Source organism: Mastigoproctus giganteus, chromosome 11 (assembly GCF_048544385.1).
Source record: "Mastigoproctus giganteus isolate SK-2022 chromosome 11, ASM4854438v1, whole genome shotgun sequence".
Classification (NCBI taxonomy): domain Eukaryota; kingdom Metazoa; phylum Arthropoda; class Arachnida; order Uropygi; family Thelyphonidae; genus Mastigoproctus; species Mastigoproctus giganteus.
In genome coordinates this window covers 31570195-31692090 of record NC_143585.1, presented here as the reverse complement: position 1 = coordinate 31692090, position 121896 = coordinate 31570195, and the positions used below count along the sequence as shown (strand labels likewise).

Genomic DNA, 121896 nt, shown 5'->3' with positions numbered 1-121896 from the left:
TGAAAACAACCTTGTGGGTTGTTCATGGAGAGCTGTAGTTAAGGTGTTCCAAGAATGAGTAGACAGAAGAGCAGTCACTGGGCCAATGGTAGCTGCTCACACCTCATTGATTGTCATGATGCATACAGGCTGTCCTGCCTTGTGCAAGCTGAGAGATAGAAAATACTGGAACACCTGACCATGGACTTTGTCTTCAGGGATAGTCGAAGAATCACCATCCTCATATGTGGGAAAGGCACAAGTTTGAATGCCATCAATGACATGAACTTTTATGGATTTTTTTCACTCAGTGGCTGAGTTATTCAGTCTCATGCTTGAATTAAGTCTACCAGGAAGTCAGGATTTTCATTCTGCAAAACAAGCATCACCAACAAGGTCCAAAGTTTGCATTTGAATGACATCATTGGACCACTGACTGGAAAAAAAGTTGCCTTTTCCAATGAATCACGTTTACTATGCTGTATGGACAGTAGATGAGGAGTATGGCAACAAACTGGAAAATAATCAGTCCAATATTCCACCAATGAACTAGCTGCTGGCTAAAGGTAAATTTCCAAACATCTGTTCTACAACTGTCTTTCTTCAATTTGACTCTATGCCCCCCCCTCAGATTTTTAATCAAAGCAAGAGGAAGAATCCCATTGGCATTCAGCTTGCTCAACCCATTTAAGGTCTTATACACCTCAATCAGATCACCTCACATGTGCCTACTCTCCAAGGGCTGCAATTTGTAGAACTTAAGCCTTTCTTGTTAAGAGCACCCTTTTATTCCACTCACCAATCTTGTTGCCTTTCTTTGTACCTCACCAATCTTGTTGCTTTTCTTTCTTTCTTCCTTGTTCTAACAACTCTACATCCTTCCTAAAATGAGGCCTCCAGACCTGTACACAATACTCAAGGTGTGGCCTGACCACTGCCTTGTACAACAGGATAGTTCCTCCCTGTCCCAGCTAGCAAAATTCCTATATATCATTGACAAGACTCCATGACTTCCCCTGGCAAACCATCTGCACTGCACAATTAACCCCCGGTCTTTTTCACCTTCCACTTCCCTGGGTGTAGTACACACGGTACATTTCTCTTGGGTTATTGCTACCCATATGCAGTACTTTGCATTTGTCAATGTTAAATTTCAGTTGCCACTTCTCAGTCCATTTGCCCAACTTATCTTCGAGATTGGTTTGCCAAACATGAAAGTGGCTTCCAGGTACTATCTTTGCCACCGAATTCTCCAGATATGAATCCCGTAGAACATCTCTGAGATTACGTGGAGTAATTGATTTTTTGATTTTTGGAGCACACTTCCATCTGGTGTGGAAGTGGGTAGTTTGAAAAAATTCAATGAAGAACTAGAAAAATTCCTAGGCAGCATGGCGTCGGACGTTGACGCTGGTTCTAGTTTGGCCAAATTCAAATTTCAAATCAAATTATTTTATTAGAGTCACCGAGAATTTCTATATACCCATTTGTGTTTTTGTGTCTGTAAATTGCATGTGTTCTCTGTTCGATTTGCCTATTTTGTTGGACAAAAAAAAACTCAGTTTCTGGGGAAAAAACTTTGCTATCTATGCCTGAGACCGACTAACTCAGCCACGAAGTGAAAAAAACCCATTAAAGTTCCCCATCGACGGGATTCGAAACCGAGTCTTTTCCACCAAGTGTGGGTAGGACAGTGATAATACCACTGTGCTACCATGCAGACTGGTTTGGCCAGTGAGGAAATGTCACTTGGCACGATGAACACGGCAAATCTTCCCACACACACAGGGCACTCTAGCCTTATGACACCTCCCAAGGGACCCCCTATTCCCCCCGTACTTTTCGCATGGCGGGACCTACCATTCTAATTCTATGTCTGCCTCTTAACAGTCCCCCCCCCCTCCAGAAGAAGGTGGGTTGCTTCTGCAGGGGTTCTCTTTTATCCAGTGGTGTATTTGGGCTGGAACAACTTTCCGGTACTTTTTTTCTAAATGTCATAATAGAAAATCATTAAATTTATACACCTAATATTATGAAACAATAGCATAATCAAAGGGGAGGGAGAAATATATATTAATAGTAATCTTTAATAGTAATTTTATTAGTAATCTTTAAAATTAGTAGATTTCTTTAAAGATTTATTTAAAAACAAAAATATAAATTTCACAATGAAACTTGAACGTTTCTTACTAAAGTGCAATGCGTTAGATAAAGAGATCCAACGAATGAGATATACTGTGATGCGCCGAACGCTGCATTTTGATTCGCCATGAACCGTTCATGAACCTGAACGCTAGAACTGGTTGTTCTATGAACCGTGAGTCTGAAGTCTGATTCAGTTACTGTATAGTCGATGTGGCGTTATCATATAGTCTTCTAGAGAACGAGCGTTCCGGTACTATTTTTTTATGGCGAGCGTTCAGGTACTCATTTTTTTAGCAATACACCTCTGCTTTTATCCCCTTGTTGTTCTTCTTTCCCAGGCTCACATCTGGTGAGTATGGGCTTTATTAATAATTATTATTATTATTCTGATCAAAGAAAGTTCGTACTTGGTCAGATCAAATTCTGATCTGACCAAGTACGAACCCCAGGCAGTACTAGAGACCAAAAGCTTTACTGGAACCGCGCCATAATAACGGATAAGACAATACCGCACAACAGACTGGACATAAACCTTGTGGGCTAGAAGAAAAAGGCTACCTATCTGACTGATGCAACCTGCTTTGATGCTTTCTGCAACCTGCAGAAAACCCATGGGGAAAAAATCAGGAAGTACATGAACCTAAGACAGGAGATCAAAGAGATGTGGCATATGCAACAAGTAACGACCATCCCAATCATCGTGTCAACCACCGGTATGGTACCAAACACCCTAGAAGAAATGGGTCTCCCAGCGAACACCTACAAGGAACTCCAGAAAGTTGCAATTCTCACACCTGTAGGATAGTCAGAGAGTTCCTCGACCAACAATAACACCAGACATAACAACAACAACCTGGTAGCAATACCCGTCACGAGGTGGAACCCCCAATCATGGAGAAATAATATAAAGAGCAGTAATAATAATAATTTCCAGGTGGAAATTATTATTATTTTTTTTTTTATTATAATCTTATCATCCACCTCCTGTGCCTACCCCTTTTGTTCCAAATTAAAACTGTCACCCCCATGCTCCCTTTCATTTTTTTTTTTTTTTTGATTTGCTGCTTTTGTCACTTCCTTCCATTCCCTTCTGTTTCGTCTATCTTCCTTTTTTTTTATCGGGCTCTCCCTCGCAAGCGCAGCCGCGTCCAGGGTCCCCCTTCCTCGCCAGAGTGCGCATACGTCTACTTACCTATGCCCTAGTCCATCTCACCGAGATAGTGACGGTCAACGGGGGAAACCTCGATGTCCAAGCTCCCCACGACTAAGAGATAAGGTGAACTTAACAACCCAACCCAACGCTATAATGCACAGACCCAACTAAGTTAGACGGTCTCGGGCGAGGACAGCTTGGTTTTTTCTCCCAGAAACTCCAGTTTTTCGTCCAGAAAAACAGAAAATCAGCTTTAGAACATACGCAATTTACAGACATATTATCATTTTATTACATGGAGCAATATGGCCTTAGTAGCCGATGCTCCTAAAATCCTACTGCCACAACATTAGCACAAATCCAACACTTTCATATAGCAATCTGGCGTTTACAGCGAACTGTATGCATCACAGAGTTACTACATGGAGTTGTATGTTGTAGTAGTCGCGTTTTAGAAGCATTAGCGACTAAGGCCATATTGCTCCGTGTATATGTTCTCTGTAAATTGCGTGTGTTCTGAACAGAGACCGACTAACTCAGCCACATTGTGAAAAAGGCGCCCCTAAAAATTCCTCGCGTCACACCCGGTATTGGGAGTACAGCGATTCTACCAACTGTTCTACGCACTCTCAGCACAGTGGTATCGTCATCGTCCTCTCCACACCGAGTGGAAAAGGCCCGGGTTCGAAACCCTGCGATGACTGGAGGAACTTTTGTGGGCTTTTTTCACTCCGTGGCTGAGTTAGTCGGTCTCAGGCGTAGATGGCAAGGTTTTTCCCGGGAAAAACTGGGGGTTTTCGTCCAGTAAAACAGGCAAATCGATTACGCAATTTAAACACAATACACATGGGTAGTTGAAGTGATTTTCTAGGTGACCTTAATGTAATAGTTATAATAGTATGACCATCACTATACGTGATGGTCTTCTTATTGGTAGCACAGGGTTATAACACAGTCCCGCACATACGGGGTGGAAAAGGTTGCAGATCGAAACCCATTAATGACGCGAGGAGCTTCCGTAGGCTTTTTTTCACTCCGTGGCTGCGTAAGTCGGTCTCATTTGAGGACAGCAAAGTTTTCCCGAGAACTCTTGTTTTCCAATCAGAAAAACAAGCAAACCGAACAAAGAATACACGCAATTTATAGACAATATACGTGAATGGAATTGATTGCTCTCGGGGCGTTCCTAGGGTACGTGGCACCGGGTGCCAATTGAAATTTGGCGCTCCCATTTTAAAATTTTCTTCATATGTGTATGAAAGTTTCAGGTTTTCCGGACCCCTTGAATTGACGCCCAGGTGCAGTGCATCCATTTTACCTTCGGGACGGTCCGCCCCTGTTCTCGGGTAATCCTGATGTGGCATTTTTTTTTTACCCAACCATGGTATCAAAAACAAAGTCCAGATTTAAAAATGACATAAAAGAAAAACTATTCCTAAAAGCAGAAGATACAATGTAATATTTAAAAAAATGCTTTTATGGAATTGATTGCTCTCGGGGCGTTCCTAGGGTACGTGGCACCGGGTGCCAATTGAAATTTGGCGCTCCCATTTTAAAATTTTCTTCATATGTGTATGAAAGTTTCAGGTTTTCCGGACCCCTTGAATTGACGCCCAGGTGCAGTGCATCCATTTTACCTTCGGGACAGTCCGCCTCTGTTCTCGGGTAATCCTGATGTGGCATTTTTTTTTTACTCAACCATGGTATCAAAAACAAAGTCCAGATTTAAAAATGACATAAAAGAAAAACTATTTCTAAAAGCAGAAGATACAATGTAATATTTAAAAAAATGCTTTTTAAACGAATTTCTTTAAATTTAAATTGCTTTTTAATTTATGTATTTATTTATTATTATTATTTTTTTTTTTTGAATACCATTATTTAATGTTAAAATACAGTATACTAAGGTATAATATGCTTAAATTATGATGCGTTTCTGATGTTTTGTTTTTCAATGCTGACAAGCAGGTGGCTTCACGTATAGAAAATATGGCCTCCTCATCAAGTTGGGATGGTGAGTGACTACGTTTCGTTTTTCTTACTTTTAATAATAATAAATTTCTGTTTAAACTTTGCACGGCAGCGCTAATACAGGAGTTAAAATTCACTCCAAATTTTAATTTCAATCGATGTGTGAGTGCAGCAGTTCATGAAAAGGAAGGGATTTGAATGGACGAAAATAGGATTAAAAACTTTTTACCTGTTTGTTGAATAACTTCCTTCACAGAAACAGCAACAAAAATGTTGCTGTTTCTGTGCACTTATTAATCATGCAACTTTTGAATTTATTCCTGCCTCCAAGACTCTTGTCTCTCACATTCCCATCAATTATATCCTTTGAGAAACTGCACCCCTTTTTTCAGTCCAATATTTCTTTCTTTTCTATTCAGTCTTTTTCATATAGCTGCTTTCTCCTACATTGCTCAGTACTTTCTCATTTCTAATAGTATTTGTCCATTTAGCCAAGGCAGGCTTTAAAAAATTTGTGTTATGGACTGTTAACATGAAATGGCCTCTTATGTGCCTTCAATGGGGTACATAATTTTAGTAATGCTAAATATTTATTTTAAAATTGTAGATTCTGTTCATAAATAAAAACCAATATAAATCCGTATAGAAAAAACAAAATATAAAATATATAAAATAACAAAAGAAGAAGGTGCCTTAAAAGTCTGGCACCCCTGAATTGCTATCCCCCAGGGGCACATCTGGTGAGTATGTGCTTGACTCATCCAGGGTCTTGAGCTGGATATCATCATTCTTCTCTTTCTTGGTGATTTGCATTTACTTTTCTCTCTCTCTCTCTCTCTCTCTCTCTCTCTTTTGCATGGTACAGCATAAGCCTCAGGCTTCCTTGTACCATATGGCTAATAATAATAATAATACCCTAAACCAATGGCTAAGACAGTGCTGCATTTAATCCTCTTAAGTCTCCTCCACACACAATGCTACTGATAACCTCTGTTCCTAATTCCCATGGTTTACCTCCATAAAAAACATTTAACAAACCTCTTTACCATATCAATTTATTTCACTGTATGTACAATTTTAAACTTATCTTGACTCTACTTCTCTCTCTCTCTCTCTCTCTCTCTCCTTTCATACCCACACCTCTCTTACTATCACTTCTACATATAGAAGAATGTTATGGATAGGCGACACATTTGTTTCTCTTCACTACCTATTTCCATTCTCCCCATATTCATGCCATTCTCAACATCATCCTTTGATTCCCAGTACACTTCCTTTATCAATTTTTTATCTCTCCAAATCAACTCTGCACAGTAGTAAGGTACTGAAAAGAGATTACCAGCAATCATCAAAACACAAAAATTGTGTTAATTTAAATGTTGTGGTAATCTGACCCACAGTTTGAGATAAGGGCCAAAGCCCTTAAAAGTCTGGCACCCCTGAAATGCTTTGCTGCCCAAGTCAATGGCTAAGGCATTGACTTGGGCAGCAAAGCATTGCATTTACTTATCTGTTTCTTTCCATTATTTTTTGCCCCTAACACTTGTTTGTGTTTTTCATTCTGCAAACCAGAGATGAAAAATGCACTTTTCAAAAAAAAAAAAAAAAAAAAAAAACATATGATGGGTTCAGGGGTATAGAATACCTATTATTTGGATGCTCATTGTACAACTGTCTTACCCATATTTTAACCATTCACTCATAAAGAAACATTCACTTATTATAGTGGAGAGAAATTCTATGGGCGGTTGAATTTCATTCATTAACTCTTCTCATTGGTGAGAAGGGGCAGAATTGTAGTGCGAATGTGTCATGAAATAGTTTGTGGATTACCTTGACCCACCTGTAGAAATTCTCTCTACTATATCACAAATTAGTACCAATTATAAAAAATATAATTGGAGCACATATTATTGCAGGATTTGTTAGACACAAGCATAAATTACGATACAGCATCATAATTTATAGGTAATTGGAGAGAAAAGGTGCATTGTTGGATATGATCTCATTCCCGCATTAGCAGGGGGCATATGATTCAAGAAAGCAGGCTTATACAGCAGCAGCAGCCAAAAAAAAGAAATTTCCATTTCACTCATTCATTTACTCCTAAAATTTGTCCATTTCTTCCTTGAATTTATTTAAGCTATCAACTTGCATGACAGATGGAAGTTTGTTCCAGCAATCAACTACCCTCTGCCTAAAGGCAAATTTCCACATATCTATTCTACAACTGGTTTTCCTCAATTTAAGTTTATGCCCCCTCGGGTTTGTAATCTGAACAAGAGGAAGTATCCCATCAGCATTGAGCTTGCTCAAAACTTTAAAGCCTTATACATCTCAATGAAATCACCTCGTAGGTACCTAGTCTCCAGGCATTGCAATTTTCAGAACTTAAGCCTTTCTTGATAAGGCACCGCTTTGTTCCCCCTCACCCTCTTGTTGCCCTTCTCTGTACTCATTCTAGTAACACTACAGCCTTTCTAAAATGAGGCCTCCAGACTTGTACGAGTACTCAAGGTGAAGCAAGTTGTTGATTGTTGGAACAGGTTGCTGTCATGGGTAGTTGAGGCTGACAGTTTGAATTAATTCATATGTCAACTGGATAATGTGACAAAGGAAGCAAATAATTTGTATTTTCTTATCTTTTTTTTTTTTTCTTTTTTTTTTTGGCCAGTGCAGCAAAAGCCTGTAGCTTTGTTGCACTTCACTAAAAAGGCCTCTGCGGTCAGGAAATCTATCCATAATTGATGCCGCCAACTCTGACTAGTTATAACTTTATAATTATAATTTATAAAGTTTATAACTTTTTATAACTTTCTAAAAATTTATTTCATTTATTTTTATAAAGTTATAATTGGTCAGAGTTGGCGGCATCAATTATAAACTTTGTTGCACTGTTTGGCTATTACTATTAAGTCAGAATTGAGAAATTTCATCTAATTTAAAATTAGATTTTACATTTTGGAGGTTATTTGCTTACTTCCCCTTGTAAGGGGAAGTAAGCAAATAACATTCTAAATCAAATTTTAAATTGCTTTCTGGTTGCAAATTTGGGTAAAATTATTTGAAATGGTTTTTACAAATTCTACAATTATTCTTTTGATGATTGAGATACATCACTTATCTCTTAGCTTTTGTCATTTTACCTTGACATTTCACAAGTGCAGAATTATTTTCCACATAATAATGGTGATTAAGGAATTTACTGTTAGTGAGAAGGATGTTTTTCTCCCAAAGTCTTGAAATATTCTATTAGCATTAAACAGTTAGCAATTTTCCTTTGGCACCTGCTTTCACAGTGTCCACTCTTGGCTTGGTGATTGAGCTATTTTTAGATTACTTTTACAAATCAAGATTAATTTACCTTCCAAAGAGTTTCACATGGCCCCAAGTTCAACAGTCTGGCTGGATGTAGATCTCTCTTTGTGGAAAAAGAGAAATCTTTTTTTCACAAAGTGAAGCCTTATTGAATATAGCAGAAGGTTCCTTCTGCAGAAAATATAACTCTGTATTGGCAAGCCCATATGTTTGTTAGTTAAAAAAATATTTATAAAAATTACAAAATTCTAAAGCTTTCCATTGTAGAAAGTCATTCCCTATTTAAATGTTCTATAGTTCTTTCTCTCAAGTCCATTAAATGGTTGTACCCATTATTATAATATATTAACCCCAGGGGCTGACATCTGGTGAGTTTGGGCTTGGCACACCCAGGGTCCTGAGCTTGATATCATCATTCTTCTCTTTCTTGATGATTTCCTTCTACTTCTGACTCCTGTTCTCTCTCTCTCTCTCTCTCTCAGGGTAACTCAGAATTATTATTTTTTTATTATTTTTTTATTTTTTGGCTGGTGCAGCAAAAACCTCAGGCTTCCTTGCACCATATGGCTAATAATAATAATATGTAGATTTACAAGTAAGTTCCAAATTCCTGTTTGATGCAAGTGGCCTCCTTTAATCATATTTGCAGATAAAGGCATATTATTATTATTATTTAAGTTACATAAAATATGTGAAAAGAATATTTGCACTCTGAGACAACTAAGGCAGGAGGGATTTACAAATATTAAAAACTCTGATTAATACATGTTATTTATAAGATTTCTAAATAATCCGAGTCATTTACAAACTTAACCTCATCAACAGAAAAATTAACAAGAAACCACAATATTGGAGCAAAAGTAATCTAATTTTTCAATTTCATTTTTTTTTCTACAGAGTAACCGATACGTCGAGTTTTTGCAGACTTTTCCAGAAACAGCTGACTAGTATATCATAATTCAATAAATCATGTAACCTGACCAGAAGTTTGACAGACAGCTTAATTTTTAAAATTCAGATTCTGTGAATTAAAGGAGTTAGATGTAGATTAGTGATAAACTATTGATCATAAAAAAAAGGAGAAACTAGCTTTTTTTTTTTTTTTTTTTTTTGGCTTATCCAACTGGCTATTCAGTATTTAGGATTAAATTTTGTGGGTGATGAGTAGGCAACCAACCAAACTGCAGTCATAAATGTTGGAAGATAAGAGAACTAAATGAAAGCATTTCACACAAATATTGTATTCAGGTCTGAAGACTACACCTAAAAAAAGACAGAACTTCTGGAGAGGTTTCAGAGATGTGACCAACTTGGTGATGAGTGCAAAAAGTAATGCAGCATATAAAGAATGGCATAGAAGGTGTCGATTGCAAAGCTTGAGAACTGGACATTTAAGGAGAGATCTAATTGAGGTGGGTATAAGGTACTGAAGGGATTGAATAAAATGAATGGGGACAGTCTGTTCATCCCCAGTGAGATGCAAACCAGTGGACACAAATATAAAATCTTGGGGAATAACAGAAGATTGGATCTTACAAAGTTCATCTGTAGTATATGGGTTGCCAAACATTGGAATAAATTGGTTCCCAATGTGGTAGAGACTCTAAGTCTAGCAACTTTTAAAGTAGAATTGGATGATTACCTTGTTAAAATGGGAACAGTATTAATATTCTGTTTTGTTTTTAATTTTTATTATTATTTTATTTATTTATTTATTTTTTTTGGCTGATGCAGGAAAACTTTGCTTCCTTGAATCATTTGGCCTTGCTAATACCAAAATACGAGAGTTATTGACAAACAGTCTTGGCAAAGGAGCCAGAAATTCCTTAAATTCTTATTGCATAACATTTTCAAATGGGAGTTTTTAGTCCAAGATGACTCCTTAGAATTTGGTCGCCACTTTGGGAATTAGCAAAATATTATTAAAAACAATTTGAAGATCAAAAAATGAGTTTTATAAAGAGAAGTTAATTTGCTGATTTGTCTGGGTTAATGGACATCCCAAAGAATTTCATGGAGTTAACAAAGAGGATTAACAGCTTGTTTCAATGAGGAAGACTGAATTGCATAGATATTGCCCAAACGAGCTGTCATGATATTTTAAAAAGGAATTAAAATAGCAAAAAAGAAGAGATTAGGGTTTTCTGCCTTATTAATTTTTTTTACAGAAGTGCACTTTTTATTGTTGAATATATTGTGTAGGGATTGATATTGAAGAACTTTGAGAAGGCCAACAGTGACCTTCTCAGAAGCAGAGATATGAAAATAAGTTCCCATTAAAACTAATGAGACTGAAATGAATGCTATCAAATGCAGTGCAGCTTTCTAAGAAAGCTACATGCAGTTAACACATTTACCTCCATCTATATTTGAGAGAGTGCATTCAGTGTGTGCTGAAATTTTCAGACATCCTGAAAATTCATAAATAATGGTTGAAAAGTAAAAGTTTGGAATTCATAGCTAAAAGTAAACACTTATTTTTGAGCTGAGCTTATTTTTGTAAATCAGAAAAAAAAAAACTCAAAAGTTTTGTTGAAAGTTTATTCCATGTATATAAACTAACCCCAACATAAGCAGAAAAACAAATAAAAATATGTACCAAGCTATTAAAAAAGAAAAGAAAAAAAAAGTGTTTCTGCTAATAGCCCAGAGTTCAGTTAATGTACCAGCAGAATCAAGCAGTTAATTTTATTTGCCTTCTTACTTTTACACCACTTGTATATTTACTGCTTAAGAATGACTACATTATGGTGTAGCAGTTGGGTGTTTTTTTGAAAGTTTATATATATATATATATTAGCATTTCCCAAACTGTGTTTCGTGAGATGTGAACAAGTTTTCCGCAAAAATTCATAATTAATAATTAAAAAAATAAAGTAACTAAATTTTGCATATTTGTAGCATACACCACTTTTGTATCATTATAATTTTTTATTATTTTTTTTGTTATTAATATACTGGCATAGATAATAATCAAATAGACCAGGGGACACTTTATTTAAGCGGGCTTTGCATAGAAAAGTATGCATAGAGGTAATGCCATCTATGAAAAAGTAGCAATGTAGTGGTCTAATATGCCATTCGTATGTGATTTAGTCTGAGTACGTGGTTTGAAGGAGGTGAAAGCAAACCAATATAACTAAACTCACTTCCTTGTATAATTTTTTTTTTGATAATTATCAGTATTTAGAAATATTATTATTAAAATAAATGACCATGGATTTGTGGTTGAAAAAAGGAACTTTAAAATGAGAAGTAAATACTTCTAGTATTGCAGCTGTGCTCGATGAAAACAAACAATATTTTCACATGTCAATGTGAGGATGAACAATCGCAGCCTTTTGTTTTCCAAAAATCCAAAGTGAAAAAATAGGAACCAACTGATAAAAGACCAAAATAAAAGTATGATGACAGTTATTTGAATTTCGGCTTTACATGTGTTGGAAATAAAGATGCTCCTGATGCACAGTGCATCATATGTAACAAAATATTAGCAAATAGTTCTTTGGCTTCTGCTAAACTTGTTTTGTAAGTGTTCTGTAAATATGTTGTGAGATGAAAAGTGTTCCGTGACTAAAAAAGTGGGAAATGCTGATATATAATGGCACGTGTTTTTTTTTTTTTTTTTTTTTTTTGGCTGATACTGTATATAAGCTTGCTTTCTTGCATCATATGCCACTACTAATGCTAATGTGTAGTACTATTTTATGCTGATATGTCAGATGCAGTGAATGTGTTGACATAACACGTTGAAACAGCCCATGTGTAGTACACATGGGAAACAGCAACCCCAGCGCAACGTATCAACTCTGTGGTACTACACTGACAGTGGTAGAGAATGAAAGGGACTTGGGGATGGTTGTGCAGGCAGATATGAAGTTCTCTGAGCAGTGCAGACGGGCGGCAAGAGTAGCTCATGGAGTATTGTCAATGATATACAGGAATTTTTCCAGCAGGGATAAGGAGGTGATTATTCCCTTGTATAAGGCAATGGTCGGGCCACACCTAGAGTACTGTATACAGGTCTGGAGGCCTCATTTCAAGAAGAATGTAGAGCTGCTGGAACGAGTACAGAGAAGGGCAACAAGATTAGTGAATGGAACAAAGGGGTGCTCTTACGAAGAAAGGCTTAAGTTTTGCAAATTACAGTGTCTGGAGACTAGGCACCAGCGAGGTGATCTGATAGAGGTGTATAAAGCCTTGAATGGTTTGAGCATGCTCAATGCTGATGGGATTCTTCCTCTAGCTCAGAATAATCACCTGAGAGGGCATAAATTCAAATTGAGGAAAGACAGATGTAGGATAGACGTGCGGAAATTTGCCTTTAGCCAGCAGGTGGTTGGTTGGTGGAACAGACTTATCCCTTGTCGTGGAGGTTGATAGCCTAAATAAGTTTAAGGCTCAGCTAGACAGGTATTTTGAACGAACAGAGGGGTGAAGTGGAAGTGGGTTTTTTTTTTTTGGCTGATGCTGCATAAGCTTGCTTTCTTGCATCAAATGCTTCTACTAATGCTAATAACCAGATTACCAACCAGATTTTTAATAGGAAAGGTAATTAAATAAAATGAAAGGTTCAGAATGCTGGTTGAAAATTATGATAATTTGTTACATGTGATTTATTCCAAGGACTTTTCTGAATTGCAAATAATCCAACACTAATACCACTGATTATTAGTAAGAGGTGTGTCAGAGAAAACCTCATAACAGGGTAATCATGGAATCAATTCTATTGAGGTTTTGTCTGTGGCACACCTCTTACTAAAGTTAGCAGTACAGTATTTGTTTTAGGTACATAATACAGAAATTTAGAAAAACTCTTGGAATTTATAGAAGATGGAATAAATCACAGGTAATGAATTGTTAATAGAAAATTAGCCACCTTCAGAAGCAATACACTTTTCTGGGTCAAAAATCAATTAGAACATGAAAATCAGGTTTGTGTAAATAGTGGAGCACAAGAATCAAGTGAGATCTCATGGACATTCATTTGTCTGTGTACAGTGACTGCCATCATAGTAGGGATGGAACTTTTAAAATATCAAATAGAGCAATTTTCCTGTGAATCGTTAAAAGTTATAGTATTTATCAGCCACTGTTTTTAGGCATTAACTAATTTTAGTCCAATTGATTTGATCAGGCAACATCACAGACGCTAATCTTTATTTCTTGGTTACAACATTCCATGTGTAAGACTTAATAGGAGTTTGTGACTGCCATGTAATAGGATGTTGTAAACTATGAAATACTGGAGGTTACTGTTTTGTTAAAAGGAATTGACAGTCTCAGCTTGGGTGCTTACTCTGTTTTCATACAGGAAATGGTTTCATAACCATGGATCTCCACCAGAGTTCTATATATTTTCTTACACTTTAAGGCTAAAATGGCTTAAGTGATTCAATATATTTTTAACTAATTAAGCTCTGTTAACTTTTGGACTGCTCTGAAAACTTAACATGTTAGTTTGTGTGCACTTTTATACTCAGTAGACCAACAGTGAAAGAAAGCTTAAGTGGTTTGGTTGTCCTGTATAGGTTTTGTGCCTTATAGATGTTAACATGTATGTTACTATATTGTCACATTTGGACAGTAAGTCATTTTAGATCAGTGGATTGGATTATTTCTTGGTTATAACCTCCATTGTGGTACTAAGTGTCAAATGAAATTTAGTGTTTTACTGAAAGATAAGTAGGCATAGGTAAATTTTAATTGGACATTTGAGACTGTCATCCCAAGTTGCCACAGTGCCACACTCAAATAAAGAGTACTTCTCTTTGGAAAAGTGCTTTTCACAAGTTGAAACTACTTGTAGTTATAGCCTTGCAATTTAAGTGGTCAGATGCCTAGTAAAATGACAGTCTTTTCCTTATAAAATTTTTGATTTTTATTGTATATTGATTAAAAAAATCAAAAGCACATAAGTACTGCTATCATAAATAACTTAGCTAAATGGAGACTTATAGTGATTTAAATTACCTGACTTCTGTGAAAGCACACTGAAATTTAATATACAACTGTAGTTCTCGTTTATTTGAAATATTCTGTCAGTTACTTTATAGTTGACTTATTTTAAAACTATTTGTGAGATTAAATATATCAGTTTGAATAAATTATTTTTTGAATAAACAATTATTTTTTATATGCTCAAAACCTTTGTTACCCTGAAGTTATAAGTAATATAATATTTAAACTAAAATTTAGTTAAAATCTGTTTGGTATCTAAAGATTAATTTTTTTCTGTTTTGTTGGATTATTTATTTTTAACAAATTAAACATTACTATTTCATTTGTTTTGAACTTCTGAACTTACAATAGGAGCTCGAGACAAACTAAGAAACTGGAGGGAGAATAATGTTCGTAGGTCAGAAGAAGTTCTAGATATATGGCAGAATATTCTTTGCAAAAATACAAGTAAACTTGGTGATGAAAGTAAATATGATTTTATGTATATATGTTTATTTATTATTAATTATTCTCCATATTTAAATGCTCTAATTTCATAATAATTTGTTTATTATATATTTATATTTGTATTATTTTATAATGTTTGGATAAACTGTTTTGCTTATAAAACTTGAAGCTAAAATTTGACTTTGGAATCCTGTACACAAAAAGCAGTTAATTGTGCAGCTTAAATTTGAAATGAATAATTTCATCAGAACAAAATATTCAAATCAGGCAGAGCAACGTTGTGTCTTCTAGAGGACATAAAGTTACAGAGCAAGCAGACAGTTAATGCGGTACTTTGATGAGGAATCACGCATTGTCAGTATTACTAGAAAAGCAGCAATTTCTTGGCTGAGCTTTAGGGATATCACTGTATTGAGAAGAAAATCTCTTTCAATAAATAGGTTGAACAACCTGGTGAAGAGATTTGTGTATAGTCTGTGGCAGAGGCAACGACTTGTGGGAAGGTACTGTTGAGAAATAGTTAGCATGCATGACTGGTGCTTACAGTAATTTTGTGACATTTCATGGTCCACTGTTTGCTATGAAACATGCTACATTGATACCTATACAAGATTCATATGATGTAGCTTTTGATTAAAATGGAGGTGGATGATATGTGATTTGGGAATATTCTGTTATCAGTGAGGCATTTCTAGCTCATTGGCAGTGAAAAGCCATAATTTTTGGATATGGGAACTTCACCACCATGTATCTTCCAAGAAATTCTGCTACCTTCTCAAATTGTGACCATACTTTTTTGATTTTTATCTGATATTTTTTCCATTGATCCTATTTCTTTGAGGAGACTTGACTAAGTGCCCAACTCTCGAATAAAAGTGTGCTTGAGCATAATCATTTTCTCAAAGGGTAAAGCATTACTCAACATTATTTGTCCTATAATACAGTGGCTTCATGACACACTTCTTCTATTTCCCCATTGCATTATCATTTCACTCACCTGAAAATAATCCATGTCACTTATGGTTGTAGGTTTATCTCTGGGAGAAAGTTTAACAGGGAAACATTTAAAGGCAGTCTTCAAGGATATCATTAAAAAGCACATTACAAACAGGCATAATTTTTGGATAAGGAGACATTCTCCACCATATATCATCCATGAAATTTCACTGCCTTCTTAATGTGTTCCATACTTGTGGCTTTAATGAAAATGTTACAACCATGGGCATGGCACTCAAGTGCAGATTAGAAAGGGATTTTCCCCACCAAGTTTATTCTACAAGCAGAAATAAATATTTCCATTGTTATAATTCTTTTATAAGAATCATACATTTAAAGTATTTTTATGTATGTATGTGTAAGCATAACACGTTTGACCAAAAGTTTTCAGGCACACACAACTGTTGCCAAAAGAGTTTGTAGTTCAAAAACATAATAAATAGTAGGGCCATTTGGCCTGTTTGTAGAAAGTCCAAGTCAGTCATGAACTTCATGGTTTCAGGCACTACCACCAATGGACCAAGTAAAAACCAGCTGAAACAGCCTCATACCATCAGACTGCCTCCACCAAACTTCATATAGGCAGTCTCCATACCCAAACATGAACTGGAAGCATTGCGTAGTGAGATTTTCATGCTATAGTACCTTATGCCACCATTCTAGAGTCTATGAACATTGGAAATGACACCACTCCAAATTCCATTTATTATTGTTGGTCATGATATTGGGTTATGCACAGCTGCCCTAATATTGAACCAAAACTGTGCTGCTTCCCACAAGTAGCTGATATACAGAAAGATGTCCCTGCAACCTCCTGGACTTGGTGCATGATATTTTCTGCAGACAGCTTGCAGCACAAACTGCCATTTTTATGATTCATTTAACACATTTTAAGAGACCATCTGGACCTTTTTTCATTGATGCTATTCAAATATGGAGAATCAAAGTCTTCCATGTTTGAATAACATTTGCCAATTAACAGTGAATTTAGGGAGGTTCATATAAATTGCAGTTGTGTGCACAGAAAGGTAACTGATGTAACATCAAACATTAAAGTCCAAGTTTCAGTCCACAACTCACTCTGGCTTCTAATGTACAGTAATACCCCGAAGTTACGCGATAGGTGGGTCCGACGAAAATCGCGTAAGTCGGGGTACAACTTTGCATATAAATACATATAAATTTTACTTAATTGGGACCAAGGACTAACAAAAACACTAGTTTAGAAGAAAAATATTAATAAAATTGCAGTTCTTTATACATATTAATACAAAATATGTATTAAAAAAACAAATGACTTACGTAAAAAAGTTATTTCGATGTCGATGGCTTCATAAAATCTAACAAATTCGTCTGACGACACAGCGCCTTCTTTTTTTCACGCAGAATTTCTTCGTAGCAAGCTAATAATTTTTTTATTCCTTGCTTTGTAGCTATAACGCGTTCTTCGTTGGAGTCTATGTTTTCTAAAATTTTTAAGCCCTTTACAATTGAGCCCTTTTCAATTTTCAAACTGTCGAGTTTGCAATTGTCATGTGCTTTTCGCCGTTGCTTCATTTAGGCCTGTAGCACGTGCAATATCACATGGTCTTTCATTTCGCTCAAAGCATTTCACAATTTCATATTTTTTCTCTATCGACAGAGGCGGACTGGCCATAAACCTTACCGGGGAAACCCCGGTGGGCCGGTGTGATTTTGGCCATAAACCATAGTATGAGGCCACTATAAATTTTCCCGGGTAAGAATTTTTGACCCAGTCCGCCTCTGTTTATCGATAATTGCTTTTCTTTTTCTCTCTGAATCTGCAGTGTCTTCACCAGGACGCTTCCTTTTCACACCTTTTAATTAAGTATTTTACTCATTTTTAGGGAATAAAGCACAATTACAAAACGAGGAGGCACGCTTGATATGCATAAACAAAGCTGCGCGCATGTAGCAACTGAATAAACAACACCATAAAGGCAGAGATACACTATTAACACCTCACATTTCTAGGGGTTACTACCATAAAACAATAAAAATCCAGTTGCGTTTCTGCTAGTGAAATCTGTTATAAACTGGTAGTAAACTCGATCTAATTGCATTTGCGATTATACCGATAGCTGGAATTGTGTTGGTTTTTACGTTATTATGGTGAAATGTGTTTCCCCTTCACTGATATAAAAAACATAAAAGCAGCAAAGTTGAATTTTGTTCATCTTTCGCTCTCATTCTCCGCCGTCGCACCGTATATCGATAACATATGAAAAACGACCTTGAAGATAGTGGGCGGCAGCGTTGCCAAACGAAAAAATCAAGAACCGCGTAACTCCGAGTTAGCGTAAGTCGGGGTATTACTGTACTGCTTTTGGTGTGCGTGCAGACAGATGAAATTTATAATGGTATGTCTGAGCTGATACACCTGTATGGGGAGTTCTGACACAGCAGCATACAGCATTCACAGAGAAGTGTCTGAAGACTTTGTGTGCTATAATACACATGGTAACAACTGCCATGTGGTTCATAATTGTGATTTAAATTATTTTCAAAATGTGAAATGTTTAATTTATTTGCAGTTTGTTATTTCATTAGCATCAAATGAATTATCACAGATTTAATACTGTGTACACATAGAGGTAATACCGTTCTCCTTACCAGAGGGCTTTGTGCTGTTAATCTCTTTGTATTTACTGTGTTGCCCCTGCCATCCTTTATAACTGATATGGAATGGAGCTGTTACAAAGTATTGCTGGATTAGAGTAAATAATTATATTCACATAACAGCTTAATACAAGTTTTGTATAACAGTTTAACCTCTTCACAGATTATCCCCAGATATCTCGATTTTAGGTTTAAAAGTTATTTGGAACATACAAAAAAAATATCTCGGGATACAATAATACCCAAAGCAAACAATAATACCTCCAAATTTAGGACTGAAAAGTATTTTCTCTGGTATTTATCTGGCTAATTTTTAGGCAGGTAAATCCCGAGTTTTCTCAGGATTTTCTTACGCCTGGCAGCAAACGACTGGCTTTCATTTTACTTATTGTACAGCAATGTCAGAACAGTATCACACGTTCCTGTTCTGCCAGTAAGCAAAATATAATTTACCGTCCTAAATGCAGAATACTGAACCCATGAAAATAATTCACAAAAACAATATCGAAAAATATTTTGGCACCCTCTTGAACTTCCCCCATAAGCGATGCTTACCTCGCCTGTCCTCTTGTGGCGTCCGTGTGTCAGAATGTTAGTTCGTGATTACCGCTTGTGGCCAGAGGTTACTGCTTGTGCATTCCACTTGATTTTTTAAATTTATTTATATAATGAGTAATGAAGACTTTCTTTTAGCTCAAGCGGTAATTTATTGAAAAAATCTGTATAATTTGCACACTTTTTGGTGTACCTGAGATAACTCAGGATAGCCCAAATGGGTTAATTACTCCCATGTATTTTTTACAAAAAAAATTAATAAATGACACAAAAAAACTATACAATGAGTGTTCGCATGATACATACTTTTAATCTGTAAAATAAAAAAAAAGTCGATCCGTTAAGGCACATTTTCCGGAAAAAAATGTTCTGGGAAAGGGGTTAACTAAATTGGGTTATGCAAAACTGTTATATGAAGTCGTGTTTTAGTTACTGGTTTAATTTAGATTGGCATAAGTTATATATACAAGGTGTAGCAAAAGTTTTTACCTAGATAATTTACTAACATATACTCCTGACAAGTTATGGTACATAACAGTAACAATGATAACAATTTTTATTTAAGTCATTGTAGTGAGTGTTAAGTCATAAACATTTTATACTAATCTGTACTGAAATACTGTTTTATATGTTTCTGTAAAATAGTATGGTGGTAATGAATGATATGCACTAAAATCTAAATGTAGATTTTAGTTATCTAGTACTATTATTTCATTATTATTTCATAGGTATAGAAGAAAGTTTTACTTAGTTTAAATTTTGGTATAACAGTATATTTTCTGTATGCTGTTCTATATACTTTTATTTGTTATGTTTTCAGAATGGCTAGTATATGAACAAGTCTGCCTTGCAGCTCTTGACTGCCATGATATGGAAGTAGTTAAGGTAAATTTGTATTTTATTAGTGTATGTAATATCATATTAGGAATTTTAATACTTGTTAATTTTTAGATTATAATGTAGAATGTTTGTCATGCATTTTTGTTTGCCACTTCTTACTAGTTGTGTTGGGACGTATATTTCATTATGGAGTCATGAGTCTTTCTCATTCTCAGCCTGTTTTAGCCATCCAGATGTAGCCCAAAGTACCTAATTATAGCAAAACATCACATTTGTAAATAACAGAATTGTCTAGATGGAGTTGATTATGTTATGGATCTGTCATGACAGCTAGAACTTGTGAAGATTGGTTTCATACTTTAGTGAAAACCACACATTTATATTTACAATCTGCTAAGCTCCACTTACTTTTCTGACAGGATCTCAATTATCAGTTACCTCAGCCACCACTTATCTGTATATCATATATCCTAATTGTTCACTCTCTTTTCATCTGCTTTAAATGTGATATGCTAAATTTTTGACTTCTTTACACTACTAAACTCTTTTGCTTCCTTTCTTTGAAACCTAACTTTCTCCAACCTAGCTTTCCTGAGTGGGGTAATTTTTATTGGCAATCTTAATGTTCACAACTCCAGCCACCCTCAAATTTCTAATCATATGGATGCAGCGAGTGGAGGCGAGCCTTTGCTATTACTAATAACTTTGCACTACTTGTTCATTTACCTACTAGAATACTAGACGATTTCCAATACCCTTTCAAAGTATGTCTTCTAGGTACCTTGGATCACAATTTGATGATGCTTTCTTTTCTACAGTAGTCTCTCACCATGGTTATTCTTAGCCTCATGTTGTTTGGAATTACAATAATGAGAAATGGAATAATCTGTATGATATATATATTTCTTTTTTCCTTGGTTAGATTTCTGCGTTAAACCTTCCAGTCCTAATGTTTTCTCATTATTCTTATAGGGATGAAATCCTTTATTCCTCATTGACAGAAGTTGTGGTCACCAAAGTTGGTGACCACAACTTCTGTCCACCCATATTTCTGTTACAACTTGATGATTCTGTTGCCTACTCATCTTAAGATAAAGCTGGCTTATAGCATCCTACTTTTCTCTAACTCTTACATCAAAGGTCTTGATAAATTGTCCACATACCATACCAAGCTCATTCACTCAGTGCCTCTGAATAAGCACACTTTGATCTTAGTTGGTCTTGTGCTGTTGGATACCAACAATAACATCTCATCAATAAAACTGAATTTTTTTTTATTTATTTATTTTTTATTTTTTTATTTTTTTGCATTTATTTAGTCAAAGATTAAATTTGTTTAGAAATAAGTTTCTCTATATAAGTAATAACATGCATTTTATCTTATCAGTACTGAATTAATACCCTTCATCATTAAATTTTGCTTATAATGAAAGAAAATATAGAGATATCAGTTTGAAAACAATGTAATAAAAAAAACAATTTTTTTTATTTAAAATAGGAATGCTTACAGATGTTAGACCAGCAGTTTCCTGGTAGCCTGAGAGTGCGTAAACTGAAAGCTATGAGATTTGAAGCATTAGAAAGGCAAGATTTTTCTACTTGTTACATTCTGCTTTCTATTAATGTGTAAATTTTAAAATGTTGAAAGCACTTCAAATTCAAAATATTATTAAATGTGAAATGCGAGCAACTGATTTTTGAAATGTTTATGGCATTTTTCACATCCAAATAGTGGGACCAACTGATGATGTTGCAACGGCAAATTCTAAATGCAAAACATTCAAGCAATTAATCTTGGAAGCTACTTTTCATACTAAGAAATGCTTTTCAAGGTTTAGACCTAAATGGATGTTAGATGAACTGAGAGACTTGTGGCAGAGAACAAAAATGCATGAGATGCATATGTATTGACAGGAGCCTATGGTAGATATAAGCTAGTCTGTAATCGAGTTACAAAGGAGGTTAGGCAATCAAGTAAAAGATTACTAGAAAGATTTCTAGTAATCTTTTACCAAAGATTACTAGAAATCTTTGGCAAAGGATGCAAAGAAAAACAGTAAAGACTTCTTTATAGTTAGGGAAGGATGTGATCATTGTTTTCTATTAAGATTATTACCATAATTAATGGTAGTAGGATTATTCATGTGAAATAAATAATATAGTTTATTAAGCTAATCGCCTGAAGTGCTTACCACTTCAGGTTTCTGCGAACATTGGCAAGAGGAATCTGACAGCAGCTTGGTCTGATGATGGGTATTGGTAAGATACCTGAAACGTCACCATAAATTGTATAGTGGTTTAGGCGATTAGCTTAGTAAACTATATTATTTATCTCACTTGATATACGAGTGATGTTAATTAGAGTAATAATCTTCTTTACTTATGTAAACTCTAGAAGGGAATGAATCAGATTGGTCCACTCGATATCGATGGTATCCCAGTACTTTTGATAATAAAGTATACGATAACTTAAATATTTTTTAGTCTTGTATACAGGATGTCTCAAAAATATTGGTACAAACGTTTAGGGGATGTAGGTAACATCTAAAGCAATGTGAATCGCATAGGAATCCATAACTGGAAACGTCATGGGAAAGTAGTAGCAGAGGCACAAGAAGCAGAAATGACACAAGACAGTAATTAGTGGCGAACATTTATTTGACATAATATTAACAATGGAGTATGAGATGGATGCATTTCATGATGTTAGAACAGATGCTCGAAGGTTCCACCATGAGATGCGATGCATGCGTGACACCGGCGCAGCATGGATTGGCGGACACGGTCGAACACACCTGGAGTTTCTTTGACACTAGCAGCAGGGTAGATGAGTCTCGCCACGAGATCCATTTCCGTCTCCACTGGCGATTCATACATGATAGATTTGAGGGCCCCCACAGAAAGAAATCAATAAACTATATTATTTATCTCACGTGGTATATTAGTGGTGTTAATTAGAGTAATAATCTTCTTTACTTATGTAAACTCTAGAAGGGAACGAATCAGATTGGTCCACTCGATATCGATGGTATCCCATTACTTTTGATAACATAGTATACGATAACATAAATATTTTTTAGTCTTGTATACAGGATGTCTCAAAATTATTGGTACAAACGTCTAGGGGATGTAGGTAGCATCTAAAGGAATGTGAATCGCATAGGGACCCATAATTGGAAAAGTCGCGGGAAAGTAGTAGCAGAGGCACAAGAAGCAGAAATGACACAAGACAGTAATTAGTGGCAAACATTTATTTGACATAATATTAACAATAGAGTACGAGATGGATACATTTCGTGATGTTACAACAGATGCTCGAAGGTTCCACCATGAGATGCGATGCATGCGTGACACCGACGCAGCATGGATTGGTGGACGCAGTCGAACACACCTGGAGTTTCTTTGACAGTAGCAGCAGCGCAGATGAGTCTTGCCACAAGATACATTTCCGTCTCCACGGGCGATTCATACATGATAGATTTGAGGGCCCCCCACAGAAAGAAATCAAGGCTCGATAAATCAGGTGAGCATGAGGGCCAGGCAACGGGTCCACCACAGCCAATCCATTGACGCCCAAAACACCTGTTCAAATGGTCACGAACATACCTTCCATAATAGGCAGGCACCCCTTCATGTTGAAACTAAATGTTGCATCTCACATTTGCTGGAACATCGTCAAGTAACCCTGGTAGAACTTTTTCAAGAAAGATCCGATATTTAGTGGAGTTCATGCAGGATGGTAACAGGTGTGGGCTGACTAAGCAGTCATCGACCATACCTGCCCACACATTTATTGCAAAGCGATGTTTTGCCGCATGGGGGTGCACACCGTGTGAGTTGTCGTGAGCCCACACATGAGCATTGTGCTGATTGAATAAGCCTTCTCGAGTGAAATAAGCCTCATCCGTGACCAAAACATAGGCTGGAAAATTCAAGTCTTGAGCACTTTCTTGGAGAAACCACTGCGCCAAAGCCACACGTGCAGGATGATCTTGGGGAAGCAGTAACTGAACCCTTTGGAGATGAAAGGGTGTAAGGAATCGTCGTGCCAGACACGCTGTACACTGCAACGAGACACTCCTAAGGCAGAGGCAACGGCACGTGTGCTGGTAGTAGGATTATTCTGGATGGCATTCAATACACTTTCTTCCATGGCAGGAGTTCGCATCGAACGTGGTCTGCCCGCACTACTCCTGTTACCTCTAAATGACCCATAATCGCACAAATTTTGAGGGTCACACACGCAAACAAACGGTGGTCCTGTACATGTCTGTCTGGAAGCGTTCTCCATAAATTCGTTGAACGGCTCGTCCATTGCCATCTGCTAATCCATACACTAGGTGCATGTCTGCCAGCTCACAGTTTGTATATCGATGCATACTCTTCATGTGGCTACTGCTGCTTGAATGAGTGAACCAGAAATTTTCCCTCTCGCGAACGGATGAACAGCACCGTGTACCAACTTACAGTGACGTTTCCGGTTATGGGTTCCTATGCGATTCACATTCCTTTAGATATTACCTACCTCCCCTAAACATTTGTACCAATATTTTTGAGATACCCTGTATAATTAATGAATATATATGCAATAGACTCCCAATTATCTGAGGTGATTGGTAAATAATTTTGATGATTGAAACCCTGGATAATCTGTAAAATTAAAGACAGTCATAAATGTGGGGGAAAAAAAAAAGAAAACAAATTATTTATAAATTAATGTATTTGCGTTTATAAAAATATACTAGTGTAAGAAGATTTTACATAAAATTTAATATGCTTATTTTTATTTTTAAAAAAGGAAAACAATGAAATTTGTTTTTCCTTTGATTTGCCATTCTTGTGAATAGTACTACATAAATTTGAACACATCATTGTCAGCAAGAGTAACATTAAAGTTGACACCTTAGCATATTTTTTCATATTTTTTGAAACTGAAGTTTTTGTCCACTACAAAGAAAAAACTAATACTTTACTATATGCTGATGACCAGGTACTCCTAGCCAATAATGAAGATTAGTTACAATACTCAATGCACCATCTAGTAGTAGTAGTAGTAGCATGTGATGCAAGAAAGCAAGCGTATGAGTTTATGCAGCATCAGCCAAAAAAAAAAAAACTTACAAAACAATTCCCTCTAAATACTTGTCCAGTTCCTCCTTAAATTTATTTAACCTATCAACTTCTACAATGACAGATGGAAGTTTGTTCCAGCAATTAATCACCCGCTGGCTGAAGGCAAATTTCCGAACATCGATTCTACATCTGTCCTTCCTCAATTTCAATTTTAAGGTGGTAGATGACTTTCATCAACTGGTGAAATACCACCACTTTGCTTATTGGAGGCTTGAAGTGGTGAAACCCATATTTAGTCTCTAGAGCAAAGTTTCCGGCATCCCCCCCCCATACTTCTCCTTCAACCCATGCACGGTACTAAGTACTATAGGTTTTGATACCTTTCGTGTTTGGGGTTTTCATAAAAAAAAAAAAAAAAAAAAAAATGCCCCCTTAGGTTTGTAATCTGAATAAGTGGAAGAATCCAATCAGAATTCAGCGTGCTCAACCCATTCAAGGCCTTATACACCTCAATCAGATCACTTCGCAGGTGCCTAAGTCTCCAGCTGCTGCAATTTGCAGAACTTAAGCCTCTCCTGGTAACAGGATCCCTTCATTCCCCTCACCAATCTTGTTGCCCTTCTCTGTACACGCTCAAGCAAATCTACATCCTTCCTAAAATGAGGCCTCCAGACCTGCATGCAGTACTCAAGGCATGGCCTGACCATTGCCTTATACAGAGGGACAATCACCTTTTCCCTGCTAATAAAATTCCTGTATATCATTGACAACACCCCATGACCTGCCCTGGCAGCCTGTCTGCATTGTTCAGAAAACTTCATATCTGACTGCACAATTACTCCCAAGTCTTTTTTTTTCATTTTCTACCACTAAGTGTAGTACCACACAGTTAGTACGTTTCTCTGGGGTTACTTCTACCCATATGCAGTACTTTTGCATTTTTCAATGTTAAACTTCAGTTGCCACTTCTCAGCCCATCTGCCCAAATTTTCTAGATCCTGTTGCAGTAACACAGTGCCATTACTGACATTAACAACCCTGCCAACCTTTGTATCATCTGTAAACTTCGATACATAAGCCTGATATACCTTCATCAATATCATTGATAAATATACAAAACAACAGTGGACCCAACACCGAACCCTGTGGGACTCCACTGATAACATTAGTCCATGAAGAGCAGCACCCATTGATTACCACCCTCTGTCTTCTCCCACTCAACCATCCTTTTATCCATTGTAGCAACTTATCCTTAATACCATTTTGCTCCAATTTGTACAGTAGTCTTCCATGCGCAAGTGTCAAAAGCGTTCCTGAAATCCAAGTATATGATATCAAAATTATTTTTTGCATCCAGTTCCTTTCTGACCACATCATAGTATCCAATCAAATTTGTCAGACAAGACTTTCCCTTAACAAAGTTATGCTGTGTCTGAATTATTGCTGCAGTCTCGTCTAGATGATCCTGCAATGCATCTTTAACCAGTGACTCCATTATTTTACCCAGTACAGAAGTTAAACTAACTGGTCTGTAATTACTTGTGTCACCCTTCGATCCCCCTTTGTGAATTGGGGACACATATATCTAAATAACTAATAATACTGTATAAAAATTTAACATGGAAATATCAACTGCAAAAACAAAAATTGTCTTTTCAAGGAAAGGATCTGAAGCAAAATTCGTATTAGTAATATAATCCTTGAACAAGTAAATTGCTTTAAATATCTTGGCTACATCCTGACTTATGAAAAAGAAAACAATATTAGTAACAAAATTCAACACTATAACAGAGCACTTAGAATAATCAATCAAATTTTTAAACCAACAAAAGTGCAGAGACATACCTGAATAAAATTATACAAGACACTAGTCAGACCAATACTCACATACGGAAGTGAAGCTTGGACAATCAAAAACAACATGAACAATGAATCACTTCAACTAAAATGAAATTTATGAGAAAAACTGCAGGATTTACATTGTTAGACCATATAAAAAACAAGGACACACTAGAAATGACACTCGTAACTGAATACATCCAAAAGACACAGAAATGGTTACAACATGTAAAAAGAATAGATAAAACCATGGAAAGGCATATCAGGCTTCTGGATACACCAGTCACCTCCATACCTGCATTGCTAGCTGCATTACACACAGCTTGGTTGGCTTGAACACTTCCGACATCTTGTTAAATCAATGCCACGTCAGATAGCTGCTGCACTGAGGGTGAAATCCTCGTCAGATTCTCCGATACATCCCTAAAGGAAGAAGAATGCCAGAAAGGCCAAAAGGCCAACCTGTAGGAGGCCACTAGGCCTACTACCCGATACGATGATGATAACAAAGAACAAACCTTTTTCTATTTTAACATGTTGGACACGAAAATGGAAAGAAAAACAAAACTCTGAGAAGAATGTTAAAATCAAACATGCAGTAGCGAAAGTAAAGATGGGGATGAAGTGTATGAGAAATTCAAGGATTTTGCCTATAGGAACATTGAAAAATGTAAACAAAATTCTTGTAATGGGTTCCATATATTCCATATTCCTTTTGTTAATTCAACATAGCCTAACTTTGCTTTTGTGGATTTTAGAGGTCCTGGTTAATCCACAACCCAGATAATTAAAAATTCACTGTGTATGTGTCAAGCATCATAATATTATCTTCTTATATCACTTTTGTTTCTCTTGCAACTTTAGACTACAGCATTAATTAGATGGACAGCTAAAGTTACAATTGTGGAAGTGTTGGGATCAGTCAGAAGAGAAAGCAAATTGCTGTCTTTAATCAAGAAACAAAAACTTATTTTTTTGGTCATTATGAGACATCAAGAAGAATATGCAGTGCCACAAATCATTCTGACTGGAAGAATCAATGGTAAGAAGAATATCATGGCTGGATAATTTGAAGGAGTGGACAGGCAAAACTGTGGAACAATTGTTTCATAATGTTTACAGCAGATGCTGATCGCCAACCCCAGATGGGACAGCAACCGATGATGACGTTGATTAATTAGATGTCATATGCAATAGTTCATGTGTAAATGTGGGCCTGGTGCTAAGCTGACATTACATAATATCTTAAAGAAAGGCTATTTCTAGATCGTTGATTTTCAAACTTATTCAGGTGTAGAAGCACCTGAAAGTCAGGATGTTCTTTACAGAACACATGATTATTTACGTATTTAATTTCGTCATATGAACTAGGAACAGTGTTACCGTTAGAAAATAAGACATATATGTATGCGTGCAAGTCTTTACATTCCGAAAAAAAATAATACATAAAATATATTTATGAAATCACATTTTAGTAGGATAAAAATAAATAGCATAGTTATTTACTGCATTAACACAATGGATGAATCTGACAGACCAAGCAAAGATGCTTAATATCAGGTGTAATATTTGGCATTGTTTATTTCTGTATTTTGTTTAATGGAGACAGCTAGAAAAGATGTAGATGCTTGAATTTAGCCATTTGCTCATTCTCTCTCTCTCTCTCTCTCTCTCTCTCTCTCTCTCTCTCTCTCTCTCTCTCTCTCTCTCTCTCTCTCTCTCTCTCTCTCTCTCTCTCCTGCTGCACTAATTAGTGGTAGTAGGGAAAAATTTTAAGAATGTTTATGGCAGAAAACTTAAAATTTTAAAAATTCTATTATTTACTTAATTTTTTCTGTGAATTGGGAAGACACTGCCATTATTTGATTTTTGCAGTAGAGCACTTTGGTCCACATTTGCAGAATACCAGTATTCTGCCAGTGCATTGTTTCAGAACTATTTTTATAGGATTACAGGATATTACAAGATAATTAGTACAGGAGTTTTATCCATTTGTAATTAAGCAGGAAAAAAATATATTCATGTCTGAATTATGTATGCTTCTAAAGCATACATAATTCATTGGTGTCACATACAACCCATGCTGCCATTTAAATTATGTAGTTGAATGACTAGCCTGCCATTAGATTTTTTTAGTGTATATCATTATTACTGAGGCAAAAAATATATTTATGCATTTTCTGGGATGCTGCATTGTTGTGGATGATGTGCACAGTTGTGAATGTCATTATTTTCAAAGTTGCATTATACACTGAATGATCACTGAATTATGATCACACCTATGAAAACTGAATGTGACCCGTTGACCACGTGAGGTACGAGAGTGCGCAGTTAGTTGAGTATATAGCATAGATAAGGTGTCAGTGGTTTGGTAGGTAGTAAAATTCCAAGTGTGATGGTAAAAGGAAGGATTTATCAGACTTTGATAAAGGACAGATTGTGAGAGCTCGATGAGCTGGTGTCTCGATCTTCCAAACAGCTGGTGTGGTGTTCGAGAGCCGCTGTAGTTAAAGTGTACCAGGACTGGCGTCAAAATGGTCAAACAACGACCTGATGGCAAAACTGCAAAGGTCAGCGAAAGGTTGAAGTTAGAGGTGAGCGCTGGGTCTGATGACTCGTACAGGCGAACAGGTGCAGCACTGTTCAAGAGTTGACTACCCAATACAACGTGGGCCAACCCAGAACAATATCTGCCATGACCATGTGTCGCACGTGTAGGCTATACCGGTAGATGACCCCTACGGCATCCTCTCCTAACCAAGGTTCATTGGCGTAAAAGACTCACCTGGTGCAAAGAGCATGAGAGTTGGACGTTAGACAATTGGAAGAAGGTGTGCTGGTTGGATGAGTCGTGTTATTTATTCCACACCGTGGATGGTCGTGTACAGATTTGGCATCAACAACATGAGGCTCTTGATCCATCATGCATGGTATCAAAATTGCAGGCCAGTGGAGGCAGTTGTATGGTGTGGGCCATGTTTCACTAGCAAGGACTTGGACCCCCTGGTGCATGTGGAATAACGTATCACTGGTCTTCGCTATCGTCAACTGCTTGCTGACTGTGTACATCCTGCTATGTTGCACTTTTTCCTGAATGGCAATGGTGTCTGGCAATGGTGTCTTCCAAGATGACAATGCGCCAAGCCATCGGGCACTTGATGTGCAAGAATGGTTTGAGGAACACAGATCTGACTTCCAGCATATCGATTGGCCTCCGAACTCCCCCGATATCAATCCAGTAGAGCACTTGTGGGACACTATGGAAAGGCATATCTGTTGTCTGGATACACCAGTCACCTTCATACCTGCATTGCTAGCTACATCACACAGAACTTGGTTGGCTCGAACGCTTCCGACATCTTGTTGAATCAATGCTACATCGGATAGTTGATGCACTAAGGGCAAAAGGAGGACCTACGAAGTATTAGGTTAGGTAGGTGGTCATAATTCAGTGATCACTTGGTGTATATGAATTCGGTAGGATTTGTTTAATAATTTTGTAAAAATTCATATTTTTATTGTGATAGGTATGAAGATGCTTTGAAGTTGTATGATTCCATTTTACAGCATGATGAAGCTAATTCAGTAATTTATAAGAGAAAGGTAGCAGTTCTTAAGGCACAAAACAAGATTCCTGAAGCAGTTAAAGAATTAACTGATTATCTGAAACGGTAGCTAGTAATTTGTCTTTGTCATACATTGCCAGAATGTTTTAAAATTTTGTTGTTTGAAGGGTTACTATCTATGATTACTTAATTTCAGAGATTCTTAGAAATGACCACCTTTATTTTTGTTATTTAGATTTTAGGAATTTAAGGTATTTAAAATGTATTACTGTAAAATATTAGCATTAGCTTTAGTAGTGGCAGAAGATGCAAGCATCATCCAAAAAACACTTCCCATTTCACCTATCCATTTCCCTCCAATAGTTTGTCTAGTTCTTCCTTGAATTTATTTACGCTATCAGAAGTTTGTTCCAGCAATCAACGACCCACTGGCCAAAAACAAATTTTAAAATGTTTACTCTGCAGCCGTTCTTCCTCAATTTGAATTTGTGCCCCCCCCCTCATGTGTGTAGTCTCAGCAATAGGAAAAATCCCATCAACATTGAGTTTGCTCAATCCCTTCAAAGCATTAAACACCTCAATCAGATCACTTCACCAGTACCTAGTCTCCACATCCTGCAGTTTGCATAACTGAAGCCTTTCTTGGTAAGAGCACTCTTTTCTTCCCCTCACCAATCTCCCTGCCCTTTCTAAATTCCTGTATGTCATTGACAAAATCCTGTGAGTTGTCCTGGCTACCTGTCTGCACTGCTCAGAGAACTTCGTATCTTACTGCACAATTACCCTCAGGTCTTTTTCATTTTCCACTACCCTGAGTGTAGTACAACACAGTTGGTATGTTACCCTGGAGTTACTACTACTTAGGGCTTACAGTACCAGTCAAAATCTTAATACCGGTATTTCAGTATTTTTAATTTATGAAACCGGGATACCGGTATCCCGGTAATTCCAAAAACAAACGCTTTATCTCAATAAATTGTGATAACAGTTAATAAAGTAAGGAAAATACAAGTACTGTAATTACTTGAATTCAAGTTTTAAATAAACACTTATTGCAATAATAAATATTCTGAAAAAATCACAAAAAAAAAAAATACATATTGTTACTGCAAAGTTTAGTTATGTTTAAGCATCTACACTACCTGTCCACATAAAGTGAGCTCTTAAGAAACATAAGCAATCAATAGTATGATCGTTTAAAATGGATCTAATTTTGGTACATACAGTATTTGATTTGCAGCAGAAAACACCCTTTCGGATTCTACTCTGGTACTATTGTACTGAGATAATCGTAGACGATCTCAGTCCATATTTTCTAGGCTTTGTACTATTTTTAGCAAAAATAGTTAAAAGTATTTCATTAATTTCCAACTCAAGTTCATCTTTTAAAATCTTATTGGAGTTGGGCAATTTCTTATTTTGGAAAGAATTTGTGGAACACTGATGTTGGTCATCAGTGTTCCACAAATGTTCATGTTGGTCATCCATGGTTGAATTATGTTCATCATTTTCTGAAGGAGAAAGATGTTTTATTCAGCGAAGTATAATTTTCACTATAGTATCTTTACTGAGTCTGGGAGAGAGCAAAGAGTGCAGTTAAGGAATTCTTCACATATATAAATGCAAAGAAGACAAATCAGATCGGATGCATATGTAATTGCGCGGGATAGTATTAGATACCCCAACTGATGTTGCAGATGAACTCGACAGTTACTTTGCATCAATATTTACAGAAGAAAAACCCTTCACATCAATGAGAAATTGTGGGAATGAAGTTGAAAAAAAATGTAATTAATGATGTTGAAATTTCACATGTTGATTTAATGAGAAAATTTTCAAGGCCACAGGTGAGTAAGGCTCCTGTGGTTGATGGCATATACCCTACAATCTTAAAGGAGGTGGCAAGTGAGTGCATTGAACCATTAAGGCTAGTTATTAGAGCATCACTGGACTCAGGAGAGATTCCGTTGGATTGGTGTAAATTGGAACATAAAGGCGGTTCTAGGAGTGTAACGGGAAATTGTCAACTGGCCAGTCTAACTTCAGTAGTAGGGAAAATCATGGAGGCAATGATCAAGGGTGGAATTCAGGATCATTTAGATGGAAAGGGAATTCTGTAGGATACACAGCATGATTTCGTAAAGGTAAAATCATGTTTAACAAATCTGAGTAGCCATTTTGACAGGGTCACTCATGAGCTAGATTTGGAGAATAATTTCAACATTGTTTATTTAGATATCAGCAAAGCATTTGACATAGTCCCACTTGTCAAATGCTTTGACATGTGGGACTATTGGATACACAGCATGATTTCGTAAAGGTAAAATCATGTTTAACAAATCTGAGTAGCCATTTTGACAGGGTCACTCATGAGCTAGATTTGGAGAATAATTTCAACATTGTTTATTTAGATATCAGCAAAGCATTTGACATAGTCCCACATGAGCGGTTACTTTATAAGTTGGAGCAGCCTGGAATCATAGGGAAAATTCTTAGATGGATAGCACGATGGCTTGAGGGCACCAGGCAGGGGGTTGTGATAAATGGTTATTCCTCAGATTGTGTTGATGTAAGAAGTGGGGGTTCCCCAAGGATCAGTATTGGGACCACTATTGTTTTTGATTATCTTAATGACATCTATGAAGGGATATAGGGTGTGATGTCTAAACTTGCAGATGATGTAAAGATCAGTAGAGTAGTTAATGATCGCTGCCAAGCAGCTTCTTCAGAGTGACCAAATAGACTTCCAGGATGGTCAGAAAAGTGGCAGTTATATGCTTTAATTCAGCAAAATGCAAGGTCTTACACCTGGGGAACAGCAACCCCAAAATAACTTATACACTTGGCAGAGTTGAAATAAAGTCAGTAGTGGAGGAACCGGACTTGGGAATTATGATACGGTCAGACATGAAGTTGTCCAATAATTGTGGACAGGTTGCAATGTTGCATGGTGTCCTATTGATGATTTATCAAACATTCTCTAGTAGAGATAAGGACGTCATAATCACATAAAGGTGATTTTATAACCTTTATGTGATTAAATTATGAACTTTTTTTTTTTTTAAATTAGTACCAAAAAACTGGTATTTTTGTATCAATACCGGTATTTGAATACTGGAAAAAAAATGACTGGGATATCGGTATTGTAAGCCCTACTGCTACCCATATGCAGTACTTTGCATTTGTCAATGTTAAACTTTAGTTGCCACTTCTCAGCCCATCTGCCTAAATTTTCTAGATCCTGTTGCAGTAGCATACCATTGTTACTGCCATTAACCACCCTTCTGCCAACTTTGTATCATATGCAAACTTGGACACTTAAGTCTGATAAATATTGAAAAAAAAAAAAAAACAATGGACCGAACAGTGGGGGACTCCACTAATAACATTAGTCCATGAAGAGCAGTGTCCATTGATTACCACTCTGTCTTCTCCCACACAATGATCCCTTTATCCACAGCAGCAACTTGCCCTTAATGCCACACTGCTCCAATTTTTACAAACTGCTGACCAAACTGGAGAAACAATTGCTGATAGCAATACAAATTGGGGCCATTATATTACTAATAGTTTTCAAATTTAAGTGCTTGGTGCAGCCATTTATGAATGATTCTCATATTAATTTCTTTTATTATTCATTATTTTAGTTATTTATTGACAGTAATAAATGAACACTTAAAATAAATTATCCATAATATGGAAATAGTTATTTAAAAAAAGGAAAGTGATCATGCTGGCTGATGTTCATACCACTACTCTTAAAAGTTTATTAATATAGATGCAAATTGCAATTTCTTATTTCTAGCATTAGAAAAATTAGTCACTGGACTGCATTGTTCTGGTTAATGATAATCAGCTATCAACTGATCAGCTGGTTAATGGTAATCAATACTGATTAATGATAATCAGCTAAGTAACAAATAAAAATAAATAACTAATAACATTAAACTGTACATAATATACAAATGTTTTAAATTTTTTTTTTTTTTTTTACTACTCATTAGCACATATGCAGTTCAGAAATAAAAAGCTGTTGTTAAAATACAGAATTCATATTTAATTTACACCGATGAGCCAAAACATTATGACCAGCAAGTCGTTATGCAAATTGAAGAAACTGCTGGTGAACTATGGCACTAGTTGATTTTGGAACATGCTGAAAAACTGGAATCTTTGTGATTCTTAATTGTAGTTTCTTTAGATTTCATTGTATCACTTGATGTGAGAACCTTTTATTGCTAGATTTGCAGTAACACTTAGCCACACTTGGGACTTCATGCACAGTTAACTTTCTGTTTCCTTCTGGTATTTTTAGTGCAAGAATAAAAAATATATAATAAAAATAAGCAGTTGATTGTTTTCTTGGATATTGAATCCCAGCTGCTTGCCATAGTGTGCTACAACCATTAAACTAATTTGTTTAGCATTGCCATTAAACTGACTTTCATGATTTTAATTTATGCAATTGATTTTGCATTGCTTGTATCCCTATATACAGTGTTTTAAAATTTTTTATAACATATTGAGGTGTCTTCGTAGCCAGGTGGGAAGGAGCAGCAGTGCGTAGCACACGCTTCTTGATTAGACCGGGGTTCGAGCCTATCACCACCAAATACGGAGGATGCGGAAAGGTCAAGGAATGACCACCGCATATCCCAGAGCAATATGGCCTTAGTTGCTAATGCTCCTAAAAACCAAAATAACAAACTAAACTAAATAACATCTCGATGCAAAAGCTGTATGATCACAGTTGTGATGGTTCCATTTAAAAAAAAAAAAAAAAAAAAAAAAAAAAAGAAGCAATTATATAAAAATTTCAGAATTCACCCATGCATTTATTGTTTCTGTATTCAACAAGCAGATTTTTAACACATCTAAAATCACAATTTTACTTTTTCCAGACAAGCAGTTACCATTTTTGTTCTGTACATCATAATGCATGCACATAAGAAATGCAATTGTGCTTTTGTTCTCTTTCTTTCCAGTTTCTTAAGGAACACCTTTTGAACATGAAATAGCACTCTGGTATTGCTCTAAAATAAACACCATTGTTAAAGATAATATTGGGACTAACTTCCTCTAAACTAAGCAAAACATTTTATAATCCCATGCAGTTTTTTATACACAGTATTGTGTAAAATCCATCTGTTGGAGCAAAGTCTTCAACCAGTTTTATTTGCAAATCCTTTTGCTTTTTCATATGGAATGCCTCTACTGATATGAGCAATCTGTGTATGAGAATAAGTACATCCTACAGACATGCAGTAGGATCATTCTATGTGAGAAATAGCCCTGATTTATATTAATGCACATTTTTTTACTTAAAAGTGATATTTAATTATGCTTCTGAGAATTTCTATAATTTTAAAAATATTTTAGAGGGTTTGGGGTATTGATAACCTCAACAAGGATTATAATCTACAACCCTATTAGCTAGTTTTAAAATTTTAATTCAGTAGTGTAAAGTATTTGATAGGGTACATAACAGAAGAATGGTGAATTAAAATTTTCTTCAATTAAATGAAAATAAGGGATGCACAGTATATGAAGTGTAATGTTTTTGTAGGTTTATGAGTGACCATGAAGCTTGGCTAGAGCTATGTGATCTATATTTGGGAGAACAGGATTATAGTAAAGCAGCTTTCTGTATGGAAGAGCTCATTTTATCCAATCCTCATAACCATCTGTATTATCAGAAATATGCTGAGGTATGACTTTGAAGTAATTTTTAGTTTTACAGATATTGCTTTCATATAGAAAAGATTATAATTAATGGAACAGTTCATTTTAATATGCATATAGCTCTGGAATTGTTATTGATCACGAATCTCACTCACTAGATGGCTACCTTGTCCTTGTGGAATAAACATTTTCAACTTAACTTCTTTTTTTCCATTTACACTCTAGTTGGACCTGGAAAAAAAAATTAAAATACTGTATAATCTGTATTTCATGCCCTCTTTAGGCCATTCTAAGTGTAGATAATGGTTTAGAATAAGTTTAGAATAGCCCAGAGAAGTTATGATAAATGTGCTGATTCATTCTCTGTGTTTAATAACCTACTTATGGTCATATTTTATCTCTCTATTCCATCCGGATGAATGTTAATTATTAAAATTTTTTGAAAGATAAAGAATCTATTAAATTTAACCTTTTTTTACTTTATGTTTAAAAATAATTTTATTAGCTTGTTTTGCTGCTCAGCCATGCCCAGTAAATTAAAATCAACAGTAGTGGTATTGCACTGTAGATTAAAACTTTGGCAGTTCTTATGCATCTTGACTACTTTGGTCATTGTTTGGGTGGCACTAGATGTGCAAATCTGTATTCATCATGATTTGTACATCTTGCAGAACGTATACTTCCTCCACCTGAGATCTTCTAACTTATCAGTTTTATATGGTGCCTCTGATGTATTTCCAGGTTTCCATTGTGATATACTGCTGAGGAACTTACCAAAGCATTCTTGCTATCTGAGGCAAGATGCATGAATTTTTTTGCCAAAAAATCTTTCTGTATATATATATATTGTAACTTTCTGTATACTTTGATTCTGTATTTCTATTAATTCCATTGATTCCATTTATTTCTATTGGTTCCATTGATTTTTATTGTATACAGAATGTTTCTAGAATTGGCATACATTTTATAAAAAAAATTTTTGCTTTTTTAATGCAAACAGGTGGATGTGTACACTTTAGATGGTGATGATTGCAAATCTGTAATTGGATTGCTTTGTCACATCAATTTTTTTTTTTTTTTTTGCACAAAAGAAAAAAAAATACTACTTATATATATAGTACTACTTATATAAAAATACTACTTATATATATATATTTAGAACACTCATCACAGTTTTCAGTACAGAATATTAAGAAAAATGGTAATGTACCAGGTATTCATTCATCTGATTGAATTAATTCATTTAATGGTTCAACAGTCCCCCCTCCCAGTGAATGAATGTGCACTTTTTTTTAAATCCTTTTATATACATCACATGAACCCATTTTCATACACCAACAGTGGGTCTGTTTTCATGTCTTGGTGAAACCTTTCACCATGCTCTTCACCCATGTTGCAACCTAATTTCTTAAATCTTTAAAACATCTTTAAACATCTTATAACATCTTTAAAAGAGCAATCCATGCTTTTTCAATGGTCTTCATTGTTTTCTTACCTGAGAATCTGCAAAAACCTGTTAAGTTTTTTTTTTTTTTTTTTTTGTTTCCTTTCCCCTCTCTTTTTTTTTTTTTTTTGATCAGTCAAAGTTTAATGCTCATTTGTTCTCAAGAAACCTATAATCAGTGGTTTCAACATTTAAAACAATGAAATGTGATCCAATTGCAATGACCCACTTATATAAAATAAATTTTAAAAAATGGAATTTTGTAAAAAATATATTATATGATGGCAAAAATTCAATACTGTTTTCAGAATCAACATGTCTGAATTGTGCATGTAAAAATATTTAAGATGATAAAACTATTATACACTTGTATAATCAGCTGTGCATACTTTGTAGTAACTTACAAGTTAAATCTCATAATGTGCATATCCATATCCTCATGCTACATGTCTATACAATGTGGAAGAGATCCACATTTTTTTTTTTTTTTTTTTTTTAATTAATTTTTTTTTAGGAACAAGTAATTTCAGGTCTGTGGACTTCCTGGTCAACTGTTTGTCCCTTCCAAATTTTTTGTGGAGATTTCTAAAGGACAAAAGTGTATCAAAAAAAGCCTTACAACATTGTTGTATTGGAATAAAACATTTGGAGTGAAATGGCAACACTCAGTATCGACATGCAAAAAATATTGGCAAATAATGTTTGTTACAGTCAACTGTGCCTAGATTCTGGAAGTGGCCAGTTCCTAAACATTTATGTTAATACAACTTATATGAACATGGGCATATTGTCATGTACACTGAGAGGACAAAATTCATGGGATACCTGGTTCCTGGGCAATGCAACTGTCACCCTTCTCGCCAGTGGACAAACCCACTGCTGGGTAGGTATATAGGTACACTGCATTCACATAGATGGTAATTCGATGTCAATATGGATAAATGTCACGAGTTAACAGACTTTGAAAGAGGGATGATAGTGGTGCCTGATGCATAGGTCACTCTGTTGCGGAGGTGGTACAGAAATTGCACTATCCCTGTTTGATAGCATCAAGAATGTATTGGGAATACGCCATTTTTGGACTAACATCTCATTGTGGGCGGAGAAAGGTGGTGGATGAATGTCGACGTCTGTCTCGCATTGTTTCAGCTAACCGGAGAGTGGCGGTGGCACAAATCACTGCTGACTTCAACGAGGGAGGTGCCAGAAATGTCTCCACCAAGACCATCGGGAGATCATTAGCCGCAATAGGTTAAGGGGCCTGCCGACCCACCAGAGTCCCATTGCTAACACTACAACACAAGACTCTGCCTCAACTGGGTGAAAGAACATTGGCACTGGACCTTGGATGATTGCAGACTGGTCTCTTGGTCCGATGAGTCCCGTTTCCAGTTATTTTTAGTGGACGAGAGGATGTATATCTGGTGGAAACCGCACAAAGCTGTACAACCTTCATGTCAACAAGGAACTGTTCAGGCTGGTGGATGATTGGTAGTGGTGTAGGGCGTGTTCAACTGGCACACGTTGGGACTTCTGGTACAGCTAAATGCATCTCTGAACAGTCTGGGTTATATGTACATCCTTGCAGACCATCTGCATCCCTTCATGGTCATTGTGCACTCACAGGGCAATGGGCTCTTCCAGCAGGACAGTGAACCTCTGCACAGAGCCATGGTGACTAGAACATGTTTGAAGAGCATTCTGCAGATTTTACCACCTTGAAATGGCCTCCCTTTCACCTGACATGAATCCTGTGGAGCATATTTGGGATGATGTGGAAAGGTGACAGAATTATGGAGTGTGGTACAGCAAGCATGGATGGAAATACCTGTGGAACACTTTTGTGAACTAGTGGACTCAGTGCCTCATTGTGTGACTGCACTTATCTGGACAAAAGGTGGGCCTACCCGTGACTAGGTAGGTATTCCATGATTTTTGTCCACTCAGTGTAATTTCATTTCATTTTATTGCATATTCCTTGGAGATACACCCACTTTATTAGATTGTGTAGTAAAGAAAACATCTTATATAATTTTTGACTTGTTTCAGCAATTATTTTTAATTTATTTATTCCATTATTAGTAAGAAAGTTTTACTATAACATAGGATAGTTGTAAATATCTGTTGCTTTATGCTATTGAGACAAAATTGTTTGTATATATGGGAACAGAAATTGTAAGGGAAAACAAGCTGTGATACGTGGGAACAGAAATTTTTAGGAGCTGGGAATAGAAATGGGATTACTTAATTTTAGATTAATGCAGTATTGTATAGTTTCTTTTCATGCTTGCACCATTAAGTTGAGATTTTTTTTGTTTGTTTGTTTGTTTAAAAACAAACCCAAATAACCCCCCCATAAGTGAAATCGATTTCAGGCAAATGAGGCACATGGACTTATGACTTCAAAAAAATAAGCAACTGCCAGTTCCATGATATTTAGCTTTTCATTTTTTTAGTAGTATTTATGATTGTAAAAATATAGGTTAAAGCAGAGTATAGAAAATATCATCTGTACTAAAATTTGTACACAGTATTAATGCAGTTCACTTCTAATTTACAATGCTAACTACAAAAAAGTGGTTAGTATTATGAATTAGGTGTTATCAACCATCTGCCTGAACTGGGTAAAGGCAGTAGAGCTGTAAACACAATTTATAATAGATTGCTGTTTCTGATAATATTTTTTTTAGAGTTTCTCTTCCCTTCCTTAGTTTAACAGTTTAAAAATATTTTCTTTAATTTGTTATTTTTAAGAATGAATAAAAACTGGGTTGCATGTGAGCCTTAGTTTCTCCATCATTCAAAGCCTAGTAAATGGTATAAGAGTTGAAGGTGATGACTATTCTAGATGTTTAAGTGAGAAAGAAGAGTATAATGTATTATCATCAGCAGAACTGTGGATAGGATTTTCAGTCAGTGGGAAGAGATCACTTAATATGTACAGGGAAAGAGATAGGAGAAAGGACTGAACTTTTGCCTAGGTCTTTATGTTAAACTTAGTCAAATATGTTTGAAATGTCAAGAGTGACTATTTTAACTTTTCTATGAATTCTGTTCATAGTTAGGATTGTGGTGATTGTGATATGATTCAAATTTCCATTTTTATCATTAGTAGTGGAAAATGATGCAGGAAAGCAAGCTTATACAACATCAGCCAAAAAAAAAAATCCTCCCATTTTATCTATTCATTCCCTCCAATAATTTATCTAGTTCTTCCCTGGATTTATTTAAGCTATTAACTTCCACAACAACAACAGATGGAAGTTTTTTTTCCAGCAATCAATCATCTACTGGCTAAAGGCAAACTTCTGTACACCTATTCCGCAACTGTCCTTCCTCAGTTTGAATTTATTCCCCCCTCATCTGTGTAGTCTGAGCAAGAATCCCATCAGCATAGAGCTTGCTCAGTCCATTCAAAGCCTTAAAACACTTCAATCAAATCACCTCACAGGTGCTTAGTCTCCAGATGCTGAAAGTTGCAGAATTTAAGCCTTTCTTGATAAGAGTGTCGCTTTGTTCCCCTCACTAATCTCATTGCTTTTCTCTGTACGCGTTCCAGCAGCTCTACATCCTTCCTAAAATGAGGCCTCCAGACCTGTGTGCAGTCTTCAAGATGTGGTCTGACCATTGCCTTATACAATGGGATAATTACCTCCTTATCCCTGCTAGCAGAATTCCTTTATATTATTTACAAAACCCCATGAGCTGTCCTGACAGCCTATCTGCATTGCTCAGAGAACTTTATATCCAACTGCACAATTACCCCTAGGTTTGTTTTCCACTGTCCTGAGTGTAGTACTGCACAGTTGGTACATTACTCTGGAGTTACTGCTACTCATATTCAGTACTTTGACAAATGCAATGTTAAACTTCAATTGCTATTTCTCAGCCCATTTGCCTAACTTTTCTAGATTCTGCTGCACTAGCATACCATCATTCCTGTTGTTAACCACCCTGTCAACTTTTGTATCATCTACAAACTTGGACATTAAGCCTGATATGCCTTCATCAGTATCATTGATAAATATAGAAAACAACAATAGGCCCAACACTGAACCCTGGATGACTCTGCTAATAACATTCTTCCATGAAGATCAGTGTCATTGATTACTACTCTGTCTGCTCACACTCAACCATCCCTTTATCCATTGCAGCAATTTTGACTTATATAGCCAAAGTCCTCTGGAATTAAGATCTAGAATTTAATAAAATTGAATCAAGTGATATCTATAAATACACTTAGAGAACCAAATATCTATAAATAATATCTATAAACCAAAAGATATTTATAAATACATTTAGAGAAATCAAAAGATGAATAACGACAAACTTTTACTTTTATAATTTTTTTTTTTTTTAAATTCAGATTTTTATAAAAATTTCATTCTGATCTCTATAAAACAAGTCCAAATAAGAACTTATTTAAAAGCATTTATTTTTAGATATTTCATTTTTGAAAATGAAAAAAATTGTAAATAAATTTACAAAGCCCGCTTCAGTTGAGAACTCACTACTCTGAACCCATATACTTTCAGTGAACTTGTTCCCAAAAGCAAAACACCCATTCAGGGAGCTCATTTGTGAAATGATTGATGGATCAGTGATTGCTAGCCTCATGGATGCTGTTGCACATGTTGGGGGTGTCACTAATATAATATTACTGGTATTATTATAGAATATTTATTTTTTGCTTCCACAGTATTCCTTATCATTTGGTTTCTTAAGTAGCTTAATTACTCTTCTTTTTTCAGATTCAGTACACTTTAGGAGGATTTGAAAATATGGAATTATCAAGAGCGTACTTTGCTCAAGCTATAAAACTTAATTGCCATAATATGAGAGCATTGTTTGGTCTCTTTCTGGTAGGTAGCTAATCAATCCAAGCTTTAATAAAACAGTCTATGTATCATATATAGTTCTAATTTATATCTACTGTATGGTTTCTTGTTGGTAGTTAAACTGTTGTAGTTATGTTTGTGTGTGTAGGCTATGAATTAAATGTTATTTATTTATATTTTTGTTAGAAATAATGTGTTATATGAATGCATTGAATGGGATTAAAATTGCAAATAAGCACCTTTATATTAGCAAAAAAACGCGCGCACGTGTGTGTGTGTGTGTTTAATAACAAGGCAGAAAAATGGAAAAAGGCAACAGAATTTTAAAATTATATTCTGATTTTTATTTGTGTATATCCTTTTTACCCTTTGACTTGGGGTTTACATCTGAAATGAAGACGTGTTACTATTTTGCTTGCAATCCTGGCCATTGACATCTGACAGGAGGCCAGTTTTGTAATTTGTGTTGTAACATCCTTATTTTGTCAATTTTGTAATTATTTTATTGATTTTGTAATTTTTTATCGCTTATTATTCTTTTTTTTTTTTTTGTTATCTTATATCACTCACTATCAATCTCCCTCATTTTTTTTCTCTCTCAATATATATATATATATAATGTATCAAAGCAAAGTAAGATATGAATATAACCAGAAGTAAGGAGGATGGAGAGAGAGCATCTTGATTGCAAACATTCAATTGTATTCAGAGAAATAACTGAAAATGTTGGAAAAGCCCTCCATGACCATAAGACCAAGGTGAGTGATATAAGTAGAAATAACAAGAAAGGGGAAGGAGAAACTGAAATAAGAAACAACTGTGTTGTAGATAGAAATTGTATCCCCTTTTCTCTTGCAAAATTTCTTTCATTTCATGCAATTCCTTTTTATCCTACACCCTTTATCACTCTCTTTCTTTCTTTCATATATTACCTTGCATTGTCATTCTGCATTATTAGATTTGGAATTTCATTGTTGTAGGGTGTAGTGCAATGACAGATCATTCTGCACAACCCTCCACATCCACCACTGAGGAAAACATCAGCTGCATGCATGACCTAGTTATGCAAGACAGATAGATGACTGTTAGGTGTATAGCTGAGTCTGTAGGCATTTCATTCGGCAGTGCTTGATGGTTCCCACAAATGTTGACAGATGAGCAAAAGGCAAGCCACAAACAAACAAATTTGCATCACCAACTTGAACCTGCTTTTTGAGGATCCGCAAAATTTCTGGTCACAGATTGGTACAATAGAGGAAACATGAGTTCATCACTTTGACCTAGAGACTAAAAAAAAAAAAAAAAAAAAAAATGTTTAATGTGGAGATATCAATGTTCTCTGTCTCCCAAGAAGTTCTGTTTGCTCTCTTAGCTGGCAAGGTGATGGCATTAGTGTTTTTGGGATGCAAAAGGCATCAGCATTAGTAGAGGCATACAATGCAAGAAAGCAAGCTTATGCAGCATCAGCCAGAAAAAAAAAAAAAAACTCCCATTTCACCTCTCCATTCATTCCAAATGCCTGTCCAACTCAGCCTTAAATTTATTTAGGCTATCAACTTCCGCAACAAAAGATGGAAGTCTGTTCCACCAATCAACCACCCGCTGGCTAAAGGCAAACTTTCGCACATCCATTCTACAACTGTCTTTCTTCAATTTGAATCTATGCCCACTCAAGTTCTTAATCTGAGCAAGAGGGAGAATCCCATCAGCATTCAGCTTGCTCAACTCATTCAAGGCCTTATACACCTCAATCAGATCACCTTGCAGTTGCCTACTTTCCAGGCACTGCAGTTTTGCAGAACTTTATAAGTCTTTTTTTTGTAAGCGCATCCCTTTGTTCCCCTCACCAATCTTGTTGCCCTTCTTTATCCTCATTCCAACAGCTCTACATCCGTCCAAAAATGGGGCCTCAGACCTGTACACAGCTCTAGATGTGGCCTGACCATTGCCTTATACAACGGGATAATCACCTCCCTGTCCCTGCTAGAAAAATGACTATATACACCATTGACAAGACCCCTCATGACCTGCCCTGGCAGCCCGTCTGCACTGCTTAACAAACTTCATATTTGACTGCACAATTACCCCCAGATCTTTTTCACTTTCTACTTCCTTGAGTGTAGTAAAACACAGTTGGTACGTTTCTCTTGGGTTGTTGCTACCCATATGCAGTACTTTGCATTTGTCAATGTTAAACTTCAGTTGCCACTTCTCAGCCCATTTGCCTATCTTGTCTAGATCCAGTTGGAGTAGCATACTGTCTTTACTGTCTTAAGAACCCTGCCAACCTTTGTATCATCTGCAAACTTGGACATTAAGCCTGATATATACCTTCATCAATATCATTGATGAATACAAAAAACAACAATGAGCCCAACACTGAACCCTGGGGAACTCCACTAATAATTCATCCGTGAAGAGCAGTGTCCATTGATTACCACTCCCTGTCATCTCTCACCCAACCATCCCTTTATCCATTGTAGCAACTTACCCTTAATGCCATACCTCTCCAATTTGTACAGCGATCTTCCATGTGCAACAATATCAAAAGCTTTCCTGAAATCCAAGTATATGATATCAAAATTATTTTTGACATTCACTTCCTTTTTGAGCACATCATAGTATCCAATAAAATTGGTCAGACAAGACCTCCCTTTTCTCATAATTATGGCTAACGGTTTGCTTACTTCCTTTGCTGCCTCCTTTAATATAACTAGATAGATCCACCCCAGGTTCCTTCCTTATGTTTAACTTCAACAATTTCTCCTCCACTTTGTTCTCAGTTATTGCAAAATCACTTAGCTCCCGGTTAGAGTTTGATAAACTTCTGCCATTCCCCTCATTGAATAACTCCTCATGTGTGAATGTAGATGCAAAATACTCATTCAATTTATCAGCTACCTGAGCATGATCATCAATAGTCAACCCATCTATGTTAAGTGGTCCAATCTGATTCATCCCTCTCCTTCTAGAGTTTACATAAGTAAAGAACTCTTTGCTGTTTTTCTTTGCATCCTTTGCCAAAGATTTCTTGTAATCTGCCTTTGCCTGCCTAACCTCCTTTGTGACTTGACTACAGACAAGCTTATATCTGCCATAGGCTTCTGTGTCACCTGATAATTTATATGCATCCCATACATTTTTCTTCTCTGCCACGAGCCTCATTAATTCATCTGATATCCTTTTAGGCCTAAACTTGAACAATATTTCTTAGTTGGTATGTAAAGCTTAGTAGCTTCCAAGATAAATTCTTTGAATGCTTCCCATTTTGAATTTGCTGTTGGTAACATCATCAGTTGGTCCCACCGTACAGAATTTAAATACTGTCTCAGACCACCGTAGTCGCCTTTACGAAAGCAAAAACCCTTCCCTTTACCCCTGATGGTAGTTATCTCTTTGAGTAAATCCCACTTCAGCACACTGTGATCACTGCCACCTAGTGGTTCCTTTATCTGCAGATTCTTGATGCATGAAGAATCACTGCTGATAATCAGATCAAGAGTATTACTCCCTCTGGTTGCCTCTCGAGCATGCTGTTGTAGAAAACAGTCATCCAATAAATCCACAAAAGTCTTGCTAGTGTGCGAGTGACCAAACCACAAGTTCCAGTCAATATCTGGAAAGTTAAAATCCCCCATTATCAGACATTCTGATTTACTGGCCCACTCTATTTCTCTGCACAATTGCTCATTATACTCATCAGATTGATTAGGCCTGCAACACACACCCACTCTTATTTTTGCTTTTGCAGTGCTTATGTCACACCAAACAGACTCAACATTGATTTGTCCGCCAACATCAATTGTGATTGCACTTCCTTAGATTTTGTGTTTCTTAACTAACAGCATAACTCCTCCTCCTTTCCTGTCCTGTCTATCCTTTCTGTACACATTGTACTCCCCAAATTCCAATTCTGCACTGCTTATATCTGTGTGACACCACGTCTCTGATATCCCAACAATATCTACCTTTGATGTCTTGACTAGCACTTTGAGTTAACATCAGATTTATTAACTATACTCTTAATAAGTGATGTACATGCAAGTATACATGCACCTGTTTCTACTCTTAGTTACCCTAACACAGCCCATGTATTTACAGTAGACTCTCGATTTTCAGGGATAGATAGTAAAAAACAAATCCCAGATAATCAATTTCCCGGTTAATCCAAAAAATACAGAAGTCCCCTACATACGTAAGGATACGTTCCAGGACTTCTTACTTCGTCAAGTTTTATGTAACTCAGGAATGACTAATAACATTTTGCTACTATATTATTATTCACAAAATCTGAATTCTGTGCGATACATGTTAATGTTTGGCCATTTTGATACATCCTTATTATAATGATTCCTTAGAGATTTAACAGATGCACCATTTTCAAACTTTTGAATAATTTCAAGTTTTTGTTTAACTGAAAACACAACTCTTTTTGTGTTTACCCATCATTTTTGCGATTTCTAAAAAAAAAATTTTTTTTTACTATAAAAAATTTTTTTTTTTTACTATAAAAAAATTCCGACATCTCTGAACATAAATAACGAAACAAAATTTATTCTTTTCCGCTGCAACAGAACACAACAATCGACGCGACGCACTAAAACAAACTAAGCATTTGGTCTCTCTTTTTTTTTTTTTTTTTTTTGAGCAGCAGGAGTGAAGACAGCAGGGATTGCAAAATAATAGGTACACTAATCTCCCAATGACAACTTATGCTGCTTGTCACTTATTTACGACTTGCAAAATATCTGTTTATACCTATTCTAGTTATTACTTGAATTTTTTGATTTCTGGTTGTTTTTTTTTTTTTAATTTGGAGTCTTGAAGTGTCCCAGTTAATCGAGAGAGTGTTGTATTTGTTCCACTATGACTCCTGGAAATCTCCATTGCCTTGCTTTCCATGCTGCTGTTCATTCCAATAGAAGCAGTGCATGAATCACTTTTGGCTCTGCCTGCACACCACTGCTAACCTTTTAGCCTGCGTATCCCCCCCCTCAAGCTAGCAGTTTTCTGCTAACACTGCCTCAATAGCATCAGCATAGAATCATGATTGATTACCTGGAAAAATGCACCACTGTCACTGGTGTGCATACTACAACAACCTCATAACGCAACTTTGTGAAGCCATCAAGGAAATGCAGCATGGAAAACTGCAAAAAGGTGTTTTGCTCCTTTGCTATAATGCACCCAGTCACACCTCACAGATTGCAATGACTGCCATACAGGCTGCAGGATTTCAGTTGCTTCGGCACCCACCCTATTCTATAGATCTTGCCCCTAGTGACTTTTATTCCTTCCCAAAGCTGAAGGATAACATTTGTAGGAGGAGATATGCCTCCAACTATGAGTTGGTTGCATGGTTGGAAAGGCTAAAGTAAAAATTTTTTTTTCAATGGAATCAAGGCACTGGAGCATCATTGGGAGAAGTGTTTTGCAGTGGCTAGGGACTGTGTCAAAAAATAAACATAGAATCATAATGGTATGGTTTTCCAGTATGTTAGAATAAGAACTTTTTAAACCATATCCTTACTTTCTTTGAAACATAACAGGACTGTAAGCCTTTCCTTGCTCCGTTTACCCTACTACACATCTCACCTTTAACCTGCACCACTTTATTGTTTAACAGGTGGAAAAACAGGCTTGTCTCATATGCATTGAAAACACTTTCAGTGTGGTAGTCTTCAAGGATAGCTGATAGACTGTTTTTTTCACATATCTGCTGTCTTTACACTTGTGCTAGCATCTTTGCCGCACAAACAATGGTACTTGAGATTGTCTCTCTCTCTCTCTCTCTCTCTCTCTCTCTCTCTCTCTCTCTCTGCTTAAATATTTCTGTTCAGCCCCTTGACATCTTAAAATCACCTAGCTGCCATCTTTTGAGCTATATTATTTGAATTTGATCAGACCACACTTCCCTCCACTAGTACGTTCAATGCATGTGCCTGCTTGTTGCACTTCAGCAACACTTGCTCAAGCCCTGGGTTTGTCCTTCATACACATATTTTCTCCTGCTTACTCCTTACTCTGTCTTTGGATGTGGTTTCAACTTTCTTCCAGTTTGAACACTCGTAATGATAGATAGAGGGATGATCAGTATCTGTGCAATATCCACATGCTCCTATTGAGGATTATGGTCTACCTCAGGGGTGGGCAACTTTTTTCGTCAGCGGGCCGAATGAAATTTTTGCATCATGATGCAGGCCGGAATAGATTGAACGATTTAATAAAAAAAATCAGAACCTAAAAAATGTTATATTACTTGGAATTACCAAATTATTAATGTATTTTTTAAAAAAATATCTGAATGTCCAATTATCATTGAAAATGTGGCATTCGGCATCAATTTTTCTTTTTTTTTTAATTGGCTCATTTTATGGGCTATAAATTATATTAAATTAAAAATTGTAATAATTAGAAAAGGCATAAAACAAAATATCTCGCACCAATATTATTTTTTTCAATAAGAAGTCAAACCCAAAGGAACTTCGTTCGATCGATGCTACAATAATAATTAGGAAATAACTCTTTGACGCTGCGTAGAATCACTTGGTTACTGTTGTACTGGCCGCGATTCCCGATTGAACCGAATTAAGCCGAACGTTTATGGCGAGTAGTCAGGTATGGATTTTCTATATTTATGCATTTACCGAGGGGGCCGGATTCAACATCGTCGCGGGCCGGCTGTTGCCCACCCCTGGTTTACCTTGTATGATTTTCTGTTTTTCAGCATTTGTAATTAGTCTTGCTTCTTTTCCATTATGAAACCTGTGCAGCTAAATAGGGACAAACGCTTCTCCATGTACTTTACACAGGTTATACAGAACCACAAGGAATGATTCTGGCACAATGTATATTAAACCTTTTTAGAAAATATTTCAGAGCATCTCAGTTTTATTATGGTTTATTATTATAATTATTTTATGAAGTATATAGTGAAGTTTACAGAAACTGTGAATGTAAAATTACTTTGAGTTAACATGAAATATCTTTTGTCTTATGCAGTTTAAGAAGAAATAAAGTATATTTTATAAATATAAAGTGTATATTTATTTTATTTATATTTAAAAATTACATATTTGAACTTCATATTTATTTTTGCAGTCTGCCAGTAATGTGGTTGCATCTCCTAAATGTCCTGCTCAAAAAAAGAAAGAAAATATCAAATATGCAGCATGGGCAGGCCAACAAATAACAAAGAAATATCAGGTATTTGATTTTTCTCTATGTATACAATGGAATTTCATAAATCCAGCAATGTTGTGATAACCCTTGCTGGACTGTTGAAAATCCTTGTTGGTATTTTCTGCTGGTAGTGCATAGATTCTCGGTTACTTTAGTAAGATTGCAGAGTTTACTGGGAGAGGAAAGCAACGTTACCACTACCATAATTATAACATATCACTCACTTCAGGAAACTTTCTTAAACATCACAATCTAAGCCTCAAGAAAAAATAATAAAACTGCTGCAGTCACAAGTGTAATTTAAATATGATCACAGGACACTACCAAAGCTTCCTGAAGTCAATCAAACTTACCTTATATTAGCATTAGTAGAGGCATATGATGCAAGAAAGCAAGCTTATGCAGCATCAGCCAAAAAAAAAAAAAAAAAAAAAAATGCTTCCATTTCACCCCTCCGTTCGTTGGAGGCAAATTGCTGGAGTTCATTGGAGGCAAATCATCCAAAGTTTTATTCTCAATCTACAAAGGCGATGCCACACTATGAGCATATTCTTTAATTTTTTTTTAGCATTCACATAAATATTCATCACTAAATACTCAACCTATGTCTATTTCCTGTTAACCTACGTTGAATCACTTTAACAGTTTCTCCATTAGGGAGAGTGCTTTCTGGGGTTTTTTCACCAGGGTACATTTAGCTGTGCCTTGGTAAAAATTGGTAACCTTTTTCTGGACAAACTTGTAGGATTAATGGCAAATTTGATACCATCTGTATGCTGCTGTCAAAATGTACAGAAAACTAAGAGAAGATTAGTGCATTATTATTCCACATGAGGTGCTACATAGTGTCAGAACAAATGCTAAAATGGACATTATTTGAAAAACTACATCTGAACGTAAAAAATTAATAGATTTGCAACATAAATAACATTTTTTTTTCATCTACTGTTACCTCAGCTACTTTAATTACACACATCGTGAATTATGACACTGGAAAATATGCTGCTTTAGAAGCAGTTCCTCCAGTGTTATTAACCTCATAATGTAAGTACAGCTACTATTATTCAAATTAATGTCATATAAACTTGAAATCAAGTAGCATATTTTATTTTATTATGTAATTATTTTTGTGTTGATGGAATTCACTTTATAAGCTTTGAATCACCTCATGAAGCTTTTTGGCTGTTAAAACAGTCACGGGAAAAGCTTCCCAGTCACATTTTCCAAGTCTTAAGTTTTTGATAGTAGCTGTCAGTTATGATTAGGTGCGGTTAACATAAGACATGTCATAGCGTCTGATTATTGATGAACCAACTAGTCATATTCCCATAGGAACTAGCAGTTGTTGGTGACTCTATTGTCAGGAGGCGCCTCCGTAGCCAGGTGGGAAGGAGCAGCAGTGCGTAGCACACCCTTCTTGATTAGACCGGGGTTCGAGCCCGTCACCACCAAATACGGAACATGCGGAAAGGTCAGGGAATGACCACCGCACCGGAGCAATATGGCCTTAGTTGCTAATGCTCCTAAAAAAAACCAAATAACAACTATTGTCAGGGAAATGGGGAACATGGTATGTAAAAAGGATAGGTAAAACAGGACCAGGGTATGTCTGTCAGGAGCAAAGTTTGATCACATTGTAGAGCAGATATCTTTTAAGGACACAAAAGGTGATATAGTTGTACATGTTGGCACTAATGATATTAAGAGTAGGAGACCGGTGGAATTACTTAACAAGTACAGGTCACTGTTGAAAAAAAGCTGTGAATTAGGGTTGAATTTGAAAGTGTCTGCAATTCTGCCCAGACACTAGAGGGAGTATAAATTGAGAGCCTTGTCAATCAATTCAACCCTGGAAATATCGTGCAAGGCTCAAGGGGTAGAAATTTTTTCCGCCTTGTCTGTACTTGTTAACAGGAGAGACTGCTTCTACAGGGATGGGATACACTTAAGTAGAAAGAGTGCAAGAATATTTGCTGATGCTATCGAAGCAGTGTTAGGTGAGTCGGAAAACTGCTAGCTTGGGGAGGATACAAGGACTAATAGATTAACAGTAGCCACTGGCAGATGTGAAAGTGATTCTTGCACTGCTTCTATTGGAATGAGCAGCAGTCTGGAAAACAAGATGCAGGGTATTACAGAGACTGCTGGGAGTCACTGCGGTACAAGTCAACACATGGGTTGTGTTAGGGTAGCTAAGAATAGGAACAGGTGCATGTATACTTGCGTATACGTCAATGCTAGGAGTTTGGTAAATAAATTTGATGAATTTGAGGTATTGCTCAAAACATCAAATGCAGATATTGTTCGGATATCAGAGATTTTTAAGCTTTCGCTATTCTTTTCTAGTATATCAGAGATGTTGTGTCACACAGATATAAGGAATGCAGAACTGGAATTTGGGGATGCTATTAGTTAAGAAACACAAAATCCAAGGAAGTGAAGCCAGTCGACATGCAGTGTCAAGTCAGTTTGGTGTGACATAAGCATTCAGAGATCAAAATTGAGAGTAGGAGTGTGTTATGGACCTAATGACTCTGATGAGTATAATAAGAAACTGTACAGGGAAATAGTGGGCCAGTAATTCAGAGAATCGAGTGTGTGGTCACTCACACCCTAGCAAGGCTTTTGTGGATGATTGTTTTCTACATCAGCATGTTCGGGAGGCAACTAGAGGGAGTAATATTCTTGATCTGATTTCAGTAGTGATTCTTCATGCATCAAGAATCTGCAGATAAAGGAACCACTAGGTGGCAGTGATCACAGTGTGCTGAGGTGGGATTTACTCAGAGGTAAATACCATCGGGTAAAGGGAAGGGTTTTTGCTTTCGTGAAGGCAACTACAGTGGTCTGAAACAGTATTTAAATTCTATACGGTGGAACCAACTGATGATGTTGCCAACAGCAAATTCAAAATGGGAAGCATTCAAAGAATTTATCCTGAAAGCTACTAGGCTTTACATACCAGCTAAGAAATATTATCCTAGGTTTAGGCCTAAATGGATGTCAGATGAACTAATGAGACATATAGCAGAGAAGAAAAATGCATGGGATACATATAAATTAATGGGTGACATGGAAGCCTATGATAGATATAAGCTGGTCTGTAACCATGTCACAAAGGAGATTAGGCAGGCAAAGGCAGATTATGAGAAATCTTTGGCAATGGATGCAAAGAGAAACAGCAAAGACCTGTATAAACTCTAGAAGGAAAGGGATGAATCAGATTGGTCCACTGGATATCACCGTTGATGATCCTGCTCAGGTGGCTAACAAACTAAATGAGTATTTTGCATCTACATTCACACATGAGGAGTTATTTAGAGAGGGCATCTACGAGAACTTCTTTGGACTCAGTGGAGGTACCAATGGACTGGAGATGTGCAAATGTGACCCCAATTCACAAAGGAGGATCAAAGGGCGACACAAGTAATTATAGATTAGTTTAACTTCTGTTCCAGGTAAATTAATGGAGGCACTAGTTAAAGAAGCACTGCAGGAACATCTAGACAAGACTTCAGTTATAGTTTGGACGCAGCATGGTTTTGTTAAGGGAAAGTCTTGCCTGACTAATTTGATTGGATACTATGATGTAATCACAAAGCAACTGGATCCAGGGAATAACTTTGATATCATATATTTGGAATCTTAGAATGGCTTTTGATACTGTTGCACATGGAAGACTGCTGCACAAATTGGAGCAGTGTGGCATTGGAGGCAAATTGCTGCTATGGATAAAAGGATGGTTGAGTGAGAGAAGACAGAGTGGTAATCAATGGACACTGCTCATCGTGGACTAATGTTATTAGTGAAGTCCCCCAGGGTTCAGTGTTGGGGCCCATTGTTGATTTCTGTAATTATAAATGATATTGACGATGGTATATCAAGCTTAATGTCCAAGTTTGCAGACGATACGAAGGTTGGTAGGGCTGTTAAGGACACTAATGACGGTACGCTGCTGCGACAGGATCCAGAAAAGTTGAGCAGATGGGCTGAGAGGTGGCAAATGAAGTTTAACATTGACAAATGTAAAGTACTACATATGGGAAGCAGTAACCCCCGGAGTAACGTATCAGCTCTGTGGTACTACACTGACAGTGGTAGAGAACGGAAGGGACCTGGGGGTAATTGTGCAGGGAGTTATGAAGTTTTCTGAGCAGTGCAGATGGGTCTGCAAGAGTAGCTAATGGTGTCTTGTCAATGATATACAGGAATTTTTCTAGCAGGGATAAGGAGGTGATTATCCCCAAATGGTTAGGCCCCACCTTGAGTACTGTATACTGGTCTGGAGGCCTCATTTTAGGAAGGATGTAGAGCTGTTGGAATGAGTACAGAGAAGGGCAACAAAATTAGTGAATGGAACAAATGGTTGCTCTTACGAAGACAGGCTTAAGTTTTGCAAATTACAGTGTCTGGAGAATAGGCACCTGTGCGTTGATCTGATTTAGGTGTATAAAGCCCTGAATGGTTTGAGCATGCTCAATGCTGATCCTGCTCAGAATAATCACCTGAGAGGGCATAAATTCAAACTGAGGCAAGACGGATGTAGGATAGATGTGCGGAAGTTTGCCTTTAGCCAGCGGGTAGTTGGTTATTGGAACGTACTTCAATCCCTTGTTGTGGAAGTTGACAGCCTAAATAAATTTAAGGCTGAGCTGGACAGGTATTTGGAACGAACGGAGGGGTGAAATGGGAGCTTTTTTTTTTTTTTTTTTTTTTGCTGATGCTGCATAAGCTTGCTTTCTTGCATCATATGCCTCTACTAATGCTAATATAAGGTAAGTTTGATTGACTTCAGGAAGCTTTGGTAGTGTCCTGTGATTATATTTAATTTACACTTGTGACTGCAGCAGTCTTATTTTTTCTTGAGGCTTAGATTGTGATGTTTAAGTTTCCTGAAGGCATGGCAAGTGAAGCATGGCATATAGCATTTTCAAGTTGTCAACCATGAATACATTCTAGAGGGACAAAGATTAATAAACATCAAAGTTCTGAAACATCTTTGTAATCCAGTTTGGAGAAAGAGACTGGAGAAGTATCATTCCAAAGACTGGTTAATGATAATGCATCATTATATTCATTTTTACTTGAACAGAGTTCTTTTTTGTCAAATATAGAATCATTCAAATTCAGCAATCGCCTTATTAACCAGTATTGGGGGTGAGTCACATGACGTCATGTGACCCAATACTGAAAATATCCGAAAAGGACATTTTTCAGAAGTGCTTCAATTGGATGACATACAAACAATGAAGAGTAATACAACAGCTTAGCTTTTGGCAATTTTGAAATCCACTATCTAGAAGTGCTTCCAAGAAAGAGAAAATTGTTGGGCCAATATTATTGCATCGCCCACCCCATATGTATGTTTATTGTCACTATATTCCAGTTCAGATACTTTTTCAGACCTTGTATATCCAGAAGCATGCAACTTTTACATTTTCTGTTATTTCTAAACAGAATGGAGAACTACAATTTCAGCCAAAGATGATTTTTAACATTTTGCGATATGTGTTGAAATATATGAATTAATACGTTTATCTGATTACAGTACAGGCAGTTCCCGCTTTACGTGTTCCTGGGGTTTTTTTTTTTTTTTTTTCCAAGTATCAACAAATTCGGAAATATAAACTTAAAATTAATATAAATTAATATAATATAAATTAATATTTTATATTGATTTATATTATATTAATGTTAAAATTAAATGTTAATGTTAATGTTAAAAATGAATGTTAAACATTCATAAATCTCTCATTTCAAACCATGCTTGCAGCTATATAATACAGTGCACCCCGCTTTACGATATTAATCCGTATCATGAAAATATCGTAATGTGAACCCAGTAACACATTGTTTTTTGGTTATTTGTTCCAAGACCTTGGAAGTTGAGATTTTCACTATATAACTAAGCTATTTATCTAAAAGGTCATTTTTATAATGTAAATTGTATTAGTTACCAATTCAAATCATTAAAATGCACTACACTTTCATCGTTAGCATATGTTCCATTATAAGGATCAATTTTGTGGACGCCTTTTGTGATATTTTTCTAAAACACATTTCTGGAGGTCAATACCATAAAATAATAAAAAGAATTTGCAGTTTCCAGTTTATTGGGCTTTTAATAGTGCAATCAATTATAAATGGGTAGTAAACGCTGTTACTGCATTTGCAAAAATACCGATAGCTGGAATTGTGTGGGTTTTTACGTTATTATGATGAAATGTCTCCTTCACTGCAATCTTCAATCATGAAAAACATAAATAAATTTTCAGAATCTTCTCTTCATTTCTTTTCTTTGTAAACGTGTTACTCCGTGCGTATTGTGTTAGTTGCAGTCTCATTTGCGCATATCGTGTTAGTTGCAATTTGTACGTGCTGTTAAAAAAAATGCTTATGCATGCTATCGTGAAATTTATAAAGAAAAGAGAAGATCTTGGAAACAAACTCCCCTTGAAGCATATGTGAAGAAGATTCCTCCTTGTGTTTTCAACTAGTGCCGAGCGAACAATGAGTGATCAACAAGTGTGCATTTAGTCGATGATGAAGAATAAACATTCTTTAACATTTGTAAGTCATAAATAATTTCATTAAATTATAATTTGCTTGATTTTACAGGCTGTTTTCATTTCTTTGGATAAATCAATCATTGTTTAAACATAAACTAATTAGCTAACTAATTTCATTGTGAGAAAGTAACTCCTATTTTAAACAGGAAATAAATTCCCACCTTATGAGCATGCGCTAAGAATGAATTAACTTGTAAAGTTGGGAACTACTAATTTGTTATTGTTATTATTCTTATTATATGGAATTAATTAATTATATCCAATTAATATATTCAGGAACGATTGTGTGATGATTCCCAGCTCAAATCTTTGGAAGGAATGCTAGGAATGCTTCAACTTGCAGTAGCTAATTGACCTCAGCAGACTTTATAAATTTCATGAAAAATGTTAATAATTGTGGTCCACATTGTTTTAATTTGCCCATTTTTGTGAATATCATCTGTATCTGTACTGGTAATTCTGTATAAAGAACTCATTGTCTTGGAGTGTATAATTTGAATAGTACTTTTTTTTTTTTAATTATATATAATATGTATTAAAGTTATTAAGATTATTTTATTCCCCTCCCCCCTCCCCTTGAACTATCTCAAGTTCAATTTTTGACATTCCTTTGTTGAAAACTTTGTGTGCAAATTTTCCTATTTTTATATGTGCACTACAGAATTGGTAATAGCAAACTAAATATCCACCTGCAATTTTATATGTAATAATATTTTGTTATTCGGCAATTGCTTTCAATTAATTTGTCTTTATTTCAGCACAAGATTGTTGTTAGTTTTTGTGGTTGTGCGTATTGTTTGGATATGAATAATGTAGATATTATTTATTTTGACATGCTATCTAAATGACTTTGAATGAATCATTAATTTTTGCTTCATTTTTTTTTTTTTTCTCTCTCTCTCTCTCTCTCTCTTTGTATAGCCTTTTAACTTTAATAAATGGCTTAAAAATGCTACAAATTATCTTAGTTTGAGAGAGCAAAAAGAGTTAAGGTTGTGAAATGAGTGTTGATCTTCTAAAGCCCATTGTATATAAACAGTATACACTGTACATATAAAAAGTACTCTACTAGGGGTATTCTCAACAGTAAGCAATGCCAAAGGGTATTACTTATTCATGTCAGAGTTGTCAAAAAGAAGTGTAAACAAATCTTTTACCCACTCTTACTGCTGATTATTCCAAAAATCTCTTGTTTTTGAAAATGTAAATGGCTGAATATACTGTAGTTGAGAATTCTCAACAGAAATAGAGAATTCTCATTATTTTAATGTTTCATTTATGCATATATTGCCCAGTTGAATACTGGGCAATATATGCATAATCTCCAAGTATGATTTATTTTAGTTCTGTATTGATTCTAATTAATGTGAATATTATGCAAATATTTGCACATTATATGTTATTTTTTGGCAGTGTAGAATTTAGATTTGTAGTGTATGCACAATATTAATACTAATTGGTTCATGCTGCTTGAAAAACTGATAAAACTGAAATTTGTACTGGAATTATATGCCAGACTACCAGATTGTCTTTCACAATATTTTGAAGAACGCAGTGTACTAAGGAAAGATGTAAAGAATACTTTTTAAAGATTATATGATTTTGATTTAGTTGTGTATACATCTACATTATTCCAAAATACAATTGTGATAACTTTAAAATTTACACAAATTAAGGAAAAATAGTCACATATCAGTATCAAGTTATTGTCATAATTTTAAAAATATGATATACTAGCCACATTAATAAAGTATTATTTAGTTCAGTATAACAAACTTTGAAAGCGTTGTTATTGAATATATGCTAAAAATATTAAAAGCAAAGTTTTTAGGTAATTATAGCAAAAGCTCACTTTGTTGGAATATTTATATAACTGTATGATAATTTTAGTTTCTTCATTAAAGAGAATTTTCTGGATTGCTCTGTTTATCAGTAATATCTGTGCATTCTAATTTTGGGGTATGACTTATGAACTTGATATGATCAGATAATACAGTTTGAATATTTCCTTTAAAATTTGGATTTTAGTTTTCTGTTAGCACTTTATTTTTAATAATATTCTTTGTAACATTCTTTGGCTAACAGAATAGTCAAAAAAATATTACATTTGTTACTATCAGAAGTTGATGTTCATGCTTCTTTTTTGGTGCTTGTTTTTTTTCATTGCTTTTTACTGTCATTGTTCACAGTGGCTGGCCGTACAGTAGAACGGCACCATAAACAGAATTTATCTTATTAACAAACTCGAAACTTTGTCAGTTACTTTTTTATACAGGCTTATGTCTACTATAGGAATAATAATAATAGCAATGATTCCTTCCATCTTTGAGGAACAGCTTTTGGTTATCATACAGCTTTGTATCACCATTCTTCATAATTTTGTGAGATAAAAATCTTACGGAATTGTAGATTCTATAAGGAGGAGATCTCATCAGTAATATAACAATTATTTTGCAATTCTTTATATAGATTGATTGGCCGCCGTAGCCGAGTGGTCAGGTGCACGGGTGTATAAGTACACATGCCTTGAATGACTGGGATTCAAGCCTGTGACTGCTGAATACAGTGCTGTTTCTTGTATTCTGTCTGTCTTGTGAACACCTCTGACCATTTGGTTGTCCCGTAGTATGAACAGAAAATTGATTTTGGGCCTGACATATCTGAGTGATCAGGAGCACAAGTGCAATAGTACACGCTCTTTGAGTGGACTGGAGTTCAAGCCCGTGACTGCCAAATACAATTAACATTTGTATTGATTGATTTACTGTAAACTCCACTGACCTGGTGGTCATGCCAGATTATAAACAAGAATTTTTTTTTTTTTTTTTTTTTTACTTCAATTCACACTTAGTTATTTTTCATCACAAGTTCTATTAGCACAGGCAGTCTTTTTGGACAAAGTTCCAGTTTCCACATTCTTAAAGTATCAGAGATGACATGATGATTGTGTGAAGTTGAATTAAGGAAAAAAAGAATCCTCTTACAATTTATATATACATCCCTATCTCCTTTGTAACATTTACATCATTATCTGAAGAAAAGCATTCCTGAACATTAGGCATTTCAATGTGCATTCCATTCCAAGAATTCACAGCAGTAGTAATAAGCTTTGCTGGTTACTTATTGCATAGAAAATAAGTGTTTTTGTTCATTTATTTAAACTGAGTGTATTTTCACTCTACTACACTAAATCAGAAAGGATATTTAGAAGGCACTTATGAAAGTATATATAGGTTTACAGAGAGTTTTGTAAGGACTTCCAAATATATTTTCTGATTTTAATGTGATGTAGTGAAAAATACATTCATAATTATTGTATGTATTGTTCTTTCATATGCACTGTGAGTTGGCTTTGTATTAGAAACATAACCTAATATCCCTAATACATCATGGGGCCATCTTTTGCCCATAACATAGCCTGTGCACTTGGTATGGGTTCCACATGGTGTGTTGTGGTAGTGCTACTCGTGCATTTCACAGTGTCCAATAATGTCCATACATTAGCATTGAATGTCCTTTTTCAGTAGGTCCTAAACATGCTCAGTTGAGTTGAGATCATGTAAGTTGGGCAGCCATGGGAGAGTGGAGAATTCACTGTCATGTTCCTGAAACCAGATAGCAACATACTAGACCTTGTGGCATGGTGCATTGTCTTGTTGATAGATGCAGAGTTTTGTGGATACACTGTCATCATGAAGGGGTGTACTTAGTCAGCGATGATAGAAAGGTAAACATTCCTATTGATTGACAGTGATCAGAGGGTATGCCACAAAAAGTCCCCAAACCATATCATTGCCTCCAGCCTGCCAAATACCAACAGTGCATCCAGGTGCCATGGCCTTGTGTTGCTTTTTCCAAATGTGGATATGCATCATCAGACCAGGCAATAGATTTCCATGTCAGTGATCCAATATTGGTGCTGATGTGCCCATACAAGGTGCATTTTCTTATGTCTCACAGTGAGCATGGTTACCCATGACAGCCATTAACTGCCATAGCTTATATGAGCTAATGTACAGTGCATAGCCCATGTGGATAGTGGTCTTGCTATTCCTATGCCAACTGGGTAGTTATCTGGCCACTGTGCTGTACTGCTGCTGTGTTACAAGACAGGATATGATGCTGATCATGAGTGTCAACCACAGTTGGCTGTTCCATGCGTGACTGTTGGCTGGTTTATTACTGCTGTTGAATCAGTCATAGTAGGCATGTGACACCACAGAATAGGAGCAGTTAACCACGTTGGCTGTTGTCATGATACTGGCACCTGCATGTCTTTCTCCCACTCACAATCATTCCATGTTTGAAATTGGAAAGACTTTGATGCCAACCCATTCTTCCTCTCAGTCACTCAAAAACTGATCACCACATGCAAACTACAATCTTATATCAGCTGTTCCCAATTTTGAGCCTTCACTAGTATCACAGACAAGTTCATTCCTAAACAAGGGGTTGTTGCTAATGCAAAGCCAACTCAGTGTATATATGTCATTAATTTTATCACTCTAAAAGAGTGATGATTGCATTTGATTTTATAATAACAGCACGTCCCCCCCCCTTTTTTTTCATAGCAAAAGCATATTGTGACCTCTGCAGAGGATTTCTTACACTGAAAGCAGCTAAATTATTGAATTTTCCAGAACAGGTGATATTTTTCTACCATCTGTGAGAAAACAGCTTTTGATTGATGTACCATACAACTTTCTAGTACCCACTGTTCATCAGGTTTTCTAAATGCTGCGCAGGGCTGGCACTAGAGTTTGTGGTACCTGAGGCAAAACTTTGTAATGATGCATAATTTATATCGTATCTTGACACATATATATGCAGTAGTGCATCTAGCAGCACCTATTTTAAGTGGCTCCTGTGGCGAGTGTCTCACTTGTGCACTCCTAGCACCTGCCCTGATGCTGTGCTATAATTACCCGAAGGCTGCTTTTAATATTTTCTGTGTAGTCCTTAAAGTAATATAATCTGTAAGTAGTTCTAACTTTAACTCATAGATATAATATTATTTAAATGTGTAAGAAATGTCAGTATTAAACTTTTCTGAAGTTAAAGAAAACACTTCACTCCACATTGTCCTTCATGGCTGTACTGAGTTCATCATTTATTACTCATTCGGAAGGTCTGAGTTGAAGTCTCATCAGAGGCTGGAGAAATTTTTAAAGGCCTCTTTATTCAGGGCTACATTTTTTCTGATCACAGCGGGGGAGGGAAATAGGACTATTCCAGGTATTTATGCCCCCACAACATGCAGATCAGCTCACAAACAAACTTGTGGCTGACATAATACACATTTGGAATCATATGAATTGGCATACTATGACCAAATTAGTTGATGTGCTATATGTTTGACTTGATTTTTAAGGGATGATATTTTGGAATGTGCTTTAGGGGTCTGTTATCATGAAAAGATATAAGTGCTTGCACCAAGGACTTTTCACAAAAAAAAAAAAAAAAAAAAAAAAATCAGAAACACACCTTGAAAAAAGCAGATGTAGCATATTGAACATTCCTAGCATAGAAAATTTTGCAGTAATATATGGAGTGAACTGTTTTTTTTTTTTTCTTTAGAATAGTTAATATTAGTTTGTGATATTTTGATATGTTATTTCAAATGAAAGTAAATATGTGGGAATTATGTACAAAATATATAAGCTCGAAGTACTTGTAAAATTTTTTTAAAAATTAGTTTTAACATTAAACTATTTAGTTTATACTTTCTTATTACTGGATATGGAAAATAAAAATTGGTGATTAAATATGTGTAATATTGGATGTGTATCTGCATTTCATCCTATGGTGCCTCACTCTCTTTTTCTCCCTTTTAAAACACAACTGAAGTCTGCCCAAATACTTTTCAAATAAAAGTTATAATCAACTGTATTGAAGTGTCTGGATAATGAGAAAGATGGCTTTCCTTTTTTTATTATATCTGAAATACTGTTCATCCCATTAAGCTAGTTAAATTATAAATAAAGATTATGTATTAAAATAGGTTGTATTTTATATAGATATTCGATAGGGAATATTAACAAGCATTATTACAGATGTTCTTTTAGTGGCTACAGATAAATCTAGAAATGAAAAATAGGGAGAAAAGTACTTCAGCTTGCATAGAATGTTATCTGATTACAGATTATTTTCAGATGTTTTGCGATATTTTCTGTACCAATTTGGGCATTAACTAAAGAAGTATAGAACCATAAAACATCTGAGAATAATTGGTAATCCATTAAGAAATTTGATTATGCTCTATGTAGGATGAAGTGCTTATTTTCTCACTAATTTCCAAACATTATTACACTGCATTTATCAAGTAGAAATATGAAATTACTTAAGGGCTATTTACAGATTACATAATGTTGAGGTGAAACAAAAAAAAAACTGCAACCATTATCAATCCATTTGCAGGATGGATGCCTCCTCAACAATTCATGTTGAAAGAAATGGACATAATCTGCACTCTCGCTCCTGACCACTCAACTATGACCACTCAGCTTGCACATTTCATAATGCATTTTTATAAAAAAAAAAACAAAAAAAATAATGGTATGAGCTGCATTTCAGCTATAATAATAATAATAAAAAAAATGCTATCTTATCAGTTCTATGTAGCTAATATACCACATTACTATTTTCTTTTTAATTAACTGTCCAGAAAAAAAGTACAGTGGCATAAAAGGATAACAAAAGTAATATAAATTTTATTAAAGGTATTACTCGCATATCTCTCAAGTTACTGAACATTTTCACCAGTAATGTCTGCAGTCAATAGTCAAAAAAGAACAGTAGTAGTTCTGTACAGCATACAATAAATGATAATTTCCTTTCATGGGACATAGGCCAATATCTTTTGTGTATGTATGTGTTCAACATGGACATCAATAAATTTCATTAATGATAGTATTATTACAATAATGCTACATTTATCATGTTTATACAGTAATATTCAATGTTCAGGGGCCTTTAAAAATTTTTATTTTTTAAGCACAAAAAGGTTGAAAGTAGCAAAAAAAAGTGTAGTGCACTAAGTGCAGGTTTTCAACTTGCATATAAACCAGTTCCATAAAAATGGAAAAAAAACCTAAAAAATAAAAAGAATTGAGTATCTGCCAAAATATCTTCTAAATGGAGGAGGGGAGTATGCTTTCCCACTTATGCTCTTCAAGGCCAATCCCTTTGAAAGAAGTGTAACTGTACATTTTGTGATCTTATTTGAAAATAAGTTGGGGACTCTTGTTAAAATTATAAAAGTTGTCTTTTTCATCCCTAAAGCACATAGCTTTCTTTCATTGTGTTTCATTTGAACATTTAAATGCTTCGATGTTTCTTGGACTGTTATTTAACTCATATTAATAACAGAAGTAGTGCCAGACTAGAAATGCCTCAGTTCTCTTTCATTAAGCTTCTTTATTCCTTTGAAAATGTTATCAAATTTCTATTGCTTGTTTTAGTCCCATTGTTGCTATCTTTTGTACATGGGGTTTTTTGTTTTTTTTTTTTTTTGTTAAAATTGTTTCCTTGTTACTTTCAAAATCAATCTGCAATTTAAATTATAGTTATTTTTTTTTTTAAGGAGCATTAGCAACTAAGGCCATATTGCTCCAGGAATATGCGGTGGTAATTCCCTGACCTTTCTGCATTCTCCACTATTTGGTGGTGATGGGCTCAAACCCCGGTCTAATCAAGAAGTGTGCTGCTCCTTCCCACCTGGCTACGGAGGCGCCTTAAATTATAGTACAGTAAACCCTCGATTTAACGGACCGGACAAAAAATACAGTAATGTACATATTAATCTCAACCATTTTATTATTTTTAGGTTATACAAAATTTCAGTGTTATTATTAATTAAAAATTAATAATAATTACCTATTTCCATTATTGTTTTGATAATTACCTACTTTTATTTTTATAATCAAATTCAGGAAATTGTTTTTTATTCATAATGAAAACATTTTCCCAGATAACAGATAAGAGCAGGCGGTGACTTGCGAGCTGAACGTGACTTGGGATACTAAACTGCAGGTCTACTGACTTGCTTTGTTTCAGTCTGTCTGCCTCAAGCTATCGTGCGGTCAGGTTAGCTTGAGGCAGACAGACCGAAACAAAGCAAGTCAAGCTATCGTGCGGTCAGGTTGTATACAGAGTGTTTCTGTGATTTCTGAATTGTGACTTTATTTATTAAATAATTTTGCACCAGAAGGAAATGGGCCAAAGGCCATTCATGAAAGGATGGTGGCTGTGTACCTTCAGAGTGCCAAGTGAAATTCTGGTCAAAACAATTCAAGTGGGGTAGCAATTCCATCGAAGATGATCCACATCCAGGAAGGCCTGTGACAGTGACCACTCCAAAAATGTGCCAAGCTGTGGAAACCCTTGTGCTGATTGACAGATGTTTAAACATTTGGGGATGACTAATGTCAGTGCTAAGTAGGTCCCCAGATTTCTGATCCCTCTGTGCAGAAGCAATTCAGAGTATGGTGCTGAGGAGAATTTAGAGCTTTATGGAAGGGATCCTGAAAGTTTCATCTCCAGAATTGTTACATGGGGTCATGAGACCAAGCAAGAATCAATGCAGTGGAAGCACAAAGGTTCTCTCCCCTACCCAAAACATTTTGGACACAACCTTCAGCTGGGAAGTTATGGCCACCATTTTTTGGGATGCTGAGAGAATTTTGTACATTCACTACTTGGAACACAAGCAGTCACCAGGAAGTCATATGCATCCCTACTGTACAACCTAAGGGATGTCAAAGGAAAAAACTTTCTAGAGGTGTGCTGCTTTGAGAGACTGATTTTACAGAACTTACCCATCCACCTTACAGCTTGGATCTGGTCCCCAGTGAAGTCTGTTGTTTCTGTGTTCTTTGATGAACAGGACAAAGAATTTTGTCTGGTATTTCCTCATTGCCAACAAAATGAAATAAGTGTATTGCAGTTCAGGGGAGATGCATTGAAAATAATAATAATAAAAAAAAATTGCCTCTACTCTTCCTTCATAAGCAGGTAGATAATTTAATGAATTCCCGTTGTACATACAGATATTTATCTATTTATTTTCTAAACCCTGTTTAAACCTCTGTTCATATCTGAAGTTGTGTCCAAAGAGGTTGCATTTTGCGGCCACACAGTTATGGTGTTATTGTTACATTTACCACATATACACACAAAGCTTTTTCTAAGTTGCATTTCTAGAGTAATATGTAGGATAAACATATTACTCTAGAAACATATTATGAAACATATATTATCTCTAGAAAGAGATAATATATAAACATATTATCTCTTTTCTGTATAAATTGTTTATAACAATTTATTTCAGAACAGCTCTTCAATTATGTGTTCCATAAGGAACACATAATTGAAGAGCTGTTCTGAAATTAACCATATTAGTCTTGCCTAATATGGTTAATTGCTAATATTGTTCCACATGTTGGCTATTATATAAAGCGGTTCAAAATGATTTGTATTGGTTGTATATATATGTCCTGGAAAATGGCAACTAAAGTTCACTGCATCAAGTTTCACCTGGGGGAGCAGAAATCCAGGAGCTAGAAACTAGGAGAAGGGTTAAAAGTAGTTCAGGATGATACAATCAGGTATGAAATTCACCATGCAGTGTAACAGATCGTTAGGAAGATACATGTAGATGTATAGAGTTATATGGTTGTTGGACATATGATATCATTGTTCCTCTGTATAAGGCAATGGTCAGATTGTATCTGGAGAATACACCTAAACAAAGAGAGCTTCCAGCGCACATTCAAAGAAGGTGGCCATACTGATGAGGAGTAGTAAGCTTAATTCTAATGCAGTGTTTCTCAACCTTTTTTTCTTAATTATTGCTCCCTAAAGGGCTTTTTTAAGACAATTTTTTTTCCTATCTGTATGAGGGTGCAAACTGCAAAGCTTGCAACTAGACATCTTAGGGCATAACTGGAGGAGTATAAGCTTTGAATGCTACCTCATTAACTGTCTTTGAATAATGTGTTGCAGATCACTGAAATAAATGACTTACCAACTTCAATGAGCAAGGGAGTTTAATAATGCTAAAAGTGGAATCAGATGGCTGCTTCTATTGTTTAACCATTCTAATACTAATGCTAATTTTCTCTTATTCTTCCCATAGACCAGTGTTTCTCAATCTTTTTTTTTTTAATTATTGCCCCCTAAAGGGCTATTTTAGACAATTTTTTTTTCCTAATCTCCCCCATGAAATTTTAAACAAGAAAATACTTTATACTTACTCTTTTTATTCAATGGGATCGCTGAGCCTAATGCTTCTTAGCTAAAAGTTCAATGTTCGGTATATATTAGTAAGTTTAATTCTAATGCAGTGTTTCTCAACTTTTTTTTTGTAATTATCGCTCCCTAAAGGGCATTTTTAGGCAATTTTTTTCCTAATTTCCCCACATTGAAATTTTAAGAAAATACTTTATACTTACTCTTTTTATTCAATTGGATCCCCAAGCCTGATGCTTCTTAGCTAAAAGTTCAATGTTTGGTATGATATTAGTAAGTTTACGTCTAATGTCTCCTCTTGAACATATATCAATTCTGTAAAACCACTTTCAACCATATAAGACAGAAAACAAAGAAGTACTTTGGCCATTTCAGACCACATTGTTGGATAAAGATGTTAAGTTGTTTTTGATCCTCACAACTCAGCCATTCCACCTTTTTCGAATTTATATTTGCATTCTTCGTTACATTTTAATTCAGTGAATTCTTGAATTTCTTCACTAGCAGACCTGGCATCGCATCCAATTGGATCTAACATCCATGGCTTCACTTCTAAAGAAAATAAATCTGAAAGTCTATTTTTCATTTCACCTTTTAAAGAACACAAATGATCTGATTCTTAAGATCATTCTCGGTGAGAGATTCATTGGTTTCAGCTAACTCTTGCATACCATGAAATTTTCTCGTTGAATTGCTTTCAAATATTTCCAGTTTTTCAGTGAGGGCTTTTAATACACGTTTGGAGTCTATCACCATAATCAATTTTTTGCAACCAGATGTTGGTGCACAATGCAGTGTATTGCAAGAAATTCGGGACATACTTCCTTTAGGTTAGCTATAAAACCTTTGTCTTCCAACTGTGGAGGTAGTACCATCAGTGGCCCAGGATAACAAATTTTCCAATGCTACTTGTTTTTCATCAAACCATGTTTTTACAGCAGCAAAAATGGATGCTCCAGTACAGTTAGTTTCTATAAATTTTGCAAACAACATCTCTTGCAATTTACAATCATCATCAAAAAAGTATTCGATATATTTACGAACTTTGCCAGGATGTTTCCTTTTTAAGTGATTTAAAGTCTTGATGGTTCATAGCCTCATTTGAAAAAGAACTATTACACATAAGATACAGGCTGTCTTGAGTCAAATAGGCTTTCGATAAAACCACAAGCCAGATCGATATTCATCCAGATACTGTCACTTTTTATTTTCAGCACTGACATGATTGATAACTACAAATAATGAAATATAAACTACAGTATTTTAATTTAACTCTCATAGCCCATGTCACAAAAGCACCGTAGATTAAAAATAAACAAATTCAATACTAATTGTCGCTTAGAAAGTAGAAACAATAAACTGAAACATTTCCTCATCCTATCCATGCCTCATATTGACCAATGAAACAAAAGAATAAATAAACCACACCCACCATTCTGCTGCCAAGGTCGCAGCCGTTGGAAAAGTACAAACACCAAGGATTGCAGAGAAATTACCTCTGAAAGCACTTAGGCATTTAACGCCTATGAAAAGCAAAGGTGATTGAATTAAATCACGCCCACTACCTTCTTTTTATCAAAATTTCTCACTCCTAATATATACCTATATGTTAAAAATCATATAGGTATAGATGTCTCAGGCGCAAAGAAAAACCAATGAGAGAAATTAAATATTAAGGAATAGGATGTCGGGTAGGGTTGAACTTTGGAGGGCCATAAACCATTGTAATACCCATGATTTTTTTGCCCCCATTGAGAATCCCTGCCATAGACCCATAGTTTTACACTGAGTTCCAGCTCTCACTGTACACTATGCTTCAAAAAAGTATTTGGACATAAGTTGGTCTCACACTGATATCACTGGCATTCACTTGAATAGAGTGTTGGTCCATATGACTGCTCTGACACACCCCACTCTTCTGGGTAGGCTTTCAGCTAATGAATAGTAGACTGCAGTGGGTATAGTCCAATCCGGCTCTGCGCTGGCCATTCCAGCTTTTGTACATTCACATCCATGAACCATTCTCGAATATCACTGGAAATATGGCATGAAAAAAAAAAAAGTGTTTATACTAATGAGCTGCCATAATGGGATTCACTGTACCATGCAGGGCGAGAGTGCTAATTATTATTTGTAATGTTTAAATTATGCGGCACAAATCTCAAATAAACTGATGCCCTGAAGCTGTGCACAGTAATATTATTATTGATGATAGCAGCAAGAAAGCAAGTTTATACCGCATCAGGGAGGAGAAAAAAAAAGCAAACACCAAGAACTTCCCATATCACCTATCACTCTGTAATAGTTTGTCCAGCTTTTTGTTGAATTCATTCTAAATACCCACTTCCACATCAGATGGAAGTTTATTCAACAAATACGAACGCACTATGTTAATCTGTAGTGTTTTTGTATACGCTAGTGTGCAAACTTAAGGACCACTGGTTTTCACCTGTAGCTTCTCATAGGAGGCCTGGATATGGGAAAAGCATACCAAAGAAACCTCGTGGAGTACAGAAATGATGAAGGAAACAACGAAAACAAAACGGTACAGAGGGAATTTATTCAAAAAAATGGCAACATAGCACTGGCTGCCATGATACTGATGCATCACTGCCAAAGATGGAACAAAGGGAAGGGGTGGTTCTCAGTAGGAGATATGGCCACCTCTAATGTCAATGCAGGCTTTGCACTGCCTGTCTATACTTAGAACAATGTTGATAAGTTCTTGCAGTAATATTCCTCTGTCAGTGCCATCTTCAGCTGGTGAATATTTTCTAGGGTACGGCCATGCTGCTAGGTGTCTCCCCAGAGGGTCCCAAATGTGTTCGATGGGATTTAGAGCCGACCGGGCTAGCCGAGTGGGTGAAGTACCTGCCCGGCAACCCAAAGGTCGCGGGTTCGATTCCCGCCTCGGGCTTGGATCAAAGTACTGCAAAAACCTTGGGAGGTGCAATATGGCCATAGAAGCCGATGCGCCAACAACTACCAAATCAAAAAAAAAATGGGATTTAGATCGGTGGAATGGGCATGCAATCCATACGAACAATGTCCTCACTTTCCAAAAGTATATCAACAGTTGCAGTGCAATGGGGTGTGGCGTTATCATCCATAAACACGAAGTTGGGGCCAATGGCACCTCAGAACAAATGCACATGGGGAAGGATTACCTTAGTACAGTAGTGTGCACTGGTTACAGTACCGCCTTCCAGTATCTGGAGTTGTGTACGTCCATCCAAGATAACGTCTCCCCTAGACGAGAACACCTCGACGGCCATATTGATACCTTTCAGTGATGTTTGCAGGGTGATACTGTGTGCCAACCTCTCGCCAGATTAGCTGATGTCCAGAATCGCTGCTGAGACTGAATCTACTCTCATCAGTAAAGAGTACCTTACCCCCACTGCGCTGCTGTCCCGTCCTTGTGTTCGATGCACCACTGTGAATGTGTCCCCGATGGGCAGGTGTTAAAGGGACACAGCGTACTGACCGTTGGGGAAACAGTCCACCTTTGTGGAGTCGCCTGGCTACAGTAAACAGCAATATCCTGCATCCTCTGCAGCTGGTTTGCAATAGATCCCACTGTCTGGTATTGGTCCCCCTTGGCCTGTAGTAGTATATAGCAGTCATCATTGGGTGACATCGGACATGACACCAGATTGGACACCACCAGCAGGATCTGTATAGTTTTCCTGCAGGTGCCTGTTAGTGATCGCACCGGGCTCCCTTGACTGGTGCCTTTCCACCCCCTCTGGCACCCCGTACTTTCTCTTGATCAGGCATGTGCCTGCCTCACTGACTTCTGGGGTTACCTACACTATCATTCCCATATTTCTACCTTAACCCTCCCCAGCCTTCAGTCTCCCACCCGCTCTATCTTTATGCCAGCAAATTCCCCACACACAAAACTTAATTATGTCCAAATTACCGTTTGCCCATATTTTCAGCCTTTATTATGCAAGTGGTATTCCTCTCACGTAACGATCATAAAAACGGACGATGACGGATACATGTGTCGCATATATATGGATCTATCTGTATGCACGTGCATATAAAAGAGCGCACGTGCGTTTTTTTTTTTTTTTTTTTTTTAGATCCTAGCCACTGAAATCTCAGGAAATTAGGTGGCAGGACCTGCCAGAGTGAAACTAAAACTACTGGGTTCCTGGTTACCTCCACGAGGCGAAGGTGGGGCAACATTAGGCCTCAGCAGGGGTCTAGCGGCTAAACGAACAGGTGAACAACGGTACATGACACTACACATATACAATATCCATACACTTTTAAATCCCTGGCATTTCCAGCGAACTGGTACAGCCACAATGAAAACCAAGCGGAGATGGGGAAACCCCTGGTGCTGTCTGACACTAAATACACCTTACACCTCATCACTGGGTGTTGTTTTTCGCGGACGACCACCACTGGTCCTTCGAACAGCAGTATCTGTCGTTCTGAAGGCCGAGCACTCACGTGAGACGATGCTATGAGCAATACCGAACTCTGCAGCCACACTCCTCGCATTTCGAGCTTCCCAATTATTCGACCCCGGGTAAAGTCATCCAGATGTTGTCTACTGGCCATTCTGTTGTCTGTAGCACTATGAAACCAATCTAAAGTCTAACAATCCTACTCACCATTCGGTAATCTGCTGAACTGCTGCTTTTATCTTTTATCACTATTCAAATATTTGCATGTGCACTAGCTTTCTACTGAACGGCTGCAGTTATGCAAATCGCCACAGCCTGTTTCGTTTGATTTTGTGGTTGTAACCTTTAGAAATAGTGGATCCTTAAGTTTTGCACACCTGAGTATAAACCCTGTTGACACCTTAAACTGGTTTTGATATTTTTCAGAAATGTCTGACGAAATTGTGTTACTTCATTTATGAGAACCCTCTGGTCATTCAGAACGAGCTGCCATGGTCTTTCTCTTTGTTTCGAGGTAGTGCTCGTACCACCACGCTTTCTTTTCATATCATCACAAACGATCGACTTTGGATGGTGTGGGCTGTCAACAATTGCAGGAATCGCCAAGCCAGCATTGTGATTTTTCACAAGACTCCGCTTGAAATCATTCAGCTCTGCTCTATGTGCCGTGATGAAAACAGCTTGTGTGACTCATAACAGTTTCCTTATATCCCAGTCTCATATTTTTTTTCGGGAGGATCCAATGGACTATGAAAACTCCCACCCAGGATGCAGCTGTTAAAAAGAAAGCTTCTTTCTAGTTCCTATCCTTCCCATAAGGAATAGTCCCTCTACTGTACAATACTCAAGCTGAGATGATTAAACCCAGACCAAAAATATTTGGTCTGGGACCAAAAATATGAAAAAGGCGTAGAGGTAAATGGATATGAAGTCCTCTCAGTAGTGCAGACAGTGAGATGAGACCATGACCTGTCTTGACATGCTCATGGGATTTTGTCACGATACTCAGGAATTCTGCCAACAGGGGTAAGGGGGTGATTATCTTGTTGCATTAGCAATAGTAAAGCCACCTCTTGAGCTTTACTAAATACTTGAGTACATACAGGTCTGGGTGCCTCAGTTTAGGAAAAATGTGGATCTGTTGTAACGGGTGCAAAAAAGAGCAATGTGATTAGTAAGGGGAACAAAGGGATACTTTGACAAATAAGGCAAACATCTTGTTCAGACTACACAAATGATGGGTCATAAATCGATTTGGGAAAGGATGGTTGCAGGATAGATATGCAGAAATTTGCCTTCAGCCAGCAGGTAGTTGATGGTTGGAACAAAGTTCCATCTGGCATTGTGAAAGTGGGATTGAATAAATTCAAGGTAGAAGAACCAGACAAACTATTTGAGAAAACAGACAGGTGATAAGGATTTTTTTTTTTTTTTTTTTTTTTTTTTGCTGATTCTGTATAAGTTTGCTTTCTTGCATCAGCCAAAACTATCACTACTACAAAAACAGGGATGTACGAATCCTTTTTTGGAGGGTGGTGTATTAGTGTTGTTACAAAAAACCTCACAGGCTTTATACTACCCATATATTGTATTTGCTGGTACTGCCTGAATTCACGACAGTACGTGATCTCCGTCCCCCATCCTCTTGAAATTGTAGGATGAGAATGTTTGTGAATGGCTGACTGCTGGAATTACTGGTACTGACCGCAGTACTTTTTTTTTTTTTAAAGTCGAATGGAAATTTAGGGTTTAATTAAACCAGATTTTGTATCATACTCGTATAGTAGAGACCTGCTTCCTCTGGCAAGGACAGAACTAGAAAACAATTTTATTTTTGATAGTTGATCCCTGGTTGCAAAGTGGCAGCCGTACAATACACCACTTTAACACTACTAACAGAATACACGCACGACTGGCTTACGGTTTTATTTCAGCACAGAGAAACAAATCTGATACGATATAACGCTCAGGAACCTATGTGATACGAAATATTTAAAAATTTCGTATCACAGAGGTTCCTGTGATACGAAACTTTCTACTGGACTAGTTGAGTCAGTAGTAAACGTTTACTACTTACTCAACAGTAACAGAAAATAATCTTGCACCTCTTCTATTCGAGTGTCTCATCTTTGCAAAATCAGATCCTTCTTTTAATATTTTTGATAGGTGGAATAGAACCAGGGTATGCCTGTCAGGGGCAAACGTTGATGACGTTGTAGAGCAGATATCATCTTTTAGGGGCACAAAAGGTAATATCGTTGTACACGTTGGCACTAATGACATTAAGTGTAGATGTACAGGTTTATTTAACAAGTACAGGTCAATGTTGAAAAAAAGTCGCGAGTTTGGGTTAAATTTGAAAGTGTCTGCAATCCTGCCCAGACACTATAGGAGGGAGTATATGATGAGCCTTGTCAATCAATTCGGCCATGGAGAGATTGGCAAGGCTCATGGGATAGATTTTTTTAAGGTTGTTTTTGTGCTTGTTAACAGGAGAGATTGCTTCTACAGGGATGGGATACACTTAAATAGAAAGGGTGCAAGAATATTAGCTGATACTATCGAGGCAATGTTAGAGAGGTGGGAAAACTGTTAGCTTGGGGGGATTCACAGACTAATATGTTAACAGCAGCCGAAGGGAGAGGCGGAAATGATTCTTCTGGAACGAGCAGCAGCCCGGAAAGTAAGTTGCTGGTGATTTCAGGAATTGCTGGGAGTTATGAAACAAGTAAATACATGGACTGTGTTAGAGTAACTAAGAGTAAGAACAGGTGCATGTATACTTGCATGTACACCAATGCTAGGAGTATAGCAAATAAATTTGATGAATTTGAAGTGCTGGTCAAGACATCAAAGGCGGATATTGTTGGGATATCAGAGACGTGGTGTCACACACATATAAGGAATGCAGAATTGGAATTTGGGGAATACAGAAAGGATATGATAGGAAGGGAATAGGGGTTATGCTGTTAGTTAAGAAACACATAAAATCTAAGGAACTGCATCCAGTTGACAGATGAACAGTGCAATGTTGGTTAGTTTTGTGTGACAAAAGCAAAAATGAAGGTAGGAGTTTGTTATAGCCTAATGATATGAGTACAATGAACAATTATACAGAGAAATTGGGTGGGCCTGTAAATCAGAGTGCCTTATAATGGGCGATTTTAACTTCCTAGATATTGACTGAACTTGTGCGTTGGTCACTCGCACAATAGCAAGGCTTTTGTGGATTTATTGGATTATTCTTTTCTCCAGCAGCATTTTAGATAGGCAACTAGAGGGAGTAACACTCTTGATCTGATTATCAGCAGTGATTATTCATGCATTAAGAATTTACAGATAAAGGAACCGCTAGGTGGTATGATCACAGTGTGCTGATGGGGATTTACTTAAAGATAAAACTACCGTCAGGGGTAAAGGAAAGGTTTTTGCTTTCGTAAAGGTGACTACAGTGGTCTCAGAGATTTTTTAAGTTCTGTACACTGCGACCAACTGATGATGTTACCAACAGCAAATTCTAAATGGGAAGCATTCAGGGAAGTAATCTTGGAAGCTACTAGGCTTTTTGTTCCAACTAAGAAATACTGTTTTAGGTTTAGGCACAAATGGATGTCAGATGAACTAGACTCCTGGCAGAGAAGAAAAATGCATAGGATGCATATATATTATCAGGCAACGCAGGAGCCTATGATAGATATAAGCTAGTCTGTAATAAAGTCACATTGTATAAGGCAATGTGAGGCCACACCTTGAGTACTGCATACAAGTTAGAAGCCCTCATTTTAAGAACGACATAGAATTGCTAGAACGAGTACAGAGAAGGGGAACAAGACTGGTGAGGGGAACAAAGGGATGCTCTTACGAAGAAAGGCTTAAGTTCTGAAAAGTGCAGCGTCAGGAGACTAGGCACCTACGAGGCGATCTGATTGAGGTGTATCAGGTCTTGAATGGATTGAGCAGCCTCAATGCTGATGGGATTCTTCCTCTTGCTCAGAGTACAAATTTTTTTATTGATACTGTATAAGCTTGCTTTCTTGCATCGTATGCCTCTACTAATGCTAATATATGCAACTTGAGAATATTTTTCAGGATGGAACTGATTCACAAAGCTGGAGTCCAAAGATCCCACCTCTCATGTCCTGGCAAATTCCAGACACGCTCACAGTTCTGAGTTCTAATCTGTCTCCGAATTGGAAAATACTACAATCGGAACGCAACTATTTGGAAAGAAAAGTAAGACAAATATATATATATTTGCAAGCAGTTTTTTTTTTTTTTTTTATCAAATGCAAACATTATCGCCAATGTACTCATTGGGCCTGCCATGCGGACACCACGATTAATTCGGATGTGCCTGAACTTGTAATCGGCAAGCTATTTTAACATTTTAGAATAAAATTTTAGGTGAGGAAGTATTCCTCAATTTAAAAGTAAAAGTGGAATCATTACAGTGTTCTCGTCTTTCATAGCACGTATGATTGAAGAACCACCTGAGACGCACTACAAATCGGATCACCAACCTATCTACGCAAAATTAATTATTCCTACTCGGGGATCCCCTGCCCGAAAAAACGTTCAAACCGCCGTCATCGTCAGCCCGAAGCTCCTTAACATCCAAAAATGCCTGAAAGCCGCCACCCTTATACCTTGGCATGTCCTTGAAACGTATGACGTCTCGCTTGCTGTAATACTGTTAACAAACCGGGTAAACACCACTGCACAATATTCCGCATCAAGGAAGATAAGGATCTCATCTTACTCCAAAGGTGGAATCCAAATATACACATGGCCTTCCTATTAAAGCAACAGCTACACCAGATCTGGAAAAGTACTCAACAAGTTTCCGACCGGATATCTTATTCAAGAGCACGAGCACAATTTATATTAGGGAGAAATCAAGAGCAATAACAGCACACCTAGGCGCCCAACTTCAAAAAGGGAAAATCCCATACCGCTTCAGATCCCATAGCTTTCCTAGTCAGCTGGACCCAGCTCAATGGCTAGATCATATTACCAGATTCAATACGCGCGCAGGTCAACTAAACTCTCTTTTATGTCCCGACAATAAATCACAACAAGACATCTTGCATTCCATCACCATCTGTACACACCAGCTGATAGCAGCAATAAACTCCCTTCCAGCGACTGCAACCGCTGGGGCCGACAAAGTGCCACAATTCATGGTAAAATTCCTCAGTCCGTTCATCCTCCAACCGCTCAAGTCCATCTTCAACGGAATTCTAACCACAAGAATTTTTCCTAAAGCCTGGAATAGCTTGTCAGACAACATCCAAAAGTTCGAAACTCCACTCTACTCAGTCACTTTCGGCCGATATCTAACTCCTCAACGCTCCTGAAAATCCTGGAAAAAAACTATGCTGCCCACCTTAATGAAACAAATTCTCGAAGATAAGCCGCCACAGATCCACTACGCCATCCGAAACCGATCCACAGTGACGAACCTCCTTGCAAACATATGTAATATATTGTCCGCCTTTGAACAGCAAGAGGAACTCGCAATCACGTACCTGGATATTGAAGCTGCCTTTGACGCCATCAACGTGTCGGCGCTCCTCCGCTTACTGGAAGACCACTATCTAATCCGAGGTAATATCTTCTGGTTCATAGCATCACTCCTCTATGAGAGGGTACTACAAGTCGATGCCTATGGACAATCGCACAAGGCGATCTCTGCTGGCGTTCCGCAAGGAGGAGTCCTATCTGGCTTATTAATTACAGCTATCATTACGCCTCTTGTCCGTAACAATGAGAAAATCAGCATGTATGCAGACGATATTAAAATTCTAACGCCTGTTGTTTCCAACAATTACCTTGAAGCTACAGCAAGCATTAATAATAGTCTCATCAACGTAGCCTCTTACCTCAAACAGTATGGACTCTCGATCAACCCACAAAAAACAAAACTAATGGTGTTCTCTTTCAGACCAACCCCTACAATAATAGCCCCAACACTCGATGGAACTGTAATATCTGCAACTCCTACACATGCGGATTTGGGAACAGTATTTGACCCAAAACTTCGGTTTCACGCTCATGTAGACAAGCTCACTTCCAGAGCAGCCCCTCTCCAATGGGCAGCTAAAAAAACAACTAATTTATATTAAGGAGCCTAGTATAATTAAGAAATATATCAGAACAGTAATTTATTCTCCACTCCTGCATGTTGCTGAAATGTGGGCATCAGCAGCAGCTACTACTACAACGAAGAAACCAATCCTCGCTGCAGAATTCTGACTACTTAAATGGGCTAATCGGAAAGCTTGTCTCCCACCACAGGACAGAACTACAGCCTTAGATACTTCGCTGGGGATGCAGCGGCTGCCTGATATCATCGAAATACGACTGATAGCTACAGTTAAAATGATTACGGGTCAGATCTCAACACCGTCCATTCGTGTTACTGGCGAATACCCAAGCTACAACTTCATTCAACCCCGATGCTCAGCTCGAGGAATCGGAGGCTTCATATCTCAGACTGCTTCCTTCCAAACCAAATGCTACCGGAAGCACAGCACCTCGACGCTGACTTGTATAGGTTTTGCAGCAATAAAACCTACAGGAAAGAAGTGTTAGCAGCTCGCTCCAATCCCAGGATCGAATAAGAACAAGTTCGTGCGCCCTCCACACCATCTGCCAAACTCTCCTGTGCCACGACAAAATTCGTTTGACAGCGAATTGCCATTCGTGTAAATTATATATTTTTATTGTAAATATAACTGTATGATGTAACTTGTAAATATAGTTAATACTGCGTAATGTGAGGAAGTGTAATAACATATTTACATTTTTACTTTTTTAATTTTGCAGTGTGCACATAACTAATTATTTATTCTGATGTGAGCCCCTGGACGTTGGCCGTGACGGGACAATTGCAACTTCACTTAAATCTGTGTACATTGTATTCATTTAGTTGCAATAAAGATTCTCTCTCTCTCTCTCTCTCTCTCTCTCTCTCTCTCTCTCTCTATTTATTAAGATCTGATAATATTTTTTATTTATAATTGGGAACACCATCAGTGGTATTATTTTATCCTATTAACATTCACGGTCATTATAATGACTTTGCTTTCCCCCTTTATCAGTTATAAAAATTATTGTTTTCATTTTTGTTATTTTTTGTTTATTTATTTGTTTGTTATCTATAAAATTCTTCAGAATAAAACAAAATTCTATGCACTCAAAAACAAGTAATGCATTCATCAGGGCACCAGCGAGGTGATCTGATAGAGGTGTATAAAGCCTTGAATGGTTTGAGCATGCTCAATGCTGATGGGATTCTTCCTCTAGCTCAGAATAATCACCTGAGAGGGCATAAATTCAAATTGAGGAAAGACAGATGTAGGATAGACATGCGGAAATTTGCCTTTAGCCAGCGGGTGGTTGGTTGGTGGAACAGACTTCCATCCCTTGTAGTGGAGGTTGATAGCCTAAATAAGTTTAAGGCTCAGCTGGATAGGTATTTTGAACGAACAGAGGGGTGAAGTGGAAGTGGGTTTTTTTTTTTTTTTTTGGCTGATGCTGCATAAGCTTGCTTTCTTGAATCAAATGCCTCTACTAATGCTAATGCTAATGCTAAATAACGCTGTTTATATAAAATTTGTTTTAAAAAAATTCAACAAAAAAAAAGTTTCTCATATAAAGCTTTAGAGTCACAATAACTGTCAGTAATGAGAGTTTTACTAAGAGAAGCTATCAGTCATGATTTTTAAAAACAAAGGAGAAATAAACATCATGGTGCACAATGTCTCAAGCTACAGACCAATCATGGAAAAGCTATGGGAATTTTTCCATAACAATAAAAAAAAACCTTTAATATTTTAGTTGCCAGTCAGCCTACCAATGACCTTTTTTCTCAATCCCTTAATTTTCTAATTGAAAATTAAGGCAGTGTTGCTCTGACCCAAGTTTCTTTTATATAGCAACCCTTCCTTCCCCTACTTAAAATCATGTAGAACAGATTGCCAACCCCTGCCTTTGGCAGGGTTGTTAATGACACTAATGACAGTACGCTGCTGCAACAGGATATCTAGAAAAGTTGAGCAGATGGTCTGAGAGATGGCAACTGAAATTTAACATTGACAAATGTAAAGTACTGCATATGGGAAGCAGTAACCCCAGAGTAATGTATCAACGTTACTCTGGGGTTACTGCTTACTCTCTACCACTGTCAGTGTAGTACTACACTGACAGTGGTAGAGAGTGAAAAGGACCTGGTGGTAATTGTGCAGGCAGATATGAAGTTTTTTTCTGAGCAGTGCAGATGGTCTGAAAGAGTAGCTCACGGTGTCTTGTCAATGATATACAGGAATTTTTCTAGCAGGGATAAGGAGGTGATTATCCCCTTGTATAAGGCAATGGTCAGACCACACCTTGAGTAATGTATACAGGTCTGGAGGCCTCATTTTAAGAAGGATGTAGAGCTGCTGGAACAAGTACAGAGAAGGGCAACAACAAGATTAGCGAATGGATCAATGGGTTGCTCTTACGAAGAAAGGCTTAAGTTTTGCAAATTACAGTGTCTGGAGATGAGGCACCTGTAAGGTGATCTGATTGAGGTATATAAAGCTTTGAATGGTTGAGCATGCTCAATGCTGATGGGATTCTTCCTCTTGCTCAGAATAATCGCCTGAGAAGGCATAAATTCAATTTGAGGAAAGACAGTTGTACGATAGATGTGTGGAAGTTTGCCTTTAGCCAGTGGGTGGTTGATTGCTGGAACAAACTTCGATCTGTCACAGAAGTTGATAGCTTAAATAAATTCAAGGCAGAACTGGACAACATTTGGAGCGAGTAAATGGGTGAAATTAATTTTTTTTTTTTTTTGGCTGATGCTATATAAGCTTGCTTTCTTGCATCATATGCCTTTACTAATGCTAATGCTAATGTTTACGTTTTAGGCGCATTCTTTTACCAAATAACTCATCCGGGAATTAAAAATACCCAAAGAAGTGTACTGTGTACTCAGGAAGCAAGGTATCATCAAGTGATGAATAACCGTGAGATAGCATTTGTGGAGCAGTTTTTTGTATGTAGGACGGAATATGGGTTAAAGGGTGTACAGAGATATAGATTAAATTATCCACATGAAATTTAGGGTAAAGATCCGTCGCAATGCTTCTGTTGGTGGAGCTGGAGTTGTGGGCCATGGAACAGGGCCTAAAATTTCTCCAGGAATAAAAAATAAGGCTAAAGATTTTGGTGTCGATTCAATTTTTTCTTTTCACATAATGCTCGTACATCTGCAACTATTGTACACTGGTGTGCAAAACTTAAGGACCAACACCATTTCTAAAGGTTACAACCACAAAATCTTTACTTAAAGTACTCTTTACTGATGAGAGTAGATTCAGTCTCAGCAGCGATTCTGGACGCCAGCTAATCTGGCAAGAGGTTGGCACACAGTATCATCCCGCAAACATCACTGAAAGGGATCAATATGGCTGTCGAGGTGTTCTCGTCTGGGAAGGCGTTATCTTGGATGGACGTACACAACTCCAGATACTGGAAGGCGGTACTGTAACCGGTGCACGCCCCGAGTTCGTGTTTATGGATGATAACGCACACCTCATCGCACTGCAGATGTTGATATGCTTTTCGAAAGTGAAGCCATTGTTCGTATGGACCCACTATCTAAATCCCATCGAACACATATGGGACGCTCTGGGGATACGTCGAGCGGCACGTTCACACCCACCAGAAAATGTTCACCAGTTGAAGATGGCGCTGACAGAGGAATGGACGATGTTACCGCAAGAACTTATCAACAACATTGTTCTAAGTATGGACAGGCGGTGCAAAGCCTGCATTGAAATTAGGGGTGGCCATATCTCCCACTGAGGACCACCTCTTCCTTTTGTTCTATCTTTGGCAGTGATGATGCATTGGTATCATGGCAGCCAGTGCTATGTTGCCAATTTTGAATAAAGTTCCTCTGTACCGTTTTGTTTCCGTTGTTGTGTCGGTGTTGTTACCTTCATCATTTTTGTACCTCACGAGGTTCCTTTGGTATGCTTTTCCCATATCCAGGCCACTCCTATGAGAAGATACAGGAAACATGACTGGTCCTTAAATTTTGCACACCAGTGTACTAATATAGATCTCAGAAGGGCGGAAGACAGGGTTGTTGTTGTTGTAATATTAGAGTTTTAGGAGCATCATACAATTGAGGCCATCTTGCGCCGTGCATACTGTCTGTAAATTGCATATGTTCTGAGGTCGATTTTCTGTTTGCTGGGAGAAAAAAAAACCATGACACTCTCGCCTGAGACCGAATAAATCAGCTATGTTGTGAAAACGGCCATGAAAATTAATCCCGTCATTGACGGACTCGAACTCGAGCCTTTTCCACCTGGTGTGGGGAGGACGACAATCCTACCAACTGTGCTACTCACGAGGCGGAAGACAGGGAATCGACGTCTTCCCCCACACCGGGTGTAAAAGACCTGAGTTCGAGTCCCGTCAATATCGGGATTAATTACCAAAGTTCACCAGGTGCAAACTAATAGTTAGTTGAACCGCCTCTGGCCCTGATGACAGCAGCACACCGTCGAGGTATGGACAAGATCAATTTCTGAAGATAATCAACTGATAGTTCGTGGTTACAAATACGAATTATGGCTTCCTGAAGTTCACGAAGGGTCTTTGGTTTCTTCCTGGCAACTGCAGATTCCACATGATGCCAGCAGTTCTCTGTCGGATTCAGGTCCGGGCTGTATCCTGGCTAACAAAGAGTTGTAATGGACCGTTCTTCCAACCATTTTTTTCACCTGTAACAAATGTAAACACATTACTGTCGAACCTCTAATGCAGAAATTAAGCTAAAGTAACTATAAAAGTGCTTACTTACACTTTTCACCCGATGACAAGGAGCAGAATCGTCCTGAAAAATGCAGTTATTTGGCAGGTTGAAATGGTCTCGGCAGCAATTTGTTTTCCAATATAGCCAGGTATCCATTGGCATTCACGGAACTGTTTATAAACTGCAGGTGACCTACTCCGCGATACGAAATGCACCCTCATATCATTTGGCTGGTAGGGAATTTCACTGTAGACACCATACAGTCTGGATGGTATTCTTCACCACGTCTACGGTGAATCGTTTGTCTCCCATCAGAGCCATGCAGGTTGAATTTTTTCTCATCCAAGAAAATAACTGATTTCTACTGCTTGGTGGTTCATTTGACATGCTCCTTACACCAAATTAATCGAGCCTTTTTCATTTTTTGTGTGAGAAGGGGCTTCTTCTTAGGACGACGGGCTACAAGTCCATTTTTGAAGAGGCGTCTTCTGACTGTTACTGAATTTGCTACCACTCCTGTATGCTAATCTCATTCTGTTTTCAGCTCAGACGAAGAAGCTTTACGGTTTTTAAGGCATAAGCGCTTCAAAACGCGGTCCTGTTTTGGCGTAGAGATTCGTTTGCGTCCGGTTTCTTTTTTCCTATCAGCAGAACCAGTATTCTTGAGTTTGGAAAGAAATCTGCTCACTGTTGACTGATTACAAGACACTCTATAAGCAATATGGCGGGAAGAACATCATTCCTCTCGTAAAGCAACAATAGCACTCTTTGTTTGTGGCGTCAGCTTGTTATTCAGTTGCAGTCATTCCTTGACTGCAACTCTTGTAGTGCGCGCTTATATAGCTGAAAGTAACGGCTGATGCAATATTACGTAATCACATACGCGTGTCTATCTTATCTGATGCAATCTGTAAGAAATATTGCCATATACTTACGTTATTCGGATGATAATTACAATTTTAAGGGGGTGATGCACTTTCTTTGAACACCAGTGTATATAAGTTACATTATATAAATTGTAGATAACTCAAAATTTAATTTTAAAAAATAATAATAAATAAATTTCTAAAAAAATGGCATTTCCGTTCATTGAGAGTCGAGTTGTTATATACAGACGGACGGACATCGTGAAGACAAAGGGATCTTTACTTAATATATCAAAGCGTCTAAAGAATATCAGCAATACTGATTCAATTAAATGATACAGGCAGGTAGTAAGAAATCTAAACTGATTTAACCTAAAAGTAAAAATATGACAGAAAATCGCCAGTAACTTTCATTGTAACAACAAGTTTGTTTTCTGTTGTAATTTCCGGAGTGTGAAAAGAGGGGGATATGTCGCTTATAGTTTACTCTGTAGCTTTGCAGAAAGTAACCACATCACCCCAACATACTATATTTTATCTTGCGAATAACGCTTACCACTATAATTCAATTATAGCCAGCCATCTCACTAGTTTTCCGAAACCTTCCACATCATCACTGCTGTAAAATATATAACCCAAGCGGAACAACGTAAATTGGTGGGAAAAAAGAAGAGGTGAAGTAACAACAGCGAAAGATTGATTACTTTCAAAATTGATTCTGCAAGTGTTATCGTTCTTGGCCATCTACCATATGGCGCAGAAATATTTAAAATAATTATTGCTATTTTCGTGTTATTTGTATGAAAATAACACGAATTTTTAATGAACAAGTTATATATATAGAAAGATTGAAAGACTTGATCATTATATAACACGAAACTCCCGGTTTACGAAGGAGTTCCGTTCCAACACATTGAATGGTCTATACAATACGTTTTATTATAATGTATGTATGCGTTATGGTTTATCGTATATATATTCAACTTTTACTCGTGAATATCTTCATCACACTTCAATATTTTCCACATGTGACACTAGGTGCAGATGAGGTAGATGGAAGGGCATCTGATAATGAAGAAACAGCTGGGTTTTCCACTTTTTAAAAATATGCTTTTATAGAATATTGCCCAGTTAGTTTCTTTTTTTCTTCAAAAATCTCACTGTAGCATGCTAGACAGTCATAACCTCTTTTCACTTTTGCAATTCTTTTCATATTTGCGTCTTCTTCTTCTTCTTCAAAGACTGCCAACCCCTCAGAAATTGATTTAAAAGTTGCAGCCATTTTCTGCCTTGTAAATGTTCTGGAAGGCTGTGGAATATCAGGTCCTTGTGTTACTTCAGAATTTAGATGTCTCCATATCAATTATTTCATCGGTTGTTAATTCCTCAAAATGCGAGTCCAAAAGCTCTCTCACATCAGTCACATCAAGGTCGAGGTCCATTTTATTACCCAGTTCAACAATTTCTTCAGTCACGAGTTCTACTGGCTCCTCAAAATCACTTTATTATTTTTTTTTTTACATAATTTATTTCACAAACTGTGGACACAAGTTTTTCCACACACCACTTAAGTTTGTCACATCAGAAAACCGGCAATGTTTTGTAATTCATTAGAAATGTAGCATGCCTTCCAGAAATCCCCTCTCTCTTCTCCTCTCCTCTCTGTCTATAAAAGCAATGGCTTGAGAAAGGTCCTCCTTAGGTAATATGCCTTAAAGGAGGCTATAATACCTTGGTCCATGGGCTGAATAACAGAGGTTGTATTAGGAGGCAAAAAAACAATCTTAATTTTATCATTGAAATTAGCTATGTAGGATGGATGGCCAGGAGCATTATCAAGCAGTAATAAAATTTTGAAGGTAAATTTTTAGACGTACAATACCTTTTTATTTCCCCCACAGAATAGTTTTTAAACCAGTCTTCAAACAGTACCGTTGTCATCCAAGCTTTCCCATTAGATTTCCAGATAATATAAAGGAATGGCGTCACCATTCCTTTTAAAGTACTTGGGGTTTCTGATAAATACACAAGCAAAGGTTTAAGTTATAATCACCGACTGCCTTACCATCAAGCAAAAGAGTTAGTCTTTCTTTTGCAACTTTACGTCCAGGTGCATATTTTTCATCTCTGATGTGTTCTGGAAGGAATTTTTTTCCAGAAAAGTCCCGTTTCGTCAACATTGAACATTTGATGAGTACTGAACCACCTTCTACTATTATTTTTTCTAGTGCCTTTGGGAATTCACTTGCAGCTTGAGTATCTGCACTCGCCAATTCACCCTGGTCTGAAATTGTGCAAGTTAGCCCTCATTTTAAAACGTGAAAATCACCCAGAGCTAGCTGAAAAACAGTCATTTGCATATTCAGGTCCAGCAAAGATTTCTTCAAATCTTCAAATAAACTCCTAGTCTTCTGAATTATTAATGAGCTGAGAGGCACATAGTCATGTGCTTGCTCTCAATCCACAAAATTAAGAGTTTTTCCATCTCGCAACAAAAAAACTTCTATTTTTTACTATTCTATTGATATTTGTAAAAGAATAAGAGAAGATTACCTCAATATCATACGTAGAACACTTCCGTATTTCGTTTTAATTTCTCTCGAGAAATTAAAACGAAAACAATTAAAAAATCGAAAATCTTACATTACAGTAAGAAATAATTAAAAATAAATTGAATACAACTAAAAATCAATTTTTAGATCATAAAACGCAATTAAAAAATCAAAAAATACTAAAAATCAAAAACGCAATTAAAAATTAAGTAAAAAATTAATTTAACGAAAAAATTGCAAAACGATTTTCCTTCCTTTTTAAAAATGAATTTGATAGTATGAATCAGAGCTATAATGCTCAATACGTTCTACGTTGATATCAATATTTGTAAAAGAATAAGAGACGTTTACCTCAATATGATACCTAGAACACTTCCGTATGATACTCTCCAGAAATTAAAACGAAAATAATTAAAAATTAGAAAGGAAAATCGTTTTGCAATTTTTTCGTTAAATTAATTTTTTACTTAATTTTTAATTGCATTAAACTGATTTTTAATTGTGGTCAATTGATTTTTAATTATTTTTTACTGTAATGTAAGATTTTTGATTTTCTCATTGTTTTCATTTTAATTCCTGGAGAATATCCTACGTTTCATATTGAGGTAAAGTTCTCTAATTCTTTTACAAATATTGATATCAACTTAGAATATATTGAGCATTATTAGTTCTGGTTCATACTATCTAACTATTCTACTGATTAATAAAACTAATCTAGCCAGTAAAAAAAGTTGGTTTACATGCCATGCCGCGTAGAATGTTTTCTTGTGGGAAAGAAATCGGCGATTCCCCCTATTCTAATATAATAGGATCATCACTTACTTTGCCAAGGTTATCTTAGACCAGCGGTTCCCAACCTTTTTTTGACTCGCGAACCCCTTTCAACTTAATATTTTTTATCGCGAACCACTAAGCCTATATTCTCTGAAATCGTAGTAATAGTAGTGGTGGCATGTTTGTTTGTTTGTTATTAGGTTTTTAGGAGCATTAGCAACTAAGGCCATATTGCTCCGGGATATGCGGTGGTCATTCCCTGATCTTTCCGTATCCTCCGTATTTGGTGGTGACCGGGCTCGAACCCCGGTCTAATCAAGAAGCGTGTACTACGCACTGCTGCTCCTTCCCACGGAAGGAGCAGCAGTGCGTAGTACACTGCTACGGAGACGGTAGTGGCATGTGATGCAAGAAAGCAAGTGTATGAGCTTATGCAGCATCAGCCAAAAAAAAAAAAAAAAAAAAACACCATTCCCTTCGAATGCCTGTCCAGTTCCTCCTTAAATTTTTTCAACCTATCAACTTCCGCAACGACAGATGGAATTTTGTTCCAGCAATTAACCACCCGCTGGCTAAAGGCAAATTTCCACACACCTATTCTACATCTGTCCTTTCTTAATTTGAATTTATGCCCCCTTAGGTTCGTAATCTGAACAAGTGGAAGTATCCCATCAGAATTCAGCGTGCTCAACCCATTCACGGCCTTATATACCTCAATCAGATCACCCAGGTGCCTAGTCTCCAGCCACTGCAATTTGCAGAACTTAAGCCTCTCTTGGTAAGATGATCCCTTCATTCCCCTCACCAATCTTGTTGCAATTCTCTGTACACGCTCAAGCAAATCTACATCCTTCCTAAAATGAGGCCTCCAGACCTGTACCCAGTACTCAAGGCGTGGCCTGACCATTGCCTTATACAGATGGACAATCACCTCCTTTTCCCTGCTAGCAAAATTCCTATATATCATTGACAAAACCCCATGACCTGCCCTGGCAGCCTGTCTGCATTGCTCAGAAAACTTCATATCTGACTGCACAATTACTCCCAGGTCTTTTTAATTTTCTACCACCTTAAGTAGTACCACACGGTACATTTCTCTGGAGTTACTTCTACCCATATGCAGTATGGGTAGAAGTTCTACCCATACTGCATTCTACCATTTGCATTTGTCAAGGTTAAAATTCAGTTGTCATTTCTTAGCCCATCTGCCCAAATTATCTAGATCCTGTTGCAGTAGCACACTGCCACTGATGTCATTAATAACCCTGCCAACTTTTGTATCATCTGCAAACTTCGACATTAAGCCTGATATACCTTCACCAATATCATTCTTCACCATTGATAAATATACAAAACAACAGTGGACCCAACACCGAACCCTGTGGGACTCCACTAATAACATTAGTCCACGAAGAGCAGCACCCATTGATTACCACCCTCTGTCTTCTCCCACTTAACCATTCTTTTATCCATTGTGGCAACTTACCCTTAATACCATTCTGCTCCAATTTGTACAATAGTCTTCCATGCGCAACAGTGTCAAAAACTTTCCTGAAATCCAAATATATGATATCAAAATTATTTTTTACATCCAGTTCCCTTGTAATCACATCATAATAACCAATCAGATTTGTCAGACAAGACTTTCCCTTAACAAACCCATGCTGTGTCTGAATTATTGCTGCAGTCCTGTCTAGATGATCCTGCAATGCATCTTTAACGAGTGACTCCATTATTTTATCCGGAACAGAAGTTAAACTAACTGGTCTGTAATTACTCGTGTCACCCTTCGATCCCCCTTTGTGAACTGGGGATACATTTGCACATCTCCAGTCCGTGGGAACCTCCCCTGAGTCCAAGGATGCTCTCATATTATGGCTAAGGGTTTGCTTAGTTGCTTTGCCGCCTCCTTTAATATAACTGGATAGATCCCATCCACCCCAGGTGCTTTTCTTAGGTTTAACTTCAACAATTTCTCCTCCACTTTGCTCTCAGTTATTATAAAATCATTAAGTATCCTGCTACAATTTGATAACCTTCTGCCATTTTCAAACCTTAACAGTTCCTCATGTGTGAATGTAGATGAAGAATACTCATTCAGTTTGTTTGCTATCTGAGCAGGATCATCAACAGTCGAATCATCGATTGACATCGAGTTTAGAGTTTATATAAGTAAAGAAATCCTTGCTGTTTTTCTTAGCATCTTTTGCCAAGGATTTCTTGTAATCTGCTTTCGCCTGCCTAACCTCCTTTGTGACCTGATTAAAGACTAGCTTATATCTGCCATAGGCTTCTGATTTATCTTCTGAGTCGCTTGATAATTTATATGCATCCCATCCATTTTTCTTCTCTGTCACGAGTCTCATTAGTTCATTAGATAACCATTTAGGCCTAAACCTTGAACAATATTTCTTAATAGGTATGAAACTTTTAGTATCATCCACGATTAATTCCTTGAATGCTTCCCTCTTAGAATTTACTGTTGGTAACATCGTCAGTTGATCTCTGTACAGAATTTAAAAACTTTCTTAAACCACTGTACTCACCTTTACGGAAGCAAAAACCCTTTCCTTTACCCCTGATGGTAATTAAATCTAAGCACTGTGATGTGCTTAGATTTAAGAATCTAAGAACTATGATGCTAAGCACTTTATATACATAGTTTAAATCTTTAAGTAAATCCCACATCAGTACACTGTGATCACTGCCACCTAGTGGTTCCTTTATCTGCAAATTCTTAATACACGAATGATCACTGCTGATAACGAGATCAAGAGTATTACTCTCTCTGGTTGCCTCTCGAACATGCTGCTGCTGCTGCAGAAAACAATCATCCAATAAATCCACAAAAGTCTGACTAGTGTGTCCCACAAGTCCAACCCACAAGTTTCAATCAATATCTGGGAAGTTAAAATCCCCCATTATAAGACATTCCGATTTACTAGCCCACTCTATTTCTCTGTACAATTGTTCATTGTACTCATTCGAGTCATTAGGCCTATAACACACTCCTACTCTTTTTTTTTTTTTTTTTTTTTTGCTTTCGCAGTGCTTATGTCACACCAAACTGACTCAACAGTGCACTGTTCATCTATATCAACTGGATGCACTTCTTTTGATTTTATGTTTTTTTTAATTAACAGCATAACACCTACCTTTCTATTCTGTCTATCCAGAAATATCGTATAATATTTCTGAATTTTTATTATAAAATATTTCCAGTACTACCTTTTTATAAGCGACATTGTGTAATAATAAAAACTATTGTTAATTATTATTTATTTATACTTTGTAAAGCAGTTATTAAGTAGTCCAAATTAGATTTCGAACAGGCTGAGTAGAAAACTTGTTTTTTGTCCAAATGGTAGCTGTGCATTCTGGTCTCTTGTCAAAGCTATTGGCCGCAATTTTTGCCCACCTCTGACAAAACCATATCGTTCTGTTGCCATATCAGTCAAAGATAAAGCTGTTATGCTAGCATCCTATTTTTCTTGCAACTCATGTATTGATGATCTTGGTAAATTACCTCAAACCATTCCCAGTACACTCCATTCAATGCCTGCTGTGGTCTTCGGTCAAAACGATGTCAGAAGGATTTTGATGAATATGATGATAAGAAAGCTCCAAATTCTGATAGTATTTCTCCACTTGTTCTCAAAACCTTTGCCCCTGAACTTACTCCTGTTTTGTGTCGTTTTTTTTTTTTTCACTTTCTTATTCCAAAGGTGTTTTTTCTTCTTCTTGGAACTTTCCTCATATCCAGCCATTCCTAAAAAGGGTAACAAATCCCTTCCATCCAATTATCGTCCCACTGCGATTACTTCTACTCTTTCCAAAGTAATGTAGAAATCAATTAACCGCCAACTCTTAAACTATCTGGAAATGCTTCATCTGGTCAACAGTCACCAGTATGGATTCCGTCATTGTCATTTCACTGGTGATATTTTGTGGACAAATTCAATGGAAAAGTTTGGTGAAACTCAAGCCATTGCGCTTGACATTTCAAAGGCTTTTAATCGTGTTTGGCGTAAAGGTCTCCTAAATAAGCTTCCATTCTGTGGTTTTCCAGCTGTTCTTTGTAACAGGGTATCTGGTTTTCTCTCTGACCGATCACAGCGGCTGATGGTAGACTGCTCTCTGTCTTCTAACTTCTCTACTAATGCTGGTGTTCCCCAAGGTTCAGTTCTTTCTCCCACTCTTTTCCTCTTGTATATTGATGACCTTCTTCCATTGACCGGAAATCCTATCTATAGTTTTGGTGACGATAGCACATTGCATTCCACCTTCCAGTTTGAGAAATCTTTCCCACTCAAACAACTTCTCGAGTATCCACTGCCAAATCCTCAAATGCTAATCACCAGGTAATTCTCCAGTGGGGCAAAGAAAACTTAATTTCAATCCTTCTAAAACTCAGTCTTGCCTTATATCTCGCAAAAAGGATTCTTCTGCTCCTATGCTTATATTCAATAACGCTCCAATTTCTAGGCAAGATCTTGGGGATTACCCTGACTTCTAATCTGTCTTGGCACAAGCACATTACAAATATTGCTTCCTCTGCATCTGAAAAACAGTTTTATCTTTCGCTCTCGGCGTTACTTTTCTTCTAAACAGTTGTTGACTCTGTAGAAATCGCAAATCCGGCCTACCATGGAATATTTTCCCCACATCTGGGGGCGGTGTCCCCCAAAACCTTTCTCAGGCTTCTAGATTCAATTCAGAAGAGGGCAGTTAGGTTAATTAATGACTAATCTCTTACAACTCTCTGTCTCATAGACTTTGTTTCTGCTGCATGCCTTTTCTATAGATACTTCCACGGGCACTGTTTTTCTGAATTGGTTTCTATAATTCCCGCTCTCTCTTTCAAAGCAGTTCCAAACACGTGCCGCAACCAGTCAATATCCTTTTACTGTCCAACTTCAAACTCAAAGAATCAACTTTTCTTCTTCCTCATTTATTCATTCAACTTCTGTTTTCTGAACAACCTTCCTTCATACATATTTCCTGAAAATTACAATGTACAGAAGTTCAAGTCTAATGTCAACAAATATCTTCTTTTATCTTTTCAACTTTCAATCCATGCACGGTACTAAGTAATGTAGGTTCTAAAAAAAAGTACCTATACATAATAATGATCTTTGAGATCGAAAAAAAAAATTAGTATTGAAAACACATTTATTTAACATGATGTACTGTGATATAGTAAACTAATTATAAGGAATTGTGGGAGATATGGTTTCTTTCTTTGGCAGTTGTTTACTTTATATTTAATTTTATTTTACTTTATTGTTTATTATTAGTTATATTATGTAGTTTACAATACTATACCTATGTAAATATAACCAAAATAAATAAATAAATTATTATTTTTAGGCCACCCGTATAATTAAATTCATCTACCGTGTTGTCTTATGTCCTTGTATTCTATGGTAGATTTGTCTGTTTTGCAGGACGAAAAACCCCAGTTTCCGAGGAAAAACCTTGCTATCTACGCTTGAGACCGACTAACTCAGCGACGGAGTGAAAAAAGCCCATTAAAGTTTCTCGCGTCGTCAACGGGATTCGAACTCGGGCGTTTTCCACCCGGTGTGGGGAGGACGGTGACGCTGCTACTGTGCTACCCACGCAGACTATAAATCTAAGCAGATGCCATTACAGAATTTTTAGTGCGAACTCCCTGGAACACTTTCGCGAACCCCCAGGGGTACGCGAACCACCGGTTAGGAACCGCTGTAAGACGGTAAACCGTTGGTTCACATAGGGAAAGGGAAGCTTCCCCATCCCTTTCTCTTCCATTCGCAAAGACACCTGAAACGGATGATAGCAGCACTGCGAACACACAGCAAAAAATTCGCCCGACCAATCTTTCGCATATAAACAACTGACCACAACAACAAACAGTTTTGTTGTTGCGGTCAGTTGAAGCAGGTGGATATAGTGTCATTATGGTGTGAACCGATCGAGTATCGCAACAATTATTAAGATAAAGAAAGAATTGTTTATTATTATTATTATTATTAGCCATATGGTGCAAGGAAGCTTATGCTGCACCAGCCGAAAAAAAAAAAAAAATTCCCCGAGTTACCCTGAGAGAGAGAGAGAGAGAGAGAGAGAGAGAGAGAGAGAGAGAGAGAGAGAGAGAGAGTCAGAAGTAAAGTAGAAAGGAATCATCAAGAAAGAGAAGAATGATGATATCCAGTTCAGGACCCTGGGTTTGCCAAGCCTATACTCACCAGATGTGAGCCCCTGGATGGAGGGGTTAAGGAAACAACTCCTGTTTTAACCAAGAACAGTTCAGTATAGTTCACTATACGTTTAGCATTTCGTTTTATAAGGAACTCTATCTATTGGTGTTCATTATAGCGAATGTTCATAAACCGACAATTGCCTGTATTATATCAGCGTCGGACCAAGATATTTCGGCGCTCATTTATATATATATATATATATATATATATATATATATATATATATATATATATATATATATATATATATATATATATATAGAAGGAATTAATAGAAAATACGAAAAGATGGAGAAGTATTTAGCACAAGGTGCCGAGCCTAATAGAAGGAAAGTAAGTAAGAGAAAAGAATGAGAAATAAAAGAAAAAGAATGTTAAGTACCTAAAAAAAAAAAAAAAAAAAATGTAAAATTATAAATTATATAGAATTAAAGGCTGAATTAACAAAGCAGTCATATGTAGATGAGCTGAAAGGGAAAGAAGAAATTAATCAATGCTAAATAATAGTGAGTATCAAAATGAGGGTGGTAAATAGGAGAAAAAATAAATAAAAAAATTTTGATGCAAACTAAAAATCAGGGGACCACACCTGACCATGTACCAAATCACTGCGTTTCTATGCAAACTTATCTTAATGGAGGAAAGATTAAAACATAACATAAAGAAGGGAGGAGAAAATCATAAAACCTCCAAAAACAAATAGCCCAAACGCAGTGTATGTAATTAAATTAAATTAATTTGAACAAATTAAAGTGTAAATGCCTTATTTTATGTACATGGCTTAATAGTATAAAATGTAATGCAAATTCTGAATAGTCTAAAGGACTGAAAGTTTTTAAAAAAATGTTTTGAAAAAGACAAAAAAGTGAATTTATATATTATACATGCAATAAAAGCAATAAATGTGCCAAGCAGTGGTATAGAAATGGGAAATAATGCAGGGTAAGGGAGGGAAAAAGGTAATAAAATTGCTTTTATTACCTTTATTGCTTTTATTGCATGTATAATATTTCGATATTATAGCTGGATTTAGGGAATAATTTCGCAAAGCTTTTGACTCAGTCCCACATGAGCGGTTGCTTTATAAGCTGGAAGGGCAGGTTGGAATCACTGGGAAAATCCTTAGATGGATAGCAGGATGGCTTCAGGGCAGGAGGGAGAGGGTTGTGATAAATGGCTATTCCTCAGATTGAGTTGATGTAAGAAGTAGGGTTCCCCAAGGATCAGTATTAGGACCACTGTTGTTTTTAATTTTCATAAACGACATCGATGAAGGGATAGAGGGCGTGATGTCTAAATTTGCAGATGATGTTAAAATTGGTAGAGTAGTTGATGATTACTGTCAAGTTGAGCTTCTTTAGAGAGACCTAGATAGACTTCAGGAATGGTCAGAAAAATGGCAGCTATGCTTTAATCCAACAAAGTGTAAGGTATTACACCTAGGAAACAGTAATCCCAAAATAACTTATTCACTTGGTGGAATTCAACTGAACCCAATACTGGAGGAAAGGGACTTGGGTGTTACGATACGGTCAGACACGAAATTCTCTGAGCATTGTAAACAGAAAAATTGTAAACATTGTAAACAGGTTGCAAGGAAGGCCCATGGTGTCCTATCGATGATCTATCGAACTTTTGCAAGTAGAGATAGGGACGTGATAATCCCATTATATAAGGCTGTTGTTAGAGCACGCTTGGAATACTGCGTTCAAGTATGGAGACCGCACCTAAAGAAAGACATCGAGCTTCTTGAAAGGGTGCAAAGACGGTAACTCGCCTGGTGAGATCGGCAAAAAGGGCGTCCTTCTGAAGAAAGACTTCGAATATGTGTGTTGTCTAATTTGGAAACTAGACACCTTAGAGGAGATTTGATTGAGGTGTTTAAGGCTCTGAGAGGCATCAGTAAAATGAATGAGGAGGAAATTTTCAAGATTATAAATGATGCTAGAACTAGGGGACATAAATTCAAGTTACGGGGGGGAAATGTTTAGATTGGACTGCAGGAAGTTTTATTTTAGCCAGCGAGTTATAAATTACTGGAATAAGTTGCCTACATGGGTGGTAGAGGCTGACAGTTTGGGGAAATTCAAAGGTCATCTGGATAGTACCTTCGGGTTAGGGAAGCACATAGGATGATAGGTTTAATTTCCTTTTCTTTTATTAATTATTATTATTTATTTTTTTTTATCATTGTTTTATTTATTTATTTTTTTTTTTGGCTGGTGCAGCATAAGCCGTAGGCTTTCTTGCACCATGCGGCCATTATTAATACTAATACTAATAATACATAAATTCACTTTTTCGTCTTTTTCAAAACATTTTTTAAAAACTTTTCGTCCTTTAGACGATTCAGAATTTGCATTACATTTTTTACTGTTAAGCCATGTACATAAAATAAAGCATTAACACTTTAATTTGGTTAATTTAATTTAATTTAATTACATAACTGCGTTGGGGCTATCTTACTTATGTTTTTGGAGGTTTTATCTCCCCCCTCCCCTTTTATGTTATATTTTAATCTTTCCTCCATTAAGATAAGTTTGCATAGAAACGGAGTGATTTGGTACATGGTCAGGTGTGGTCCCCTGATGAAATGCCTGATCTATGTACCAATTTTATTTAGTTTGCATCCATTTTTTTTTTCTCCTATTTACCGTTTTACCACCCTCATTTTGATGCTCACTATTATTTAGCTTTGATTAATTTCTTCTTTCCCTTTCAGCTCATCTACATATGACTGGCTTGTTAATTCAGCCTTTAATTCTATATAATTTTATAATTTTACAATTTTTTTTTTTTTTTTAGGTTCTTAACATTCTTTTTCTTTTATTTCTCATTCTTTTCTCTTACTTACTTTCCTTCTATTAGGCTCGGCACCTTGTGTTAAATACTTCTCCATCTTTTTGTATTTTCTATTAATTCCTTTTAAATATATCATTATAATATTATTATAAATTCTAAATACTGTATATCATATATAATATATTGTGTATTACAAAGAAGGAGAGTAAAAATAAAGCAATAAAAAACAGATTAAAAATAATAAAAAAGTTGGCTAAAGGCCAATTTCCGCACAACTTTTTGTTAATATAAAGATGCTTGTTTACAATTTTAATCATAATCAATGCATTCATACTACAACGTATTGTTGTAGTATGAATTTATTGCATAATCAATGCAATAACTACAACGATTTAACTGACAACAAGAAACCATACGGTATATATAATTTAGAACTATGTATGATACACAGTCTGTTTTATCAAAGCATAGACTGATTAGCTACCTACCAGAAAGAGACCAAACAATGCTCTCATATTATGGCGATTAAGTTTTATAACTTGAGCAAAGTATGCGCTTAGAAGGGCATGGTGAGAGGAACAAAGGGTTGCTCTTGCGAAGAATGGCTTAAGTTCGTCAAATTGCAGAGTTTGGAGACTAGCACCTGCGAGGTGACCTGGCTGAGGTGTATAAGGCCTTGACGGGTTTTGCAAGCTCAATGCTGATGGGATTCTTCCTCTTGCTCAGATTACGAACCTGAGGGAGCATAAATTCAAGTTGAGGAAAGACAGTTGTAGAATAGATTGTGAATCAGAAATTTGCCTTTGGACAGCGGGTAGTTGATTGCTGGGATAAACTTCCATCTGTCGTTGTTTTTCCATACGCAATTTATTTCCAAGCTTCTCTAATCATTTTATACTAGTGCAGAATATTAAAACTTTTCCAAAAATCCTCCACTTTATTTTCATTGCATTCTTCATATCGTAACCTCGTAAAATGGGGGGGGGACCCCCTGTATATATTGAAGCATGGCAAATACTAGTCACGTGAATCCTAAATAATAAATTTAACTGGGCTCACTATTAAAACAACTTGAAAGGGGGTTGAAAATACTGCACATAAATGAAAAACGACAAAATTCATCCAGGATAGGGCATGATTCTAATCTTTTAACCTGCAAATTAAGTGATATCACAAAACTCTCGAAAATAATTGCACGAATATCTTTTGCAATTATTTTCGAGATTTGCTATGAAGATTTGATCGCCTTTACACATAATATAACACGTTATCATTGGTTATAATAAATTATAAATTTATAAATAATATTGTCGCATTATTGTAAAAACTTAGAAATTTTGGTATTATTATAATATTGATTACTTACAGTTAAAAAGTACAATTACAACAGATGTTCAATTATGGTGATATACTGCACTTCATATTTTCGACGCAGCCAAACAGGAAATTACAGACGATAAAAATAAATAAATAACAGAGACACCTAACGGGAAAAGATTATTGGCGTATATATTCGAGCAAGTAATTAACTCCACCTGCTTTTGTAAAGCATTTTTTACATTATGGATTTTAATTCTCTTTTAGCTGTTAAAATAAAACTACAGACAAGGTACTTTGAAACGAAGCATCACGAACAAATAAACTAGTGATAAACTTGTTTTTCTGCTGAATCAGCTCATGGCACAAAGCAGATCGTAGTGTTTTTCTGACCTTGCATTTCGAAAACAAGATTTCCAAACAAAATCATAAAGTTTTCGTCCACCCTTAGTACTTTGATAAGGCAAAAAATAGATATACAGAAGCGAGGTGCGCGAAACACAAGCTCTTAACAATAATGTAGCTAAATTAAAAGTGACAGCACGCCCCCCAGATGTCTGCGCATGCTGCCAATGAAAGACCAGAATGGAACGGTTTTCGTTCACAGAATACATAACATTTTTCCAGTGAACATCAACCCGTGAGGAGTACTAATCGTCTTTTCAAGACAGATTGATATCTATAGGCAAGTATAATATATGTTATTTAAATACATGAAGCTTACGATTGAACATTAATTTTTTTAAAATAGTAATAATATCCAACTCAAGTTATGTTGTGTTATATTGTCATATATTTATTATGTCGAGTCTATAAATCATCATTTTAAACAATTCTATTACTGCTAAAGTTGAAATATGGATAAAATTGTGTTTCATTTTGTGTCCTTGACTCCTGGATTAAAAATATATTGCTTTAAACGCCAAAATATTATTTACCGATTAGCTTCTAATGATTTTATCTTAAAGTTATAAAACAGTCCATCTGGTATCAAACGTAGTAGTATAGTAGTTCACCCCCGGGGGGCTCACATCTGGTGAGTATGGGCTTGGCACACTCAGGGTAACTCGGAAACTTTTTTTTTCCCTGATGCAGCATAAGCCTCAGGCTTCCTTGCACCATATGGCTATTAATAATAATAATAGCAGTATGGAAATGATTAATAAGATAAATGGTAAACAATTATAACATTGATTTCGAATGATTCTGTGAAACTTTTTTCCTTCGTCTCCGTTCTATTTGGGAGTGACGAAGAAACAAACACCCTTATGCATACTCACACAAATTTATATTTTCGACACCAAAAAAAAAAAAAAAAAAAAAACAAATACGGATCGCAAAGGGAGTCATTTAAAATTATTAGCAAGGTAATTTATTGCTTTGTATTGCAGTGACAAAATGTGCTTGTTTGATTAGTATAATATAGTAGTAACCTTAGGAGAGCATTTCATTTTATATTGAACATGATTTCGCTTAAATCATTAATCGTTGCTTCTCGATTGACATTTTCTCTCTGTCATTCACTCTTTTTTCAATCATTTCCCAATCATGCAGCTCCACCACTTAGCTGTTTCCTTTAATTACGAAAAGAACAATAAGGTAACTTGGTATTAACAAAATTTAAAGTTATTATTATGCTAAGAGGCTAACCACACGGGTAATGGACCGACCTTTAGATTTATATCAAATATATTGTTGGATTGCTGCAAAGTGATAACCTGAAGCCTTTCTGGAATTTTGTTAATAACATGAAAATTACACCCCAAATTTTTACTGTTCTCTCAAGAGCCTCTGCAGCAGTTGATGATGCAAAGGACCAACCTGACCCATTCGTAAACTTTAACCGTTCCTCCAACTGTTCAAACTATTATTCGGAAATAAATGACAGTAATCTCAGATTCAGTGGGTGCACTAACTCCGCACTGAAATATTATCTCAATTTCAGAACTTGACTTAAAAACGACAATCAAAAACGCGAAAGGCAATTTCGCTCCTGATCTCGATAGCGTCACTCCTTTATTTATTAATGAATGTGAGAATGAACTCATATTAACGCCTTCAGTTGCTTTATAACAAGTTTCTAGAATCTGAGAGATTCTCTGAAAATCTCACAAAAACATAAATGAATAAATAAAAAGATTACACCTGTCCTAAACTGGTGAAAAAGTTTTTGAAGAATGCAATAACATTAGAATAGATGTACTATATCAAACAAGGGACAATTAACCTTAATATAAAGTAAATCACTTATTAAACATATATTAAGGTTAATAAGTTATTTAAAATATTGATCAATGTTTTTTTAAACAGCCCTACTATATGAGTCTATGTTCACTATACGATCCTCAGCAATAAAGACATGACCAAAAGATTTAACAAAACCTTTCCGTTGGACAAATTCTTTGTTCACTGTTTACAAACATTAAATTCTCCCAGTAGTGGACTAGGAGTACATAAAATATCTTATTCAGAGTACTGAAAGCATTAAAACTATATTAATAAAATACAAAGTGTGATCAAAAAGATCGGGAATGAGCTAATATTTGGGATGGATCTCCTTCGAAATAATCTCCTTGACACTGTATACACCAATTCCAACGCTTTGCAACTGCTGAAAGCATTTTCCTGATAGGCTTCTTTTGGAGCTGCTAATAGTTCCTCTGTTGCGTGATGATTAATTTTCTCAGTCATTGCAAGATCTTTTACCTTACAAGAGGATTTTAAGCGCAGAAAAAACCCCCAAAATATCCGATGTTGAACCATAGTGATGAAGTGATTCGCAATAAATTCTTGAATGGAGAGTGCCGGAGCGTTGTCATGATGCAAGCTTCAATTCCCTGAAGACAACTTTTCCGGCCGTTTTCTCCAAACAACGTCATGCAGTCGCCACACAAGTATTTTGTAATAATTCAGGTTTAATGATTGACCGTGCGGAACAAATTTATAATAAACAATGTCCTGCAAGTCAGAAGGAAAAAAAAAGAAGATATTTTCACATTTTATCGAGATTGTCTTAATTTTGGGGGGGAGGGGGGTGGACTGTGGAGAACACTGAGTCTTTCATTGAGAGGACTGGGTCTTTGTTTCCTCACCACAGCCATATTTTCACAATTCGTCACCAGTAATGATTGGCTTTGTTGGGTAGTATAGTTAGTATAATCACCATCCTTCCCACAACGGGTAAAAAAGATCTGAGTTCGAGTCCCGTCGATGATGTGAAGAATTTTTATGGGCCTTTTTACAACTTGGCTGAGTTAGTCGATCTCAAGCGAGGGTAGCATCGTTTTTTTCTCCCCGGAAACTCGTGTTTTTCGTCCAGCAAACAACAAATTGATCACAGAAACCAATTTACAGACATGTTACATACGGCGCAATATGGCTCGACTCCTAATACCCTACAACAACCAACCTGTAAAGATGGAAGAAACAAAGTGTGTCAGCAACAGCAGCACGCTGACGAAGATTCTGACATGGAGAACTCACCGTTCTCTCTGATGATCAGTGAGGATCCGAGGCACAAACTAGGTCGAAACACATTTCACTAGACAAATCTAGTTTTAAAACTGACTGGCATGTCCCATAAGAAAAATTCACTAGCAATGTCGCGGATATTTAAACCTCGATCACTCCTGACAGGATCAAGAACAAGAGAGAGAGAGAGAGATTGAACCACAGGGTTTTGAAGTTGAAGCTGCTAACGAGAAAAATCCTAGACGGCAAGCGACTCTCTTTAGACTTTGCAAACCATGAGAACTAAAAAGTCTTCGAACGATACATAGCAACCCTCTCAGGGGCTCACATCTGGTGAGTATGGGCTTGACACACCCAGAGTCCTGAGCTGGATATCATCATTCTTTTCTTTCTTGGTGATTTCCTTCTATTTCTGACTCTCTCTCTCTCTCTCTCTCTCTCTCTCTCTCTCTCTCTCTCTATCTCTCTCTCTGTGTCAGGGATGACTCGGAATTTTTTTTTGTTTTTTGGCTGGTGCAGCAAAAGCCTCAGGCTTCCTTGCACCATATGGCTAATAATAATGATAATCTCCGAAAGCTGTTTTTAACATTTCGTGGGTTTTGTTTGTTGAATTTCTTTCTAATTTGAAACAAAGTTTGGTGCAATTAGCTGCTCAATGAAATCACTCATTTTAAAATACGACGAAGCACATAAAACATCCATTCAACGTGAGCTAATTCAGATTGACTGCAAATAAACATGCGTTTCTATGTCCAAATGATTTACCAAACATTCTGAGACAAGTCGCAACCGCTATGACGCCTCAATTTCAAGAGACCATCTCAGTCCCCGGACTTTTTTGATCACACCCGATAAATCCCCTTAAATTATCAAAATTACTTCGGTAGACGTGATTATCTTGATCTTTACAGTCTATGCGGTCTAATATCTCTTGAATTTTCCTGATTATTTATTTTTATAATAATTAACAAGTTTACATAGATAAAAATTAGTTTTGTGTTGCCAAATATTGGCAACACAATTTATTTATTGAATAAATAATAACAATAATTATTATTATGATAATTAAAGTTGGTAGTTAGGGTACTGAAATTTTGTATCTTGTAGGAAATCGTCATAATGCATTCCCGTTGCGTTTCCATTCTGCTGCTGTTTTTAATAAGTGCATCCAACGGTGTTTTATCGTATTCCGTACGAATGTGCATTAAGTAAGTAAAAATTTTTAAAAAGATAATATCATGATCAATAAATTTTAAACAAAAGTGTGCATGATAATGCTTATTAAGAAAATGAATACCAGGTCGAGTCATCTTTACGTATTCAACCAGTAACCCTTTACCACAACTCATCCTGCCCCACCTAAGTCTAATGCAGTTTCTTTCAGTAAGAGTGGTGTCCCATTACTTTTCTATGCGGTTTTGATACCTCCTAAAACTCGAAGTTTAGGAGGTTTATTGTATTTTGTATAATAGAGAGATTAAACAGAAAGATTTTTTAATCACTGTTATAATACAAGATATACAGCAGAACTTGTTATTATTTCAGGAACTGTGGACAATGCAAGTATATGTTTGGAGAGTACTTTCTTGGCCAGAGATGTGCTGAAGAATGTATAAGAACAGAAGGACTTCTAACGCCTGATTGTAATGTTCCCAAGACAATCATGAAGTACCTAGCTAACTAGCTATTATGTATTATTATTTTATTTTTTTATTTATTTTTACGAAAAGAAAACGAATATTAGTCTTGCTAAGTGTATTCTTCCTGTTATCATAGAAGAGATCAATTATCGTAGAAGAGATCAATTATTCAAGCATCCCATTACCTCAATTGTATCCTCTGGTTTTCCATTTCGTACCAAGGATATTATTTTCTTCATAGGCTTTTACGATCATACTTCGTGTATCTGTTATGCACTGAACTGCATAATATGATCTTAATAAAGGAACATTGTGCATCTTATTGAAATTTATTTTATGAGAGCTTTCTAACAAAACTAACCATCATCAATAAAGGACAAAACTATCTATAGTCAAAATACACATCTTAATTTAAACTAAAAATTCAGCAATACATGTAAACCTCGTGTCTGCTTGTTTGCATCAGCAGGGTGTTTTCCAGCGAGAAAGAAATTATATTAATTTTCTAATCTCTAGCATTAATCAGTTTTCACAGTCTCATTCTAAACTTGCAAATTATAGATTCAGCTGATATGTTAAAGATCTAATTGCATTTCCTTCATTACTTCCAACATTGTTTCTATCTCGTCAAATATTCCATAGTCTATATTTTAGCAAATGCAAAAAATAATGAAACTCTTGTGGTATCTTATTTCATTGAAGGGGTGCCGTCATCTTTGTGAGAGATCCAGATCCACAATCTGTGAAGATCACGAGGCTATAAATTGATTGATGGGAAACTGGGAGGAAGATTTGGAATAAAATTGCCAGAAAGGGAAGGGAAAAACAAGATACAATTTGTAAACACTAGTTTTTTATTTATTTTTTAGAATATTAAATCTTTATTGCTTCATGGAGTATATACAAACAATCAACTACCCATCCGCATATGAAAACAGCTAAGACAGGATAAATAAATTTTAATGATTAACTGAAATATTCTAATATCTATCAGAGATAAATAAATAATTTTATATATATATATATATATATATATATATATATATATATATATATATATATATTAAGACGAAGTTATTTATTTAAATTATAAACAGTATGAGTCAGTAAATACTGTATTTTTGACTGTGATTACAACTTTTCGATGTCATGCCACCACATATCCCTTTTCTATATATTCGAATATAATATACTGTCTCAGGGATCGGAAGAGAGGGAATATGCCCCCTTCCCCTTTAACCAAAAATTCGAAATTAAAGAAAATGAAGGAAAGGAGGCGTTCTAAAAAAAAAGCAACTCAAAAACCTGGTCGCCATGCCTCCCCCCCAGTACGATGATACCTGGATGGTCGCCATGCCCCCCCCCCCCCTTATGATGATACCTGGATACGCCACTACTGTCTAATATTCTGTGTCTGAGAGCCGTATGTGTTTAAAATGGCTGTTGGTTGTCATGTATTAAAAGTTTCCTTTTAATGCTAAATTGGGCAGAATATTTCTCATAGAGTGGGAATCGGGCACGTGCCGTACCCCTATTATGACGTACGACAAACACATGGCATGTCTCGCGTGCCACCAATCAGTTCCTGTGACGGAAGAATGTAATTTTGGCGTCATTATGTAGCTCAGAGAGACAGCTACGACAAGTACTAGGACCTGTTCTTAGGATAAGTGCACTAAAATCACACCTTTTAAAGCAGTAGGATTTAGTTTTGGAAAAAAAAAAACTCCAATAAAAAGAGAAGCAATTAGTTTGGTACGCAATTACGTCGTATCGAAGTTAATTTTGTTGTCACAGAAATTTTTCAAGGAAGTTTCTTCAGAATAGTTCAAGTAGTTGATTCTGAAAGTGTGCAAGGAGAAATGGGGGGGGGAAAACTTTTAAAATATTAATTTTAACTTACTCTGTGAGTCAAATAAAAAAAAACAAAACACCAAATAAATTTAAAATTACTCTCGATATTTCAAAAAATACAAGGTGACCCAAATTAAACTTGCATTGCAAACACGTGAAGGAGTAAAGAGTGAACGAATTGGACAACATCTAGTGAACTCATTGTGGACAATGCAGAAGCAATTCCAAAAATAAATAAATAAAATTAAATTAAATTATCGCCAGGAGGCAGTATTTGTTTAGCTATAATAAATTTACATACTTGCATAATGTCTTGTGAACATTATCAGTACAGATTCAGGATTGCTATATCAGCTAAGAAAGGAAAAGTCTACATTTAAAATGTGCATTTTAACTAAAAGGCAATGCATTTCTTGTGATACCCTTTTTATCAAAACCACAGCAATGTAATTAAGGCATTGTAAGAATATTTGCATATGAAGACATTACGAAGAGGACCAGTTTCTGTTAATGCATTAGACACATGATTGACAAATTTGAAGCTACACTTGGACGAGTTTATAGATCTACCAAGGTCATCGTTGATGCCAATGTTGCTTTGGCATTAAAGGAGCAAGTGGAGTAAGATGCACACGGAAGCAGCAGTTTGTTGAGTATGCAAAGACTGAATGTACAAAGACTGTTCGTTAAATACTGAAAAACATCGTTTGGTACTGTTCATACAAGGTAATTTGCAATCATCAGCTGTTACCTCTAACCCCAGAGGCTCATATCTGGTGATCTGGATATCATCATTCTTCTCTTTCTTGGTGATTCCCTTTTCTATTAATTTGTTTACTTGCTATTATTCCATTACTTCTGGTAATGTGTATGTTAAGCGCCAAAGCAATGAAGGCTGCAGTATTTTTATTTATTTATTTATTTATTATTATTATTATTATATTATTTCTCCCTGATTGGGGGGTTCCACCTCGTGACAGGTATTGCTACCAAGTACACAGGGTGGTGGTTGTTACGTCTGGTGTTATTGTTGGTCGAGGAACTCTCTACAGGTGTTCAGGGTTTTCTGCTGTTGCCAGTGTTGGGTATCGCTATGTGAATCAGATAGGTAGCCTTTTCCTTCTTGTCCACAAGAGTTATGTCTGGTCTGTTGTGCGGGATTGTCCTATCCGTTATTATGGCGCGGTCCCAGTACAGCTTATGGGTTCGGTCTGTAGTACTGCCCGGTGTTCGTACTTGTAGTACGGTGGACACTTTCTTCGATCAACTGGTATTTCCTTGCTAGTTTCTGATGTATTATCCTGACCTGGTCGTGTCTATAGGTGTACTCAGTCTGGGTGATAACCTTGCATCTCGCAGTGATGTGTTGGATCATTTCTGAGGCCAGGTGGCATTGTCGACATGTGTCATCGGACACTCCGGGCTCCTTGGCGTTGGGTTTTCTATAGTTTCTGGTGTTGATTGCCTGGTCTTGGATGGTGAGCATGAATCCTTCAGTCTCGGTGAACAGCGCCCTGCTCGTGAGCCATGCATTGGAAGCAATTTTATCTGTGTGATCTTGACAGAGATCATTGTAGTGTCTGCCATGGAGTGTCTTCTCTGCTCATCTTTCTAGCTTCGTTTGTGTCTCTTGGCTGGAAGGGAACTCCTCGCTTAGGTTGAGTGGGGTATTTCACTTGTCTATCTTCCTTATTGCCTGCTGGAGTGCTGCTGTGTGTTTCTGTAAGTAATCCTTCAGGTTAGCAATTGCTGTCTTCTGTTGTTCGATGAGATCTATCAGGCGCCTTCCTCTTTCTTTCCGGGAAATTGTCAGTCTCTCCACGGCTGATTTCGGGTGGTGTTGGCGGCTCTTAGTCATCATTGTCCTTGTCTTTCTCATGATATTCTCCAGCTCGTTGTTAGTCCAATCTATGACCCGAAGGAGTATGTTAGCACTGGGACTGCATAGGTGTTTATGGCTTTAACTGTGTTCCCTCCGTTCAGCTTTGCTTTCAACAGGCTTCTGAGTCTCTGATGATATTTTTCCGTCAGGCAGGCCTTAATTTCATTGTGCTGTAACTGCTGAGCCTGCTCATCCCCAAGTATTCGTAGGCCTCTCCCTCTGCCATGGCTTCGATCTCTTTACCACTCTGCAGCTGGTAGTTTCAGTTGACTAATTTCCCTGGTGCAATCCATGGGTCTTGCATTTGTCTACACCAAATTCCATCCTAATATCATTGCTGAATTCTTAGCTGATCTGGAATGATTGCTGGAGCTGCTTCTCGGTTCCCTCATAGAGCTTGATGTAATCCATCATACATCAAGTGGGTGAGGGTGTACAGGCTCTTCCTTCCTTCTTTGAGGTTATATCCATACTTGCTACTGTTGAGCATGGTGGATAGCAGGTTAAGTGCTAGAGAGAATCTCCCTGAAAGATTCTTCTCCTGATGGGGATTGGCCTGGTTCTGATGTTTTTGACCTTAATGGTGGTTCTCCATTTCGTCATCGTTTCTCCTAGGAAGTTTATCACTATCGGATTGACTTTGTAGATGTTCAGCACCTCTATTAGCCACCTATGAGGCACGGAGTCGAAGGTCATGCGGTAATCGATGTAGGCTGTGTACATGTTGCGGCGATTCTTGTAGGCTTGCTCCATAACCGCGGCATCTATGGTTAATTGCTCCGTCCATCCTTTGTTCAGTTGCTTGACTCCATTCTGCTGTTGGGCCATTATGTTCTGGCTCTCCAAGTGGTCTGATATCTTCCTGGTTATGCAGCTGGTCAGGATCTTGTACATTGTTGGAAGGCAAGTGATTGGCCTGTATTTTGCAGGGTTTCTTGTTTCTTTGTCTTTAGGCTTAAGATATGCGATTCCTTGAGTGAGAAACTTAGGGACTGTCTTTGGGTGCCTTATCAATTCAGGAAGTACACGAAACTAAGACAGGAGATCAAAGAGATGTGGCATATACAACAAGTAACGACCATCCCGATCATCGTGTCAGCCACCAGTATGGTGTCACAGACCCTACACAGCAGCGTAGCAGCAATAGGTCTCCCAGAGAACACCTACAAGGAAGTTGCAATCCTGAACACCTGTAGGATAGTCAGAGAGTTTCTCGACCAACAGTAACACCAGACATTACAACCACCCTGTGTACTTGGTAGCAGTACCCGTCACGGAGGGGAATCCCCCAATCGGGGAAAAATAATATAAGAGCAATAATAACGTACAAGTTAGTGCATTTGCATCACATCTGTACACAGCCAACTACATAAGTAGTTATAAATTGGCATCATTAAGTATATCTCATATTGTGAATGCCTTCACAACGAATTGCCATGATATTGCACTACCTCGAATAAGTAACGCTTCACCATAGGAGAAGACTATTGTTACTTATTCTCAGCGGATAATAATAAATAAAAGAGCAATAATAATAATCTTGTTGAAATGACTTGCACATCCCCCCTATCTTAGTCCCTATAACTTGCGGCTATGGAGGTAATTGAGGAATGTCTGTTAAGCTGTACCACACACACACACACAGTGTGATGGCTATCATTTCCCTATGACACTGGGAAGTCCATAAATTCTAATCTTCAATTTTCAACAATTGTCTTTGCGTTTTAAATTATCGTTTTATTTGAAAAATTGGTGGCAGCATTAAATAACATAACTTCAATTATTATTTTTTTTTCTTTCTGATCTGTGAGCTGTAAAATTTGATAACAAAAATCATGCCAGTTAAGACTGAAGTTGAAGATTGAAAAGTTGGCAACGGCCATTGGTCTGTGGGTAGTTAACATAGCGCTTAATTAACGATGGACAGCGCGAATACAATTCTAATCGTGTGTATCTTCGAACAGGCATGCTACCATGAGGTTCGGGTCGACTGTGGTTATTTATTTCATATTGAAATATTATAATTCACTTTAATATACATTACCAGAAAAGTTTAGAATTCAGGCATAGCATTGAATGAGTGGCAAAGTACAAAATACTCGTAAACGTTTTCATATTATATTTACAGTAGTACTTTTAACAGATATGTATTTATTTTAACAGCAAGATGCGGGAGAGGGTAGCAATTCCCCCACATGCACATGTGTAAATACTGATTCGCTTCAATTGTCCTTTCATATCTCTTCCGATTCGTTTATAGGAAGATATGGAGGCGGGAGGAGAGTAGTAATATAATAAATTACATTATGTACGTTAATATATAAATATTTGTTACACTGTAGCAATAATGAAACCCTTGTGTCATGTTATTTCATTAAAGGGCGTTGGCAACACTGAGCATATCTACTGCCACCTCTGCTAAGTAGACAGCATAGCACTCCACTATATTCATATATGAGGGCTAGAGATGATATCGGAGATTCTATTTGAAGTGCTACATCACTCTCCATATTCAGACTTAGCAGCAAAAATATTTTCACCTAGAAAAGGTGAAAGCACCTTCGAGTATCCCTTTCAGTATCTAGAAAGGATAATGAAAGAGGTATTTGATGGAGTCACTTTTCGAATGACGAAAATGTCAAGATCGCTCTGAGACCAGCCGAAAGAATTATTCCTTTGGTAGTAATATTCATTTGTTGGGCACTGAATGGAGTGTGTGTAACCAGCAATCTACGGGACTCGAAACTATCCCAAAGTCAATTTAATTTAATGATTACAGCGGAAGACCTTGTAATGATTTACTTCTACCTTATATGTACCCCACTCCCAAACATGAAAGTTGGATGTGCTCCCTTGTTCGATATTCTATCTCTCTTTGGGGGTGGGGGAGAATCTATGTTGTACTCCTCTATAGACACTGAAGGAAAATTGTTTATTTTTCCATTATTATATTCAATAATTTTAAAACTGAACATTTTAAAGAAACTAGACTCCACATAAATGGTTTTTACATTGTTTTATTTTGTTTTAAGTGATATTTAATGATTTATGACACTAGCTCATTTCACAAAAGAGGCATTTTTTATAATTAAAATTAATTCACATATTTATAATATCTAGACATTGTTTCTTGGGAACAGTTCCTCACTAAACCACAGATTCTTATTTTATCTAATTAAACATGTTTACACTCCACATTATTATTCCATGATATTCCATGGAAACACATATTTTCTCAACTATTGATTATTTAAAATGGAAAACAGGATCACTGCTAACCTAACGTTTTTCTGTATAACACAATATTCCTTTTCATGGAAGATAATATCTAAAAAAAGTTACTGTACACGATGAAAAGAATGGGATTACTTGAAATTATATATTTAGGCTTATGAGATATGATAAGAAAAATTACACCAGTTACAATTATGATCAAATTTCTCATTCACTCTAGTTTGTTGAGAAATGGAGCGATAGTGTTTATATCATTACAATCAGGAATCAAGATACCTCCATATTGAACACAGGTGTCCGCGCACTGCTGACCTTCAAAAAACACTCCATAAGTCCATTTACACTGGGCACAATTTTTGATGCACAACCTCACTAAACTGTAGGCTTCCACAGACATGTTGCCATAGTAACAAGCGAAAATCACAAAAAAACACAAATGCATTGTCTTGAAGCCCTGAAAGGTAAAAATTATAGGTTGAAAAATAATCAATATTTCTTTTTTGTTTTTAGAAGAAACTTCATATCTCGTCTAATTAAATAAGTTTCGCTGATTGAAACCAACACATTTATCTTTATCCCTTCCCCAATCAATCATTCGATTATATTATCATAAGAGTTTTATATGATTAGAATATATATTGCAAGATAAGTTAGTAAATAAGATTAATTTTAACTTTTTATAAACATATATGACCATTAATATGTTTATAATTGACGTAACCCGTGAGAAACGATTGCTGAAGTGTAGGGGATGAAAATCGGTCGCAGTAGACCAGTTGTGTTGTTGTGGCGGACCCCAGGATTTCCCCCATAAGCCACTATTGTACTTCTGGTGTTGAAGCTTACGCCAAAACCAGCCATTTGTATGTAGTGTGTTGGGCGTGTAAGTGTTATGATGTGTTCTGTTGTTATGTTTTCGGTCGATGCCTGGCTCTTAGCAGGTTAGAAGCAGTAGCACCTAGTCACTACGTCCCACCCCCATCCCCGCCACGTGGAGGCGGTCAGGATCTACTATCTCCTGCTGGGGAAGCCCAGGGCATAAGACCTGAGAGTGCCCGAAAAAGAATGAAGCGGAAAAGGAGAAATACAGAGGGAGAAGTTTGGGAACTAGGGAGGTAAATGGATAGAATAGAGCAGGATCAACAGAGGCACCCTCCAATAATTAGAAGTGAAAAGAAGTAAAGCAAGAATAAAGTAGGAAAAAAAAAGTGGACTAACTTCTCTAACCATAGGAAAATCCCATCCGAGTAACTCGGATCAGCAAAACTTCTTAATTTACAGTTTGCCTAACCCCTTGTAGGCAGAACTTCTTCAGTTGTTGAAGAAATAATTGATCTCCTAACAAAAACACAGTGAAAGTAAATTCCACGAATTCTGAAAAGCTCCACAGAAAGACACTATGTGCAATATATAAAATATCCTCTTATTCAGGAACACAGCAGAATTATATACTATGTACAGATACGTCCAATGTAATGCCAGGAAAATGTCATAACCTAGCCCAATAAATAAAAGGTTTCAGGGTTAACGCAAAAGTAATATACATGTCCAAGAGAGGTCCAAATCCTAGATGAGATCACATTGGGCAGGGTTCTAAATTATGAAGTTTTAAATAGTTCTTGCCTAAATACGAATTCTAAGAGAGCCCAAAAAAGTCTAAGATTATCATCCAAGACAGTTAATAGCAGAGTTCTCTAATATGAAAGGTCTCTAATATGAAATGTCACAGTGATATTCACTCACAAAGAAAATTAATTCCAAAAACGCTAAAAGGCAAATAGTATCTCGATGAGAAAGCAAAATTCCTTATGCAGTAAATACCTATTCTGCTGAAAACAATTCCACATCAAGTACAAGTCTATTATAAAATCCAGGAAAGTGTAGCCCTTAATGATACACTGCTGTGCAAAACTTAAGGACCAACACTATTTCTAAAAGTTACAACCACCCACAAAATCTTTACTTAATGTACTCTTTACTGATGAGAGTAGATTCAGTCACAGCAGCGATTCTGGACGTCAGCTAATCTGGCGTATCACCCCCATAAAATCACTGAAAGGGATCTTTATGGCGGTTGAGGTGTTCTCGTCTGGGGAGGCCTTATCTTGGATGGACGTACACAACTACAGATACTGGAAGGCGGTACTGTAACCGGTGCACGCTACTATACTGAGGTAATCCTTCCCCATGTGCTTCTGTTCCGAGGTGCCATTGGCGCCGAGTTCGTGTTTATGGATGATAACGCCACACCCCATCGCACTGCAGCTGTGATATGCTTTTGGAAAGTGAGGACATCGTTCGTATGGATTGGCCTGCCCGTTTCCTTCGATCTAAATCCCATCGAACACATATGGGATGCACATCTACCAGAAAATGTTTCCCAGCTGAAGATGGCGCTGACAGAGGAATGGATGATGTTACCGCAAGAACTTATCAAAAACATTGTTCTAAGTAAGAACAGGCGGTGCAAAGCCTGCATCGATATTAGGGGTGGCCACATATCCTACTGAGGACCACCTCTTCCCTTTGTTCCATCTTTGGCAGTGATGCATTTGTATCACGGCAGCCAGTGCTATGTTGCCATTTTTGAATAAAGTCCCTCTGTACCGTTTTGTTTCCGTTGTTGTGTCGGTGTTGTTTCCTTCATCATTTCTGTACCTCAAGAGGCTCCTTTGGTATGCTTTTCCCATATCCAGGCCACTCCTATGAGAAGCTATAGGTGAAAACCTGACTGGTCCTTAAATTTTGCACACCAGTGTACTAATCAGATGTAACTATAGAATCTAATAAAAGATGAAAGATATTTCTTTCCTAATCCAATAATGGATCCAAGAAATCACATGCACAGCAAAACTACCTAATTTCGTTTCTTCTTTTAAATGCATGAGAAGCAAACATATTCAAATCATTAATAGCTGTCTGAGATTCAACCAGAATTTTACTGTTGCTGGAGTCTAAGTTAGGAACTACGATAAGTAGGTGACGTCGAAAATCGATATAATAATGATATTGATGAAGAATATGGTTAACAGTTTCATCCTGGCCACACAAACAAGATGTTATTAGTGAAAGTCCCAGTTTGTGAAGTTTAGTATTTATACTTCCATGTCCAGTTAATATAAACTTACCATATAAGCCTGGCGAAAACCTCATTAACTCCTTCTATTTAATTTCCCTTGCTACAGGCAGAAAGTGCCTTGTGACTGCACCAATATCAGATGAAGGCCACTCCTGCTGCCATTTTGCAATAAAAATTTGCCTTAATCTTGTCTTCTCAGTCTTAATGAGAGCACTTAGATCTAATTGGATGTCATCATAGGTCAATGGTATTTTCTTCATTAGGTGATACTTAAGGTAGCGGTACTGAACTTCAAAATGGACAGGTAGTTTAAGCAAAACCCGAAGAGCCATGGTGGAAGTAGTTTGACAAGCTCTTGACATGGTGAGGAGGGCAGCCCTCTGTGCTTGTAACAGTTGTTTTACTACAGCAACTTTATTGGCTTTAAAGCCCCATGCACCAGCTCCATAAGAAATTATCGACAAAAACACACAATTATAGTGAAGTCGTAAGGTCTGACCTCTAAGACCCTAATCTTGTCTTGTTATCTGTTTAATTCGGTTCAGGAACAATTTAGACTTTTCTTTAACATACTGAACATGTGGTAGAAAACTGAGAGCATCATCAATATAAATGCCTAAGTATTTGGTCTTCGATAAGTACTTTACCTGAGACGTCTTTGTAATAGAAACCTGCAATTTATGTGTTGAAGAGCAGTTGGAGAGGTCCAACAGCATAACATTTGCTGATTCTTCAAGGCTTTTCCTAGAATTACCCTGGATTAATATTGTAAGATCGTCAGCGTATGCGATCATATAAATAGCTGGAAAACTCTTAACCAACCAGGAATCAAAAACCAGATTCCAGCACAAGGGACCAAGAATTGACCCTTGTGGACATCCTCTTGTAACTCTGCAAGAGACCTTCTCCAGTCCAGATTTTACAGGAATGGTACGATCAGAAAAATAGCTCTTTAAAAGCTTATACCGTATATAAGTATGGACATTTCGGCCTCCCAGAACCTCGTCAGGGCACCGTGCCACCAAAGGCCCCTTTGAAGTCCACAAAGAGGCTGAGCAAATACTTGGAATCTGTTTCTGCCTAAATAGCTAGAAGTGCTAATGCAGTTCAACATGACTAATGCAAAAAAACTATTATATTTAAGCCACCCGAATAATTAAATTCATCTGCCATGCTGTGTCTTATGATTGTTAATTGCGTGTGTTCTATGGTCGATTTGTTTGTTTGCTGAACGACAAACCCCAGTTTCTGGGGAAAAAACCTTGCTATCTATGCCTGAGACCGATTAACTCATCTACGGAGTGAAAAAAGCCCATTAAAGTTCCTCGCGTCATCAACGGGATTCGAACCGGGCCTTTTCCACCCGGTATGGGGAGGACGGTGACGATACCACTGTGATACCGCGCAGACAAACATCACTAATGCAGTTCAACATGCTAATTAATTTTTTTCAGAAGGAGTAAAACATCAGTTAGCGAATGTTAGTAATTCAATCAGACAATGCTCTCCGCCATATTGCCAGACCTGCGTTTGAATACATCCAAAAGTTGAAATTTGAGACTATATCCTGATCTTTGCCTTCTGATATTTGCATGATTAGTCCACTTAAAGATGCACTTCGAAGTTCAAGAATGATGCAAAAGCCCAATATGCAGTGCATAATTATCTACTTTTTATCACACAGTTTCCCTTCTGCTGGAATCAACAACTTTTGTCGTTGGAATATACGTATCCTATACACTTTCCAGTGATGTCCCAATATATATTAGGACACTTCACTGCTGAAAAGTGATGTACTTCTTTTAAGTACTGCCAGGAGATGGCAGTACTTAAAAGAAGAATAAGAAAGGCATGCACACTCGATAACAAATAGATTGAATAGAATGGGATGAAAAAATGACCCACATCCCTTCACAGGAGGAGTGATAAGTTGTTTTACATTGCGACGTGTTCATTAGGCGGACAACAGGAAGAGTGGTATATCCAATATCAACTGTTGAAAACATCGTACACTAGCGGAAGCAGAAAATACGTGGCCAATCTCCCTGATCAGGCAAACCACAATTAATAACCCCCTGGAGCATGCCAGCAAGTGAAACGGATAGGGAGAGCACATCGCAAAGTTATTCTTAATATGCTGACTCGAGATACAGTTTGCAGAACTGGAAGTAGTGCAGGACCAAAAATCTTATGAGCAGCTGCACTACGATAGTAACCCATCGTATGAAGTCTGCGCATGTCACCGCCTGTCCTTGTGCAAGGAACAGAAGCAACGGAAAAAAGTAGGAGTGGAATGTAATGTGGTGTGACGAATTACTCTACAGTGTCTAAGTCCTCACGGTAGCACAGTGGTTATAATCACTGTCATCCTCGCACCGGATGGGAAAGACCCTTGTTCAAATCCCATCGATGATGCGACAAAACGTTTTAGGCTTTTTCACACCCTAGATGAGTTAGTCGGTCTCAGGCGCAGGCAACAAAGTTTCTTTCCCCGGAAACTGGTATTTTCGTCCAGCAAAACAGGGAAATAGACCAGAAAACGTACAAAATCTATGAGCATATTACACATGGGCAGATAACTTCATTCTCGGGTGGTCTACATTAGGGAAAGACCTGATATTGTCATCCCCTCAAGATTTACGGTAAAGCAGAAAACATGAACTCAAAAATTATTACAAAATATTATGTAATTATTATAATTTAAAATAATTTTAACGAACGAAGTATATTTTACTTCGATGTATATACGTACACTAAATAAACAATAAATAAATGACATAAATGCGCAGTTCGATTAAAACAACTTATACTGCTACATAATTTTTATAAATACAGTACTTCTCTTAAATTTAAATTGATTACTATATCGTTTTCACTTCAAATAACCGCAACTTTATCCAATTTTTCTTGAAACATTGTCTTGAGCATTCAGTATTTGAACAATATTTTTAATGCACTTTAAAGCAATATTATTATAAAATATATTCAACTAGATATTAATCAACCGCAGGATTAAAAACTCCAAGAAAAACTGACAGAGATGCCATTTGATTTATTTTCCATTTAAATAAATTCGAATAATAGAGTTTGCTCCTTAAAATAGTCACCAATTGTATTTGTTCATATACATTGCCAATTACAGCATACCTCAAATATACAAAATTAAATATATAAATAACAATTTTCTTTACCTTAAATTCGTGTCTAGATAAAATCATAGGAATAATTTTACCATTTCGTTACTAAAAAGATCTCATAATCAAAATTAATATTATTTTAAATAATTACGAAATAATTTCATGGATAATTAGATATTTGTGCACGTCTCCAACCTGTCGTCCATATTGTCAATAACAAACGTAAGTAGCTAAGTTTTTTTCTTATAGTATGGTGTGTTGTTTGTATAGTCATATACAATAAATTACAGCTCATTGTATTGAAATTGGATTATTTACAAATAATTAAAAACTTTCAGCGCAAATATATTTGAGATATAAATTTAAAAAACAAAATTTGGTGACTTTGATATCAGAATAACATGGACTAAATACAGTAAGCCTTACCATTGTGAGCAAGAACACCGCAAATCTCGGAACGAATGTTTTGGCTGAAGTTCCCTCAGAGAAACCATTTTATACACGCAGCTATCTAACAGTTATAAGTGGAAGCTGCGGGATGTCGGTATTGGGTGAGTGGAAATCAGTGTCCGAATTACCTCCCCGTCTCGTGTTTGGTGTTTGATTTTCACATGTTGTGGTCACTGTAGCTTAATAACCTTATTATCGATGGAATTCCTATACATTTTCTCTCTGCTCGGAAAGCAAATGTTACCAGCATTAATTATTATTAAAACAATAAATATTTGATAATAATTCATAACAATATAGTTTGCTTAAAAAAATCTTTACTATTGAAGAAGATACTTCTGCAGATAAATACTAGCGGTTCTATAATTAGTAATAATTCAAAAAACGCTTTTGTTTTTTAATAAATGAATAAACTTGAACACGGGCGCCCTCTGGTGGATTTGTGAATTTTAATTCGATATTCTCTCACGCTCCAAACGTTTGATAGCACTTTTGGAGAAGCAAAGGTAATTTCTGTTATTTTGCACCTTGCCTATCACAGTTATTTGCCATTTAATTCCATGCAGGGATTAATATCGATTAAGCTGATCGATATTAATTATGTTTGGCAGGGCTGTACCCTCAACATACGTAAAGATTCACTTAACGAAAAGGTTAGTGCAACTGAATTACCAAATTGGTAAAATGGCGTCGTTATTATCATATCTCATATTGTGAATGCCATTTTACCAATTTGGTAATTTATTTAAGAAAAAAACATGATGCAATTGCAATAACCTTTGCATAGTTGAGGCTATAGCCCTGCCAAACTCTTTCAGTTTAAACTGTTATACACCATCTTGGCGTCTCTCATATTGTGGATTTATACTTCATAACTGGGTTGTCACTATTACCACCTACTGATGATAGGCCAAATATCCTTGAAACGGCTGTCTGAGTGTTGGTATCTATCGAGAATAAATAATAATAGTCTTCTCCACTGGTGAAGCGTTACTTATTCGATGTAGTGCAATACCAGGCAATTCTTGAAGGTATTCACAATATGAGATATGATAAAAACGATTTTAGCAATTTGGTAATTCACTTACGAAAAAAAAAAAAAAAACACGATGCAACTGCACTAATCTTTTCGTTATATTTGCCATTTAAAAACTCTAACAATTAAATGAAATGGAATTAAACGAAGAATTCACTAAACTTGTTTCAGAATTTTAAAAGTTGTATGAAAGGGTTTTTTTCCTAAATTCCTTTTAATTAAAAAAAAATGAAATGATCACTGAACATTAAACTATTCCGTAACTATTCAGGAAAACCAAACTTACAGTAGGGCTTTATATATGGGTGAATGACAATAAATTAACATTAATTGATTATGGATAAGATGGCATAGTCGAGTAGTCAACCTCGAGGATACAGAAGTCTCCTCGAGGTTGACTACTGTTGGCTTGGAGGGACCGTGATTCAAGGTCACGTGACTGCTAAGTACCGTGCTGTTGTTGTATTCTCCCGTTATCTTGTGAACTCTTCCCAGAGTTTAAATTTATTAGTTTCTATGCAGTTTTTTTTTTTTTTTAATATAATTCTAAAATGAATGAAACCACGGGTTAGTACTAAATGAGAGCATTTTAGCTTTCTTTTTTTAGAGGAGATATGTTCAGCAAAGTGAGGAACTAAAAGTGGACTTCTCGAAAATTTCGCAGATTTATACTGCATCATTATTTTGACACCCAAAATGATAATACTGGTACTATTGATGTTGTAAAAACTTTTAAACATTTTAAAGTTTTGTGTAGTAATTTTTTTGTCTAGTACTGTACATTTATTGATTTATTTAGAAATGATAATAGTCAGTCTAAGATCATTAGTAAACAGAATATAGTTATGGCCATAATATTTTTATTATAAGGATATAATAAAATCGTATCATATGATAAGAATATGATTAAAACAAATAATAATAAAATAAATAGCCGATTGGCTCTCTCGACTTGAGATCTATGAGATCTGTGCTATATCCGGTAAAGCTCCAACCACAACAAAAGTTGGGGGAAACGCTGCCACTCTTGGATACTAATGTATTACTGGTGTACCAGATAGTGTCTGAGTGTGTTCTTGAGGACAGGGAGAAGTTTTAATACGATCTTTTCCCAGATATCTACTAAGTGGCTTTATACGGTATAGTAAGAATTCAGTTGATATATCAATATGTTTCCTTTAATGTTAATTTTCTACACGATTAATTTGCCACCAATATTAAAAGGATAAATGCAATAAGTTTAAGTTAGGGTAATAACTTGGGACTGATTTGTTTTACATTTTGAGGGTATTACAAAATTGAGTTGAAGAGAGGGATTTGTGTGGGGGGGAGGAAATCGTGCCATACTAAGTAAACTCTGTAAAATCCTGCATTCTTTAAACTCCAATACATTTTACAAAAAAAAAAAAAAAAAAAATCAACATTTTAGTCCCAGAATAATAAGAAAGAAATCTGGCACTCGTATCAAAGATTGAATCCATCCTAAGAATCCATGTAAAAATGTTACATTTATTTATTTATAAGAATCTTACAAGCTATCTTTGTTGTTTAACAATCTGTTTTGTGGCCAGCAGGATTTAAACTATATAGAATAATATAATGGTTTTAATTCTCACAGCAGAAAAAACATTCCTTTGTGCATTCCATTCCAACGAATTGCCTTGGTATTGCACTACTTACAAAACAGATGGCCCGTCAAAAGGTTAATCCGCCATTTGTTTAAAAGATGAAGCTGCCATGGCAGCCTATTTATTAAGTGGTAAAACCCATGTTTAGTCTGTGGTACAAAGCTCTGGCAATCCTCATCTTTTCCATCATACAGTATGATTTGAATAGATGATTATTATTATTATTATTATTCATATGATGCAAGGAAGCCTGAGGCTTATGCTGCACCAGGGAAAAAAAAAAGTTCCCAAGTAACCCTGCGAGAGAGAGAGAGAGAGAGTCAAAAGTAGAAGGGAATCACCAAGAATGATGATATCCAGCTCAGGACCCTGGGTGTGCCAAGCCCATACTCACCAGATGTGAGCCCCCGGGGTTAGATTGATGTCTTTTGAACTTATGGTGGGTACCATAGCGAGATTGAATCTTCGTACATTTCGAGGGTACAGCTCTAAAACCGTGTTTGCAGCTGGCCGCTAGATAGTTCACAGGACCGAACCTATTGGTAACTCTCAATAGGGTAAGGGGGAGCATGGTCGATGCTACGTTATGTTAAGGAGCTGAGTATATTCTTGTTGTGTGTAGGCCACATCCAAAAATTTCATTACTTCATACAATATGGTCCTCTCTACTGTAACTTTACTACTGAATACATCACGAATAGTCCAACTAATGGCACAAACTTATATGAGAAAATATCTAAACCTCTCAAAAACTTCGTCATTAATTTCACAAATATACAGGGGATGGATAAAATAATGGAAACACCTGATATGAAAGTGGTAGTTTTTGTAATGGATGTATGACGTATTTATGAACATGCAGTGATGATTTTTTGTTTTGCATGTAGTACTGTGAATGTAAGACGATAAAGCTGATTTAGAGGCAGACCGTGCGAGCCATTTTAGTACCTGAAGCAAGAATGAAAAATTGCTCCCTACTGTTAATCATGGCAACGTTGGCAATTATTTAATCTTTCTTTTGGCGTCCCCTTTCAGCTTTTAATCTGAGGCAAAAGCCTCGTTCGCCTCACTCTCGGCACGGTTCTGTTTAGAGATGTTATAAAAAAGTTACATGAAGAAAATGACCCATCTGCTTGAATTCCAAAGAGGCCAAATTAGTTTAGTGCACATGTAGCAAGGGATATGTTAAATGATAGTTTTTTTATTGTAAGGTTTCAAGCACAACAACGACTTAGGCCATATTGTTGGGATGAAATCCTTTATTCAACACTACATCTTAAAATCTCGTCCTTTACGAAACCTTGGTTATCCAAAAAATTTGCTAAGGCTGTTCAAGAAAAGAATGTCGCATATTGAAATTGACTTTCATCCAAATATCCAGCTTCCATTTTTTACCTACACTAAAGCTCGCAACAATTGTAAAGCAGTTCTTAATCAGTTCAAACTAGATTTTTAACAGGCTAAGAGCAGAAAATTCGTTTCTTGTCCAAACGATATTCATGTATTCTGGTTTCTGCTCAAAGCTATTGGCTGCAAATTTTGTCCATCTATATGGAAACCTTTGTTAAAACCTTATGGTTCTATTACCTCCTCGGCTAAAGATAAAACCGACTTACTGGAATCCTACGTTTATTGTAACTCTTGTATCGATGATTTTGGAAACCGCCTTCTACCATTCGCTGTACACTCCATTCACTCAAGACAGCACATGACTTAGCAAACTAGACTACTCACCATGGGCGGGACCATGTCCCAAGTCCTGCCCGGACTTGATTTTTTGAACTGGACTCTCTGCTCTCGTCAGTGTTCCACTATTTTCTGGCGATCCAACTGGGCCTTCTCACCCAGTTCTCTTCACATCCCCTTCCCTGGGTGGGGTGGGTGGGAGGGAAGGGACGGTGTTTTGTCTCCTCTCCCCTCTTTCTCCTGGTGGAGTCTTTCCCCCACTCACTGTCCTCTTGGGATCACTTTTCCTATCCCCATATTTCTATCTTTCCTCCCCAGCCTTCAGTCCCTCCCACTCTAACTTCCGATAGCATACATCCCTAATTTAACCAGCTAAATTCCACTAGTGTTCAAACTCAAGTTCACCTTGGTTTCAACGTCAACGTTAATTTTTTTTTTTTTTTTTATAGGCCCAGCCACCGAAATCTTCGGAAACTTGATAATGGCAGGGCCTGCCAGAGTACTAATAATATAAACTCCTACTGGGTACATGACCTGCCTTCTCGTGGCAAAGTGTGGGAAACGAGGGGGGGGGGCAATGGCTAAAAGGTCAGAGAAACAACAAACCACGAAATTACACAACAGAACAATACCCCTATACTTTTTGAAAAATCTCTGGTGTTAGTATTAGTATTAGTAATAGCAGCATGGTGCAAGAAAGCCTATGGCTTATGCTGCACCAGCCAAAAAAAAAAAAAAAAAAAAACACAACAACTAATAATTAATAAAAGAAAAGGAAATTAAACCTATCATCCTATCCGTTTCCCTCACCCGAAGGTACTATCCAGATGACCTTTGAATTCCCTCAAACTGTCAGCCTCTACCACCCATGTAGGCAACTTATTCCAGTAATTTATAACTCGCTGGCTGAAATAAAACTTCCTGCAGTCCAATTTAAACATCTCCCCCTGTAACTTCAATTTATGTCCCCTAGTTCTAGCATCATTTATAATCTTGAAACTTTCGTGCCTCTCAGAGACTTAAACACCTCAATCAAATCTCCTCTAAGGTGTCTAATTTCTAAACTCTGCAACCCACATATTCGAAGTCTTTCTTCATAAGGACGCCCTTTTGCCGATCTCACCAGGCGAGTTACCCGTCTTTGCACCCTTTCAGGAAGCTCGATGTCTTTCTTTAGGTGCGGTCTCCATACTTGAACACAGTATTCCAAGTGTGGTCTAACAAAAGCCCTATATAATGGGATTATCACGTCCCTATCTCTACTTGCAAAAGTTCGATAGATCATCGATAGGACACCATGGGCCTTCCTTGCAACCTGTTTACAATGTTTACAATTTTACTGTTTACAATGCTCAGAGAATTTCGTGTCTGACCGTATCGTAACACCCAAGTCCCTTTCCTCCAGTATTGGGTTTAGTTGAACTCCACCAAGTGAATAAGTTATTTTGGGATTACTGTTTACCAGGTGTAATACCCTACACTTTGTTGGATTAAAGCATAGCTGCCATTTTTCTGACCATTCCTGAAGTCTATCTAGGTCTCTCTTAAGAAGCCAACTTGACAGTAATCATTAACTATTCTACCAATTTTAACATCATCTGCAAATTTAGACATCACGCCCTCTGTCCCTTCATCAATGTCGTTTATGAAAATTAAAAACAACAGCGGTCCTAATACTGATCCTTGGGGAACCCCACTTCTTACATCAACCCAATCTGAGGAACAGCCATTTATCACAGCCCTCTGCCTCCTGCCCAGAAGCCATCCTGATATCCATCTAAGGATTTTCCCAGTGATTCCAACCTGTTCCAGCTTATAAAGCAACCGCTCATGTGGGACTGAGTCAAAAACTCTGCTGAAATCCAAATAAACAATGTCGAAATTATTCCCTAAATCCAGCTCATGAGTGACCCTTTCAAAATAGCGAACCAGATTTGTTAACCATGATTTTCCCTTTACAAAACCATGCTGAATATCCTTGATCAAATGATCCTGAATTCCACCCTTGATCATTGCCTCCATGATTTTCCCTACCACTGAAGTCAAACTGATAGGTCGATAATTTCCCACTTCACTCTTAGAGCCACCCTTATGTATGGGAGATACATTGCACTTTTCCAATCCAACGGAATCTCCTCAGAGTCTAGTGATGCTCGCATAATTAGCCTCAGTGGTTCAATGCACTCACTTACCGCCTCCCTTAAGATTATAGGGTATATCCCATCAACTCCAGGAGCCTTACTGGCCTGTAGGCTCGAAAGTTTTTTCATTAAATAATCTTGCGAAATTTCAATATCATTAATTCATATTTTTCAACTTCGCTCCCACAATTTCCCATTGCCATAAAAGGTTTTTCTTCTGTAAATATCGATGCAAAATAACTGTTGAGTTCATCTGCAACGGCAGCTGCTGTATTTAATACTATCCCCTTTCCCTTACTTAAAGGTCCGATCTGGTTTATCCTGCTCTTCTTAGCATTTATATATGTGAAGAATTCCTTATTCCCCCTTTGCTCTGTTTGCTAGCATTTCTCATAAACTGCCTTTGCCTGTCG

General features: G+C 36.7%; 1 protein-coding gene across 2 annotated transcripts; it reads left to right on the top strand.

Annotated features, from left to right (window-relative positions):
* The first annotated feature begins 5256 nt into the window (after positions 1-5256).
* On the top strand, positions 5257-101521 carry LOC150077868 (ER membrane protein complex subunit 2-A-like). 2 transcript variants are annotated; one of them, XM_090385529.1, is made up of 10 exons: positions 5257-5291; positions 14879-14992; positions 19986-20050; positions 21504-21589; positions 30445-30588; positions 36050-36191; positions 42361-42471; positions 49549-49653; positions 100824-100924; positions 101262-101521. In XM_090385529.1, exons 1-10 carry the CDS (start codon positions 5267-5269, stop codon positions 101398-101400), a joined length of 1032 nt encoding a protein of 343 aa, XP_090241655.1. In that variant the 5' UTR covers positions 5257-5266; the 3' UTR covers positions 101401-101521. The 2 variants fall into 2 exon arrangements, with proteins under 2 accessions (XP_090241655.1, XP_090241656.1); XM_090385530.1 differs by lacking the exons at positions 100824-100924; positions 101262-101521 and adding an exon at positions 56475-56879.
* Positions 101522-121896: the final 20375 nt, after the last annotated feature.

Bases quoted from the DNA above. Each gene is read 5' to 3' on its own strand.
- LOC150077868 (XM_090385529.1), top strand. From the start codon at position 5,267: ATGGCCTCCTCATCAAGTTGGGATG. The intron at 36,192-42,360 runs GTATGACTTTGA...TTCTTTTTTCAG, and splicing joins ATTATCAGAAATATGCTGAG to ATTCAGTACACTTTAGGAGG. The intron at 49,654-100,823 runs GTATTTGATTTT...TGTATCTTGTAG, and splicing joins AAATAACAAAGAAATATCAG to GAAATCGTCATAATGCATTC.